Here is a 129,090-nt window from a genome sequence, read left to right on the forward strand (position 1 = left end):
GGGCAGTACACATTAAAGAATAATTCTGTATTTGTTTGTTTTATTTATTTGTTTATTTGGATCCCCATTAGCATCTGCAGTGTAACTGCATCAGCTACTATTCCTGGGGTCCATTCAAATTTTAATTACAATTCACAAATACACATTTCAGTACAATAACACAACACATTTCCATTAAGGCCTATAAAACACAATGAAAACTCATAATACATTACAATGCTTCAGACATTTGCTTAAAATAATACTTTTTAAGTTCCTTTTTAAAACCCAGACCACTGCTCAGTTCCCTTAACTTTTGTGGTAAATGATTCCATTCTCTCATGGCTCAAAACATCACTGTCTGTTGGCTCTGGTTTGTTCTACATTTAGGCAGATTGAAACACAGTCCTTTGGCATGCCTAGTTGGATAAAAATAAGTATCTTTGCTGAAAGGCAATTGTTGGTAAAGGACAGACATTATCTATTTCTTAAAAGTTTGATTTTGCATATAACCAACTGTCCCTTACCAAAAGCCAAGAGAGGTGCTTATGCATTGTATCTACACTCGTCCTAAAGCCACATTTTAACGCCACACGTGCAGCTTTATTTTGCACAAGCTGTAATTTTTTTACATTATTTACTGAAGTGTTTGACGACTGCACAATAATCCAAATGAGACAACACTAAACTTTGAATGACATATGGGATCACTGATTTAGTTAAATATCTTGAACATCTTATCACTGCCAAACTCCGTCCCATTTTAGAGACTACATTATTTATTTGTTTGTCCCAGAACAGTTGGCTGTCAATGCAGACTCCAAGGAGCTTGACTTCTTCCACTTGTTTAACAACTGTGTTTTTTATTACAAGATTTAGTTGAGGTTTTGGAATATTTAGTTCCAATGACAATGCTTGTTGTTTTTCCTACATTCAGAATGAGTTTGTTGTCTTCAATCCAATTTTTAATCTTTTTAATTTCCTGCTCAAGTTTTGTTTTAACCTCCTCAATTGATTTCCCAGCCAGATAGACTGTTGTGTCATCTGCAAACATTGAAATGCTTGCTGTATCAAGCACTAATGGTAGGTCATTTGTGAAAATTGAATATAAAAGTGGACCAAGACAGCTGCCTTGTGGCACACCATGTTTCACAGTTTGAGCATTTGAAAAACATCCATTATAATACACTAATTGTTTTCTGTCACATAAGTAATTACTAATAAATTGCACAGCAGATATGGAGAAGCCATAACATTCAAGTTTTTTTAGAAGAATTTTGTGATCAATGAGATCAAAAGCAGCGGAGAAGTCTAGTAATACTGTCCCAGTAATATTACCTTTGTCCATTTCCCATAACCAGTCATCTGTCCTTTGGGTCAGTGCAGTCACTGTTGAATGTTTTTCTCTATAAGCATTCTGATAGTTTGTTATTAAATTGTTCTCTCTAAAATAACAGTTAATCTGATCATACATAATTTTTTCCATTAATTTACTCAATACAGGGAGTAAACTAATAGGTCTACTATTTGTTGCAGAAAATGACATGTAATGTGAATGTTATACTGTTTTCATTCAGGCAGTTAGATTAGGCCACCAGGGGTCCTCGGGGTCAAGTACTGTTTTCATTCAGGCAGTTAGATTAGGCCACCAGGGTTCCTCGGGGTCAAGTATAAATAGATAGCATGTATGCTGTCAGTGTGTAATGAGTGATGCAGCAAGTGTTCAATAAAGTGGTACCTGTGCAGTTGAAGAAGTGGCACTTTATTACATTGGCGACGAGGATGGGATCAGTTTAAGAGTTACAATGGCAACATACGGAAAGATTGGAGAGTTTGACCCGGAGGCAGATGACTGGCAGCAGTATGTGGAACGGCTGGAATTCTACTTTGCTGCAAATAAAATCACCGACACCGAACAAAAGCGGGCTATCTTCCTGAGTGCATGTGGAGGAAAAACGTACGCCACACTGAGAGACTTATGTCAACCTGGTAACCGAGAGATTTACTGAAAGTGTTGACTGACCACTTTGTACCAAAACGCAGCATTATAGTGGAGAGATTTAAGTTTCATTCAAAAGTTAGAGCTCACGGCCAGTCAGTTGCTGCGTTTGTAGTGGAACTGAGGAGACTTTCTGAGCACTGTGCTTTCGGGGCAACTTTGGATGACATGCTAAGAGATAGACTGGTGTGTGGCATTAATGACGACCACATCCAACGCCGGTTGCTTTCAGAACCAGATGCTAAAATGACTTTGGAGAGGGCACTGGAATTAGCGACAGCCATAGAAACCGCCATGAAAGATGTAGCGCAGTTGCAGCAGAAAGCAGTAGACGAGGCGGTGCACAAAGTGCAGCCAGTGGCCTCGGACCAGAAGCCGCATGTGACGTGTTTTAGATGCGGAGGAACACACACACCGGCTTGCTGCCATTTCACAGAGGCAGTTTGCCATAATTGCCGCAAGAAAGGACATTTGGCCAGAAAATGCTGCAATGCGAGACAGCCCCAACAGAACAGATTTAGCACACGAGGGGCAGCACACATGTTGGAGGAAAACGAAGAGGAGCAGCCAGAATACACTCACATGCTGCACAATCTGAGAGAAAATAGAGTGGAGCCATACAGAGAACAACTGTCAGTGAATGGGCATGACGTCACATTTGAAATTGACACGGGGGCAGGCTTGACGAAAGTGAATGAGAGAACATACAGGCAGATAGGGTGTGGAAGACTCCATCCTGCAAAAATAAAACTGTACACCTACACAAGAGACAGAGTGGATGTGTTAGGCAAGATGTATGCAAATGTCATCTACAAGGGACAGACGAAGCAGTTGCCTTTGCTGGTGGTTAAAGGGGAGGGCCCAAACCTAATGGGGAGAGACTGGCTCAAGGCAGTGAGACTAGACTGGACAGCCATATTCAAACTCCAAGTAGGACATCAGCAAGAGTTGGAGGCTTTTCTCTCACAACACCAGGAGGTGTTTAAAGGTGAGCTAGGCACACTAGTCGGGGCTACAGCTAAAATCTATGTAGACCCAGAGGCCAAACCTCGTTACTTTAAAGCTAGGCCCTTGCCATATGCGCTCAAAGAGAAAGTTGAAACCGAACTGACCAGGCTACAGAATGAAAGTATCTTAGAGCCTGTTAGCTTTGCTGAGTGGGCAGCCCCAATAGTCCCCATAGTCAAACCAGACAAAAACATAAGGATATGTGGTGACTATAAAGTTACAGTGAATCCCGGAGAGACCATGAACTGTTAAGAATACAGCAGTGGCTGAGGCAAGGATCTTGGCCTACAACATGCACAGATCCAGAGCTCCAGTCCTACATAAGATGACAGCATGAACTGAGCATGGAGGATGGGTGTATACTGTGGGGTAGTAGGGTGGTAATACCCCCTCAAGGAAGACAGACCATGATTGAAGAACTACATGAGACCCATCCAGGAGCCTCAAGGATGAAAATGCTAGCTCGCAGCTATGAGTGGTGGCCGAACATGGACGCTGACCTGGAGGCAGCAGTGCGCAGATGTCACGTTTGTCAGTCCAACCAAGCCTCTCCAGCTGCAGCACTGTTACATCCGTTGGAGTGGCCCTCCCAACCATGGATGAGACTGCATCTGGATTTTTGCGGGCCAGTTTCTGGAAAAATGTTTCTGATTGTCATTGATGCCTACTCTAAGTGGATTGAGGCTCATCCAATGCAGGGCAACATCTGCCACTACCATAGAAAAGTTACGAAGTGTCTTTGCCACCCATGGAATACCGGCCGTTCTGGTCAGCGACAATGGGCCTAGTCTGGTCAGTGCCGAATTCAAACACTTCCTTACAAAGAATGGCATAAAGCATGTAACCACAGCACCTTATCACCCATCTTCAAATGGCTGTGCAGAACGTGCAGTACGGGTGTTCAAGGAAGGAATCAAGAAGATGGGGGAGGGGAGTGTGGAGACAAAGGTATCCAGATTCCTGTTTAAGTATCGATCAACCCCTCAAACCACAACTGGGGCCACACCAGCTGAGCTTCTCATGAACAGGAGACTCAGGAGTCTGCTGGATTTAGTTCACCCTGCACTTGGAGACAAAGTGGGACAGAAACAGGCCACACAGAAAGAATATCACGATAAGCATGCCCGGGACAGAGTATTCACAGAATTGGACCAAGTCTACGTGAGAGGATACTCGGGTCAGAAGTGGATTCCTGCAATGCTCATCGAGAGGACAGGGCCAGTTTCATGGAGGGTGAAAACACAGGACGGTAGGGTGGCAAGACGGCATCAGGACCAGATCCGTCCTTGTTACAATCAGGAAGGTATGGAAGCCAGCGTTCGAGAAGAAAGTTTACCAGTAGACCTGGCACCTCCTGAACTGTCGGATCCAGAGCCGGAGCCAGAGCAGCCGGCAATGGAGACAGGTGGCCCAGCGCCCCCTGAACGGTCTCTTAAGGAGGGACCACGTTTCCCAGTTAGATTTAGGAAGGCACCCACTTATCTCAAGGACTACGTCCTTCCAGGGGCACAATAATCCCCGTGGGTGCCTCGAGGAGGGCAGTCTACCCCTACCTCGTAGTTCAGTCTTTGTTCATGTTTTCTTGAAAAAAAAAAGAAAAAAAAAACACAAAAATTTTTGGGGACTTTGGACCTTGGGGGGGGAGGGAATGTTGTAATGTGAATGTTATACTGTTTTCATTCCGGCAGTTAGATTAGGCCACCAGGGGTCATCTGAGTCAAGTACTGTTTTCATTCAGGCAGTTAGATTAGGCCACCAGGGGTCCTCGGGGTCAAGTATAAATAGATAGCATGTATGCTGCCAGTGTGTAATGAGTGATGCAGCAAGTGTTCAATAAAGTGGTACCTGTGAAGTTGAAGAAGTGGCACTTTATTACATGACACTTTTTTATTTTTTGGCAATGCTATAATTTTTGATATTTTCCCAGCCGACAGAAATTTATTTTCATTAAAACATTGATTAATTATGTGAGTTATGGCTGGTGCAATTATTTAGGCTACAGGTTTTAGGAGGCACCCATCTAGTTCATCTACTCCTGGAGGTTTATCTTTTAGTGTCTTTAAATATTGTTCAACTTTATTTATACTTAAAACCTTAAAGCAAAAATTACACTTTTTTGATTTCATATTTTCTTTTATGATCTCAAATGACTGATTTTTCATTTTTTGATTGTAAATTATTTCTGAATGCATCTATCTTTTCTATAAAATAATTGTTTAAATAATTTGCAATTTTGTCAGATTTAGTTAAAAATCCATCATTTGTTTCCAAGACCAGTGGAGTTGATGTATTACCATACAAGAGGGAGTTTAGACTTTTCCATAACTGTTTACTGTCTGTAAAAGTTTTGAATTTCTCATGATAATATAATCTTTTCTTTTTCTTGTTTTCTTTAACCACAAAATTTCTAGGTTTACGATATACTTTCCAGTCAAGCTCACTTCCAGATGTTATTGCAGTCTGCTTGGCTTTATCTCTTTTGTCAGGATGGGCGACTGCCCGACATCCATGGTGGCTGGACCCGCAATGCAGACTTCCAGACTTGTAGTTGGAGTTGGAAAAATCATGGTCTTTATTTCAGGCTTAGGTTCGGTGCACAGGTGATCAGTCAGCGGAGCGGAGGTACAAACAGGGTCAGGCAAAAACGCAGTCTTACTCAGGTACGGTTCAGAAGCACGACCAAACATGGAGCAGAATTCAGAACACACGGCTTGACAAAACAGGACTGAGAACTAAGGCTGGGATGTGTGCAAAAGCGACAACAAACTAGCAGTGAGCTGTGAGACTGTGATGGTTTAAATAAGGAGCAAACAAATTAGGGTGATGTGAAGCAGGTGCGTGGAGTGAACATAAGTAACTGGGCGTGAGACAAGGAACAAAGACATGATGGGAGGTGCGGAGTGGAAACAAAATGACAAAAACAGAACAGAGCTAAATTGGAAATTATGGTCAGAATATAATGCAACAGCAGGAACCAAAATCAAACATGAGCATGAGAACAAAAGCAAGTAGAACTGAACAGGGAATCAATACAAAAGCAGGATAAAACAGGAACAGACTAATAAACAGAAATCAAAACCCGATATAACAGCAAACAGATGAAAGGTAAATGATAAACAATGAAAACACAAACCAGCGGAACAAAACTAGAACAGAACAATGGCTAAAGTAAGGAAAGTAACAAAGTGATAAGAAAAACATAACAGAATAACACATGGTGAAAATAATTACTGAAAAATCAAAGCTGAAGCGGTTGAAGAACCCCAAAAAGGGGAAAAACAAGGGCTCAGTGCCCTGACCTGGCCAAATCCCTGACATCTTTCCTTCATTTGTGCTTTCAAGTTGACATCCAGCCATGGACTGTTTGAGTTAGATACAATACATTTCTTAATAGGTGCATATTTGTTGACAATTTTTATTAATAAATTGTCAAATATTTGAAAAGCTTTCTCTGGATCTTTTTCATTCATTACTTCAAACCACCCCTGCCCACCTCTTCTGGAACCTGTGCAGGAATTTCTTTGGGCATTCCTCGGGTTTCCACTCCTCATCATCCAACTTAGAGGGGTCCAAGACCTCAGGGTATTTTCTTCTCAGTTCCTCCCACATAGTTTTCCTATAGCAGTTAAAGGGGACTTCATCGTATTGATTAGTGCCCACCATCTGTGCTAGTCCGACCCTTTCTGCTAGTTCTTCAGTGTCATGCTTCCCCATTACATGCATCAGCAAGGCCTTTATGTCACCTAAAGACAAGGTGACCCCTGCAGTAGCTTCCTCTAGGGCAGTGATTCTCAACCGGGGTGCCGCGGCACCCTAGGGGCCGTGATCGATCGTCAGGGGTGCCGTGGGCAATTAGCAAATATCACCATTATCGGGTGTCTGTGCTGTAATAGTGTGGCAGATGGTGTAATGTTCTTTTATTCCAGTAGATGGCAGCAAAGCGTGCAATAGCGCTGAGCCGTGTGCCGACAAGGAGGCGTCATCGCCATTTTAATTCCGGGCAAGTTAGTGATTTGTGTGCATAGAAGTTCACTTAGTCTCGTCAAGAAACAGGTGGAATATGCCGGAAAGCTGCGCATGTTGGCAAAGTCACAAACGGAGGAACAAGGGAGACAATATTTCCTTCCATAAGTAAGTGGTTTTGGTTCTTCTTGTCACTTTGTCCGTGATATTTGGATAATAAACAGCTGTATGTCTCCTGCCGTACCTGTGTCGCCCGATGACACGGATCATTATTTTCACTTATGTCTAGTTGATATTTTCCACTGCTAGACCAATGTCTAGTTAAAATTCTTGTCGTTAGTGACTAAAAATTGTTGGACAAGACTGGGGAGTTTTTTTTTTTTGCACCTTAAAATAATGAGTTTAATGACCCGCGCTGTGCTGCCACACACACAGAGATGTGCACACACACACCACTGACTTCATGACTGAAACTCGGTCAATAAAGGATAATTGTGTAAAAATATAATATATATAAATGTATTGTAATGGTTTTAGGAGCCGCGCTGCGTTGAACACAGCAGCAGCTCAGCCGAGCAGCGTAGCTTAACAGCACAGATCCGTGTAACTTTCAACACTAATATTTGAGAATGTGTGTGTCAGAGTAAGTTTAATACTTTCCTGACATAATTTAATGTAATTTAATTTTACTGGCTCGATATCCAGGACAAAATGGCATTTTAACACGTATTTTGCGAGCATTTTTCTGAGTGTGTTCAGTCGCGAATCTCTATTGAAAATGCATTAACATCCGGGTACTTCGTCAATATTTTGCCCGGTTAGGAGACGTCATGTCGCTGTCCATGAAGGGACGTTTTCGTTTAGTGTGCAGCAATGGGACTGCGCGCTCTAGTTCTTATATACAGCTCCATGACTATAGTATACTATGTTACATCATATCTGTACCGCACGTCTTGCTAACGTGCTAACGCACCATGTAGAGACAGTCGAGTTAATGGTGCGTGACACATGACACATGACAGTGGTGTGCCGCAGGATTTTGTAAATATAAAAAGGGTGCCGCGGCTCAAAAAAGGTTGAAAATCACTGCTCTAGGGCAGTTATCCATCTCCCAGCTCCCTGGGTGACTTCTGGCAATCTGTTGGCCAGCCCCACCATGTCTGTCCAACTCCAAGGGGTGTACACATGATGACCATTTCTTACTACCAGTGGGCACATAGAGTCTTCCTCGTCCTCTTCTATCCCTGCGGGGGCTCCATAATTTCTGCCGGATCGAGTGCTACTGACGGCCCTCAGGCGACCCAGCAAACCAGTTATGTCCTGTTCCAGAGCTGCTATTTCTTTGGCTGTACGTTGTTGTCTTTGCCTGAGTCGGACCTCTCTTGCACTCTCAATGGTGACCTCAGCAGAAATCCTCCGGGTGGGCGGCTCTTTGGTGTGGTTCCCTTGATTGGGTGTTGACTGCTGTAATTTCCTTCTTTCCTCGGCATCCCAGTATTTTTGTCTTCTTTCCTCCACTAGCCGAAGTTGCTCAGCTAGCTCTTCATTGTCTTTTCTGGCCAGATCCAGCGTGTCACTAAACCTCTGGTACCACTCCGCAGAGCCCTTTTGGCCTGAGAGTGTCCAGTCGGCTGACTTATGGTGGGAGGGGATGGTTTTCAGTCGGCCTCTGGGCACAGGTGAAGGTTTTGACTCTCCCTTTTCTTGGACTCCTCCTTGGACTCGGAGACCTTATGGGATCCATTTGACAGGGCCTGTTTCCTTGTGGCTCTCGGGTCTTTAGTGTCAATGTGAACTTGCCCTCTACATCCATGCCCCGGTCCTCTTCAAGAGTGCCTAGTACAAATTGTCCAGCTGTTTTCCCCCTATCATGACGTTTATATGGGGGTGGCTCTGCTTCCCAGCGCACCGCGCTGGCTTTGGTCTCTTTGGATTCTTCCTCAGCCACCTTCTCTTTTCTGTGTTGTAGTTTTTGTGCTTCTTGTTTGAACAGGGCCAACACTTCTTTTTCTTCAGCTTGTTTTTTGTTATTATTCATGTTCTTCTGCTGATCTTTAATTTCTTTTTTCTGTATTTCTACAACAACTGCTTCACACATAACTGGATCAAATGATCCCTCCAGTGGCCATTGCCTGTCCCCATGTGACCTCTTATGCCACTTTCTCATACATCGGTTGGCCTTAATGCGTTTTCCCGGATACCTTCTTAGTACTAAGTCTAGTGGGGTAGTTCCCCGACCTTGGCCTTGAGCGTTACCCATATAACTCTGGCAAACATTGTGTGAGGTGTTCCTATGGTGTTCTGGTTGTCCCTCAGGGGCTGTCCTGATCCAGACTAATAGTTTGCCTGCTGTAACACCAGTTTTGTATTTTAAATTCTTAAATGGATTAAATTTCCACCTATATTTTCCGTCTTCTTTTTCTTTAACCAAATATGCAAATTTACCTGTTTCCCACTGAACCTTCCTTGCGACCACAGTCAGAGTCAACCTAGGGAATAGTTCGTCACCTGGATCGTTTGGTAGTGTTATTAATTGATCTAATGGTATACTAATTTCTTTATTGGGATCAGCACAAAGCAGTTCCAACCACGGGGCTAAGCCTTGATGCCATAGTCGTCTTATCAGCAGCTCCCAATTAATTAGAGGAAATTGTTCTTTTTGTTTTAAGTTGACTATTCTAGTTATTTGCCATAATTTATGATTAATCTGTTGTTTGTCCTGCCAATGCTCTACACCTGTATTATCATAATATGTCCTCTCCAGCCAAAAATGTGTCCTAATTCCCTGGGTTTCTATGTCTCTGTCAGTTGAGTAATGTTCAGGGAGTATTGTTTCATCATCACTTAAGTCTCCCATCAATGACTGTCCCAGGCATTGATCAGTCTGTTAGCCTTTTACAATAATTTCTTTTATTTTAACTCTTTAATTTTTAATCAATTTTACTTCTTTAATCCTTTTACAGTTCTAATTCTTTAGTTTTAGTCAATTTTATTTCTTTTAATTATTTTATTAGTATTACCAAACACCTCCTAATGTGTTTGTATTCCTGACTTTCTTCTCTTTCCTAATATCTAATTTTTTACACTCCCGTTATTTTCTGCTATGTTTATTTACTTCTTAATGCCTAGTCTTCCTTTCTTTGAAATAATATTTGCCTTTATATCTTTTTATTTCTATCACTCTCTTCTCTTGTCTATTTTCTGTCGTATCACTGCACCCGTCATGCAGCCTATTTCTCGTTTTTCTCTTTGTCTGTTACGCCCACCCAATCCATCACATTGGGTTTAAACGCCTCAACCTTCTCGCGCACTCACATTAATCTTATATGTCAGCCGGTTTACAACTTATTTAAACACTCCTGGCTCGCTTGTAACACCCAGCTTACTTTCGCCGCTCTCCCATGAGCTATCACACAAAAACTCCTAATCCTTTTACACAAAAACTATTAAAACAAATCCCTATACGTCTTTGTCTTGACCTCTGTCACCCCTTTACTCCGTGGCCTCAAACAACTTCTTTATCGCCTCTCACATCAATGCGTTATGTCTGAGTATCTCTTCTTCACTTAGACAGCACTCAGTCGCTGCCAGCAACTGATATATTATTATCTTTACCAAGCTCCCTCCCAAGCTTACAGTATTTCTCTTTACTCTGTGTCTAGCACGCTCCACGAGCATCTGCTGTGCCTCTCTGCACTATTCTTTTTCCTCATTTATTTATTTCTCCCGCGCTTTACAAGCGTGTACTGTGCCTTCCGCACTACTTTTTCCTGCTTCAGTCTCTTTTTCTATAAATACACTTATGTTACCTTTTACTTCTCTTTTACTTATTCTCAGCATGTACTGCTAACCAAATTAACCCTCCTAAAAACACAGCGCATGCTATCAGCCAGCATGTTATTGACAAATTTAACATCAATTGTTCCCAAGCATCCAGGTTAGTCTCACGCATGCTATCTGCACCAGAGTTCATGACATTCCTAACATTTCACTCACACAGACACTCTCTTCCCCGGGGACACTCATTCACTCTCTGAGCATTCTATCCACAAGGCCTGAGAATTTTTGTCAATCTTATCTCCTTTTTTGGTTTCTTATCAATTCTCTGTTCCAGGTTCTTCTGGGTAAGAGGCAATTACAACTACAAAAATTTCACCTGTGACTTGAGCGGAATCCAGACTCAATCCTCCAGAGCGTGCAGATTTTGTAAAAGGTTTCTGCTTACCTTTTTGTTGTGATCACTTTCTATGTTATGTTCTGGAAGGTTGGTCCGGGCCGACCCAGGTCACTGTGATGCCTCTGGTTCCTCCTGGCTGGCTCGCCAATTTATGTCATGGTCCTTCTCTCTGTTCATCTCAGAATGCCTTCTTGGATAACGCAAAAATGACTGCAGGTGGTTTGCAAGAGAGGAGACACAACACTTAGAAAAAACTCAGCCTTGGACAGGATAAAATGCACAGAGTTTAAGTTTATTCAAGTGTTCAGCAGAGCAGAATACTTGCACAAACTGAGTCTTCTAGAGAGACTGAATATGTTCCAACCACGCTCATCTTTTATAGGAAACCCGCGGGCATCGCTCCTCCTCCGATATTTTATTTATTTCATTCTCAAAACATGGTTTTCTAATGGAAGCGACCTTTAGTTCACCTTAAGCCGGTGTAGAGCTAATTATTCCTATATGACCATTCCCACCATTATGTTCAGATAGATTAATAACTGTTTTTTTTTAAAAAACATTGCTTTCTATCGGCTGGGGCCACCTGGCTCACCTGGGTTCATTGCTGTTTCATTGTCATTAACACATTCTTGACACCAACCAGACTAAAGAGTCATGATTTTAATGCATTTCTTTGGCGCCAGCCAGCTCAGCTATCAGGTGGGAAGGTACTTAACTGTCAAAGAGACTAATGAGGGTACAGTCCGAGAGACTAATGAGGGCACTTGATAGTTCAAATGGAATCCACTTTAACAGTTCAGATGGAGGACACTTGATAGTTCAAAAGTCCTGCCTCTACATACTCTACTCCAAGCTCCCCATGGATGACCGAACTTCTCATCCTAACTCTAAGGGAGACACCAGCCACCCTCCTGAGGAAGCCCATTTCGGCCGCTTGTACCCGTGATCTAGTTCTTTTGGTCATGACCCAACACTCATGACCATAGATGAGAGTAGGAACAAAGATTGACCAGTAGATTGAGAGCTTCGCCTTTTGGGTCAGCTCCATTTTCGTCACAACAGTATGGTAGAGTGAATGCAATACTGCCCCTGCTGCGCCGATTCTCTGGCCAATCTCACGCTCCATTGTCCCCTCACTCGTGAACAAGACCCCGAGGTACTTGAACTCCTTCACTTGGGGCAAGGCCGTATTCCCTACCCGGAGTAGGCAATCCATTGGTTTCCTGTTGAGAACCATGGCCTCAGATTTAGAGGTATTGACCTTCATCCCAGCCGCTTCACACTCGGCTGTGAACCAATCCAGTGAGTGTTGGAGGTCACTGGCCGATGAAGTCAACAGGACCACATCATCTGCAAAAAGCAGTGATGAGACCCTGAGCCCACCATACTGGAAACCCTCCTCCCCCTGAATACACCTTGATATCCTGTCCATGAATATCACAAACAGGATTGGTGACAAGGCACAGCTCTGGAGGAGGCCAACCTCCACCGGAAATGAGTCCAACTTACTGTCGAGCACCCAAACACAGCTCTCACTTTGCGAGTACAGAGACTGGATGGTCCTGAGAAGGGACCCCCTCACTCTATAGTCCCGCAGCACCTCCCACAGTATCTCCCGGGGTACCCGATCATTCGCCTTCTCCAAGTCCATAAAACACATGTAGACTGGGTGGGCATACTCCCAGGCACCCTCCAGGATCCTTGTGAGAGTAAAGAGCTGGTCTGTTGTTCCACGACCAGGATGGAACCCGCATTGTTCCTCTTCAATCTGAGGTACGCCTATCGGCCGAACCCTCCTTTCCAGCACCCTGGAGTAGACTTTACCAGGGAGGCTGAGTAGTGTGACACCCCTGTCGTTGGCACACACAGTCTGGTCCCCCTTTTTAAATATGGGGACCACCACTCCAGTTTGCCACTCCTTAGGCACTGTCCCAGACCTCAACGCAATGTCTCATCCAAGATAATCCCTCCACACCCAGACTCTTCAGCATTTCTGGACTTATCTCATCAACCCCCGGGGCCTTGCCACTGCAGAGTTGTTTGACTACCTCAGTGACTTCCACCAGGGAAACTGATGAAAATCCTTCATCAGCTTCCAGCTCTGCTCCTACTATAGAGGGCGCTCTGGTCTGATGCAGGAGTTCCTCAAAGTGTTCCTTTCAGCGCCGGATTACATCCTCAGTTGAGGTCAACAGAGTGCTATCCTGACTGTAGACAGCTTGGATGGTTCCCCATTTTCCCCTCCTGAGGTGCCTCACGGTCCGCCATAAGCAATACTTGGTGCTGACCGAAAGTCCTTCTCCATGGTTGCTCCGAACTCCTCCCACACCCACTGCTTTGCGTCCCCCACAGCAGAGGCTGCTGCCCTTCAGGCCTCGTTGTATATTGTACAATGTATATTGTATATTGAAGGTTGATGATGTTCTTCTTCCTATATGATCATGTTTGAATCTGTTCTGCTAAATTTCCCTTCTGTGTGACTTGTTTTTCTGAATGGTTGACAACTGAAACCTGTGTGACTCATTCTTGGCTGGAAAGAGGATAAGGTATGATGACATTATGTAAAAGGTTATGGTAATCTCTCGGGTAGAAAAACAAGATGTACTCACAGTGGGCCTCATGTATCAAAGTTGCGCACTTGTGGCGTAAATTTACGGTGTAAATTTGAAGTACACCAAAGATGCCGTGACATGTATCAAGCAGTGCGCACCTGCTCAGTTCCGGCGTACGCCTGATGTGACCTTGATAAATGCGGCGGGTGAAAACAATCATAATTATAATAAACACGCCCATAAATATTCAGACTCCGCTTCAGACACACCCTCATTTTATGACATGGAAGCCAGGAAGACGGCAAAGAAAAAGAACTTCACCAATCACGATGCGTACCAATAGAGCATCAAAAGCGGCCGTCGTATCAATTGTTTTGTAGTATAATCAAAAAAGTGTTACAGTGGTCCCTCGTTTATCGCGGGAGTTACGTTCTAAAAATAGCCAGTAATACGTGAAACCGCGACGTAGTCAGCGTTATTTTTTATAATTATTATAGACGTTTTAAAGCTGTAAAACCCCTCACTACACACTTTACTCAGGCATTAACATTTTCTCACTTTTCTCTCGTGTGTAAACACTCTCAAAGTTCAAACCTTAGTAGAAAAATAAGACCAAACTGTTTTCAGGCCCAAACATTTGTTTGAGAAATAAAAATAGAACATTTTCCTATAAATAATTATGATGGCTTTTAGAACTAACAAATTTAATTTTAACGATCAACGTACGAGGTTGGACACATAAGAAATTATTAATAGTGACTGACCAGTATTTCACAGATCGTGCCTCTGCGTCCTGGCGCCGCGCCTTTTTCCACTCACACCTGGCTGCAGGTGTCTGTTTCCGAGTGACAAACACAGTTATGAGTAGTTGTTGGCGCTCTTTTTTCTTCTGGGCGAGAAGATTCTTATAAACAGACACGCAGAACACAGAACACTGTAAAAAAAAGGCATGCAAAATTGGACTAAAGAAATCCGCGAAAGGACGAGGCCGCGAAAGGTGAACTGCGTTATAGCGAGGGACCACTGCATTCCCTCTATATATATACATATATATATATACATATATATATATACATATATATATATATATGTATTATGAAAAAAAAACAAACAAACAAAACAAAACAAAAACTGTAGGAATTCACAACCCCCAACAAACAAATTTTGATTCAGTGTGAAAAGAAAATCTGCAAAAGCAAATAATTTGTTTTTAATTCTCAGAGGTGTGCCACAAAACTCATTTTCGAAGCAAAATAATCATGGTCAGTGTTACATTGCAGATTGCACAGAAATATCTGCATGATAAAGAACAACAGAAGCTTAGAGATATATGATTTATTTAAAATTTGATAATAAATATATTAAAATGCTCACAAAACCATTTGTCAAGGATACATTCAAAAAGGAGTGATTGATTTAAAAAGGAAGAAATTTGTTGCATCAGTTTAAAGAAGAAGAAAAAGTGTCTGAACGTATAGCTGAGACTAAAATTCAAAGTATTTCCAGACTTACACAGAATATGTATGCAGGATGTAATTTCTTTTTTTTTTTAAAACAATATTAAGTACTATGATCTGATTTGTTATATGGATATTTGCATACCTGCAAAAGCAGAGAATTTATTAACCTGTGATTTCATCAGCCAACTCTTAAGGCACTTTTAGTTCATAGGAACAGTGTTGTACATCAAGTCAGATAGAAAGAATGTCAACTATTGCTGTTACATGATAACCAGGTCAGAATGGTTTAACATAAACTTACTGTGGAGAGAGAGAGGAAAACTGTAATCCCCATGATTTATTAGAATAATTAATCATTATCTAGCAGTACCTTTTGAAAATCCTCACTATGCCCCTGAAAATCAAATGATTGTCCCCATAATTATACAATGGAGAAAAGGTCACGTTTTATTTCTAAAGCAGTAAAACTATATGAAATAACATGCAAAACACAAGCTTTACAGACTGAATCACCAATAAAAGATCTTTATAAAAAAATTAAAATAGCTGAATTTCTCTCCACACATTCATTTGTCAATGATTCATGCTGCAGCTGTGAACATGAGCTTCAGGGTCTGCCATGTCTTGGCGGTCACGACAGTGCAAATATTTGCCTTTTCAAACCCGTTGAATTCAGTGACGAGACTAATTGTGTAAGCACCCATGTTGTCGACCAGAAGCCAGTCGCCCACCTGTAACTCAGGAAGCCAGCTGTTGTCGGTTAGTTTGTCATTGCTGTTGCACGTCGGACCCCAGATAACAGACTTGTAGATCTGCTTATTGTGCTGCACAGCCTGTATACAGCAGAGAGAAAGAAAATAAATAAGTCATACTGGTTGCAATTATTTGCCTTTATCCCAGTTTTGTGATTAACAAAAAAACAGTCACGTTATTTTTTTAGCATGTGAATATTGTGAATGTAATGCAATGTAGGTGAATGTAAAGTGCATTATAAATTAAATTTATTATGATTATGATGATGATGATTATTATTATATTAAAATTCAATGAGCAGTACCTTTTGAAAATCTAATTTTAAAGCACTGTATCCATTTGTCATGCCATAATTTGAGAAATGTTTTGTTCTTCTACTCCTCCAAGGTGGTTGGGGCAGTTTCCATCTAACTTACTTTGTGCATGTAGGCTGGCCCCAGAATTACCCTTATGGGCTTTCTTTTGACAAAGGTCAAGGTTATTGGGGTCAAATGTCAAAATTTTGGTTTATCTGCTGTTCCCTTACTCTTCTCAAGTCCTTTGGCTGATTTCCACGAAACATGACATGTGGATGACAGTCAACCCAAGAACTGCATAAAAGTGTTTTTGTGGAAAGTTAGGCTCACTGGGTTCAAAACTGTACATATGCGTGAGTTAGGGAATTGCCCATCAATGGCAAAGTTGCCAACATCAATCATTTGGGTCAAGTTTATGTCTGCCTGATTGTTTGTTGGCCTCCTCCACCCAGGTCCTTTTACAGATTTCTACTAAGCATGGGATGTCAATGAAGACTGGCCCAGAAATTACTGTAAAATGTTTTATTTTGGCAAAGGTCAAGGAATTTGATTTTCCACCCCATTTTGGACCAAATGTGGCACCCAGAGGTCATTCATCTGGGTGAGGGTCATTAGGGTCAAATGTCAGATTGGTGAAGCCATCATTGTCTTCATGCCCACCAGTTATATTAATATTCTGGGATGCATTCTCAGGTCAATGCACATGTCTTACTAAGTAGGAGCGCAGATATTTAGACTTTTTTTTCTGCACTTCACAGGTTGAAACAAAGCGAATTTTTTTCTTTAAGCAGTGCAGCTGAGAATTTTTGAAGTTTGAGGATGTTAAAGTGTGAAAACACAGCCGCATTGAAGTGTAAATAATCAATAAAATATACCCTATGTCCCTTCTCTGCACTTGCCCAAACCATCTCAATCTCACCTGTTTCATTTTGTCTCCAAAATGAACTCCTTGCATTGGAACTCTGATATGCTCATTCCTAATCTTTTGTGTCCTCATAACTCTGAAGGAAAATTAGACCATCTTCAACTCATCCACCTCCACCTATTGTCTTTTTTGACAATGTCTCCACCTCCAAACCACACGAGACATCTGGTTTCATGATACTCTGGTTAACTTTTCCTTTCTCTCTTGCAGATACCATTTTATCACAAATCACTCCTCAGCTCTTTTCTACCCAACATGCACTTTTCACCTCTCTAGCACACTCTCCATTACTTTGAATAGTTGACTCAGTTTTTAAACTCATCCACCTTCACCACTTCTACGCCTTCCAATTGCAATATTCCATCGGGGTCCCTCTCATTCATACACATGTACTCAGTCTATGGATTTTCATTCCCCTTCTCTCCAGAGCTTATCTACACCTCTCTAGGATAGTCCCAGCCTGTTCTCTACTCTCACTCCAGATTACAATGTCATGTGCAAACATCATAGTCCAATTTAGACTCCTGTCTAATCTTGTTTGTCAACCTGTCCATCACCATTACTTTGAGAACTTGATGCCAGCTATTGACAATCATCTACTCTCACCGTTCTTCTCATTCATACACAAGTTGTCCAATTTACAGTGCGGTAAAAAAGTAGTCAGCCCCTGATTGTGCAAGTTCTCCTACTTAGAAAGATGAGAGAGGTCTGTAATTTTCAACATAGGTACACTTCAACTGTGAGAGACAAAATAAGAAAAAGAAATCCAGGAAATCACATTGTAGGATTTTTAAAGAATTTATTTGTAAATTATGACTCAATACTTTGCAACATAATCTTTGTTGGCAATGACAGAGATCAAACTTTTCCTGTAAGTCTTCACCAGGTTTGCACACACTGTAGCTGGTATTTTGGCCCATTCCTCCATGCAGATCTTCTCTAGAGCAGTGATGTTTTGGGGCTGTCGCTGGGCAACATGGACTTTCAACTCCCTCAACAAATTTTCTATGGGGTTGCGGTCTGGAGACTGGCTCGGCCACTCCAGGACCTTGAAATGCTTTTCACGGAGCCACTCCTTTGTTGCCCGAGCAGTGTGTTTGGGATCATTTTCATGCTGGAAGACCCAGCCACGTTGCATCTTCAAAATGCTCTCACTGATGGAAGGAGGTTTTGGCTTAAAAATCTCACAATACATGACCCCGTTCATTCTTCCCTTAACACAGATCAGTTGTCCTCAGAAAAAACAGCCCCAAAGCATGATGTTTCCACCCCTATGCTTCACAGTAGATATGGTGTTCTTGGAATGCAGCTCAGCATTCCTCTTCCTCCAGACACGACGAGTTGAGTTTTTACCAAAATGTTCTATTTTGGTTTCATCTGACCGCATGATATTCTCCCAATCCTCTTCTGGATCATCCATATGCTCTCTGGCAAACTTCAGACGGACCTGGACATGTACTGACTTAAGCAGGGGGACATGCCTGGCACTGCAGGATTTGAGTCCCTCTCTGCATAGTGTGTAACCTTTGTTACTTTTGTCCCAGCTCTCTGCAGATCATTCATCAGGTCCCTCCATGTAGTTCTGAGATTTTTGTTCACTGTTTTCATGATCATTTTGACCCCACAGGATGACATTTTGCATGGAGCCCCAGATCGAGGGACATTATCAATGGTCTTGTATGTCTTCCATTTTCTTACAATTGCTCCCACAGTTGATTTATTCACACCAAACTGCTTGACTATTGTAGATTCAGTCTTCCCAGCCTGGTGAAGGTCTACAATTTTCTTCCTGGTGTCCTTCAGCAGCTCTTTGGTCTTGGCCATAGTTGGGTTTGGAGTCTGACTGTTTGAGGCTATGGACAGGTGTCTTTTATATAGATAACGAGTTCAAACAGATGTCATTAATACAGGTAATGGGTGGAGGACAGAAGAGCTTCTTAAAGAAGAAGTTACAGGTCTGTGAGAGCCAGAAATCTTGCTTGTTTGTGGGTGAACAAATACTTATTTTCCACCATGGTTTACAATTAAATCCTTTAAAAATCCTACAATGTGATTTTGTGGATTTTTTTTTTCCTCATTTTGTCTCTCATAGTTGAAGTGTGCCTATGTTGAAAATTACAGACCTCTCTCATTTTTCTAAGTAGGAGAACTTGCACAATCAGGGGCTGACTAAATACTTTTTTACCCCACTGTACTTCTACTGGAAACACCGTTATCCATGGAGACTCCTTGTATGTTGACATATGGCAAAAGGGCTCAGAGCTTGATGCAATCTGATCTCCAATTTGGACCCAATCATTGTTCTGACTCCACCCCTCACCGCTGTCTACACACGTTCTGCAACACCTTCACATACTTCTCTGCCACTTGTGACTTTTTCACACAATCAAAAGTTTTATCTGTGTCCACAAACACACAATGCAGTTCTTTCTGTCCTTCTATGCATCTCCATGACCACTCTCAAAGCAAACATTGGATCAAAGTGCTCTGTCTCACCATTAAACCATTTTGCTTGTCATAGATCCTCACATCTCTTCTCAGCCTAGTTTCCACTCCTCTTTCTTATAACTTCATACTGTGTCTGGTTAACTTTATGCTTCTGGAGTTCCGACACATCACCCTCATTCTTATCATATAAATTGGACCAGTACACCTCTCCTCCACTCCTCAGACATCACCTCAGTTTCTATGATTTTATTCAGCAATCTGGTTATGAACTCCACTACAATCTCTCCAAAAGGTATCCATACCTTCCTTGCCTGGTATGTCATGTGAACCAACCACCTTTTCACTCTAGAGTTCAGAACCTTACCATATGACATGAACCACTCCAGCATGTCAGAAGCCATGCGGCCGGCCGCCATACGAGGGCGGGGTCCAGCCCCCAGACAAGAGGCGAGGCCCAACCCCGGGGCCAGGAAGAGCACAAGGCCCCCTGGCAGCCAGGCTCCCCAGCACAGCAAGCAGGGCTCCCCAAATCCCCCCACCCCAGATCCCACCCCAAACACCAAAGCCCATGACCAGGAGACCGCCTGAGCGAGAGCGGGGCCCATCCCGCGGAGACCACAGTCCCCACCCCCCCAGCATCCGCCAACCCCCCAGTGCCAACACCCGCACCCCACCGCCACCACCCGCATCCGCAGCACTTTCTGATTCGCTCTGTATCATCCAACCTTCTGTCCTCTCATTTTCATTATTTATCAATTCCTCAGATTACTTTGCCAGCCTTTTTTAACAGTCTATTTCCTAGACAGCATTTCCCTTTTGCATCTTTAATTGCTAACATGCTGCCTGAGCTACCCAGCTTTGTGTGTGTGTTTGGCCCATTGGTTATTTTCTCCTTCCTAAGCCTCCTGAGTTTCCTCGTAATCTGTTCTCTGTTGCAATATCCTGACATGCATTAATTATTTCACACAATAGTTTTTCTCTTTCTTCTTCCACCTTCTGATCCTTGATTCTTCTCTCATTCTGTTACTTCATCTTCAAAGTCATTCTTCCAACCATCATCTGAGGTTGTCTATCACAGCCCCAAATCAGAAAAAAGTTTTAAAACTTTTTTAATGGGCCATACACAGAAATTCTAAGCACTAACTGAAAATAAATTGTAGCCATTGATGTCTTTGATCGGATCACTGAATTGTAGTGGACATTATTACCCTGTGAGGGTATGATAAATATTTGCCATGTGCAGGGTCAACAATAAGGCAGCTCCCAATCCCATGAATGCCATCATTAATGAAGTACATCATCTGTTGTTCAGGTTTGCCGTCTTCACTCTCTGGGGAAAAAAGTCAACATACTGTCACCTTATTGGTTTTAGAGCCATTTCTCTAAACAGCCATTCACTGATGTTTATGCTGCTGGTTTTTGTCTCTTCAATGGAGTTAGAAATAAAAAAAGATTGTTGTGGCTTCAAAACATCACTGGTGTGTTCAGCACCTTCATCTGTGACAACTTTTCTACCAATGATGGTCACCGCCAATGTGAAGGTTGTATCCATGTAGTACCGTCCTGGTTCAGCAATAATCTGCACTCCGCTGTCAGATGGGAAATATTCATCCAGTGCTGCATTAATGACTTCTGAAACCTAAGACAGTCAGACAGTTTGATTAAAAGCACTCTAATATTGAATCAACACTATTTCCAAAACTGATGCTATTCTGTTTACTTAATATGAATGACAACCAAATTTAAAGTCACGCATCTGTCAGAAAACTTGGCAAAACCATTGAACTTGTGGGGACATTCACTTGCTGAAGTAACATTTATTATCCGGATCCTCGGTCTTTGGTATTAACAGATACAGATACTTTATTTGTCATTGTAACCAGTGCAATGAAAGTTAAGGTGCAACCCATTGAGCGCAAATGTAAACCTGAGTAAACCACACACAGACTTAAAAGGTCTGGAGAAGAAAAGAAAATATACATAAAATTTAACTGAATGAAAAATGTATGTCCAAAGCACAAATTTTTAAAAAAATTATAAGAATGTAGTAGCAAAAAAGAGACTGCATATTAAAAAAAAAAAAGCATATACAGAGACAAGAGACAGCTCTCATTAAAGTGGTGAATGATCTTCTGCTTGCAGTGGATTCGGACACCACTACGGTTCTGGTGCTGTTAGATCTCAGTGCTGCGTTTGATACCGTGGATCATCATATTCTACTCAATAGGCTGGAGAATCATTTTGGGATTACTGGGAGTGCCCTCGCATGGTTGACGTCATACCTGACCAGTCATTCTCATTGTGTTTTGTACAATAACACTACCTGTAACCTTAGTGACATGAAATCTGGGGTTCAACAGGGGTCCGTCTTAGGCCCCCTGCTTTTCCCCCTTTATATAGCAGCCCTTGGGCACATATTGCAGCATTTGGGGATTACCTTTCGCTGCTATGCTGATGATACTCAGTTATACACACCATTAACTGCTGGTAATCTCATCCACATAAAATCCTGAGAAGATTGCCTTGCATCAGTGAGAAGCTGGATGTCTAGCAACTTCCTACTCTTAAACTCTGATAAGACTGAAATAATGGCTCTTGGACATTTAGTGGGATAGATTTTGATCCGACATAGTCCTTTGACCTCCACATTAGAAATATTATGAGGACTGCTTTCTTCCATCTGCGAAATATAGCGAAGATTTGTCCCATCCTGTCTATGGCTGATGCTGAGACCCTGATTCCTGCATTTGTCTCTTCTAGATTGGACTCCTGCAATGTTCTATTTTCTGGTTTACCGCAGTTCAGCATTAGGGGTCTCCAATTGGTTCAAAATGCTGCTGCCAGACTTTTGACACGAAGCAGAAAGTTTGACCACATTACACCGAGCATTGTTGGTAGTGTTCAGGTTCACTTTAGACGTTATGCTGTTACCGTCCACTTGACACAAACAAGACAGACTACTTTTAACATTATTTTATTTTATTTCTTTGTGACACGGGATAATTTAATCGCCAAGTCTCGTGGGAGAGAGGAGCTCTCACAGCGCAGCCGTGAGGGATTTTTCTTCACCATTTACACACCATTTTGGATAATTAGGATGCTTTATGTGGAATATTTTCTTCAGAATTTCATGAATCCCACTGAAACTAACAGGTGAGAATTTATATTTACTACCAAGGTTGGGTAGGATTACTTTGAAATGTAATCCAAAAGTAATCAGATTACAAGGAATACAAATGTATGTACATACATACATGTAATCCATATGTATTCTTTCAAAGTAATCCTACCCAACCTTGTTTACTACATGTGTCTTTTATTCTGCCAATCAATGCATTAATGGACATATTTTGGTTGTTTAAGCTGCAGGATTCAAAGCGTGTGAAAAAGCAGCAGCTTTTAGTTTGTAAATGACAGTGTATATAATACAGAGATAAACTGTGACTTCTAATACTGTGTTTTACTGCTTTTGAAAGATGATGATAGTGTTTGGGATTTTATTTTTTATTCATTCATTTTTCGTGTGTTCTTTTTGTGTTTGTGATCCTTGAATTTATCCAGAAGCCCCTGCGGCGCTTAAAGTGAAACTGGTTCATCAGATGCCAACAGTGTAATATGATGTGGCCGCTTCCGAATAAAAGTTTTCGGTTATCATTATCTGTAGTACAGATACATTTTTTTAGCAGTTTATCGGTTTCGCTTCATAATAGATAACTTTTCAGTTATCAGATTCATGGTTATCGAAGCTAACTTTTTGGTTAGCTGTGCCCACCACTGCCGTATGGTCTCCCTAAAAATTGGTCTGCCCTGCCTTCACTGCGCATGCGTCATTTCAGACCACTGAAGCATAATTTCTGAGCGTCAGCCACAGTTCACCAGTTATCACCTTGTTTCTGCTTAAAACTGCACTCTGTCAGGATTTGCCCCTGCTCAGTACCCGCCCATTATGTTTTGCTGTCAGTGCCTTTCTTGATTATTCTGGGCACTTCATTTTCTAGTTGTCTAATCCGATCTGTTCATGTTTAGTTTCAATGCAGTCTTTGGATATTTTAGTATTGTTAGTCATGTCCATGTTGTCACTGCACTCCTTTGTCTCGGTTGTCATGTTTTCGTGTCTACAACCCCTGGCAAAAATTATGGAATCACCGGCCTCGGAGGATGTTCATTCAGTTGTTTATTTTTGTTGAAAAAAAGCAGATCACAGACATGACACAAAACTAAAGTCATTTCAAATGGCAACTTTCTGGCTTTAAGAAACACTATAAGAAATCAGGAAAAAAAATTGTGGCAGTCAGTAATGGTTACTTTTTTAGACCAAGCAGAGGGAAAAAAATATGGAATTACTCAATTCTGAGGAAAAAATTATGGAATCACCCTGTAAATCTTCATCCCCAAACCTAACACCTGCATCAAATCAGATCTGCTCGTTAGTCTGCATCTAAAAAGGAGTGATCACACCTTGGAGAGCTGTTGCACCAAGTGGACTGACATGAATCATGGCTCCAACACGAGAGATGTCAATTGAAACAAAGGAGAGGATTATCAAACTCTTAAAAGAGGGTAAATCATCACGCAATGTTGCAAAAGATGTTGGTTGTTCACAGTCAGCTGTGTCTAAACTCTGGACCAAATACCAACAACATGGGAAGGTTGTTAAAGACAAACATACTGGTAGACCAAGGAAGACATCAAAGCATCAAGACAGAAAACTTAAAGCAATATGTCTCAAAAATCGAAAATGCACAACAAAACAAATGAGGAACGAATGGGAGGAAACTGGAGTCAACGTCTGTCACCGAACTGTAAGAAACCGCCTAAAGGAAATGGGATTTACCTACAGAAAAGCTAAACGAAAGCCAACATTAACACCTAAACAGAAAAAAACAAGGTTACAATGGGCTAAGGAAAAGCAATCGTGGACTGTGGATGACTGGATGAAAGTCATATTCAGTGATGAATCTCGAATCTGCATTGGGCAAGGTGATGATGCTGGAACTTTTGTTTGGTGCCGTTCCTGAGATTTATAAAGATGACTGCCTGAAGAGAACATGTAAATTTCCACAGTCATTGATGATATGGGGCTGCATGTCAGGTAAAGGCACTGGGGAGATGGCTGTCATTACATATTGATATTTTGGACACTTTTCTTATCCCATCAATTGAAAGGATGCTTGGGGATGATGAAATCTTTTTCAAGATGATAATGCATCTTGCCATAGAGAAGAAACTGTGAAAACATTCCTTGCAAAAAGACACATAGGGTCAATGTCATGGCCTGCAAATAGTCTGGATCTTAATCCAATCGAAAATCTTTGGTGGAAGTTGAAGAAAATGGTCCATGACAAGGCTCCAACCTGAAAAGCTGATCTGGCAACAGCAATCAGAGAAAGTCAATCAATCAATCAATCAATTTTTTTATATAGCGCCAAATCACAACAAACAGTTTCCCCAAGGCGCTTTATATTGTAAGGCAAGGCCATACAATAATTATGTAAAACCCCAACGGTCAAAACGACCCCCTGTGAGCAAGCACTTGGCTACAGTGGGAAGGAAAAACTCCCTTTTAACAGGAAGAAACCTCCAGCAGAACCAGGCTCAGGGAGGGGCAGTCCTCTGCTGGGACTGGTTGGGGCTGAGGGAGAGAACCAGGAAAAAGACATGCTGTGGAGGGGAGCAGAGATCGATCACTAATGATTAAATGCAGAGTGGTGCATACAGAGCAAAAAGAGAAAGAAACAGTGCATCATGGGAACCCCCCAGCAGTCTACGTCTATAGCAGCATAACTAAGGGATGGTTCAGGGTCACCTGATCCAGCCCTAACTATAAGCTTTAGCAAAAAGGAAAGTTTTAAGCCTAATCTTAAAAGTAGAGAGGGTGTCTGTCTCCCTGATCTGAATTGGGAGCTGGTTCCACAGGAGAGGAGCCTGAAAGCTGAAGGCTCTGCCTCCCATTCTACTCTTACAAACCCTAGGAACTACAAGTAAGCCTGCAGTCTGAGAGCGAAGCGCTCTATTGGGGTGATATGGTACTACGAGGTCCCTAAGATAAGATGGGACCTGATTATTCAAAACCTTATAAGTAAGAAGAAGAATTTTAAATTCTATTCTAGAATTAACAGGAAGCCAATGAAGAGAGGCCAATATGGGTGAGATATGCTCTCTCCTTCTAGTCCCCGTCAGTACTCTAGCTGCAGCATTTTGAATTAACTGAAGGCTTTTTAGGGAACTTTTAGGACAACCTGATAATAATGAATTACAATAGTCCAGCCTAGAGGAAATAAATGCATGAATTAGTTTTTCAGCATCACTCTGAGACAAGACCTTTCTGATTTTAGAGATATTGCGTAAATGCAAAAAGGCAGTCCTACATATTTGTTTAATATGCGCTTTGAATGACATATCCTGATCAAAAATGACTCCAAGATTTCTCACAGTATTACTAGAGGTCAGGGTAATGCCATCCAGAGTAAGGATCTGGTTAGACACCATGTTTCTAAGATTTGTGGGGCCAAGTACAATAACTTCAGTTTTATCTGAGTTTAAAAGCAGGAAATTAGAGGTCATCCATGTCTTTATGTCTGTAAGACAATCCTGCAGTTTAGCTAATTGGTGTGTGTCCTCTGGCTTCATGGATAGATAAAGCTGGGTATCATCTGCGTAACAATGAAAATTTAAGCAATAGCGTCTAATAATACTGCCTAAGGGAAGCATGTATAAAGTGAATAAAATTGGTCCTAGCACAGAACCTTGTGGAACTCCATAATTAACTTTAGTCTGTGAAGAAGATTCCCCATTTACATGAACAAATTGTAATCTATTAGACAAATATGATTCAAACCACCGCAGCGCAGTGCCTTTAATACCTATGGCATGCTCTAATCTCTGTAATAAAATTTTATGGTCAACAGTATCAAAAGCAGCACTGAGGTCTAACAGAACAAGCACAGAGATGAGTCCACTGTCCGAGGCCATAAGAAGATCATTTGTAACCTTCACTAATGCTGTTTCTGTACTATGATGAATTCTAAAACCTGACTGAAACTCTTCAAATAGACCATTCCTCTGCAGATGATCAGTTAGCTGTTTTACAACTACCCTTTCAAGAATTTTTGAGAGAAAAGGAAGGTTGGAGATTGGCCTATAATTAGCTAAGATAGCTGGGTCAAGTGATGGCTTTTTAAGTAATGGTTTAATTACTGCCACCTTAAAAGCCTGTGGTACATAGCCAACTAACAAAGATAGATTGATCATAGATTGATCGAAGCATTAAATAATGGTAGGGCTTCCTTGAGCAGCCTGGTAGGAATGGGGTCTAATAAACATGTTGATGGTTTGGATGAAGTAACTAATGAGAATAACTCAGACAGAACAATCGGAGAGAAAGAGTCTAACCAAATACCGGCATCACTGAAAGCAGCCAAAGATAACGATACGTCTTTGGGATGGTTATGAGTAATTTTATCTCTAATAGTTAAAATTTTGTTAGCAAAGAAAGTCATGAAGTCATTACTAGTTAAAGTTAATGGAATACTCAGCTCAATAGAGCTCTGACTCTTTGTCAGCCTGGCTACAGTGCTGAAAAGAAACCTGGGGTTGTTCTTATTTTCTTCAATTAGTGATGAGTAGAAAGATGTCCTAGCTTTACGGAGGGCTTTTTTATAGAGCAACAGACTCTTTTTCCAGGCTAAGTGAAGATCTTCTAAATTAGTGAGACGCCATTTCCTCTCCAACTTACGGGTTATCTGCTTTAAGCTACGAGTTTGTGAGTTATACCACGGAGTCAGACACTTCTGATTTAAAGCTCTCTTTTTCAGAGGAGCTACAGCATCCAAAGTTGTCTTCAATGAGGATGTAAAACTATTGACGAGATACTCTATCTCCCTTACAGAGTTTAGGTAGCTACTCTGCACTGTGTTGGTATATGGCATTAGAGAACATAAAGAAGGAATCATATCCTTAAACCTAGTTACAGCGCTTTCTGAAAGACTTCTAGTGTAATGAAACTTATTCCCCACTGCTGTGTAGTCCATCAGAGTAAATGTAAATGTTATTAAGAAATGATCAGACAGAAGGGAGTTTTCAGGGAATACTGTTAAGTCTTCTATTTCCATACCATAAGTCAGAACAAGATCTAAGATATGATTAAAGTGGTGGGTGGACTCATTTACTTTTTGAGCAAAGCCAATAGAGTCTAATAATAGATTAAATGCAGTGTTGAGGCTGTCATTCTCAGCATCTGTGTGGATGTTAAAATCGCCCACTATAATTATCTTATCTGAGCTAAGCACTAAGTCAGACAAAAGGTCTGAAAATTCACAGAGAAACTCACAGTAACGACCAGGTGGACGATAGATAATAACAAATAAAACTGGTTTTTGGGACTTCCAATTTGGATGGACAAGACTAAGAGTCAAGCTTTCAAATGAATTAAAGCTCTGTCTGGGTTTTGGATTAATTAATAAGCTGGAATGGAAGATTGCTGCTAATCCTCCACCCCGGCCCGTGCTACGAGCATTCTGACAGTTAGTGTGACTCGGGGGTGTTGACTCATTTAAACTAACATATTCATCCTGCTGTAACCAGGTTTCTGTTAGGCAGAATAAATCAATATGTTGATCAATTATTATATCATTTACCAACAGGGACTTAGAAGAGAGAGACCTAATGTTTAATAGACCACATTTAACTGTTTTAGTCTGTGGTGCAGTTGAAGGTGCTATATTATTTTTTCTTTTTGAATTTTTATGCTTAAATAGATTTTTGCTGGTTATTGGTAGTCTGGGAGCAGGCACCGTCTCTACGGGGATGGGGTAATGAGGGGATGGCAGGGGGAGAGAAGCTGCAGAGAGGTGTGTAAGACTACAACTCTGCTTCCTGGTCCCAACCCTGGATAGTCACGGTTTGGAGGATTTAAGAAAATTGGCCAGATTTCTAGAAATGAGAGCTGCTCCATCCAAAGTGGGATGGATGCCGTCTCTCCTAACAAGACCAGGTTTTCCCTAGAAGCTTTGCCAATTATCTATGAAGCCCACCTCATTTTTTGGACACCACTCAGACAGCCAGCAATTCAAGGAGAACATGCGGCTAAACATGTCACTCCCGGTCCGATTGGGGAGGGGTCCAGAGAAAACTACAGAGTCCGACATTGTTTTTGCAAAGTTACACACCGATTTAATGTTAATTTTAGTGACCTCCGATTGCCGTAACCGGGTGTCATTACTGCCGACGTGAATTACAATCTTACCAAATTTACGCTTAGCCTTAGCCAGCAGTTTCAAATTTCCTTCAATGTCGCCTGCTCTGGCCCCCGGAAGACAATTGACTATGGTTGCTGGTGTCGCTAACTTCACATTTCTCAAAACAGAGTCGCCAATAACCAGAGTTTGATCCTCGGCGGGTGTGTCGTCGAGTGGGGAAAAACGGTTAGAGATGTGAACGGGTTGGCGGTGTACACGGGGCTTCTGTTTAGGGCTACGCTTCCTCCTCACAGTCACCCAGTCAGCCTGCTTTCCCGGCTGCTCGGGATCTGCCAGGGGGGAACTAACGGCGGCTAAGCTACCTTGGTCCGCACCGACTACAGGGGCCTTGCTAGCTGTAGAATTTTCCACGGTGCGGAGCCGAGTCTCCAATTCGCCCAGCCTGGCCTCCAAAGCTACGAATAAGCTACACTTATTACAAGTACCATTACTGCTAAAGGAGGCCGAGGAATAACTAAACATTTCACACCCAGAGCAGAAAAGTGTGGGAGAGACAGGAGAAGCCGCCATGCTAAATCGGCTAAGAGCTAGTAGCTACGCTAAGCTAGCGGATTCCTAAAAACACGCAAAGTGAATAATGTGTAAATAATTTAGAGGTGATTCAGCAGAAGGAGTGCTTTAGTTAAGGCACGTAAAGATTACACTGGGAAACAAATCGTAATCTAGATAACTAGACCAATCTAACTGCGCAGATTAAACAGCTAACAGATACAGAAAAACACCGCTGTGCTCCGGAACAGGAAGTGATACAATACCGCAGTGAGAGCCAACCACCAGTAGAGGCAAGCAAGCAAAGTCTGAGCCAGATTGATGAAGAGTACTGTTTGTCACTCATTAAGTCCATGCCTCAGAGACTGCAAGCTGTTATAAAAGCCAGAGGTGGTGCAACAAAATACTAGTGATGTGTTGGAGCGTTCTTTTGTTTTTCATGATTCCATAATTTTTTCCTCGGAATTGAGTGATTCCATATTTTTTTCCCTCTGCTTGGTCTAAAAAAGTAAGCGTTACTGACTGCCACAATTTTTTTTTTTCCTGATTTCTTATAGTGTTTCTTAAAGCCAGAAAGTTGCCATTTGGAACATCCTCCGAGGCCGGTGATTCCATAATTTTTGCCAGGGGTTGTAGTTTCATTTGGATCACAGTCACGTCCTCAGATCACCTTCTCAACTCTGTTGGCCACGCCCAGTTTTGTTTGTCATTTCCTCTTCCATCTGTCACAGCACTCTCTTATCTCACGTAGTTGACTCACATCTTTGTTTGTCCACGCCCTCCTCCTGCCTGTTCACCACACCTGCTTCATATCACATCCTAATTAACCCACAGTGTATTTAACCCTTTAACTCCTGAATTTATATAGCTGTATATAAAAAAAAAATGTTTTGTGTGTGTTTTTGCCTTTAAGTAGATGGTAAATAATGTTGAGATTATTAATTACACTTTTGCACAAAAAACTAGATAGTAATATTGGGTATTCTGGTAATGACTTTAAATGACCACATCAATACTGAAAAAACTAAAAGAAGACTAAAACGGTAGAATGTCATATCTATAAATGCCCGCTAGAGGGAGACAAACAGTGCAAAGTCTGATAGGAGCACCAACCTTGACTTGGACAGTCTTTTTTTTAAGGCTATTTCACTGAGCTGTGTGATGCACCTTATTATCATGTGTGTCCAAAAACCCTATAATGCAGTGTTGTGACTTCTACTCTTCTCATCTTGGTTGCTGTCAGTTTCTTGGGAAGTTCATTCTTTTCTATTTCTATTAGTTTTCCTCAATCAGTTCCTTAATACATCAAGCCGCACACGTTATTATGTTACGCAGGTTATTATTAACAGCTGTGCTTCATCACACACTGCTGTCCTGGGCACTAACAAGAACATCTGCATATGAGAAACAGACTTTAGGCTGCTACCCAAAAGTGATATTCTATGAAATGTTCATTTACAGCAAATAAATTAAGTATTTAAAAGTCACCATTTTTCTCAGCAAATATATTTCTGAAGGTGCTATACAAAAAAGATCAAACCAAATAAGTACAGAAATTAAGTTATGTGTAAAGACACATGAAAAAGTATTGAACACATGGCAGAAAAATGTGCAAAAAGGCATGGAAAACCATGACACCAGCTGAAATCTATCAATAATTAGAAAGCAATCCTGCCACTTGTCAATGCAAATTAACCCCTTAACACCCGAATTTATATAGCTGTATATAAAAAATGTTTTGTGTGTGTTTTTGCCTTTAAGTAGATGGTAAATAATGTTGAGATTATTAATTTCACTTTTGCACAAAAACTAGATAGTAATATTGGGTATTCTGGTAATGACTTTATAATGTTATAATAATAATGATAGTATGTTGCAAATTTGCGACAACGGGCATACAGGTCAATTTGGTAAGTTGCATATTTGAGTCAGAGATTGTAGCATATATGCGACGATGGGCGTTAAGGGGTTAAGCCCTGCAAGTTTTCTTTTCCACTGCTTGCTCTTTGATATTGTTGTCTTCGTCCTGGCTCTAGACTTCACAGTTTCTTGCTCCCATGTTTTGCTCGACCGCGCTTGTATTCTGGATCTGGATTTTGTCTTTGCCCATGTTACACTGTTTTGCTGTGTTATCGAACCCTGCCTGTTTTTGACGACGCCTCCGCTTATCACCTGCCTGTACCTCCGCAACGCTGACTGCCACTCTGTGTACCAGACCCTGCCTGAATTATCGATAAAGTCGTTTTTCTTTTTCCTCCACCTGTGTGCGTCTGCTTTTTGCTCCCTATCACCTGCTGTGCCCCGCCTACCTGTGAATCATGACACACTTGTCATCTATCTCAGCGACAGATATCTGAAGCTTTTGTACAACAATCATTTCCACAAAAATTCAGCATTATTTCATAATAAAAGAAGGGGCACCAATGAGAGCGCCACAGCAGCACGTCTGAGTCAGATGAGCTGCTGCTGTGGCTACGTCATTTCAGAGCGTCAGTAGCGACTCACCGATTATTGCCTAGTTTCGGCATAAAACTGCCTCGTTTTTGCTTAAAACTGACTTTAGAATGATTTAAGAGATTTGTCATCTGATGGTTAATAATCAATTATTCCCTTTGATCGCTTTGGGTGTAGAGAGTCAGACTCAGACATGCTGCTGTGGTCCAAAATTATGCATGCTCAGTGAAGGCAGGGTGGACCAATTTTTAGGGGGGACAGTTCAGTCAGCGACAGCAGAAGTCCCTGACACTTTCAAACAGCTCCCCCAGTGATAACGGGATGAATATCTGTTTTGTTTCTCCTGAAGTCTATAATTAGCTCCTTGGTTTTGGATGTGTTCAGGAGCAGGTTCTTTTCTCAACACCACACCGTCAGCTGTTGCACCTCCTCCTGGACTCATCTCCTCCAGTGATGCAGCCTACCACTGTGGTGTCATCCACATACTTAATGAAGGTGTTGCTGGTGTGGATAGGGGTACAGTCAGAGGTGTAGAGGGTGAAGAGCAGTGGGCTCAGCAGGCAGCCTTGTAGGAACCGATGCTGAATGTGAGAACTGTGGATATGTGGGGGCCAATCCTGACTCTCTGTGAGCGATCTGACAGAAAATCCTTAATCCAAAGACGTGGAATGAGGCAGATGCGCCTGGGAAGAGATTGTGGAGCCATGATGATGCTGGACAGAAGTGTTCAGTGATGCCAGTATCTTTGTGAAAGAAGAAAGGTTCAAGTCTTTATGGTGCTTATTGTAATGAAAATGGGACATGAACCAATGACCTCAAGCAACGAGTGAATGTCTGAGTTACAAGGTCTCTTCAGAGAGTCCTTGGGTACTGCTGGACTGCCTTTGAATCAAACGGCTGGTTATGTTGGGAGACTCAGACAAGACGTATCAATTGGATATGTAGCGTATATCGTCACCTTTTCTCCCTCACTACCAGTCCTCTGTCGTTTTCTGTAGGTGCACCCACACACAGGCAGCACACAAATAAAGAAGAAAGCAAGACAGTGTGCGACCTTGTTACTGGTCTCTCATAGAACTATTTGTACTACATTGAGAGTATGGCTAAATTCACAGTACCAGTTGAGGTGACCGATTTAATAACACCCCAGAAACAAACATTTCAGGGGTATGTAGGAATCGTCCTGTTACCCAGTACCCATGGGATTTAAAGGTTATGATGATATTTATTGCAGATTCTACACAATACTACTGTAGTCATGCATAACTAGACCAAGACCTTAATACTACCACTTGGAGAAATTTAATTCCAAATGGATCGATAAGGATAGTAAGGTTAGATCTTACTTGTGTGAAGCGCCTTGAGGCAACTTTGTTGAGATTTGGCGCTATATAAATGAAAATAAATTGAATTTAAACTGAATTGAATTGTATCATTTTGCATGATTGGTAAGTGCCTCAGTGTTCAGGAGTCTAGTGGCTTGAGAAGACAAAGGGGACACCCAAATTTGACTTGGCTGCAGCAGATAGATGGTTCATTTTGAGACGTGGATGGATTGGTTGTCTGCCTGGGTGGTTGCCATCCAGAACCCGAAATGGTTCTGTGCTGTGGTGGATGCGGTGAGTCGTGTGCATGTTCCCAGACATGAGGTGACCTCTAAGCATGTGCTTTCAGAGCAATGACAAGAGGCTGCTTTTTATTTCTGTGGTGACTCATGATGGTGCTGTGCATGTATTTGTCTTTACTGTTCCCTGTGTAAGCCAGAAGCCAACAGTTTTCTGCCTATTATTGATTTTGCATTTCTGAGTTGGCAGGACCAGAAAGTGTGTGCCAATTTCAGGCGCATCACACTACTCAGCCTCCCTGGTAAAGTCTACTCCAGGGTGCTGAAAAGGAGGGTTTGGCCGATCATCGATCCTCTGATTGAAGAGGAACAGTGCGGGTTCTTTCCTGGTCATGGAACAACCGACCAGCTCTTCACTCTTGCGTGATCTGGAAGATTTGCTGAACTGAAGTGCATCATTCTGATTAGCAAAGTCAAACTCTTTACCTGTTCAAAATTTAATTCAATGTCATCCCTTCCAGTAAAACCTCTACCGATGTCCAAGAGACTCATCTGGAAGCCCACTGAATTCTAAAAGAAACCAATCATCACAACAAGAGATATTTTAACATTTAACAATTTTTTTTAAGTCTTGGGTCAAGATTTTATTGAGAAAGGACTAGAAAATAACCAGAGGATATACTCTAAAATATGAAAGTTTAGATTTTGTAATAAAGAACTTACTGCTATGTCAAAGACACATCGTGCATCTGCTATGGCTTTCTTGTAAGTCATGCGATCAGTGCATACGCAGCCTGCATGGAAACTGACCCCAATGACCTCTAATCCCAGCTCTCGAGCGCGCTCCAGCAGTTTGCCAACTATTGACATTTTGGCCCCAAACTTTGAGCTGAGTCTCGACAGCGATTTGGAGTCATCAACAGCAATTCGTAGCACCAATCTGGCACACCAATCAAAACAGGCATGTTATAAAAAAAACAAAAACAAAGCAAACAAACAAAAACACCAACACACTTTATTGACTTACTTTGCTGTGGTATAAATTTGAGAAATTTTTAAGAGTTCCTCCTCATTGTCAAATGTCATCTTCTCAACTCCACAAGTTTTGGCATATTTGATGTGGGACTGTGGCTTTATTGGATGTGCGTAGATGATGTTATCAGGTGTCCCTCCAAGGGACAAGACCAGCTGTATCTCATTCTGTATTCAAACACAAAGTGTTTGAATTCAGTAAGTCGTGTAGACATACTCCAAAAGGTAGAGCACAGAGGGGACCAGACACCTGAAGAAAGACAATGACTGAGATAAATAAACTCTTACCTTAGTGGAACAATCAAACCTTGTACCAAGACCACTCAGCATCCTGATAATGGTCGGGTTGGGGTTGCACTTCACAGCATAGAAAGGTCTGACCCAAGGCATGTTGTGAAGCCAGCGGTGGTGATTCCCCAATACAGTGTCAAGATTCCCCACAAGGAAGGGTACTTCTATCCCCTGGAGTAAATTTCATAAATATAGACATCAGGGTGTATGTCTATTCAGTGCAGTTTGTTTAATCCCAATGGTATGACAGTCTATAATCATTCTCTCTTCACTTACACAGCCTGGTAAATATTTGTACATTTCCTAGATTTTCAATTTTTTCATCTACACCTCAAAGAAAGTCTCAGAATCGATTGGCTTTGAACAGAAACAAAGAAGTTACAAATACCACCACGGTGAACGTGAAACCAACCTCTGACTTGATCTCTGTTATTTTTCTGTCTATGAAATCAGAGATGGTTTCTCCGTTGTCTAAGACATGCAAGTCCCATTTGTCTTGGAAAGAAACAGACATGGCTGATGATTTGTAGGTTCTGATGTTACTGGAAGAGATAAAGAGTGACATGTTCAGACAAAAGAAGCATAATGACAGATATTTTTAGTAAGACACAATAACCACAGTCGGGAAGATGGATACAGGAGAATTCGGCCTAGTGTGAACTCGGCCCCAGGTGTGAACTGGGCCTGGATCTAATCCTACTTCTACCCCTAACCCTAACTATGTGTTGGGAAAGTGTAGTGACACGGACCCACAACAGGGGGCGTAAATGAACGGACAATGAAAGAGTCGAATATGAACACTTTACTGTTGTGAAAGAGCACAACCAAAACAAAGAGGAGTACAGAATTTATGCAAACAGTCAATCCACAAAGGTGACGTGTGGGCAGGCTCGAGGATAGAAGACGTCTGTCCTGAGAAGAACCGGAACCACACGATTTCCTCCACCACCGAACCTGGAGAATACTGGAGCCGCCAAGTCCTGAGTCCCCTGAGTCGGATCTGGTACTGCTGGCGAGGAGCAAAAACAGTAAGATGTGGGTGCGTGCACACCCAGTAACAACAATGGTGGGAATACCACCTCCACCTCTAATCCAGAAAACTGGCACGTGCAGTAGTAATGAGTACTTATCAACAGTTTGGCGTGGGAAGCGAAGACGTCAACTCTCCACGTATCACAAACTCAGCCTCCAGCTGCGAGCACTCACAGAACTGACTGCAAACAATACAGAAGCAAACACTGTCTGAAAAGACAAAAAAACAATGGCTGAGAAAGTTACCTTCACAGGTAGATGATATCTCGGCAATGAGGTGGAGATGACGTCCAGTTTTTATGGAGTGGAATAATGAAGTGACGATGGGTGACAGCTGTCATGAGATAATGAGTGACAGCTGTCACCCCCGGCTGTGTCCGTGGCGGCAGCGCCCTCTCGTGCCTGAAGCCCGCACTTCAGGCAGGGCGCCCTCTGGTGGTGGGCCAGCAGTACCTCCTCTTCTGGTGGCCCACACAACAGGACCCCCCCCTCAATGGGCGCCTCCTGGCACCCGACCAGGCTTGTCCGGGTGACGGCGGTAGAAATCGGCCAGGAGGGCCGGGTCCAGGATGAAGCTCCTCTTTACCCAGGAGCGTTCTTCGGGTCCATACCCCTCCCAGTCCACCAAGTACTGGAACCCCCGGCTCATTCGACGGATGTCCAGGAGCCGGCGTACAGTCCAAGCGGGCTCCCCGTCGATGATCCGGGCAGGAGGCGGCGCCGGACCGGGAGCACAGAGGGGTGAGGTGAGGTGTGGTTTAATCCGGGAGACATGAAAAACAGGGTGGATCCGCAGTGAAGCGGGGAGCTGGAGCTTCACTGCAGCAGGACTGAGGATTTTGACGATCTTAAATGGTCCAATGAACCTGTCCATCAGTTTGGGGGAATTCACCTGCAGGGGAATGTCCTTGGTTGATAACCACACCTCCTGCCCGGGCTGGTATGCAGGGGCCGGGGACCGCTGGCGGTCTGCATGGGTCTTAGCCCTCGTCCGGGCCTTCAACAAGGCAGAACGGGCGATGCGCCACACCCGACGGCACCTCCGCAGGTGGGCCTGGACCGAGGGCACACCGACCTCTCCCTCCACCACGGGAAACAACGGGGGCTGGTACCCCAGACACACCTCAAACCGTGGCAGAAGACACCTGACTGTTATGTGCATACTCGATCCAGGCCAGATGGGTGCTCGAGGCCATCGGGTGTGCGGATGTCACACAGCGGAGGGTCTGTTCCAACTCTTGGTTGGCCCGTTCTGCCTGTCCGTTCGTCTGTGGGTGGTACCCGAACAAGAGGCTCATGGTGGCCCCCAGTTCTCTGCAGAAACTCCTCCAGACTTGAGAGGAAAACTGGGGACCACGATCCGAGACTACGTCAGTTGGTATCCCATGCAGACGGACGACGTGGTGGACCAGGAGGTCAGCAGTCTCCTGGGCTGTTGGGAGCTTCGGGAGGGCCACGAAGTGGGCCGCCTTGGAGAATCGGTCCACTATCGTGAGGATGGTCGTCATACCCTGGGACGGCGGGAGGCCCGTGACGAAATCCAGGCCGATATGGGACCAGGGGCGATGAGGCACCGGAAGCGGCTGGAGAAGTCCTTGGGTCCTCTTGTGGTCTGCCTTGCCCCTGGCACAGGTGGTGCAGGCCTGGATATACTCCCGGATGTTGGCTTCCATAGACGCCCACCAGAAGCGCTGCCGGACAACTGCCACGGTCCTTCGCACCCCTGGATGACAGAAGAGCTTGGAACCGTGACAGAAATCCAAGACTGCAGCTCTGGCTTCTGATGGGACATACATACGATTCTTCGGTCCAGTTCCGGGGTCCGGGCTCCGTGCCAGGGCCTCCCGGACGGTCTTCTCCACGTCCCAGGTGAGGGTAGCCACGATAGTGGACTCCGGAATGATGGGCTCTGGTGGATCCGACAGCTCTGTTTTGACTTCGTCTTCGTGTACCCGGGACAAGGCATCTGATCTTTAGTTCTTGGTCCCGGGGCGATAGGTGATCCGGAAGTCAAAACGCCCGAAGAACAGTGACCAGCGGGCTTGCCTGGGGTTCAGCCGCTTGGCGGTCCTGATATACTCCAGGTTCCGATGGTCAGTGAAAACCGTGAACGGCACAGACGCACCCTCCAACAGGTGTCTCCACTCCTCAAGAGCCTCTTTCACCGCAAGGAGTTCTCGGTTGCCGACGTCATAGTTCCGTTCAGCCGGGGTCAACCTGCGAGAAAAGTAGGCACACTGGTGAAGAACCTTATCGGTCTCTCCGCTCTGGGATAGCACGGCTCCTATCCCTGAGTCAGAGGCATCCACTTCAACCACAAACTGGTGGCCAGGGTCGGGCTGCACCAGAACTGGTGCAGTCGAGAACCGACGTTTCAACTCCCTGAACGTGGCTTCGCACCGATCCGACCAGGTGAAGGGGACTTTTGGAGAGGTCACGGCTGTCAGGGGGCTAACTACCTGACTGTAGCCCTTAATGAACCTCCTGTAGAAATTTGCAAAGCCGAGGAACTGTTGCAGCTTCCTACGGCTTGTTGGTTGGGGCCAATCTCTCACCGCCTCAACCTTGGCTGGATCAGGGGCGACGGAGTTGGAGGAGATGATAAACCCCAGGAAGGACAAAGAGGTGCGGTGAAACTCACACTTCTCGCCCTTCACGAACAGCCGGTTCTCCAACAACCGCTGCAGGACCTGACGTACATGCTGGACATGAGTCTCAGGGTCCGGAGAAAAAATGAGTATATCGTCCAGATATACGAAGACGAATCGGTGCAGGAAGTCCCGCAAGACGTCATTAACCAAAGCTTGGAACGTCGCGGGGGCGTTAGTGAGGCCGAACGGCATGACCAGGTACTCAAAATGACCTAATGGGGCGTTAAATGCTGTCTTCCACTCGTCTCCCTTCCGGACCCGAACCAGGTGGTACGCATTCCTAAGATCCAACTTGGTGAAGATTTTGGCTCCATGCAGGGGCGTGAACACTGAATCTAACAGGGGCAACGGGTATCGATTGCGAACCGTAATCTCATTCAGCCCCCTGTAATCAATGCATGGACGGAGTCCGCCGTCTTTCTTGCCCACAAAAAAGAAACCTGCACCCATCGGGGAGGTGGAATTCCGGATCAGCCCGGCAGCTAATGAGTCCCGGATGTAGGTCTCCATTGATTCGCGCTCAGGTCGTGAGAGGTTGTACAGCCTGCTGGATGGGAACTCAACGCCCGGAATCAAATCAATGGCACAATCGTACGGATGGTGCGGGGGAAGGGTGAGTGCCAGATCCTTGATGAAGACGTCAGCAAGATCGTGGTACTCAACCGACACTGCCGTCAGATTGGGAGGGACTTTGACCTCCTCCTTAGCATGTAAACCGGGAGGAACTGAGGATCCTAAACACACCCGATGGCAGGTTTCGCTCCACTGAACCACCACCCCAGACGGCCAATCAATCCGGGGATTGTGTTTCAACATCCAAGGGAAGCCCAAAATCACACGGGAGGTAGACGGAGTCACAAAAAACAAGATCTCCTCCCGATGATTTCCAGACACCACCAGAGTTACAGGTTGTGTCTTGTGCGTGATTAAAGGGAGAAGGGTGCCATCTAGTGCCCGCACCTGCAATGGCGAAGGGAGCGCCACCAGAGGGAGCCCTACCTCCCTAGCCCATCTGCTGTCTAGTAGATTCCCTTCTGACCCCGTGTCCACCAGTGCTGGGGCTTGAAGGGTTAAATCCCCGCTCAGGATTGTAACTGGGAGTCGTGTGGAAATATGTGTATGTCCCACGTGAATGTCTTGGCCCACCCTAAGCCCAGTTTCTAGGGGCGGGCGTTGGTGTTTAACCGATTGGGGCAGTCTCTTAGCTGATGCTCACTCGAACCGCAGACAAAGCACTCCCCGCGGGCCAGCCTCCTCTGTCTGTCAGGTGGTCTAAATGTGGCCCTGCTTGTGTCCATAGCTTCGGCAGCAGGGGGAGCTGTAGCCACACGGAGCGTTGAGGCTGTGGAGCGTGGGGAAGGCGGAACCTTTTCGGACCCGGAAGGGAGAGGGACGGCGCGTGCCCGGCTACGTCCTTCGTCTCGCTCCCGACAGCGTTCCTCTAACCGATTGTCTAACCATATAACGAGATCAATAAGCCCATCTAAATCACGCGGTTCTTCCTTGGCTACCAGGTGCTCCTTCAGGACCGATGGCAGTCCGTTTATGAAGGCGGCGCGGAGCGCACGTTATTCCAGCTGGACCTCGCAGCCGCGATGCGGAAGTCGACTGCATATTCGGCTGCACTCCGGCGCCCCTGTCTCATTGACAGCAGCACTGTTGAAGCAGTCTCTCCTCTGTTAGGGTGACCAAAAACCGTTTTGAACTCCCTCACAAACCCAGTATAAGTGGTAAGGAGCCGTGAATTTTGCTCCCAAAGCGCCATAGCCCAAGCGCGTGCCTCACCACGAAGCAAGTTAATTACATAAGCCACCTTACTGGCATCAGATGCGTACATTACAGGACGTTGTGCAAAGACGAGCGAACACTGCATGAGAAAGTCCGCGCACGTCTCCACACAACGTCCGTACGGCTCTGGGGGACTTATGTATGCTTCAGGGGATGGTGGGGGGGGTCGTTGAACAACCAGAGGAACGTCTATATTCGGCACCGGGTCGGCAGGAGGAGGAGCTGCAGCAGCGCCCTGAGCGCGCACTTCCACCTGCGAGGTGAGAGCCTCCATCCTGCGATTAAGGATGACGTTTTGCTCGGTCATCAAATCCAACCGAGCAGTAAAGGGGGTGAGGATTTCCTGCAACTCACCAATCACACCTCCTGCAGACGCCTGTGCACCCTGCTCTTCCATTGGTTGCCCAACAGATGGTTGACGCCCCTCGGGATCCATGACGCTAGCCGAGATATCCTGTTGGGAAAGTGTAGTGACACAGACCCACAACAGGGGGCGTAAATGAATGGACAATGAAAGAGTTGAATATGAACACTTTACTGTTGTGAAAGAGCACAACCAAAACACAGAGGATTACAGAATTTATGCAAACAGTCAATCCACAAAGGTGACGTGTGGGCAGGCTCGAGGATAGAAGACGTCTGTCCTGAGAAGAACCGGAACCACACGATTTCCTCCACCACCGAACCTGGAGAATACTGGAGCCGCCAAGTCCTGAGTCCCCAGGTGGCCACCGTCTCCGAATGTCGGATCTGGTACTGCTGGCGAGGAGCAAAAACAGTAAGATGTGGGTGCGTGCACACCCAGTAACAACAATGGTGGGAATACCACCTCCACCTCTAATCCAGAAAACTGGCACGTGCAGTAGTAATGAGTACTTATCAACAGTTTGGCGTGGGGAGCGAAGACGTCAACTCTCCACGTATCACAAACTCAGCCTCCAGCTGCGAGCACTCACAGAACTGACTGCAAACAATACAGAAGCAAACACTGTCTGAAAAGACAAAAAAACAACGGCTGAGAAAGTTACCTTCACAGGTAGATGATATCTCGGCAACGAGGTGGAGATGACGTCCTGTTTTTATGGAGTGGAATGATGACGTGACGATGGGTGACAGCTGTCATGAGATAATGAGTGACAGCTGTCACCCCCGGCTGTGTCCGTGGTGGCAGCGCCCTCTCGTGCCTGAAGCCCGCACTTCAGGCAGGGCGCCCTCTGGTGGTGGGCCAGCAGTACGTCCTCTTCTGGCGGCCCACACAACACTATGGACAAGTTCTTAACACAGACTTTCTCCCAGGGGTCGAGTTCCCTTGTTACCAGGAAGACTACTGATTAGGGACATTGAAAATATTTTGATACTTATCCTGAGAATTTATGTCAGATATAGCAGTTTTTGTTTTCTTTCAATAAACATTATTATGGTGCAAGACTGTTGTCTTTAAGGGCGGAGTCGGGGCCCAGTGGTTAAGTGCACTGGTTTACAGTGTGTGTTCATGTGGGGTTGTATCAGAAGGACATCTGGTGTAAAACCTGTGTCAAATTAACATGCAAATTCGCCTCTGATCTGCTGTGGTGATCCCAATTAGAAACAAAGGAGAAGTTGAAGGGACTTGTGTACCTTTTGAATTGCCACAGTTTCATTATATTGTATGTTACACTGTATTTCTGTGTTTAATCAGTGAAAATCTTTGTATGTCAGTCCTTACCATATGTAACCACCTTCTTTTAGGGAATCACAGTTGTGTTCAAAAGTTTACATACCCTGGCAGAGTTTGTGTTTTTTTGGCAATTTTTCAGAGAATATGAATAATAACAAAAACCTTTTTTCCGCTCACGCTTTGTGGTTGGGTGAAGCCATTGTCAAACAACTGTGTTTAGTTTTTTAAGTCATAATGACAACAGAAGCTACTCAAATGGCCCTGATCATTAGTTTACATACCCCTGTTATTACACCCTTCATCTGTTCTCTGATTAGTTGCCAGCTGATTTACTTTGGTTCCTGCTTTTGTTTGTGAGTATTCTGAGATTACCTGTTACCTTTGTGTGCTTTCTTGTAGTTCTAGTGTTTTTGATTCATTCTGAGTTCCTCCATTTTGGACTCTGTGTATTAATTTTGGACACTTTATCCCACATCCCATTTTTGTCATGTTTTGGATTGTTTGCCATTGTTGGAATTAATAAATCACCTTAGTTTTGCACTTCCCTACTTGCATTATTGCTGCCTGTATATTAAGTTCAACTCGACTTTGTTAACTGCAAGAGTATTTAACTTTAAATGAAACAAATTCATACTTGAAAAGCATGAATAAATAATGGAAAATTTAAATAAATGACTAAAAATGAAATTGGAATAATAACTAATACTAAGAATGTAAAGGAAAAAAGAGGTCAATAACTAAGTATTTCATGACGTAAAAAGGGCTGCCAGGTTTTTATGAAAAGCCTGTATAGAGCCCTTAAGGGAGAATCTGATCCTCTCAAGTCTCACACATTTTAAAATTTCTTGAATCCATCTATTAGTTGTGGGTGCAGATGAGTGATTCCATTTAAGCAGAATAAGCTTCCAAGCCAGCAAAGTGGTGAAAGTAACAATGTGTTTTGAGGATTTTGACCAGCCTGGGGCTGGGGGCAATCCAAAATGGGCAACAAGGGGGTCAGGGTCCATTGTACAATGAAGGACCTTACCTAATGCATAAAAGATGGCACACCAAAAGTCAGTAAGTCTGAGGCACAACCAAAACATGTGCATGTGATCAGCTGGAGAGTTCACACCTGTAGCAAGAGTCAACTCTGTCTGGATAGATCTTGCATTAGTGAAATGGCTCCTGTGTAAGATCTTGATTAGTGAGCCCACTCCCTTTATATACCTGGAGTTCACAATTGAGAATTTTGTAATGAAGTTTGAGGAAATTGTCATGTCTTTTTCTCTTAATGTCCGTCACACTCATATTTTTGTTTTTATAAAAACACAGAAGCATCACTGCATATCTTTTCAAGACTTTAACTTTGCCCACACACAACATTAGGGACTTATGGGTTCAAGTTTTAGTGTGAGACTGGTTGAAATAGCTCAGATGACTTACAAATGTAATGTCCGTCACAGTGCCCTGATGTCGCCACCCAGGTCTGATACAGACACAGATATAATTGTTCTGAAAGTTCACGTTCAGGTCTTTGTCAGAATAAATGTTCAGGCTAAATGCCGACGCCAATGTCATTCAATGGGCTACTTTGTTTCGAAGTTAGGTCAGTGAATTTACTTTTTCAATGTGATAATTAAATTACTGTGGGTGTTTTTGAACAGTATTAATTTGCCTCATGTTGTATTTCAATGTCAGCTTTCAGACAGAAAATCAAAAGAGTTCACACATATTACAGCAGTGAAGGAGAAAATCTTTAAAGTCTTTAATCAACTGCATGTATTTTTGATTAACCTTTCCAATATGTTCTACAAACCCTCACATAACAAACACATTAAAATCAGAGTTATAAAAATTTGTACCTTACAGTGGTGATTGTGAAGCAGTGGCACAATGTCAGATGACAAGATGTGATGCAGACTATAAAAAACAAAACTGCAACATTTAAGGAAACATTTTTATACCAAAAGATGCCCAAAGGAGTTTGGCAATCCCTCACATAACCACAGTTATGCACAATTTTTTATGTATTTATTTTTTTCAGCTTTATGATTGAACGAGTGACTGTGTGTGAGCAGGTGAAATAACACAGGTGACAAGTTTGCCCTGAAAAAAAGAACTTCTAATTTTTAACTTAAACTTAACTTAATTGTACATTATACGTAGGTTGAGTAAACTAAAAAATGTTGACTTCAATTTTTGTATTTTTCACTTTTTTAAAAAATTTCTTTACAGTGTGAGTTCTGGTATCACATGTAAAGCTACAGTGCATAGGATTTATTGCCATCTTGTGGTGAGGTTGCAGACTGTATGAGGTCTGTCAATAAAGTAACGGTCCTTTTTATTTTTTTTCAAAAACTATATGGATTTCATTCATATGTTTTTACGTCAGACATGCTTGAACCCTTGTGCGCATGCGTGAGTTTTTCCACGCCTCTCGGTGATGTCATTCGCCTGTGAGCACGCCTTGGGAAGGAGTGGTCCTGCCCCCTCGTCGGATTTTCATTGTCTGGAAATGGCGGAATGAAAAGGACTTTTTTTCCATCAGAATTTTTTCAGAAGCTGTTAGAGACTGGCACCTGGAAACCATTCGAAAAATTTATCTGGCTTTCGGTGAAAATTTTACGGGCTTCACAGAGAATAAGGACTGTTACTACAGCTTTAAGGACCCCTTTAAGGACGCTGGGCGCGCCGCGCTCTGAGCTGCGACACGGCACAAGCCACCGGACCATTTCTAAACGCATGGCTCTGTGGATACAAGACTGTCCTGTGCTCTTTCTCTGGTTATCACAAGAGCTGGAAATCAGCCATTTTCCGGCAGATTTCACTTTTAACAAGAGATTTTGTCATGGAAAGCCGCGCGGAGGCTTCGCGCGTAAAGACCGATTCGCTTTGGAAGCGAGACAACGGAACACCTCCGTTTCGGAGTGTTAGAGGACAAGTTGGGACATGTCTATCTCGGCTTTCAGTGCTTACCAGTCGAGTGAGTATAAAAGAACTTGTGGAGAGCTGGACATGTCCCAACTTGTCCTCTAACACTCCGAAACGGAGGTGTTCCTTTGTCTCGCTTCATCAGCAAATCGGTCGTGACGCGCGAAGCCTCCGCGCGGCTTTCCATGACAAAATCTCTTGTTAAAAGTGAAATCTGCCGGAAAATGGCTGATGTCCAGCTCTTGTGATAACCAGAGAAAGAGCACACGACTGTCTCGTATCCACAGAGCCATCCGTTTAGAAATGGTCCAGTGGCTTGTGCCGTGTCGTCGCAGCTCGGAGTGCGGCGCGCCGAGCATCCTTAAAGGGGTCCTTAAAGCTGTAGTAACAGTCCTTATTCTCTGTGAAGCCCGTAAAATTTTCACCGAAAGCCAGATAAATTTTTTGAATGGTTTCCAGGTGCCAGTCTCTAACAGCTTCTGAAAAAATTCTGATGGAAAAAAGTCCTTTTCATTCCGCCATTTCCAGACAATGAAAATCCGACGAGGGGGCGGGACCACTCCTTCCCAAGGCGTGCTCACAGGCGAATGACGTAACCGACAGGCGTGGAAAAACTCACGCATGCGCACAAGGGTTCAAGCATGTCTGATGTAAAAACATATGAATGAAATCCATATAGTTTTTGAAAAAAATAAAAAGGACCATTACTTTATTGACAGACCTCGTATTATGCCATCACTGATCACAATTTTGTTTCCCTTCACATTTTTGCTTCTTTGGCAGCAGGGATTTATGCTCCTTTTGCTTTCTCTTGTGATAAGCAGTATGTAAGATCCTTTATTTCACAAAATGCAAACAACAAAGTGTCCTTTTTACTGTATTAACATGAAACATGAAAGAGCCTGCTCCCACGTACTCATGAACGGTTCATTCTAACCTCAAAACACACTGACCCCTTGTTGCAGGTAATTAAACACTCATAAACAGATAATTATGCTACATTTACTTCTTGTAATAAACACCCCTAAATCCTACACGCTGTAGCTTTATACATTTTTTTCTTTTTTACATTTAATGATGCAAATTAAATAAATTAGAGAACTGAACATGCCTCAAGTTCAAAAGATTCCAATTAATGCTTACATTGATAGTATTCTTATAAATACTGCATGACAGGTGTTTATTTTTGGCCATAAAGTGTGTGTCACGGGACAGAGGATAAAGATTCAGGGTCATGAGGGGTGATTCGGTTTTCACTTTCTACACATGTACAGTTTAGAAAATAACTTCTTGTTTTTGTGTCAGTCTGGCAGCTTAAAAGTGCTTTCACAGCCTTTTTATATACAGTATATTGTACATGGTGACTTTTGCATATTATACAGGAACTGTGTGAAAAATGAGGAATGTTACAGTGAAGCAATCTGCCCACATTTGAGCACCATCTTCATGATCAGTTTTTCAGTTTGGAATTTGTATGGGCAGTGTGGACTTGACACTAAAAGATTAGAGGTCACTGGAGGTCTGGCAACATAAAGAACAAATAAGAACACACTGGGCTGTGTCTGCTGGCCAGAACAGCAAAAAATAGAGCCTGACCGATATGGATTTTTTTGGGTGCAGCCGCTGATATAGATTGGGGAATTAAAAAAAAATTATAATACGAGGTCTGTCCGTAAAGTATCGTACCTTTTTATTTTTTTCAAAAACTATATGGATTTCATTCATATGTTTTTACGTCAGACATGCTTGAACCCTCGTGCGCATGCGTGAGTTTTTCCACGCCTGTCGGTGACGTCATTCGCCTCTGAGCACGCCTTGTGGAAGGAGTGGTCCCGCCCCCTCGTCGGATTTTCATTGTCTGGAAATGGCGGAATGAAAAGGACTTTTTTTCCATCAGAATTTTTTCAGAAGCTGTTAGAGACTGGCACCTGGAAACCATTCGAAAAATTTATCTGGCTTTCAGTGAAAATTTTACGGGCTTCACAGAGAATAAGGACTTTAACTACAGGTTTAAGGACCCCTTTAAAGGACGGTCGGTGCGCCGCGCTGCGACGATGCGGCACAAACCACTGGATCATTTCTAAGCTGATGGCTCTGTGGATACGAGACCGTCGTGTGCTCTTTCTCTGGTTATCACAAGACCTGGACATCAGCCATTTTCCAGCTCTCCACAAGTTCTTTTATACTCACTCGACTGGTAAGCACTGAAAGCCGAGATAGACATGTCCCAACTTGTCCTCTAACACGCCGAAACGGAGGTGTTCCTTTGTCTCGCTTCATCAGCGAATCGGTCGTGACGCGCGAAGCCTCCGCGCGGCTTTCCATGACAAAATCTCTTGTTAAAAGTGAAATCTGCCGGAAAATGGCTGATGTCCAGGTCTTGTGATAACCAGAGAAAGAGCACACGATGGTCTCGTATCCACAGAGCCATCAGCTTAGAAATGATCCAGTGGTTTGTGCCGCATCGTCGCAGCTCGCAGCGCGGCGCACCGACCGTCCTTTAAAGGGGTCCTTAAACCTGTAGTTAAAGTCCTTATTCTCTGTGAAGCCCGTAAAATTTTCACTGAAAGCCAGATAAATTTTTCGAATGGTTTCCAGGTGCCAGTCTCTAACAGCTTCTGAAAAAATTCTGATGGAAAAAAAGTCCTTTTCATTCCGCCATTTCCAGACAATGAAAATCCGACGAGGGGGCGGGACCACTCCTTCCACAAGGCGTGCTCACAGGCGAATGACGTCACAGACAAGCGTGGAAAAACTCACGCATGCGCACGAGGGTTCAAGCATGTCTGACGTAAAAACATATGAATGAAATCCACATAGTTTTTGAAAAAAATAAAAAGGTACGATACTTTACGGACAGACCTCGTATATCTGCCAATATGTACAAGAAAAATGGCAATGATTCCTGACATTTTGTGATCAAACCCTTATGACAAAGAAATGCAATGAGGTTCGATGTTTTACAATTTAAACATGAATTTTATTTTAAATAACTAAAAGTATAACCAACATCCAACCAGCGTATCTTTGCCATTGCCTTATCACATCGCTTTGCATTTGCATAAAACTTCATCTATTTTGGCCCTGCCTCGCTGACGGCATAGCAACTAATTGTCTCTTTTCACTCTAAAATGCCCAGTCTGATTGAAAATGAATAGCAGCTGGTTGCTTTGCCTCCCTCCGTCTGTTGTAGTTAATGTGACCCAGAGCTGCTGAGGGTCCCAGCCATGCTTGACAGAACTGTAAACAATGTCGTCAGAGTGCTCTCTGCTGGGTAAATTACATAATGACAACATTTTCAACAGTCTGCATTGATTTCTTTTTTTTGGTAAAACTTTTCATATCGGCAAAAATAATGTAGATACCAACATGTTCAAGAAAGGCTCACATAGACCGATGTTGTCATCAACTGGTATTATCAGTCAGGCTCTAGTAAGAAATGCTAACAGCCTGAAGAATGACAACAGTATCACTTCTCTTTTTAAATGCTCATAATGTCCAGCTAAAAACAGCTAGATTCTGCATAGAATTAACCTTGAAGGTAAATTATATACTGTGTTAACAATGTGACATCACCGTGTCAATCAGCCCTCTGTGTATTTAACCTGCTGCTTTTCTCTCCCGGCAGCAATCATGTATTCATTCTGATGAGCTCAGAGTTTGCATGACGCTGTGGATCCAGCCCAGTCTCAATGTCAAATAAAGCACGGGTCCAGTCTTAACTCTGGCTCTTATTCAGTGGAATAGTCTTCCTGCAGTACCATGCTGTGTCCCTAAGGGGGCACTGTGTTGAGAATAGGTGTTGAGTGGAGTGGGACAGTTAAGTGGAGGGACAGGGGGAAGGTGAGCAGGGCACGTAGCTTGGGCTTGGAGACGGAACCGAAGCAGATGATGGGCTTGATTGACAGCTCCCAAGTTCTGCTTCCTCATTTCCTCCTCCTCCCCTTCCTGCTCCTCCTTTTCCTCCCCCAGCTCCATGGCCTTCTAGTCCCTCAGAGTTCTCTAGCATCTCCTGGATAAGAGGTGGCATGGAGCCTGGGATTTCCATTTTCAACGTGATCACTCGCTCTGCTCCTACAAGACAAACACACACAGGGAAGGTTAAAAATAAAATATTTATGGTATTTCCATATTTATATCAAACCAGTTTTGAAATAGATTCACACCGTGTCAGGTCCATAAGTATTTGGACAGTGACAATGTTTGTAATATTGCATTTGTATACCACCACAATGGAGCTGAAATGAAGCAATCAAGCTGTACTCCTGGTTCAAACCCCACCATGTCTCCATGTAATGTAGAGGTGTGACTGGAAGGACATCTGGTGTAAAACATGTGCCAATTCAACATGCAGATCCACTTCAGATTTGCTGTGGTGACCCTGAGCGCAAAACAAGGGAGCAGCCGATGCAGTTTACTTACTGTCATTTGTACACATATTGGGCCTAATGTATCAATGTGCGTACGGCGATATTTGAGCGTATATGGGGTGTACGCCAAAACGGCTGCACCACTTGGCATTTATCAATGTGGTCGTTGGCGTACGCTGCGCTGAAATTATACACCAGGTCGAGAGGTGGTGTAAATTATACGCCAAAATGAACCAGCGCTGGAATCCACATAAAAATGAAAATGATCGGCCTGATAAACAGTGCTATTATACAAATCAATGCATATATTAGATGTATAACACTTTCCTGATTATACTACATAATAATCAATACAAATCCCGCTTTTGCGGGATTGCTGGTCTATCGAGCACGATCCGTGGCCACAGCGCTGACCGCAAAGAAAGCGCTGCTCGCCTTTTTTCCAGAGTCTGGAGCCAGAGCAGCGCTGAGCTTAACTTTATGTGGCGTGATCGTTTTAGACAATGAAATTGATAATTACAACTGTAGTATTGTCATTCCCTTTGCCCGTGCTGCAATCAGGTTTTGTCTTCTCCATTCGTTTGTCACAATAAAATAAATAAATACATCTTAAGAATAAAGAAATCTGAAAAATTAGGCGTGTCTTATTAATTGAGCGAGCAAATATCCACGTGTCAAGAATTACTGACGTGAAAAGAGAATACAGTGGTCCCTCGCTATAACGTGGTTCACCTTTCGCGGCCTCGCCGTTTCACGGAGTTTTTAGTCCAATTTTGCATGCCATGCCTTTTTTTTACAGTGTTCTGGGTTCTGCGTGTCTGTTTATAAGAATCTTCTCGCCCAGAAGAAAAAAGAGCGCCAACAACTACTCATAACTGTGTTGTCACTCGGAAAGACACCTGCAGCGAGGTGTGAGTGGAAAATGGCGCGGCGTCAGGACGCAGAGGCGCGATCTGTGAAATACTGGTCAGTCACTATTAATAATTTCTTATGTGTCCAACCTCGTAGGTTGATCGTTAAAATTAAATTCGGTAGTTCTAAAAGTCATCATAATTATTTATAGGAAAACCTTCTATTTTTATTTCTCAAACAAATGTTTGGGCCTGAAAACACTTTGGTCTTATTTTTCTACTAAGGTTTGAACTTTGAGAGTGTTTACACACGAGAGAAAAGTGAGAAAATGTTAATGCCTGATTGAGAAAGTGTATAAAGTGGTTTTACAGGGGTTTTACAGCTTTAAAACGTCTAGAATAATTGTAAAAAAATAACGCTGACTACGTCGCGGTTTCGCGTATTACGGACAATTTTTAGATTGTAACTCCCGCGATAAACGAGGGACCACTGTAACACTTTTTTGATTATACTACAAAACAATTAATACGATGGCCGCTTTTGACGCTCTACTGGCACGTGTCGTGATTGGTGGAGTTCTTTTTCTTTGCCGTCTTCCTGGCTTCCATGTCGTAAAATGAGGGTGTGTCTGAAGTGGAGTCTGAATATATACTCAACAAAAATATAAACACAACACTTTTGCTTTTGCTCCCATTTTGTATGAGATGAACTCAAAGATCTAAAACGTTTTCCACATACACAATATCACCATTTCCCTCAAATATTGTTCACAAACCAGTCTAAATCTGTGATAGTGAGCACTTCTCCTTTGCTGAGATAATCCATCCCACCTCACAGGTGTGCCATATCAAGATGCTGATTAGACACCATGATTAGTGCACATGTGTGCCTTAGACTGCCCACAATAAAAGGCCACTCTGAAAGGTGCAGTTTTGTTTTATTGAGGGGGGGATACCAGTCAGTATCTGGTGTGACCACCATTTGCCTCATGCAGTGCAACACATCTCCTTCGCATCATCCGTGAAGAGAACACCTCTCCAACATGCCAAATGCCAGTGAATGTGAGCATTTGCCCACTCAAGTCGGTTACGACGACGAACTGGAGTCAGGTCGAGACCCCGATGAGGACGACGAGCATGCAGATGAGCTTCCCTAAGACGATTTCTGACAGTTTGTGCAGAAATTCTTTGGTTATGCAAACCGATTGTTTCAGCATCTGTCCGAGTGGCTGGTCTCAGACGATCTTGGAGGTGAACATGCTGGATGTGGAGGTCCTGGGCTGGTGTGGTTACACGTGGTCTGCGGTTGTGAGGCTGGTTGGATGTACTGCCAAATTCTCTGAAACGCCTTTGGAGACGGCTTATGGTAGAGAAATGAACATTCAATACACGAGCAACAGCTCTGGTTGATATTCCTGCTGTCAGCATGCCAATTGCACGCTCCCTCAAATCTTGCGACATCTGTGGCATTGTGCTGTGTCATAAAACTGCACCTTTCAGAGTGGCCTTTTATTGTGGACAGTCTAAGGCACACCTGTGCACTAATCATGGTGTCTAATCAGCATCTTGGTATGGCACACCTGTGAGGTGGGATGGATTATCTCAGCAAAGGAGAAGTGCTCACTATCACAGATTTAGACTGGTTTGTGAACAATATTTGAGGGAAATGGTGATATTGTATATGTGGAAAAAGTTTTAGATCTTTGAGTTCATCTCATACAAAATGGGAGCAAAACCAAAAGTGTTGCGTTTATATTTTTGTTGAGTATATGGGTGTGTTTATTATAATTACGAGTGTTTTCACCCGCCCCATTTATCAAGGTCGCGTCAGGCGTACGCTGGAAATGGGCAGGTGTGCACTGCTTGATACATGTCACGGCAACTTTGGTGTACTTCAAATTTACACCGTAAATTTACGCCACAAGTGCGCAACTTTGATACATGAGGCCCATGGCCTCCATTTTCAGCGCCCATAAGTAATGGAACAAGTTAAAATATTTGGACTATTTTTATTATAAATCATCACGTTTGTAGCCAAATGTCTGTCGACAAAACAAGGGGTGAGTATGTGAACATTTCTAAAGGCCCTGTCACACCTTGATGATTTAGCCTGTGTACACCGACTGTATTAAAAAAGCTGGCATATGCTGGCACCACGTCTAATAAATTAATGTAGCTGTCACATCTTGATAATTAGCTAGCGTATGCCAACAGCCCCGTATCCACCGAGTGGTTTGGGTCGGTACTGCACGGTGTGATGCAGGTCAGAAACAGAGTATTTTAACATTATTTCATTGTATTTTTATCTTTGTGGACCTTTTTAATCGCAGCCAGAATGCTGATGAGTCAACTGATGGCTGTGGTAAATGAACAAATGACAGAAAGCGACCAGCTCTTTAAAGTTTAAATCATCACAGCGCTTATCAGGTCTGGTGAGGCTTGATCGATCAGGTCTGATCACACCGACAGTGATGGTGCTTTCAAAGTTTAATTATCACAGTGCTACAATTTTAATCATCACAGCGCTTTATCAAGTCTGATTAGACCTGATGAAGCGCTATGATAATTTAAACTTTAAAGCGCCGCCACTGTCGGTTTGATCATACCTGATTGTGATAGCATGTCACTTTAAAAGTTTAAATCATCACAACTGTTCTGTCTGATCAGGTGTATACCATGACAGACCATGACCAGACCATGACACTGGCATCCTCTGAGAAATGCAAACCACTGAAGGACTTGCTTTAAAATGCTACCTTTACAGCCACGACAAAGAATTTAAGTATTTTCAGATGTTTTCCAAAATCAGGAGTTTTATTTGGATATATGTTCATCAGATTGTGATGGTGAATCAGACTGAAGTGAACAGGTAAGACTTTATATTTACTCCGTGTCTGAATGAAACAGTCTGTTTGCATGAGGACTGCAATTTTCAGCCACTCAATGGCCAGCATTCATGGACATATTTTGACTTATGAGTAAATTACATGAAATATGTGCCAACAATCACATAACTTACCTACAACTTATGTCCCACATGTGCAGGGTGTATGAGTCAGACGCTGGCACACGTTGAAAATTTTCAGCATGCCCAAAATTTTTCAAGTAGCTCAGAGGAGTAGGACTGTATCAGCGTGCTTCAACATGCTTCAACATGCTCTTAACTTACCCATAACTAATTAGACATACACCAGCGTTTTTTAATAGGGTTGGCATACACTGGCTAAATCGTCAAGGTGTGACAGGGCCTTGAGTCATTCAGTATGTCATGAAGCTGTGGACTATGTGATCTAATGTAATCATTCATTTTTTGCTTCCCCCACTTCCAGCTCGGCGCTCTAGGCAATTGGCTAGTTGGCCTACTGTGCTGTAATGTCAGTTTTCAGACGTTCGTCATTTCCTTTGCATTTCACAGTGTTTTCTTTTGCTGAGAATTAAGGATATATTATTAGTAATCAGTATTTCATGATCACAAAGTTATGTGTTTTTGTCAGTGAGACTTGAACTTCAGAGCGTTTTATTTAGCAGTAGTTTAAACGTCACAGTTTTAAGAAGTTAGTGTTTCCTTTGAATTTCAGAGTTTTATTTTGCAGGACGTTACGTAGACTTTAAGTACATATTACTAGTAATCATTACTTGAGCACAATAAAGTTATGTATTATCATCTTTGAGACCTGCATTTCAGAGTGTTTTAGTTTGTCATTTCCTTTTAATTTCAGTGTTTTATTTTGCTGGAAAATTAAGGATATATTATTAGTAATCAGTACTTCATGATCACAATAAAGTTATGTGTTCTTCTCAGTGAGACTTGAATTTCTGAGTGTTTATGTAGCTGGAGTTTAACAGTGTTTCCTTTTGTAGAACATTACAGTTTTTTTCAGTTGCTAACAAGCGTGCTTCCAGCCGTTTGACACATTTTCAAAACTCTTCACACAATTAGCAAAACATCAGACTTGTGGCCATACCATTCACAGATTTCATGACATTTTCACACAATTTGCAGTCAGTAAACACATTTCCACAATGCTTACATTTTCATAACAGACAAGATATGCCCCTTAACAAAATTATAAATTATTTTGGTATTTCTTACAATTGTTAACACACAACATCCCACAATAGCAAAAACAATGTGCCAAACCATAGACACAGCATAAAAGCACCTCCTTCAGCAATGGTATCAGTTCAAAAACAATATATCTCAGCTAACTGACAAATAATTGAATAACTGACAGCTCACTTCTATTGGGTAAATGGGACCAACCACAGCTGATCATAGTATGGCTTAAATTTAGACACTTACAAAAGGAGGCCTTTGCTGATTGATGTTTTTGGAAGTAGAAAGAGAATGTCTGGACGAGGAAGGCTGAGAGCGAGGGGCCCAGGAAGAGGGGTAGGTGCAGAAAGAGGGGCAGAAGCAATGAGAGGGGCTGTTGCAAGAAAAGGTGCAGGCCCAGTAAGAGTTGCAGGCCCAGGAAGAAGAGCAGGCCAGACGAGAGGACATGGTAGAGGGGTATGGATGCGTGGTGGAGGCATTCAAAGACCTGCAAGAACAGTGGTGACTGATGAAATCCGTGCCACTGTAATTGATCACGTGACAAACCATGGTCTGTCACTGAGAGAGGCAGGTGAAAGGGTGCAGCCCAATTTGCCACGATCAACAGTCGCCAGCACTGTTCGCATATTTCAGCAAACCAACAGGTAAGTATTTAATTTTACATGGATTGTTTCTATTCTCACTGGTAAATAATGTCATATAGTAATTTGGTGTTTTGTATTATCCCCCTAAAGGGTGCAATGCCTTCCTCACTCTGGGGGAAGAGGAAAGTTCCTAAACAATGAGCAAGAGCTGGCCATTGTGGCAATGGTTGTTGCCAACAACGAAATAAAGCTGCGCGAAATTCAGGCCAGAATTGTTGATGACCAGGAACTCTTTCAAAATATCAACAGCATCAACCTGACCACCATTACACGCACAGTTTCTGTGTAGGCTCTCAGTTGTCCAGGTGGTTTCCATAGTAGAGAAGCTTGAATCTTCGACTGGACTGGGTTGCTTGACGTGAGGACGTTTCGCTTCAAATCGCAGAAGCTTCCTCAGCTAAAATTCTTGCTCTGGAAGTCTGACTTCTGTCAGACTCTTACGCACACTGGCAAAACACAGAGTGCGCATGAAGCAGCTCTACACTGTACCATTTGACAGGAACAGTGATAGAGTGAAGGAGCTGCGAAGGCAGTATGTTCAGGTACACAGTATATTCAATTCTATGTCCAGTTCTGTTTGCTGAGCACTTTGTGAACAATACAGTACCACAGTAGATTACAATACAGTATGATATACAGTAATGATTTGATTTGCATGAACTTTGTTTCAGAAAGTAATGGAATTGGAGGCCAACCAGGTTCCTCATGATTTCATCTACGTTGACGAGGCCGGCTTCAATTTGGCAAAAAGGCGTCGCCGTGGAAGAAATGTCATTGGACAAAGAGCTACAGTTGATGTACCAGGGCAGAGGGGGGCCAACATCACTATGTGCGCAGCCATTGTACATACAGGTTTACTCCTGCACAGGTCTCAGGTGGGGCCTTACAACACAGAGCACCTCCTCACATTCCTGAATGACCTCCACCAAGGCCTGGTTCCACAAGAGGATGATGAGGGTGACAACATCAGGACCTTCGTGATCACTTGGGATAACGTGGCTTTCCATCACTCACAGGTGGTGACAGCCTGGTTCAGGGACCAACCAAGACTGTTACGCCTCTTCCTTCCACCATATTCACCCTTCCTCAATCCAATCGAAGAATTCTTCTCGGCATGGAGGTGGAAGGTGCATGACCATCGGCCACACAATCAAATGACCCTCCTAGATGCCATGGAAGCTGGCTGTAGGGACATTACAGTGGACGATTGTCAAGGCCACTCAAAGCGGTTTTACCCCAGGTGCATTGCCTTGGAGGACATAAGATGTGATGTGGATGAAAACGTGGCCAAACCCAGACGACCACAGAGATTAGATGCACATTTTTGTTTTTTGTTTGGTTTCCCCTCTTTATCTGGGTATTTTGCTGTATTTTGTTTATTGGGAAGCATTGCTCTTTTGTGTTTTTTTCATACTGTAAAACCTTTGTGTTCTGTCACAGTGTATACAGTATTTCAAATATACCTACAACAGTAAAATAAACCGTTTGTAAATCTCTTTGCTTTTTACTGAAATGCTTTTGAATGTGACTATTACATGTCAACATACAACCAAGATATTTGGGGTAAACCAGTGGATTGCATGTTTTGCATGCAAATGCATGTAAAACAAACATAAATGTCTATGTAGTTATTAAATGTGAAAAGTACTCAGTATTTTGAACCCTATGTCATTCAAAGCGCATATTAAACAAATATGTAGGACTGCTTTTTTGCATTTACGCAATATCTCTAAAATCAGAAAGGTCTTGTCTCAGAGTGATGCTGAAAAACTAATTCATGCATTTATTTCCTCTAGGCTGGACTATTGTAATTCATTATTATCAGGTTGTCCTAAAAGTTCCCTAAAAAGCCTTCAGTTAATTCAAAATGCTGCAGCTAGAGTACTGACGGGGACTAGAAGGAGAGAGCATATCTCACCCATATTGGCCTCTCTTCATTGGCTTCCTGTTAATTCTAGAATAGAATTTAAAATTCTTCTTCTTACTTATAAGGTTTTGAATAATCAGGTCCCATCTTATCTTAGGGACCTCGTAGTACCATATCACCCCAATAGAGCGCTTCGCTCTCAGACTGCAGGCTTACTTGTAGTTCCTAGGGTTTGTAAGAGTAGAATGGGAGGCAGAGCCTTCAGCTTTCAGGCTCCTCTCCTGTGGAACCAGCTCCCAATTCAGATCAGGGAGACAGACACCCTCTCTACTTTTAAGATTAGGCTTAAAACTTTCCTTTTTGCTAAAGCTTATAGTTAGGGCTGGATCAGGTGACCCTGAACCATCCCTTAGTTATGCTGCTATAGACGTAGACTGCTGGGGGGTTCCCATGATGCACTGTTTCTTTCTCTTTTTGCTCTGTATGCACCACTCTGCATTTAATCATTAGTGATCGATCTCTGCTCCCCTCCACAGCATGTGTTTTTCCTGGTTCTCTCCCTCAGCCCCAACCAGTCCCAGCAGAAGACTGCCCCTCCCTGAGCCTGGTTCTGCTGGAGGTTTCTTCCTGTTAAAAGGGAGTTTTTCCTTCCCACTGTAGCCAAGTGCTTGCTCACAGGGGGTCGTTTTGACCGTTGGGGTTTTACATAATTATTGTATGGCCTTGCCTTACAATATAAAGCGCCTTGGGGCAACTGTTTGTTGTGATTTGGCGCTATATAAAAAAAATTGATTGATTGATTGATTGATTGGTGTACTTTGACTGACTTCATATACCTTGTGAAGTGAAAACAAGTGTTATTCTCTGACAGAAGTATTTCATTTTGAGTCATATATCCAGTGTTTTTGTAACATTAGTACGTGCAGAGAAAGGTGAGTTCTATGTTGGGAAGGTGTCGTAACACGGACCCACAACAGGGGGCGCAAATGAACGGACAATGGATAAGACAAAGAGTAACAATTTAATGTTGTGAAACGCACAACTGGATACAGACAAAGATACAATGCCAATTAAACACAAGGTGACGTGCGGGCAGGCTCGAAGATAGGAGACCTCTGGCGATCAAAGAGCCGGGACCCACACAGCTTCCACCACCAACGGCCTGAAGAACACCGGACCGCCAAGTCCTGAGTCCCCAGGTGGTCACCGTCTTCTGCTGCAGACCCTGGTACTGCTGGCAGAAGATGAAAAACAGACAATGGTGAGTGTGTATCCACACACCCAGTACTCCTTCACCTACAGATCTTCAAGGAGGGAAAACCTCCACCTCCAGAAACAATTTCACCCATGCAGCTCCTGTTAGTCTCGTCCCTGGATGGAGTGAGAGGCGAAGAACGTCGCCCTCCAACTATCTGCCAATCCAGCTTCAGACAGAACCCGCAGGAACACGGCTGCACACAGAACAATGTTAGATACAATGATAATTCAGCAGAGAAGGGTACCTTAGACGGTAACTGATTTCTCGGCGAGGAGGTGGAGTAATAATCCGGCTTTTGTAGGGACGCTGGTGATTGGTGACAGCTGGTGTAAATGAATAACAGCTGTCACTCTCTGTCTCGGCGCCCTCTCATGCTTGAAGCCCGCACTCCAAGCAGGGCACCGACTGGTGGTGGTGGGCCAGCAGTACCTCCTCTTCAGCGGCCCACACAACAGGACCCCCCCCTCAACAGGCGCCTCCTGGCGCCCGACCAGGCTTGTCCGGGTGTCGGCGGTAGAGATCGGCCAGGAGGGCCGGGTCCAGGATGAAGCTCCTCTTCACCCAGGAGCGTTCTTCGGGTCCGTACCCCTCCCAGTCCATCAGATATTGAAAACCCCGGCCCTTCCGACGGACGTCCAGGAGCCGACGAACAGTCCATGCCGGCTCCCCGTCGATGATACGGGCAGGAGGTGGTACGGGTCCAGGAGTGCAGAGTGGTGAGGCGTGGTATGGTTTTAATCTGGAGACATGAAACACTGGGTGAATCCGCAGTGAAGCTGGGAGTTTCAGCTTCACTGCGGCCGGGCTGAGGATCTTGATTATAGGAAAAGGTCCGATGAACCGGTCTTTGAGTTTCTGTGATTCAACCTGCAGTGGGATGTCCTTAGTTGACAACCACACCTCCTGCCCAGGCTGGTATGTAGGGGCCGGGGAACGCCAGCGATCTGCATGGGCCTTAGCCCTCGTCCGGGCCTGCAACAGGGCAGAACGGGCGGTCCGCCACCCCTGGCGGCACCTCCGCAGGTGGGCCTGGACCGAGGGGACCCCGACCTCTCCCTCCACAAGTGGGAACAATGGGGGCTGATACCCCAAACACGCCTCAAAAGGGGAGAGGCCGGTAGCAGATGAGACTTGGCTATTGTGGGCGTACTCGATCCAGGCCAGATGGTCACTCCAAGCCGCCGGATACGCGGAGGTTACACAGCGGAGGGCCTGTTCCAACTCCTGGTTCGCCCGCTCTGCCTGGCCGTTCGTCTGTGGGTGATACCCGGACGAGAGACTCACGGTGGCCCCCAGTTCCTTACAAAAACTCCTCCAGACCTGCGAGGAGAACTGGGGACCACGATCCGAAACGATGTCCGATGGTATCCCATGCAGACGCACAACGTGGTGGACCAGGAGGTCTGCTGTCTCCTGGGCCGTCGGGAGCTTCGGGAGGGCCACGAAGTGGGCCGCCTTGGAGAACCGGTCCACTATCGTGAGGATGACTGTGTTGCCCTGGGACGGCGGGAGGCCCGTGACGAAGTCCAGGCCGATGTGAGACCAGGGGCGATGAGGCACAGGCAGGGGCTGGAGGAGGCCCCTGATCTTATGATGATCCGCCTTGCCCCTAGCACAGGTGGTACAGGCCTGGACATAGTCCCGGACGTCGGCTTCCAGTGACGCCCACCAGAAGCGCTGCTGGACCACTGCCACGGTCCTACGCACTCCGGGATGACAGGAGAGCTTGGATCCGTGGCAGAAGTCCAAGACGGCAGCCCTGGCTTCTGGTGGGACGTAGAGTCTGTTCTTAGGACCGTTCCCCGGGTCCGGGTTCCTTGCCAGGGCCTCCTGGACGGTCTTCTCCACGTCCCATGTGAGGGTGGCCACGACAGTGGACTCGGGAACGATGGTCTCGATGGGGTCTGACAACTCGGCCTTGGCTTCCTCTTCGTGCACCCGGGACAGTGCGTCGGATCGTTGGTTCCTAGTCCCGGGACGGTAGGTGATCCGGAAGTCAAAGCGTCCGAAGAACAGGGACCAGCGGGCTTGCCTGGGGTTCAGCCGCTTGGCGGTCCGGATGTACTCCAGGTTCTGATGGTCCGTGAAAACCGTGAAAGGCACCGTAGCTCCCTCCAACAGGTGTCTCCACTCTTCAAGAGCCTCCTTCACCGCAAGGAGTTCCCGATTGCCCACGTCATAGTTACGTTCAGCGGGGGTCAACCTGCGGGAAAAGTAGGCACATGGATGGAGAACCTTGTTGGACTCCCCGCTCTGGGACAGAACGGCTCCTATCCCTGAGTCAGAGGCGTCCACCTCCACTATGAACTGGCGAGTAGGATCAGGCTGCACCAGAACTGGTGCAGACGAAAACCGGCGTTTCAACTCCCTAAACGCGGCTTCGCACCGATACGACCAGGTGAAGGGGACTTTAGTGGAGGTCAGGGAAGTCAGGGGGCTAACAACCTGACTGTAACCTTTAATGAACCTCCGGTAGAAATTTGCAAAGCCGAGGAACTGTTGCAGCTTCCTACGGCTTGTTGGTTGGGGCCAATCTCTCACCGCCGCAACCTTGGCCGGATCCGGGGCGACGGAGTTGGAGGAGATGATGAACCCCAGGAAGGACAAAGAAGTGCGGTGGAACTCGCACTTCTCGCCCTTCACAAACAACCGGTTTTCTAGTAACCGCTGCAGGACCTGACGTACATGCTGGACATGAGTCTCAGGGTCCGGAGAAAAGATGAGTATATCATCCAGATATACGAAGACAAACCGGTGCAGGAAGTCCCGCAAGACGTCATTAACCAATGCTTGGAACGTTGCGGGGGCATTAGTGAGGCCGAACGGCATGACCAGGTACTCAAAATGACCTAACGGGGTGTTAAATGCCGTCTTCCATTCGTCTCCCTTCCGGATCCGAACCAGGTGGTACGCATTCCTAAGATCTAGTTTGGTGAACATTTTGGCTCCATGCAGGGGCGTGAACACCAAATCCAACAGGGGCAACGGGTATCGATTGCAAACCGTAATCTCGTTCAGCCCTCTGTAGTCAATGCATGGACGGAGTCCGCCGTCTTTTTTACCCACAAAAAAGAAACCCGCACCCATCGGGGAGGTGGAGTTCCGAATCAACCCGGCGGCTAAGGAGTCCCGGATGTAGGTCTCCATCGATTCGCGTTCCGGACGTGAGAGGTTGTACAATCTACTGGACGGGTACTCAGCGCCCGGGATCAAATCGATGGCACAATCGTACGGTCGGTGCGGGGGAAGAGTGAGTGCCAGATCTTTGCTGAAGACGTCAGCAAGATCGTGGTACACCTCGGGCACCGCCGTCAGATTGGGGGGGACTTTGACCTCCTCTTTAGCTGTGATTCCGGGTGGAACCGAGGATCCGAGACACTCCCGGTGGCAGGTTTCGTTCCACTGCGTCACCACCCCAGACGGCCAATCAATCCGGGGATTGTGCTTCACCGTCCATGGAAATCCCAGAATCACTCGGGAGGTAGAAGGTGTCACAAAAAACACGATCTCCTCCCTGTGATTCCCAGACACAACCAAGGTCACGGGCTGTGTCTGATGTGTAATTAACGGGAGTAGAGTGCCATCTAGTGCTCGCACCTTCAATGGTGAAGGCAGAGCCACCAGAGGAAGCCCTACTTCCCTGGCCCATCTGCTATCCAGCAGATTCCCTTCTGACCCCGTGTCTACCAGTGCTAGGGCGTGAAGGGTTAAATCCCCACTCAGGATTGTTACTGGGATTCGTGCTGATTTATGGGTTTTCCCCGTGTACATATTATGGCCCACCCTTAACCCAGTTCCTAAGGATGGGCGTTGGAGTTTGATCGTTTGGGGCAGTCTTTTAACCTGTGCTCACAAGAGCCACAGAAAAAACACTCCCCGCGGGCCAGCCTCCTTTGTCTGATATTTGATTTTAATTTGGCCCTGCTCGTGTCCATAGCTTCGTCAGCAGGGGGAGCTGTTGCCACACGGAGCCCTCTGGCAGTGGAACGTGGGGACGACGACACCCTTTCGGACCCGGAGGAAAGAGGGACGGCTGGAGCCCGACCACGCCCCCCGGCCTGCTCCCGACGGTGTTCATTCAACCGGTTGTCTAAGCGTATAACCAAATTGATAAGCCCGTCGAAATCTTGCGGTTCCTCCTTAGCCAGCAGATGCTCCTTCAGGACCGGAGACAGTCCGTTTATGAAGGCGGCGCGGAGCGCAACATTATTCCAGCCGGACCTCGCAGCCGCGATGCGGAAGTCGACTGCATAATCAGCTGCGCTCCAGCGTCCCTGTCTCATTGACAGCAGCACGCTCGAGGCGGTCTCGCCTCTGTTGGGATGATCAAACACCTGTTTGAATTCCCGTACAAACCCAGCGTATGACGTCAGGAGCCACGAATTCTGTTCCCAAAGCGCCGTAGCCCAGGTGCGTGCCTCACCTCGAAGCAAATTAATCACATAAGCCACCCGGCTGGCATCTGATGCGTACATAACTGGCCGCTGTGCAAAAACGAGCGAACACTGCATTAAGAAGTCTGCGCACGTTTCGACACAGCCTCCGTACGGTTCTGGAGGGCTTATGTAAGCTTCAGGGGATGGTGGGGGGGTTTGTTGAACGGCCAGTGGAACGTCTGTCTGTGGCCCAGAGCCCAGACCCTGGTACTGCTGGCAGAAGATGAAAAACAGTCAATGGTGAGTGTGTATCCACACACCCAGTACTCCACCTACAGATCTTCAAGGAGGGAAAACCTCCACCTCCAGAAACAATTTCACCCGTGCAGCTCCTATTAGTCTCGTCCCTGGATGGAGTGAGAGGCGAAGAACGTCGCCCTCCCACTATCCGCCAATCCAGCTTCAGACAGAACCCGCAGGAACACGGCTGCACACAGAACAATGTTAGATACAACGATAATTCAGCAGAGAAGGTTACCTTAGACGGTAGCTGATTTCTCGGCGAGGAGGTGGAGTAATAATCCGGCTTTTGTAGGGACGCTGGTGATTGGTGACAGCTGGTGTAAATGAGTGACAGCTGTCACTCTCTGTCTCGGCGCCCTCTCATGCTTGAAGCCCGCACTCCAAGCAGGGCGCCGACTGGTGGTGGTGGGCCAGCAGTACCTCCTCTTCAGCGGCCCACACAACATTCTATTTTGAAATGAAGATTTAGCATTTGTTTAACAGTATGTGCTTTTGAGAAGAAAATTAACCATTTGGCCAATTGTGTTTCCTAGGTGTCACTCTGTGTTAAGAGTTTAGAAAAAGTATCCAATGTATGGGTAAGCGCTTGTTAGCAACTGAAAAAAACTGTAAATGTCACAGTCTTCAGAAGACTGTCATTTCTTTTGAATTTCACAGTATTTCCTTTTGCAGGACTACAAGTAGACAATAAGGTTATGTGTTATCAGCTTTGAGATTTGCACTTCACAGGGTTTCATTTTGCAGGAAATTAACTCAGTGGTGGGCATAGATAACCAAAAAATTAACTTCGATAACAGATAATCAGATAACTGAAAAGTTATCTTTGATAAAGATAAACCAATGAACCACCCAAAAATGTACAGATAACCGATAAATTCCAGTATTGTCTCTAGTACATTTGCAACTGCTAACCAGTTGAATTTGAGTTTAAACGCCACAATCGCTTTTGGAAGCATAAAAAGCAACAAAAGACCCAAACAATGAGTCAGCACTTCTATGTTCGAACATGCTGCCCCCTTCTGGAAGCTACACAGGTACAGCACTGAAGCACCCTGAAAGCAGCCACAAAGCCAGCTCTCTACTGATCATAATGCTCCGGTCAGGCAGAGGTCTTGAAAAATAAAGGCATCCTGATTTATGGTTTTGTGTGAATACTGATAGAATAACTCCATTAATGTCAATTCTGTCATTTGTACAAAGTTAAAATATAACATATATCTTTTAATGTTGAATAATGCACTAATTCTGAGGTTTTGTAACAAACACAGACAGATCGCAAAGGATTCTGGGGAAAAGTGCCTCTGCTAAACGCTGATTGGATTCAGTCATTCATTATGTAAACCAACATGTTAATGTGACGTGTGTCGTGTGTTGGTGTTTACAGATAAATGTGCTTTTGTAAAATATTCCATTTTTTATTTGTAAAAACATTTTTTACAGAGCCCTGGAAGTGTCATCGCAAAATGTTTTGCATGTGGAGAGAATGTGCGCATGTTTTATGATGTGGGCACGTTTTATGATGTTGTAAAACATGCACTCAATATTGTGTTGACACATAAATGTTGGCTTTACACTGTGCGAGTTTTGGCCCTTTTTCAGATGATTTTTCATTCGTGTGAGAAATTTTTGAACCGAGTTTCAGGTTAATCGCGTGTCCTGCATCGTGTAGTGTACATGGAGTAACGAGCTGCGTTCAACATCTCACGACCACCTCCTAATTGCCGATCGTACGGTCGAATGAAAATCAAACCTGTTTGATATTATTCTGTATCCTGCTGCTGAAGAGCTACAAGCATCCAACCGCTCACACTGTGCATGTGCAAACACCGCAAAGCTGTCTTGTAATGTTTTTTGCTGTTGTTGTTTTGTTTTTAAACTTAATTTGTAAAAAAAAAAAAAAAAAAAAAAGCCATTTGCAAAGCCAAAAAGTTGATTTGACAACCATCTGATATAACCGGGGTCAAAATAAATAGAACACTGCCATCTACTGCTGCCCAGATTTTTAAAACCTTAAAAATTAGCACATTACTTTAAAACTAAAACATATATCTGATGTTTTCACTTTATAAAACTTCAGACATGACAGTAATTTTAAATAACGTGTCCAAAATTAGTTTGGTTAAAATTTGAACCATAAGTTAAAAATGTATGCCCCTGGATGACTTGGGTGATATTGCCAACATATCAGTATGGTGTTAAAGAAAATGATTTTTTTTTTTTGTGACCAGTTCTTCTTTGCCTGCAGAGAGTAGAGTGGTTTCTTCTGAAACTAGCTCGCTTCTGTTTGCAGAGGGTAGAACTATACATCTCTTAGGAAACTTTCAACAGGTAGGTCTTAACTAATATTAAAAATGTTTGCTGCTGTTCAACTTGGTTTACTACGTTATTGGTCTAAAAGTTATCAGACGACAATTCATCGGAAGATAATTAGTAATAATGGTTTTTAAGGTTATCTAAAAAGATAATCCGATAATGAAAACATTATCGTCAATAATTATCTGTTATCGGAAGTGTGCCCACCACTGAATTAAATATATATTGCTGTTTTTCATTTCTTCATGATCATAATAACATTGTGTTATCATCTTTGAATCTTGAATATCAGTGTTTTATTTAGCAGGAGTTTAAATGTTACAGTTTTCAGCCAGTTGTTATGTGGTACACAACACAGTTTATTTATACAATACATTCAAATGTCTTTCAACAAAATGATTCAAGTACTTTTTTGTGACTTTATTCAAAGGTAATCAGACTGTGTTTTAGGAAAAGAAACACATTTTGAAATAAACTTACACATGCCAAAATCAGTACTGTCACATTGTCCAAACAATGTTCATAATGATGTTTACATGGTAGCGGAGCCCGCTCTAATGTCACGAGTCACAGTAGTCTAATTAATATTCAGTAACTCATCTTGCCATGGCACATGCCTACAGGAGAGTTGACCAACACTCTGGCACACCACATGTGCACTTGGCAACTTCACACTCATGGGGCACTTAGATTTCACATCCAGTTCGACAGTGATCATCTGCTGACTGTTTTTGTGCTAGTAGTGAGAATGGGCACACATTTTCTAAATGCCAAACAAGCTCTGTTAGATGTTTGTATGTGTCACCTGGAATCTGGCCGATACCTGGCGCGAGAGGGTTCGATGAGCTCTCACAGGGCACACTCTTTCAGCCACTGGTGTGCGCAAATAGTTGTAGCAACAGGTGTATGAGGCGTTGGAGGCAGCTACAATTTTACACGTATTGCATATGATTCCTGCTTCATGCACACTTCATGCACTATTCGACCTATGTGTGAAGGGGCCCTTAAAATTAACTTTACTGAATGTTGTGTTCGCTGCTCTGTGTTTATGAAAAAAAAAACAAGCAGTCTTTTTTTGTGGTCCCATCATACGAGGCTTCCTTAACTAAACAAGTAAAGATTTTTGTTGTGGCGCATTTATTTTTTATTTCAGTATTTCTAACCCTACCCTTTGTGATATTGTTTAAAATTAACTTTATTTAATGTTGTGTGTGCTGTTCTGTGTTTGCGAAAAAAAAAAAAAAAAAAATGAGCAAAGTCTGTTATTTTTTTGCGGTCCTGTCATGCAAGGCTTCCTGAACAAAACGAGTAATGGTTTTTTTTTTGTGCTGCGTTTTTTATTTCAGTATTTCTAACCTTACCCTTTGTGATATTGTTTAAAATCAACTTTATTGAATGTTGTGTGCTGCTGTGTGTTTGTTGAGAGAAATCCATGTCACTCTTTTTTTGTGGTCCCAGGGCTTCCTCAACGAAAGCAGTAATGTTTCAGTGGCACATTTTTTTCAAAACTTATTATTTCTAGCCCTAGCTATGATATAATAGCAGAAAAAACTGAGGAAAGTGGAGTTGAGATGGCTCGTTTTCACAGCCAAGTGTATTGTGACCAACTAAACTTGACCTGCAGCTGTGGGTGGTACCGCCCTGCACATGACCTGTGAGGTCATGTGCAAAGCCTCTATTGAATGGCTGCATTTTGAAATCCTACCACTAGATGTCATCAAAAATTCCCCTTTGATCAGGAATGTTACCTTCATGTTTACACATTTATCTATGTACATAAGTATAAATAAATGTGGATCTGAATCCTGGTCATGTGTGCATAAGTGGCTGACTCACCCTTCACACTGATGCTCCTGAGGTCAGTAATCTTCATCAGTATTTTGGGGAACATACAGGGTTTATCAGGTCTCCGCCTCCTCACATAAATCTATTGACATGGTGAGAAAGAAGAAACACATATTACATCAAGTTCATCAAAATGCACAACCACACAGCCATTTTTAACAATTACAACTTTTCCTCATGTACATCTGGCCAGTAGGGTTTTTCTTAACACTTTGCCACCCTGTTTTGGACCCATTTCTACTCGGTCTAACAGAGTGAGAAATGTGGAAATAGTTATTGTAATACCTACATTTCTGTTCATCAAATCATCAACAGTTGTTGAACACAACAGCAGCAATTTGTGGAACCGAGGTAACAATTTCATTAATAAAACATGCAATGACGCCATTTCTGACCCATGAAGAGAGCGTCATATTTGTTGTACGGGCTCCTCCTTTTATGTGATGGAAGCAGTTATTTATCCGATTGCCCAAATCAAACTGGATAAATAATGTACCCCTGGGTACTACAGGGTTCCCACCCTTTTCACCAAATCAATTTCCAAGAGTTTTTACTGACATTTCAGGATATCAGTCACTCACAAACCAGCATATATTTTAATGGTAGCGTTGGCACATTGTACCCCGTCTCTATTCCTCCCTTTGTAATGACGCAGGGTCTCAGGCTAATAATAACTGATGCCTCCACCCATCACTGCTAACTGTCCTATACCATGGGTTAAAGCAATAAATTTTCATCTGACTGAAATTTTGTCCTGGCAAAAATCAATGCCAGCAATTCCCTAAAATGCGGCGTAGTGGGGGCACACACTCTTTTTTCCTCAATAAATACAGTATACAAATCTATTCTAAATAGCCTCTAACACTCAGAAGGCCAAGGTCTGGTCAAATGACCAATCTACCTCTAAAGTCCACGGATAGTCAAATGACTCCAAGATCCCCTGTGGAGAGCTACTTCTGTTATGTAAACAAGGAAGTCTCAGAACATCTCAGGGGAGGGGCTGACTTGGCTAGCCACATTCTTGTGTTTGCATATTTGCTGTCTGTGTGCCTGCTTAGCTGAAAGGGTTGCTGATTTGTGCTTAGGTGGATAAATAATTTTACCATGGGGGAGAGATGACATTTTGTTTTCTGAATTGTATTGAAATGTACCAAAAAACACACCAAAAGAAAATTTCCTGGGGGAGAGATGAAATTTTGTTTTCTGGATTTTATTGAAATGTACCAAAATGTACCAAAAAACACACCAGAAAACCAAAATATATACAATAGGTACAGGTTACAGTCACTCACAATGACTAACAGTCCCCACACTGTTATTATGTCATTATGTCCACATGATCACAGCAAGCAGACACACATGCGTCACAGTGGGCAGTTGTTAGTCCATGTCTATCCAAACACAGTACATGTTGTCCAGCTGGGACATCCAGAACGACAGATCTTTCAGCCGCTGTGGTGCACAAATAGTTGTAGCAATAGGTGTACTAGGCAGCTGTAATTTTACACGTTTTGCACACAACTCCTGCTTCATACGCAGCCCTTTCAGCTAAGCAGGCAAGTGACTCCAAGATCCCCTGTGGAGAGCTACTTCTGTTATGTAAACAAGGAAGTCTCAGAACACACAGACAGCAAATATGCAAACACAATCAATCAATCAATCATTTTTTTTTATATAGCGCCAAATCACAACAAACAGTTGCCCCAAGGCATTTTATATTGTACATAAAACACAAGAATGTGGCTAGCCAAGTCAGCTAGCCAGGGTCATTTGACTCTCCATGGGCTTTATGCAAACACAAGAATGTGGCTAGCCAAGTCAGCTAGCCAGGGTCATTTGACTCTCCGTGGGCTTTACAGGTAGAAGAGAAAAGCTTGGACCTCAGTGTGCTAAGGAGAGAGAGAAAAAGCATAAAAAGAATGCAAAACCTGAACATAAAGGTACATAAAAGGGTGGTGGGGAGCAGGGGTGTAGTCTTGATTCTGGGGGTGTTCCCCCAGAACATTTTTAAAAGAGCAAGTCAAATTTTGTGTATTCTGGTGAATTTTAATGGGTATGAAGCCCTCTAAAACAAAAGTCATTTCAAACTGTGAAGTAAAAACACAGTACTGATTATGAGCGGTCTGGGGGTGCTCTTTAAAAGAGCAAGTCAAATTTTGCAACTCGAAATTGGCTTATTCACATTTAATCGGTAAAATACTCTCACTCGTAAAACAAACGCAGCATAGCGCAAGTTAAACTTCGTCAAAGCCATTTAAAGATACCAATCGTGACTCACCTTTTTGTGGATTAAAGTCACTAACCAGGACTCTTGGTGCGATCAAGAAACGAGGCTCACCCACCGTGTCCCACTGGAGTTTTTATTAGTTCCTCATTAATGTTGCTTTTCCGATGGGCAGCTAACTCTCAGACCTGGACTGGATCATTAATATCTGCCACCTCGCCAGTTCATCAACTGAAGTTAAAAATAATGTCCTCCGTTATGTGAGACGTGACTCGTTCCTTCAAATGTTGCCGGTGTTACGGTGTCACGTTGGCTCACAGACAAGCCAAAGTTACAGCCCCTCATGTAAAAAAGGAAAGAAAAAAATACATGCTTCATCTGTGGTTTTTGTGGAACTTCACTGATTAAGCGCTTTTCTTCCAAGTGACTCGTTCTCTGCTGCTGCCACCGTCTGTTACCGGCTGGGCGTCGGTCCTCCTGGCCGGAGGTCCGACTGATAAAAACCTCTCTCTCTCCCTCTCCACTGGAGTCGTTCCTGCTGCTCTTTCGGCTCAGTTCAGAATGTCCAATGGCAATTAGACAACAATGACATCACGCCGACTTAGTGGATAAGCTTGAATCAGATTCACCATCGCCAAAACACAAACAGTAAAAAGAGTCACCTGCTCTACTTGGGGAAGGTCTGCCAATGTTTCCACGAAGACAGGGAGAAGGAGCGTGGCTCATGGCAAGCAGTAAACAGAGCAGAGAGGAGTGAAAATTAACACTCTGATTAGCGCAGAATAGGATGTTGCTTTGACATATTTCAGCCCCAAAACTCGGATGACACAACGTGCGTGTGCGTATGTGCGGTTAAATTTTCCAAATGACGGAAATCCGTCATGGTGACGGAGAACTTTAACCCATGGTCTATACAGTTTTGTTAGTCTACATTTTATTCATGTTGGCTCTACATCCAGTCTTAAATTAAATAACAAAGCAACATATTCCCTGTGCTGGTAGCATCGTAGAGCTTGTTTTGCAAAAATGTAGATAAGTAGGTGAGTGTATCTCAGTGTTGCCAACTTATCGACTAAATTTAGCGAGGCTTCCTTAACCCAAACCCCTGGCTTCCTTAACTCAGACCCCTGGGTCTGGGTTAAGGAAGCCCATAATTCAGACCCCTGCAACAACATTTTTTAAAGTGTCTAGTGAGAAATCTCGCAACTTTTATTGGTATTGGAGATTGATGTGAAAATGCGTATTTCTCAATGAGCGGGGGCTGCTGCCGTGGGAATGGACCCCTCGCCTGTCCCAAGGCACTCATAGGAGACCATCTGCAAAATAATGCAGCAAAATAATAAATAAATGTTCCAATAAATGTTCCAATAAATGTACAACTAATTTTTGTCATATAAGATACTTGGAACATTGCTTTGTTATTGTTCCAGTTTGATGATTTCTGTAAAACATTTATTCATGTCTGCAGCCAATGAGGTAAGGTACTATTTCTATGTTTACTGAATATCTTTGGTTTTGAAATGGTTCATGTCTTCATTTGTAGCTGTTAGCATTACTGCAGTGTAACCTTTAAGTACGATGAATGTAAATTTAATCATTAATATCAGAGCCAACAGCTATTTTCTTGATAAAGACTTAGTCTCTTTATGGAGTCCTGTACAGACAGTGAACATTTACTGTGCAGACTGTTTACATTTTCGATCTGGCCACACATGAATGTTTCAGGCATGAGATTTCCCCAAATGCACAATTAGTGCATGTACATGCTGTCCAGTGAAACCCCTCGCCACATTTAAGAAGAGACATCAGTACTCACTACAAGTAATGAGGGTTTTTTCAAGACAGAGGACAGCAGCTACTTTTCGGAAATATATCCAAAACCACAGCAGATAAAAATGCCTCTGACCAAGAACATGGTCTGAGTAGAATACACATCTGTTATTTTCCCTACATAGAACCCTGTTAGACCTGTTAAAAGGCTGCAGTTGCCATTCCTTCTGCTCAGTGCAGGAATGGGAGGGTTGAGGAGGCGTGGCTGAGAAGGGAAGCTTTGTCTATGTCCCGAAGCGTGGCACAAGTGCCACATCTAGTCCCAGAAAAATCATCCTTAGTACCTTTAATAATGTAATAATTAAATAAACAGAATAAGAGCTCAAACCTTCAATGCTTCAAGCATTGGCTCCTGAAGAATGTCTACCTTCTCTGACTGCTCCAGATCTTGCCGGTCTAAAAATCAACATTTTGTGCAGTCAGTGAAACATCATACAGCACACAGGACTATTATACATCAATAACCTGCAAGAACAACTGATATAAGGCGCAGCATGTATGCACAGAACACTGAAAGAAGACAACACCAGTATACCCTCCACACTGACTGACAGGTGTTCTCTGGTAACTGTCATGCACAACAGCACTATTTACTTAATGAAAGTCATAGTGTGCTTTACATTATTGACTTCAAGAGGACAGTCATGTAAGAGTAAGTGCAGTACCTCCACACAGTAAGCAGATGGCGCTGAGTAAGCCCGTTTCAGCATCATCCATTTGCAGAGGGAGCAGTTGGCTGGCGAATGAGAACACTAGGTCTGTGAGTGGTCCAAACCCAGCGTTATGCATCTGGGTGCGGTTTAGAGTCAAACCATCTGAAAAGGTCATGGTGTCCTGGTCTGGTGTGTAACGAGTGCAGATTCTCAAAATCTAAATAAAAGAAATTAAGTAGTTCAGACAAGAAGGAAATAAAGAAATGGCACAGCAGTATGCTGTTACCTACATGGAAAAAACACAGCTGGCAGCAAACCATGAAAACTTTCAAGTAGGAACATAATTACGGGTTTCAAAACTACATACAGTATTGGAAAGTATTGACAGTGACTCACTGTTTTCCACATTTTATGTTATATTAAAATGGAGTAAAAATTTTTTCTCCTCAAAATTCTACTCACAACACCCCATAATGAAAACATGAGAAAGTTTTTTTATTTTGAAATTTTTGCAATTTTTATTAAAAATAAAAAACTAAGAAATCACATGGACAATACTTTGTTGATGCACCTTTGGCAGCAAATGCAGCTTTAAGTGTTCTTGAATATGATGCCACAAGCTTGGCGCACCTATCTTTGGGCAGTTTTGCCCGTTCCTCATTGCAGAACCTCTCAAGCTCCATCAGGGTGGATGGGGAGCATCAGTGCACAGCCACTTTCAGATCTATCAAGAGTTGATCAATTGGGCTCTGGCTGGGCCACTCAAGAACATTCACAGAGTTGTCCTGAAGCTACTCCTTCCATATTTTGGCTGTGTGCTTAGGGTCATTGTCCTGCTGAAAGATGAACCGTTGCCCCAGTCTGAGGTTAAAAGCGCTCTGGAGCAGGTTTTCATCCAGGATGTCTCTGTACATTGCTGCATTCATCTTTCCCATCAATCCTGACTAGTCTTCCAGTCCTGCCACTGAAAAACATCCCCACAGTATGATGCTACCACTACCATGCTTCACTGTAGGGATGATGCCTGGTTTCCACGAAACATGACACCTAACATTCACACAAAAGAGTTCAATCTTTCTCTCATGGTCTGAGAGTCCTTCAGGTGCCTTTTGGCAAACTCCAGGTGAGCTGCCATGTGCCTTTTACTAAGGAGCGGCTTCCCTCTGGCCACTCTACCATACAGGCCTGACTGGTTGGACTGCTGCAGAGATGGTTGTTCTTCTGGAAGGTTCTCCTCTCTCCACAGAGGAATGCTGGAGGTCTGATAGAGTGACCATCAGGTTCTTGGTCACCTCCCTGACTAAGGTCCTTCTCACCTGATCATTCAGTTTAGACGGGAGGCCAGCTCTAGGAATAGTCTTGGTGGATCCAAACCTCTTCCATTTACGGATGATGGAGGCCACTGTGCTCATTGGGACCTTCAAAGCAGCAAAAATGTTTCTGTACCCTTCCCCAGATTTGGGCCTCAAGACAATCCTGTCTTGGAGGTCTACAGTCAATTCCTTTGACTTCATGCTTGGTTTGTGCTCTGACATGCACTGTCAACTGGTAGACCTTATATGTATGCCTTTCCAAATCATGTCCAATCAAGTGAATTTACTCCAGGTGGACTCCAATTAAACTGTAGAAGCATCTCAAGGATGATCAGTGGAAACAGGAGAGACCTGAGCTCAAGTTTGAGCTTCATGGCAAAGGCTGTGAATATTTATGTGCATGTGATTTCTTAGGTTTTTTTTTTTAAATACATTTGCATTTTGCAATTTGAATTTCATCCATTTTAGAATAAGGCTGTAACATAACAAAATGTGGAAAAAGTGCTGTGAATACTTTCTGAATGCACTGTAATATTAATGTTATTGTACATAAAGTAAAAGTGAGGGAAAGGTAAAAGTCTGACAGACGAAAACACTGGGAAACAAAATGGACAGAGTTGGCCACAGACGTCAACTTTTAAAATTCAAGAAACTAATAAACCAGTGATGAAAGTGGGCCATGGAAAAAAACTGAAAATTTTTGCCAAGGGCCAAAGGCCCAAAGCCCATGGCGGAGGTTCTGGGGGTTCTCCCTCAGAAGAATATGAGATCTCAGAAGCATTCTGGTGCATTTTCAGGTCTATTTACCCACCAAAAAAATCTCCAAAAACTTTAATTTTTTTGTTGGGTCAGGTCCATTTTTTCACCCCAGTCTTTTCACATAACTGCTACCAGCCTTTAATCCAAAAAAAACATACATTGTGGTTCAGAAAACTACAAAAGAAAGAAGTGACAATTCAAAAAAATAATTATTCTCAGTATCAATTCAAATGGAACAATAGCAATATTTATCGCACATCAATACATCAACTTGTGCAACCTTTACTCACTTCTGAGTTTTCTGAGTTTTGGCAGGAGCTTTGGAGCTATTTATGATCTCTGTTTCAAATTCTTGGCCACCTTAAAATCCTTACAAAATATGTTTTATTTCAACATTAATTTCTGATTACTGTACATTTTGAAGTTAAAATCTTTTCTTACATTAGAAAACTATTTTTAGACAAATAAAATGAAAAGTAATGTGTACATGTACTAATGGTCGATTCATTCATTCATTCAGGAAATGTATGTTTCTGATGTGGTCAAGAAATATATTTCTTAAAATATAAAGAAATATGTAACAGAACTGTGCTATTTTCTTTGATTACTTGATTGTTAAACTTTAAATAAAAAAAATCTAAGTTATTTATTTAGTTAAGACTTCTTGTAGTTACCAGTGTTGCCACAGTTACTTTGAAAAAGTAACTTAGTTACTTTACTGATTACTCAATTGTAAAAGTAACTTAGTTACTTTACTGATTACTCAATTGTAAAAGTAACTAAGTTAGATTACTAGTTACTTTTTTAGTTACTTTTCCCAGCTGCCGACAACAACCCTCTGCCACCTCAACATGACAATGATACCTGTTTTGCCAAAACTCACTTTATAGTCACCCTTTCTTGACTTCAATGAAAATAAATACTTGTTTTATAAAAAGTAAAATAAAGACGTCTTTCTTGACCTCATATTTAACTGTTGACAGCACTGTAACAGTAAAACTTGCAATTTCGAGCCTACATTGTTTATAAAGGTAACTATTAAATTCTAACATTTTTCTAACATTTAAATTCTCTCTAAACATTTTACTTGTCGAAATTATTATTATTTTAAGCAATATTAGTTGTAGTAAAAAACGGCTTCAAAATTGCACCTTTAATCTAGGGGTGTTGTGGGGGAGGGGGCACATCCTTGCCCCACGCTCCCATTCCATCTGGATTCGCCCCTGCTTTGGCGTTTGAGCACAAAGAATGGATAACATTTATTTATGCAGAAAACAGGACCAGATTTACAGGTAAGAAAGTTTTATTGCGTTTTCACATCATGTGGTCCTCAGAAAGAGAGTTTAGGTGCATTTGAGTGGAAAATAGTGTTAGTTGTTGACGCGTCGCGGAGGATCAGCTGTTTTTAACGACCAGATACAGAGCGGCTCAGCTCAGAATTCTAAATAAAGGAGGAAAAAAAGTATAAAAATGTCTTTGTAAAGCTCAGTGCAGGTGTGCTGATCACCGCGCTTTAAGAGGTGAGGACGAGTCGAGCAGCTGCAAAAAACCGCGGATTAAAAGCTCACAGCTCGCTTAAAGTGGGCAGTTCAGTCGAACCCCGACCTCCTGCCCACGGACCAAGTTTAATGCTGTTATCGACCCACAATGAAAAATAATAGTAACGCACAGTGACATGGAGAAGTAACTTTAATCTGATTACTGATTTGGAAAGATTAACGCGTTAGATTACTCGTTACTAAAAAAAGTGGTCAGATTAGAGTAACGCGTTACCGGCATCACTGGTAGTTACTAACAACAAAAACTTTGTAGCTTTATTTGGTAAAAATAAAAAAAATAGGTCAAACACTCAGCTCGTTAAAGTTAATTTAGCTGCAGAGCAATAACGTCATGTATTATTTTCACTCACTCACCTCAGATAAATTTTTGTCCATTTCTCAAACTCATTAATCTTGTGGTTTTGACTCGCAGACGAAGTTAAACTCTCATCTGAACGCTAATGGCATTAGCATTTTCAGCAGCTGGAAGCATTGCCCATTAGCTCCACTCAGTGGTGGGCACAGCTAACCAAAAAGTTAGCTTCGATAACAGCTAATCAGCTAACTGAAAGGTTATCTTTTGTAAAGCTAAACAGATAAACCACACAAAAATTTATTGGAAGCTACAGCTAACCAATAACTTTCAAAATTGAGTTTTAACACCACGATCACAAACCCAAACACTGAATCACCACTTCTGTCTTTGTGCGCTCTGCCCCCTGCTGGAAGCTCCTGTTTACTACGTATTTTGCAGCAATAAAGCAGTTGAGAGACATTAAGCTCAACTCTACCGCAACAAAAGGAGCCTGACCACCAGGTTGCCACAAAAAAAGTCATTATTCCTTAACAGCATACAGAAGTTCTGCCGTGATGCAGAGGTCTTGGAAAATAAAGCAGTTTTGATTTATAAATCAAATTAATCTGGACAGAATAACTACATTAATGACAATTCCGTCATTTGTACAAAGTTAAAATATAACACATATCTTTTAATTTTAAATAATGCACTAATTCTTAAGTTTTGTAACAAACACACAGATGCCAAAGGGATTATGGATAAAATGAGCCTCTGCTACCACAGATTGGTTGACTCATTCATTCTATGTAAAAACAAACATGTTAATGTGAAGTGTGTGTTGGTTTACATATAAATATAAATGTGCTTTTATAAAATATGCCATTTTTTTTCATATGTAAAAAAAAAAAGCCATTAGCAAAAGCCAAAAATCAAGTTGTGATTAGACAACTGTCTGATCTACTGGCGCCCAGACACTCAGACCCTAACCCATAATCCTTTGTGCGCCAGAGAGTTGCTGCGGTTTACACAGCACAGACAGAAAACACATGAAGACAATTGTAAATTAACATTATACAACCAAAATGTACATTTTTACTTCTTTTCATCAGCTGCAGCAAGAGGCTGCAGCAACTCTCTGGCATGCAAAGGATTATGGGATAGCTCAATATTTAGGGCGAATACTGCCATGAACACTACTGGCCGGGAGATGGCAGTAGAGACCCTGAAAACTTGCTAAATAAATAATCCATATCTGCTATGTTTAATCTGCGTGGAATTTAATAAATGCAAACCGAATTTCAGACATCTTATATATATTACTATGGAAGAAAAATGACAAACGGTGTTGTAAAGGACAATAACCAGGACTTTAAAGAGCAAACACGAAGCGATTGCAGCTCACAGTGTTTCCAAATGAAAATAATGGAGAAGCAGCCTGAGCTTCTTCTGGCATTTTTACATAAAACAAAAACAATAACAATGTCTATAAACCCAGAGAATATATTCACGAGAGTTTTAGGCACAATATACAAAGGGTTTAATGCTGTTGTCTGTGTGGAGCCTGATCACAGCGTCTCAAATGCATTTCTCCTGTCGTGAACTTTTACGATAACCAATATGCGGATACACCATGTCCACACTAAAACCTTTAAAATTAGTGCAATACTTTAAAACTAAAACATATAGCTGATATTTTCACTTTATAAAACTTCAGACATGACGTTAATTTAAATAACTTGTCCAAAATTAGTTTGGTTAAAAGTTTAACCATAAGTTAAAACTATATGCCCCTGGATGACTTGGGTCATATTGCTGGCTAGTCAGTAGGGTTCAAGAGAAATGATTTTTTTTCTGCTATTGGTTTGTTTCTCTTCTGTGACCAGTTCGCCTCTGATTGCAGAGGATAGAGTTGTTTTTCCTGAAACCAGCTCTCCTCTGTTTGTTGAGGATAGAACTATATGTCTACTACAAAACATTTAACATGTAGGCTTTAAAATCTTTGATATCAGACTTTAAAAATGTTTACTAACTGTTAAAACTTTATTCACTAATCCTGCAATAATATGTTAGCGGTCTAAAAATTATCAGACCAAAATTTATCGGAAGATAATTGGTCTGCTGATGGTTTTCAAAGTTATCTGAAAAGTTAATCCAATAATGAAAACATTAGCTTCGATAATTAGCGGTTAGTGGATTAGCTGAACTGTGCCCACCATTGGCTCCACTTAATGTATGATTACTGGAGGAAAAACGTAGCTCATGACTTTTAATGTCCACAACAAAGTAAACCATTAGAAAAACAACAGCACAGTCCACAAAAATATGACTTTATAAACTCTTAAAGCCCAAAACAAATGAAACCTTCTTCTTTGGAAATTATTAGCAGCTTGCAAACCAACACGGTGCAGTATCGCCACCAACTGTTTGAGCATGGAACTGAAATGAACTGAATGAATGGACTCTGACGTATGTTGTCAAAAATAACCCGAAAACATCCACCACGTGAGTAAAAACCCTGATTTCCAGTCATTTCTGGAAAACCTTCATCACTGTAAACAAGCCCAGTTCAAGCTTGATGTAACTTAAACCACACCTACTTCTATCCAACAGGTGGAAATGGTGAGCAAGTGGCAGGCAGGTTTATGTTTTATTATATAGTAAAACAAACTTAGTTTTGGAATGATCTGGCACATCAAATTCAAAAAATGTCAAATCAGTTTATCCAAATTTTTTGGCCTTTTAATTTGGTGAGGTCAGGTGACCATAGCAGTTACTGTTTTTGTATCACACAGTTAACAAACTGGAGGAAAAGTTAAATGGAAAGAGCATGGAGGCTACAGTGCTGCAGTAGGAATGTAGCCAAGATCTCCAATTGATGTACATATCCTTGCTGCAAATGAAATCCCTGGAAATTTATTGAGAGGTCAGTGTTCATCATACATGTGCACAACAATTTTTCGCTGTGTGACCTTCAAAACTAGATGATGGCCATTCGTCACTGAAATTACTCCCAATTTGGTAAACCTGTGTTATTTCTTTGAAAAGTTATTTGAAGTACAGTGATGTGGATATTTTTGGCCCATTGACCTTCAAAATTAGGTCAATGTCAGTCATCATTGAAGTTGGCCTCAACCATGAAGGGATAGCTACGAATTTAATGAACCTGTCTGAAATCTTTGGAAGGATATTGAGAGTACAGTCTTCACCACACAGATAATAGTTTTGGCTCTGTGACTGCCAATATTTTGTCAGCTTCGAACCTGAGCTAAACCATCAAGGTATGCTTCCCTGCTGCAAATCTGTTAAACTTGCCTCAAATCTATGAAACGTTACAGGGTGCATAGAGTTTCAAACGGACGGGTGACAAATATCTTTGGGCTGCAAGGCATTTGAAGGAATCATCCTCCAAGTTTGGGACATGCCTATATCGGCTTTCAATGCTTACCAGCCCAGTGAGTATAAGAGAAATTGTGGAGAGCTGCATGTCCCAACTTGTCCCCTGGCACTCCGAAATGGAGGTGTTCCTTTGTCTCGCTCGATCAGCGAATCGGTCCTGACGCGCGAAGCCTCCGCGCGGCTTTCCATGACAAAATCTCTTATTAAAAGTGAAATCTGCCGGAAAATGGCTGATGTCCAGCTCTTGTGATAACCAGAGAAATTGCTCACGGCGGTCCCAGCTCCACACAGTGATCCGTTTAGAAATGATGTGGTGTTTTCTGCCTCTCAATGGCGGCTCGGAGCGCAGCGCGCCGTGCGCCACTGTGGGGCGTCCTTAAAACTGTAGTAACAGTCCTTATTCTCTGTGAAGCCCGTAAAACTTTCACCGAAAGCCAGATAAATTTTTCGAATGGTTTCCAGCTGCTTGTCTCTAACAGTTTCTGAAAAAATTCTGATGGAAAAAAAGCCCAAATCATTCCGCCATTTCCTCGCAATGAATCAACGACGAGAGGGGTGGAGCAGTGCTCACTCAAAGCCTGCCCACAGGCGAATGACGCAACCGACAGGCGTGGAAAAACTCACGCATGCGCACGAAGGTTCAAGCTTGGCTGACGTAAAAACATATGAATCAAATCCATATAGTTTTTGAAAAAAATAAAAAGGTATGATATTTTTCTCACAGACCTCGTATTTTCTCAGTTAATCGATTATGAAAACAATCATTAGTTGCAGCCCTAATGGATAAACAGGGAAATAGATGCTGAGGTGACAAGTTCAGGTAAAAAGAATGTTATAGAAATCCCATGTGACTTGTCAGTGGTAGCACTGTGACAGTGATGTTGTCTCTTAATTTTATGCATTCAAACCCAACCTGAAACCTTTTGTCTGTGGTCTTTCTAAACAGTGATCAAACAACTGCACTTTTAAATCCAATCAATGTTTAACTACTCTCTACAGCAGCCTTTCCCAGACTTAAAAAAGCACATCAGTGTATTAGGGGTGTAACAATGCATTGTGAATCGTGACAATTGTATCGTGAAGCCTATACCTTACCATATATTTTTTTTAAAATATGCATCGTGATACCAGGCCAAGTCAAGGCAGGGAAGAAATAACCACCACTTGCAGAAGAATCATAAATGTTTTATAAAATATATAAATTAGAAAACATCAAGGTTTAAAATTCATTTTTCAGTATTATTTGGTTTGTTTTTTTCCAAGTTCAAACATTCACCAGATTACTTTTGAGGTAATTAGTGGGAACAGTGATGTAATTATGTATTGTGGAGCTAGGTAGATGTATGTGAGTGTGTGTTTCGTGTATACGAGGTCTGTTAGAAAAGTATTCAACCATTTTATTTTTTGCAAAAACCTGATGGATTTGAATCACGTGTGCTTGCATGAGCCAACCTTGAACCTTCGTGCGAATGCGTGAATTTTTTCAAGCCTGTCAACTGTGTCATTTGCTGGCAAGCAGCCTTTGTGTGAGGACGTGTGTTGTGCTCTCGGCGGATTTTCATTGCAAGGAAAATGGTGGAACGACTGGAGCAGCGCTACTGCATCAAAATGATACCCACCTCTTCCACCATTCGGAAGATTCAGATGGCTTTCGGTGGCTTTTCAGTTGTGTGACTATCCGAGAAATTTTGGAATTCTGTCACAGTGGAATGTGCTGAAAAAGTGCTGATGTCCACCTCTTCCGCAATTTCTCGGATAGTCACACGATGGTCCCGCATCACCACAGTGTTCACTTTGGAAATGATCTGGTCAATTCAGCATGTTGATGGCCGACCGGAGCGTGGCTCACTCTCCGCCGTTGTGCGGCCGTCTTTAAACCGGTTGTACCGCTCCTTAATCTGTGTGATGCCCACAGGATTGTCACCGAAAGCCGTCTGAATCTTCCGAATGGTTTCCACCTGGCTGTCGCCCAGTTTCCGGCAAAATGTGATGCAGTAGCGCTTATCCAGTCGTTCCGCCATTTTCCTTGCAATGAAAATCCGCTGAGAGCACAACACACGTCCTCACACAAAGGCTGCTTGCCAGCAAATGACGCAATCAACAGGCGTTAAAAAAATTCACGCATGCGCATGAAGGTTCAAGGTTGGCTCATGCAAGCACATTTGGCCTGATCTGGGCGTTTCCCCTTTCTGTTCTCTTTGTGCCCCAGCTTTGAGTTAGTAGTTGTTTATTTTCATCCCAGTTTATTCTCTTTTATGTTGTTACTTTTTACTTTCGCCTTTCGTTCAGTTCTGTTCTACTTTTCTTTGGTCAGTTGTGTTTTCATTTATTGTTTATTAATTTATCATTTAGTTATCATCTGCTTAGTTCTGCTGTTCACATTTGTTGTTATCAGTAGTGCTTTAATGCCAGGTTTTGTTATCACTTAGTCTCTTTTACTTATAGTTTATTTCTCAGTCTGTTCCAGTTTAGTTTTGTCTTAGTGTTTTATTTCTTATTATTCTCGGATCAGTTTTTATGCAGTTTATCTTCTGTGCTTAGTATCTTCTGGTTTGCTTTTCAGTCCTGTTCAAGTTTTTATTACCAGTTCATGTTTCCTTTGTATTGTCATTATTTGTCATGTCAGTGATTCTTTCCATTTATCACTTAAACCTGTCTCATCCTGTCTTCGTCTGCACTCATCTCAGTTCTCACGTACTCACACTCAAGTTCATTGTTATCACAGACTCCCTCTGATCACCGCACTCTTGCCCTGCACTTCCTTATCTCTGTTGGCCACACCCCGTTTTGTCTGTCATTTCCTTGTCCACTTCTCCCTGCCTTTTCTTGCATTTCTTTTCCCCTCTTGGATTCACCTGACCACACCCCCCTTCCAGATCCTTCTCCCACCACGTGCATCTCGTTATCCAATTACCACCTGTTCTTATTTAAACTGCTTCTGTTCACTTCCTCCCTGCTTGTTTGTTGTCTTTGTACACTCACCAGCTCTGTATCCAGTCCTGTTTTTTGCTTTGCCGTGTATCCAGATCCTGCTTTGTATTTTTTACTGTGCCTTTTGCTTCTGTTCTGCTCTGCTCTGATATCTATGTCTCCTCGTGCCTCTGAATACTGCTTAACCATGACTGCATTTTTGCCTGACCCTGATTGTGCTTCTGCTATGCTGACTGATCACCTGTGTACCGTACCTGAGCCCGAATTAAAGACCATGGTTTCTTTTACACCCAGGCTTAGTCCGGGAGTCTGCTTCAGGTGCCTGGCACCCGCCATCAGGGTTGACAATTACAAATCACAGTTCTATGGAATTGTATTTACTGAATTATACTGTTTGGAGTTACAATCTGAGCTCTGACGGCCACAGACTGTACACAGACCTTTTTTCTGCGTTTGTATGTATAACTGTTAGTGGGATATCTCAAAATTTTTGATGTACGTAATACAATTTTATGTGAAGATGGACCTTAGGGAAGGAAGCAGCTGATTAGGGTTTATGGCTCAAACAGATCAACGTGTGAATTCAAAAGTCGTATATTATAGAAGGAAGTAAATGAATGAAATTAAATTCTCCCCTTCATCTCATTTGATGTGGATCCTGAAATGGTGGAAAAGCCGATTATCTGGGCTGGAAGCGGTTTGCTCTGTCTGCAGGCCTTTTAGCTCGATTTCTTGCTTCACACTGCTGACTTCCTGACATTCAAGAATTTTGATATTACTTACAAACTTTTTAAAAACAATGACCTGTAGAAGAACACTCATGGCAAAATAAAAGAGAACTCACAAGTATGTCGAGGCAAGCGGCTTTGAGTAGCGTGATCTGATCAGCGATGGTTAATGTTGTGAAGCCTGGAAGCTGCTTGGCAAACTCCACTGTCTTAATGATGCATTTGGTGGACAGTTCACTGAATTTGTCCCAAAGACTGACGTCCAGAGGCACGCGATGCTCCGAGCTGTTGTTCTACAGTTTGGTAAGTGGAAAGAGGCAGGAGGACATGGGTTATATAATCATAATTATTATATAAATAACTAAAAAAAACAAAAAAAAACTAACAATGAAACAGAACTCATGCAGCACTTTATAAAATTAGAGGTAATAGTGTATTGTTTGTTATTTAATTACATTTTACTGTTATACACCCTTTATAACTACTTAATATTCTAGGGAATGTTTACATTCCTGGCTTTGAATTAAGTATTCCTTGCAGTGATACAGAGAAATGCAGACTAACATAACATTTGATTCATGAGTGTAGTCATAAAATGGTATGACGGCTGCTTCAGTTACCGTGGTATATTTTCCCAGCTGGCAGAGGGAGGGAAATGTTTCCTGATGAGCCCGTCGAACCCGTTCAATCATCTGCTCTGTGTCTGCTGACAGGACGTAGCTCTCTGCTGCTGCCAACCTTTTTTCTTCCTTTTTCTTCTTTGTTCTGTCATTTCGCACCACTGTTGGATATAAAACTGTGATCAGTTGCTGCAAAACCAGTCCCAAAACTCCAAGCTCATGTGCCAATTTCAATCTTGCACCAGCGCCTTTGCAAATCCAAATATAACGCAACGCTAAAATACCCTCGGCCATATGAGCATTAAAGCGTAGGTGACACAAAATGCCATGTTTTCATGAATATTTAAGAGTAAAATAAACAACAGCTTGAAATCCATCCTTTTCTGGTGCACAGTTCTTGAACAGATAAATATTCGGATTTTGAACTGAGTGCCACTAAAAACCAGGAACTTCCCAGCGTGCCAAAATTGGACAAGAAGAAGGAGGAAGTGGCGTCAGCTCCGGAACCATTATCTTAAGTGACCCATTAATCTATGGATTTTTGCAGGCTACTGACATCCCCGTGGTTCAGGTTGGAGCTGCACCGTGTTTTCGGTGTCAGAACAGTTATTCTCACTGGCAGAATCTTTATCGATTGGCAGGTGGAAACACTTATATTGACGTAGAACTGGCTATTTTCACTTTATTTTATTGTTTTTGGATCATGGGGATTTTGTCGCATGTACACTGAAACATTAGGAACAGACAAGGAACTGCGAGTCTTTTAACTTGAAGCGCAAAGCGGCCCGCTGTGGAACAAGAGAATCCATTCACAGGAGAGACTCGAACAATCAGACGCAGACGCAATGAACAGATTACACCTGATGCAGCGGACTGCGCCGGCCACGGATCAGTACAGCAGAGACTCGAACCATCATGGACTTTTTGTTGTGGCTGGGGTGCCTGGCGTGCCTGGCTGGCTTTTGTTTGTCTTCTGTTTTCTGTCTTCTGTTTTTCCTTCCAGGTGGCATGCGTTCAGGACTGAGTGGCTGTGTGGCTGAGTTATCAGGACCTCACCCAGATCACCTGAGGCTGGTCATGTCCAGCTCGTCAGGACTCACAGCTGTGGTGCATCTATATGGATTGGGGCATGGTTGCATTTAAGTCTGGAGTACACAGTGTGTATTTGCCAGAGACTCGACCTTGTGACCAGACGGGTGAGATCGACGTTTAGAGAACCATCTCATCATCATGGACGCAGAGACCGTACCAGGTTTGATGCCATGGTCTGTGAAAGAGGAGGGGGTGAGGTCTCACGCTCGTCAGCACACTTCCTGAGGTACTTTAGGTTTTGTGACTAACATGAGTACAGTCAGTAAATGTGGTGTCCCTCACACCTTATTATATTGAGCTGTTATGTTAGTCGTTTAATCAGCTTCCACTGCAGTGGAGAATTGAACCGGGTGTTCCATGCCTGCAGGGTGGGAAGCTGATTGGTGATTAAGCCAGGAAGTGTTTGCTGTTTATGTTCACCATTGAGTGGTCTCTCTGTGTGTTGAGTGGTGGACTCACATGATGGTTTCTTCTTTCACAGACTCGGTTGGTCGCGGCCACCTGGGGGGTGTCGGCGGGGTCCTTGGGTCCAAACTGTTCTGGCTCCGGACCGTTTGTGCTGCTGGGAGCGCACCGTTCTTCCACCTCGCCAGACCGCGCACTTATTTGTTATTAATTAAGCACTCACTGTTATGTTATTAAATTCTGTTATCCTTTGAACCGTGCTCTGTTTCCTTTATGCTGGGTCCTACTTCAAACGCTGGTCGGTACTCCGACTGCGTCCGTCACATAACACTTTTCTTCTGTCAGGACAACAAATTAAAATATTTTCACACGTTTTCATCAAAATGAAGATGATATCACTGAAACGGGCAGGCAAGACTATATTATTTTCTCCTTGTGTGAATGGTTTTAATATTTAATAATAATGTGTTACGCTATTCAAGAAGGAAACAATATTTATTTTAGAAATAGATGATATTTTCAGTCCCTTGTGACATTTTTCAGATTTGAATGTACCTTTTTCTCAGAAAAAACAACAAAAAATCATGAATTTAAAACCCCCCACACATCACTAAAACTATTTCTTTTTTATCAGTTGATTAGATCAAAGACAAAGACCGACACTTTAAAAATAGGAAAAAGAATGTCACCTTTTGACCTCTGAAAATAGGTCAATGTTAGCCAACTCTGAACTTGTCCATGGTCTATGTCCCAAGAATGTTCCTTGTGAATTTGGAGACCCTGGCAATAATAGGACTGGACTTATGCTGAGCACAGACAGATGGATGGACAGACGCAAGGCCTTTGAAATACCCAATAGGCATATTTTGGCATCAGGTAAAAATGAGTTGCAAATAAAAGCACATTAACACTTGAGAAAGCCTCCTGTACAAAAATGTGTAGTAAAGTGTAAAAATGTGTAGTTTGGACTATATGTCCAAACATTATAGAGTCATAGAGTAAAAACAGCAAAAATGGTGACAAAGGCCAATTTGATTTTGTGTAGGGGTCCAAAAAATAAATGGCTCCAGTTTTGTTGAAACACCAAGCAAATTGCTTTTGTTAATAAGACTTAAAAAAAAGAAACACTTTGAACCACCTGTTATTATTAGTTATCATGTTACGTGGTAACTTATCTCATGTCATAGAATCTATTGGATGTTGACCTTGTTTTCCCTTTACCTTGGAAACCAAGCAATGAAAAGTCAAAATGATTTAATTTATCTAATCCTAGACTGTACCAACCAAGAATTGATATCACGTTTTACCAAAGTTGCCGTAATGTTTAGCATTTTCACAATTTTTGCTGTTTATTTTACCCCACAACTCCATGATTTGTAGTCATACATAGTGCAACATATACATTTTTGGAATCCTCATCAAATATCGTAAAATATTTTCAGCATGACTGGAGCATTTTTACATTTTAACCCCTTTGAAATTCTTCACTGACCCTACCTGGGTATCGTGATGACTCAGGGAAGGTTGTCAAACGTTTTTTCTGTAGGCTATGGTATACTGAGCCTGTACTGTGTTGTTTAGTCACTTTAGGTAGTACCGATTAGGTCAAAATTGGTTGGGGGCTGATGATCTTGTGCCTTTCTAGTGAATCCTTGATTACATTTCCAAAATTTAAATCTTTAAATGACCACAATACTGAAAAAACAAAAAGACGACTAAAATGGTAGAATGCCATATCTATAAATGCCCGCTAGAGGGAGACAAACAGTGCAGAGTCTGATAGGAGCACCAACCTTGACTTGGACAGTCTTTTTTTAAGGCTATTTCACTGAGCTGTGTGATGCACCTTATTATCATGTGGGTCCAAAAACCCTACAATGCAGTGTTGTGACTTCTACTCTTCTCATCTTGGTTGCTGTCAGTTTCTTGGGAAGTTCATTCTTTTCTATTTCTATTAGTTTTCCTCAATCAGTTCCTTAATACATCAAGCCACACACATTATTATGTTACGCACGTTATTATTAACAGCTGTGCTTCATCACACACTGCTGTCCTGGGCACTAACAAGAACATCTGCATATGAGAAACAGACTTTAGGCTGCTACCCAAAAGTGGTATTCTATGAAATGTTCATTTACAGCAAATAAATTAAGTATTTAAAAGTCACCATTTTTCTCAGCAAATATATTTCTGAAGGTGCTATACAAAAAAATCAAACCAAATAAGTACAGAAATTAAGTTATGTGTAAAGACACATGAAAAAGTATTGAACACATGGCAGAAAAATGTGCAAAAAGGCATGGAAAACCATGACACCAGCTGAAATCTATCAATAATTAGAAAGCAATCCTGCCACTTGTCAGTGCAAATTAATATCAGCTGGTTCAGTCTCAACTGAGGGCCTCTAAAAAGGTGTCTCATTATCAAGGTGCTACACAAGAAAAACCTAATGATAGGTAAAAGCAAAAAGCTCTCTTAAGATCTTTGCAACCTTATTGTTGCAAAACATACAAATGGCATTGGTTACAGAAGGATTTCTAAATCTCAGAATGTTCCAGTGCAGCCCAATCTCACTTTTTTGTGCTCCTGTTACGAAATGATTCAAATTTTTGTGATGGGATTTTTTTTTAACTCACCATTACTAACCCTACTCCTACTACCAACCTAACCTTAACCATAACCTAACCCTACTCCTTCCCCCAACCCTAACCATAACCCCCCCCCCCCCCCCCCGCTTCACTTTTAATTTTGTGCAGCCATCACGGAATGAATAAGAATGAATTTGTGCTGCCGTGATGTAAATGAGGTGCTTTTTGTCAGAATATCACGAACCAATAGATTAATATGTATTTCGTGCTCCTGAATCACGACATGCGGTGAGACTGGGTTGTCCAGTGAGCACTGTTGGGTCATAATCTGGAAGTGGAAAGAAAATCATTTCACCAAAAATCAACCACAACCAGGTGCTCCTCACAAGATTTCTGACAGAGGAGTGAAAAGAGTTATCAGAAGTGTTGTCCAACAGCCAAGGACCACTTGCAGAGAGTGACTGAACAATTGTTTCAAAGAAAACAATAAATAATGCACTCAACCACCATGGCCTGTATGCACGTTCACCAAGCAAGACTCCGCTGCTTTACAACATTTATACAAACCTGTGAAATACTAGGAGAATACAGTCTGGTCAAATGAAACCAAAACTGAACTTTTTGGATGCCATAATACACACCATGTTTGGAGTCAGAACTACACATCATCCCAAAAACAGCATACCAACAGTGATGCGTGGAACATCATGGCGTGGGGCTGTTTTTCAGCATTCAGCACTGGCAAACATCATGTTACTGAAGGAAGGATGACTGAAAAAATGTACTGAGACATTCTTGATAAAAATCTACCAGGATGATGAAGACGAAATGAGAGTGGACATTTCAATAAGACAATGATCCCAAACACACAACCAAGGAAACTCTCAATTGGTTTCAGAATGAAAATAAAGCTGCTAGAATGGCCCAGCCAATCACCTGACTTGAATTTGATATGAAATCTATGAAAAGAACTAAAGATGAGAGTTCACAGAAGAGGTCCAGAGAACCTTCAACATTTGAAGACTGACTATGTGGAAGAATGGGCCAGTGTCACTCCATTTTATGACACATAACTTTATTTCTGTACTTACTTGTCTTGGTTTCTTTAAATGTGTGGATTACCTGGGTTGTTACAATATCTGGTGAAAATTTAATTTTGAAGGAACCTTAAGAAATATATTTGGTGAGAAAAATGGTAACGTGTTCAATACTTATTTTACCCAATATATTATATTTGTGTATGATGATTAACTGCACTGACAACATAACACAACAGCTTCAGCAGGACCTTGGAGAAGTCACTTTGTCACTCAGCTTCCGGGCCCGCCCCTCTCACTCGATAAAATTGGCTTTGCCCATCCCTCATCTGTCTGCATCCTAACACACCAAGTGCAAAAACACACACGCACACACACCCATGCAGCTAATCTCTGAAGTGCTTTTGTGGGTGGTTCCTTCATTAGCAGAAAGGTCAGGGCACCAAACCATTAACTCTCCACTCTTAACCTGACTGTTTGCACGCCTCTATGTCTGCACTTTCATACTTACACTCTTTGGACATCCCAACATCGAGGCATTTCTGCAGTCGGCAGGATTGACACCGGTTCCTTGTCACCTTGTTTATGACACAAACTTTGTCTCGGTGACATGTGTACGCCATGTTCTTCTGGATGCTCCTCCGAAAGAAACCCTGACAGACACAAATGAGACAATGACTGAAAAAAAGAAAAGCACCTGTAAACATTTTCAAATTTACGGGAGCTCTGTATTAACCATCTGGAGTCATCTGACGTGTCTCTGCATCAAAATCACATGATGAATTAAGCGGATGTAACATCCAATCTACAGCAGTCTGAGTATCCGTTTGAATGTTAAAAGTGCGGACTTATATGCCAATTTTTAAATTCTGTTGATAGGCCGAGTGTAACTTGAATCATGAATAATAACAAATAAGCAGCCTTTTGCTGAACATTATGGTCATTTTTGGTGTGTATATTTGCTGAAACACACACCAAACAGGACTCTCATTTCCTCGTTGAGCCAGCTCCATCAGGCTGCAGGAGAGGAAAGTGAAAAAGTGTCCCCTTTATCGTTGGTGGAAAAACACATGACCTAAACCAATCAAAATCACCAACCCACGTGAGGTTGGTTGCTGAGAACATTCTGGTCAAAATGCCACCAAAGGCAGACTAAAGTACCAACACTGCCTCCAGGTGGACAACAAAGAGGAGTGAAACTCCTGTGAGTGAGGCCTGTGTCCCTACTGTGTTGTTTTGGACAGGAACTGCTTTTTGAGTGGCACAAATAATTTGTGTAGCATCTTACTTTGTAAATAAAGTAAAAAGTAGAGTAGTTGTACAAAAAAAAAAAAAAACAGCTGAAGCATTTCCTGTATTTTAATGTTAATAGTGGTATAAAATGTTGTTGTTTTCTACATTTGTACATATATTTTTGAAATTTACAAATTATATTTGCATTCTAAGTCACAAAAATGGTTTGTTAAACATGTTTGTGGTTTTCACAGTAACAATCTATTCTATGTGGATTTTATGTTTCTGTATGAATTTAGGTTCATTGTGTTAATGTCAGAATAGTAAGTCCCTTCGGCTGCTGTCTTGTTTGCACTCGGGGTAGCCACAGCAAATCCAAGGTGGATCTGCATGTTGAAATGGCACAGGTTTTACGCCGGATGCCCTTCCTGGCACAACTCCACATTACATGGAGAGATGTGGCAGGGGTGGGATTTAAACCCAGAACCTTCTGCACTGAAACCGAGCGCATTAACCACTTGGCCACCACCCCTGCCTATGTCATGTCAGAATGAAAAACAAAAACAGTAAAGTCACACAGGTGAGGTGGTGCTGAAATAAATAACACCAAACAAGACAAAGTCCACAGCTGAAGGTAAACAAAAAGTAGAAAATATGGGCTATTATATCCTGCACCACAGAGGGTTAATTATGACACCTGACAAACTGCAGCATAATCAAAACTACTTTTGGTGTTAGAAGCATATTAAAACTACATAACACCTGGCCAGCCATACATCAAAGTTATCAATACTTACTAATTAGGCCTTAATGAGGCCAACACACAAATTAAACCATTCTGCAGAACAGACCTCTCTGGCTGTCATATTGTCTCAGATATTTGTAATAAAATGCTCAGAAAGGACAAACATAGTTAGGTCCACAGCAGCTATCATCCACTCCTAGCTACCTCTGCTAGTGGAGCCCCTGGCTTACTGTCATTCAAAGTACCCACACCCCAATTTTTTGTAACTTCATTTCTGACAGCAGTGTGAATAGATTAGTTGTGTATCATCCCCTGTATAGTTGTCTCAAAGGAGGAAACCAGCTACGAGGGTAGGCTGAAAAGTTCTAAGGCTCACCAAAAAGGAGAAATTCCATTTCAATAAAACTTGGCATGCATTAAGTTCAACACTTCTGATGACTGTGTTATTTTCTTCCAGGTTGTGAGGTAGTTTGTGGTTCATTGTCAAGTTTGAAAGTTCGTGGTAGAGGGAAACGGCAAAAATGTACAAAATCTGGCATCGCGGTGTGATTAAGTACCTGCATAAGAAGGGGTTAAAGCCCAAGGACATTCATGCGGATATGGTTGCTACATTAGGGGATGAAGCTCCCTCCATATCTACAGTGCAGAAGTGGGCAGCTGAATTTAAGAGGGGCAGAGAGAGCCTTGAAGACGACCCAAGGTCTGGGCGGCCTGCAACAGCCACAACCCAGAAAAACATTGACCTTGTTCATGAAATGGTGATGGACGACAGACGATCGACGATTAATCAGCTAGCAGATGCTGTGGGAATATCCCATGAGAGAATTGACCACATTCTGCATGAAGAACTTGGAATGTCAAAGGTGTCAGCTCGGTGGGTGCCACGTCTTCTGATGCCTGATCAGAAATGAACCAGGCTAGTCATGTCGAAGGCAAACTTGGCGCAATTTGAAGAGGATCCAGCCAATTACATGGAACGTTTTCTTACCTAGGATGAGTGTTGGGTTCACCACTTTGAACCAGAGACAAAAAAAAAAAAATCAATGCAGTGGAAACACCCAAGGTCACCACCTCCAAAGAAGGCCAAGGTTGTTTCGTCTGCAGGGAAGGTCATGGTTTCAGTTTTCTGGGATGCCAAGGGCATTGTGTTCGTGGACTATCTTGAAAAGAGACAAACCATAAATGGACAGTACTATTCTAACCTACTGAGACAGTTACGCGAGGCTATCAAAAAGAAGTGACCAGGAAAGCTGACGAAAGGGGTGCTGTTCCATAAAGACAATGCCCCAGCTCACAAGTCAACAGTGGCCATGGCCACTATCCACGAGTGTGGATTCGAACTGGTAGATCACCCACCATACTCCCCTGACTTGGCAACCTCGGACTTTCATCTGTTCCCAAACCTGAAAAAAAACTTGGCTGGGAAGCACTATCAGAGCAATGATGAGGTGATGTCTGCTGTTGAAGACTATTTTGACTCTCAAGATGAAAGCTTCTATGCCAAGGGAATGGAAGCACTCAAGCACCGCTGGAAGAAGTGTGTGGAGTTACAGGGAGACTATGTAGAAAAATAACCCTGAATTTGTTCAATTCGACAACTGCATCATAGTCAGCCTTAGAACTTTTCAGCCTACCCTCATATAGAGATCAAAACTATATTTTTGTACCAGACTGTAATCATGTTTATTTCTGCGTTAACGTTTAAAATGTGCTTCTATAACTCACTTTTACAGCCAGCCTCAACTGGTTATTCTAGAAAATGTAGGTTTTAACACTTCGATGTTGGCCTCATTTTTCAGCACCGGTCAAGAGACAAGGCACACAATCAACACCATCACAAATGCTGCATGCTCTCTCCTTAAAACGATTAACTGCTGAGAGAAAAGTGACCAAATTTGTTGATGGCCATTTATAACTCACAGAAAATGAACTTGACAGCACATCATTTAGTGTGTGTGCGTAGGATTAAAGCAAAGAGGCTTAAAGCCCTCTGGGAAGTTTAAAGGTCATGGCCTTGTCAGTGACATTGCGTAAAAGCTAAGTCTATCTTTTATTCATGTTTGTAATGTAGTTGGATTATGCATGAATGTTCATAGAACAAGTCTCCAGAACAAGGACTGTCAACAGTTTGTATATGTTGCATCTTTGTAAAGATGCAACATATACATTCAACTTATGCAACTTATATATCGAGCTGCCTACCTTACAACCCTCACAGGCGCTGACTCCATAGTGATATCCTGAAGATTTGTCCTGACATACAAAGCAAGGTTTGTAGACACGGGGTGGAGGTGGCGGTGAGGGGGGACTGGGGACGAGTAAGTCCTCCCCTGAGCTGGTGCTCTCGGTCTCTATGGCTACAGAGGGAGATTTACATTCAAAGTCAGAGTGAAAGAAGCAGGACAAATTCAAATATGATGTAAACTTTTCGGCAGCTTAGAATGTTGATTCTGAATCATGCCAGACAACACACAAATAAGCAAATCCAAATATGTCATATCTGTGTCAACACTACATATATGCACATACATGTATGAAACAGTTCTAAAATCAGCTTTCTTACGCAACAGAGGACATCTATGTTGCAAGTATAAAGTGCCTGCTAGACACTGTTAATAACTCATCCTGTTACGAAAACACATACTCCTTCATTCAACCTTCTACACTTCATTCTCATTAATATTCAAATACATGCACCAAGCAACCCTAAAATGCAATCAGATCATCAACTTCCCACAGGGTCCTTACAATATGTTGTAAGTATCAAGTGCCTGCTGGAAATTGTTAATGAGTTATGTTGTCCATAACTAAATATTTAATTCTTTATTCATCCTTTAGCACTTCATTCTTTTTGATATGCAAATAAAAGTACTAAACAATCTTAAAATGTAATCAACTCATCTATATTCTGGGGGCATAAGTATCAAGTGTCTGCTTTCTATTGTTCGAGTCATCATACCAACAATATTCACTGGAAAGCTAAGAATAAGTACAGAACAAAACAAAAGTGCAACCACTGAGGATGTACACAACTTTCCAACAGACTCGCCAGACATCAGCTGACAAGGAACACATTTAATGAATGGAAAAGGGATTTACACAGGACAAAAACAGATACAACTGGGTGAGTTATTTGTGATTTGTTTATCTGTGATGAAAATAAACACTTTATTGAAATGGGCTTTCCAACAAACGGAATTGGCCCACCCCCTCATCAGGCAGAATTTCACACAGAATGCCCTGGGCACTCCGATGCACGAATAGAGTCAATAGTAATACAAATTGACTTATATTTATTTCATTCATTTAAAAGAAAAACAGAAAAGCAAAATTAACAAAACATTACAAACCATTGAACGAAAAGGAGCAGTTTGGAAGAACAAGTCTTATATATTCTGCCCCTTTTTTACAATACAATCTTGCAAAGCATCATCAATCGACATCATTGCATTTCTATGACTTTGTCACATGCCACCGACTTCTTTCCTAATTTTAACCATTATTTAAAAGACTACATCCCTAATAGATTACATTTTAAACTTCAAACATTCTAAACATTATTAACAGATTACATTTTTGGCTTTGTCACAGCCCACTGACTTATTTCATAGTTTCATACTTCCGAAATACATCAAGTTTAATACGTTTTTTAAATAATTTAAGCGACCTTGATTCTTTGATTTCTTTGTTGAGGTTGTTCCATAATTTTACACCATTCACTGCAATACTCCGTTCCTTTATCGTGGTTCTGAATCTTGGTTTTTTAAAGACTTCTATGCCCTTCAAATTATAACTACTTACTCTTTTTTCAAACATATTTTGAATGTTTATTGGTAAGGTATTGTTATTCGCTTGGTACATTATTTGTAGTAATTTCAAATCAACTAAATCATGAAATTTAAGTACCCTATACTTAATGAACAATGGATTAGATGGATCTCTTTTCTCTCTCTTCTCTGCAAAATAAATAAAGGTTGTGTATAAGTTGTACATGTTGATCCCCAGATTTCTACACAATAAGTCAAATATGGAACAATCAATGAATTGTACAATGTTAATAATCCATAACTATTTAATGAATATTTAACTTTATGCAAAACAGCAATGGCTTTTGCTATCTTTCCTTTTATGTAATTTATGTGTGACTTCCATGTAAAATCTTCATCAATCATAACTCCTAAAAATTTTGTTTCTTTTACCCTTTGAATGTCCATTCCATCTATTGTTAATGACGCATCATTTTTTTTTAACTCTGTCATTAAACAATATGAAATTTGTTTTATTAAGATTAAGTGACAATCTGTTTATATCAAACCAATATTTCACTTTTTCCAACTCTATATTTATCACTTGTGCTACTTCCTGTATATCTGATCCAGAGTAAAATAATGTTGTATTGTCAGCAAATAAAATGCTACCAAGTACATTAGATATATTCACAAAATCATTGATATACAAAATAAACAGTTTGGGTCCAAGTACCGACCCTTGTGGTACTCCACACATAATATTACACAATTCTGATTTAGTATTATTTATCTGAACAAACTGTTTTCTATTTTCTAAGTAGCTTTTTACCCACTGATGTGCAATCCCTCTTATTCCATATTGTTGTAACTTGTGAAGCAATCTTGAATGATCGATAACATCAAAAGCTTTTTTCAAGTCAATAAAAACACTTACCATATAATCCTTATTATCTATTGCTGTTATTTTCTCTGTTAATTCCATAATTGCCATAGCTGTCGAATGTTTTGTTCTAAATCCATACTGAGCATTATTTAAAATATGATGTTTCTCAATGAATTTATCCAACCTTGTCACAAAAACCTTTTCCATAATTTTAGAAAACTGTGGAAGCAATGACACTGGCCTGTAATTTGAAACGTTATGTTTGTCTTCATTTTTATATAATGGGACTACCTTGGCAATTTTCATTTCGTCTGGGAAAATTCCTGTTGACAGAGACAGATTACAAATGTAAGTGAATGGTTCAGTAACAGTTTCTATTATACTTTTTTACAGTCATCATGTCTAAATCTTCATAGTCAGTTGATCTTTTGCTTACACAGTTTTTTACAATATTCCTTATTTCATCTTTTTCCACACTGTCAAGGAAAATACTATTGACCGTATTTACAATTGTATTTAATTTATCTTCTACTATTGGTTTATTTCCAACCAGATTTGATCCCACCTTTGAGAAATAATCATTAAACTCATTTACAACTTCTTTTATATCATTTATCTCTTTATTTTCCTTGACAAGGTAATTCGGAAAAGTTGATTTCACTCCGTCACTTTCCATCACACTTTTTATAATTCCCCATGTTGCCCTCATATTATCTTTACTCTTATTCAATTGTTCACTATAATAATCTTTTTTTTTGTTTCCTAATTATTGTCAATAGTTTATTTTTATATTGTTTGTATCTGTGTTCTGTTTCCTTTGTTTGCATTTTTAAAAAGCACTTATATAAATAGTTTTTCTTTACACAAGCGTTTTTTTATTCCCTTGGTCAGCCATGGTTTATTTACTCTTTTCTTACAGTTTTTATTAATTTACAATTTTTATTATGTGATTTCATCAGTATTTTCATGAATGAACTATATGCTACATTAACGTCACCGACATAAACCTCTTCCCAATTTTGATTTTTAAGATCATAATTTAATGCCTCTAAGGCTTTTAATGACTTATCTCTTTTAAAGTTTATAACAGTTTTTTTTTGGGTACCTATTTTTATATTTAAATAATGAAAAAACTGGCAAATGATCACTGAGATCTGTCATCAATATCCCATTCTTAATAATTTCATCTGTTCTATTTGTGAATATATTGTCAATTACAGTTGCACTTTGTGATGTAATTCTGGTTGGTTTTGTTATCAAAGGAAATAAACCCAAGCTATTCATTGAATTCACAAAATCACTTACTCTTTGGCAACTGGAGCTTTCCACATTAACATTAAAGTCTCCACACATAAAGAGCGTTTTGTTTTTGATTTGATGGAATAATTCTATTATTTTATCTGTAAATTTCTCAACACAAGAGTCTGGTGCTCTGTATACACAACTGATTAGAATATTTTTAGATGTTTCATGTACAATTTCCACTGTCACAATTTCTATGACATCATCTATAATTCTCATTTCTTCTACAATTTTACATGTCAGATCTGTTTTTACGTACAAAACAATACCTCCACCTTTTTTTTCTCTTCTATTTACAAAATATAACTCATATCCCTCCATTTGAGCATCAGCCATGAGGTCATTTTTAAACAAAGATTCTGTGATTGCAACAATGCTGAATCTATTTTTAAACTGGTTTAAATAATCTTTTATTTTTGACATTTTATAGTACAAGCTTCGAATGTTTATATGTATGAGTGACAGGGTATCTTCAGTCATTTTTTCACTATTTAACTGTTTTTCCGTATAATACTCACAACCAATTGTAGTCAAGTCAAATATACTTTCATCAATATTGGTGTCTATGTCATTTTATCATCTGTTTCCATGTTTAATCTGATTTTTTGTTGGTCATACTACCAACTGACGTCATATTCATTTGTCTACTCAGGTCTGTACTTTGTAAGGTCCTCCATGTCTCTGATTTGTATACCCTTTGTTCCTTCTTTCACTCTAATCCAAACCCTACAGTTCCAGACCCATGTAGCAACAATATGTTTCTGTTTTTTAATAGTCTTGCTTCCCTGGCAATATCTGCATTTTTTTTTGTTAGATGCTCATTTATATATACATTTGTTCCTTTCAGATTCTTTGCCTGTCTTAATAATTCATTTTTGTATTTTCTGCTTATAAATCGTATTATTATATTTGGTAGTTTATTTTTACTGTCTTTGGATGGAATTGTGTGACAGTCTGAAATAGTGTCTTGATGTATGACAACACCTTTTTGATTTAAAAAATTTGTAACTTGCTGTTCTAATGTTTGTAATTCTTCAGATGGTGCATCCTCCCCACTGGCTCCACCACCCTTGCGTATGACCGATGTTTTGTTTCCAAACCAGTTACTATAACATCATCTTTTCTAGTATATTGTTCAAGTTCATCCACCCGTTGCTCAAGCTTCTTAATAATCTTGTCCTTTTCTTTAACAAGATTTTGGAGCTCCTTAATCTCCTTCATCAACCTGTCTAAATTGGACATGTCTTTTGAAATACGATTCAATGAGGTCTTTATCTCCTCCAAGTCTTCCTCCAATTTCTCTGTCTTCCTGGTTGGTGCCATGTTAACTCCTGTAGCTCAGTACAGGCCACTATTAATTGTAAAGCAATTCCCACTCGTGGTCTCCACCACCTCCACCACCACAAATCCGGTCGCCACACACCAACCTTCCCCGATGTTGATCCCAGATATAGCCGCCACCAGCCTCGGTCGCAGCCGCCGCAGCCTCAGATGTCGCCGCACTAGCCCCGGATGTAGCCTCCGCTAGCTTCGGATGTAGCCGTCTCCAGCCTTGCGTGCAACCGTCGCCACCCCAGATGCAACCGACGCCGTGGGCCTGGATGGATCACCTCCTCCGCCGACCTAGATGGTTCGCCTTCTCCACCGATGCCGCTGGCCTGGATGGGTCGCCTCCTGCGCCAACACCGCGGGCCTGGATGGTTCCCTCCGCCGATCTCGCGGGCCTGGATGGTTCCCTCCGCCGACGCGGCGAGCCTGGATGGTTCACCTCCGCTAACACCACGGCCTAGATGGCACGTCTCCGCCAACGCCTCAGGCCTGGATGGTTCCCTCCACCGATGCCGCGAGCCTGGATGGTTCACCTCCACTAACGCCGCGGCCTGGATGGTACGTCTCTGCCAACACCGCAGTCTGGATGGTTCCCTCCGCCGATTTGGCGGGCCTGGATGGTTCGCTCGCGCCGACGCCGCGGACCTGGGTGTTCCCTCCGCTGACGCCGCGAGCCTGAATGGTTCACCTCCGCTAACGCCACGGCCTGGATGGTACGTCTCTGCCAACGCCGCGGCCTGGATGGTACGCCGCCGGCCTGGGTAGGTCGCTGTTAGCTTCGCGGCCAATCCGATCTTTACTTTACTTACTTTCTTTCTTACTGATTTCTTACTTACTGTTACTGTTTTAATCAGAAAACTCAGCGAAATTCTGTGACACACTGAAATGTTCGAGGCGCAGTGACGCCATCTACCGCCATACCGCCATCATGGTTTCTCGTTTACTCATCTCGTTTGAGTAAATGAATAGCGCAGAGGACATTACTTACAACACATCAAGATTGTGAAATAAATTATCAAATCACACTGGTCAGAACATGTACAGAGGACTAAAGCCTGGTTCACATGGCAAGATTTTCAAATTATCTGTCGGTTTCCAATACCTGAGAGACCACAGCAGGGCTCGAAATAGTACGTGCATGTGCTAGTTTGTGCACGTATTATTGGAGCGGTGCATGTAATTTTATACTGCACTTGCACTGGTGCAAGTAACTTTATCCAAGTTTTATCAACTATAAGCACCAGTAGAATGAACCAATAAAGGAATAAATAAGGAAAAAAACAATTTCCAGTGTGTTGTGTTCATCTTCCCTGCGTTTTATGACTCTCACACACGGAGCGAGTTGCTGTGCTTTGTTGTGGAAAGCTGACACATGTCACCAGCGGCGTGCGCACGTGAAAAAAAACAAAACTGGCTGCTGCTGCGGTTCCTTACGGAACCCGAGAGAGGTCACTTAAAGTGATATTTTTTCTGGCCATGATAATTTGTGCACACGTTTTCCTTTAACTGAGCCCACGAATTAATAAAACGTGCTCTCAAATTAATAAAACGTGCGCATGTTTTCCTGGCCGTGATAATTCGTGCGGACGTTTTCCTTTAATTGAGCCCTCGACGTTTTCCTTTCGTTCAAAATGAACTCCATAATATGACCTAAATTGTCGGGGAGGCGCTTCGCCCCCTCAGCATCCTTTTTAATGTGCTTAAACTCCAGATGATGCCATGCTGGGCAGCTGGAGTTCTCTGTATGTCCTTGTGTGCCCAAACCATGATATACCCTGACCAGATCCATATCTAATGGGGAAATCTATTACACTGTCTGCTGGTTTGTTGACTAATAGTCAACATTTATGTGTCAAGACAATATTGAATAATTGAGTGCACGTTTTACAAATAGTGGCCAAGTTTAAGTAGATCGTGCCCTTGTTTTACTCAAACAATGTTTAAAACATGCACACAATATAATAAAACGTGCACACAATATAAAAAAATGAGCGCACAATATAATAAAACAAGCGCACAATATAATAAAATGCACATTCTCACAATATAATAAAGCGCATATTCTCTCCACATGCAAAACATTTTGCGATGACACTTCCAGGGCTCCGTAGTTCCTCTCTCTCTCTCCCCTCAAACTCTGTCATAATTGTGTTATAAACCATTCAATAATCTTCACGGCCAATTCGTTCGCGCGCGCACGTGAAAGAAAAACTGTCTGCTGCTGCTGCTGCACTCCCCTCAAACTCTCCCCAGAGAGGAAGAGTCTGACATCAGAGGAGGAGTTTTAAGGTTGATATAAGACTGAATTTTGGTGCAAGTAATTTTTTTGTTACTAGCACCAGTGCAAGTAGGTTAAAAAATGTATTTCGACCCCTGCACACACATAGATAAAAATCATAGATCTAAAGTTTTGGTCATACAGTGTGTGGTGTGCAGCCACATGACAAATACAACACACGAACAGATTTCACACACAAACATTCCCAGGTCAGATGGGAAATCTCACAAAATCTCTCGAAATTAAACATAACTTCAGAGTAAACAAACATGATGGACGAGGAAGATGCACAGGAGATAAGTTTGTGGACTATTTCTAATGGAGAAAAAACGATACAAAAAGAAAAAGAAAAGGCATTGGTCAAAGGAGTGAAGACAGCGCAACCACTGGACTTTCTGGTGCGCCATAACAGCCGTTTTCATTGTGGATTCCGCTCTGTGCGTCCATCACCTCACTTTCTGATTGGCTACATGTCACATTCAGCAGGCTGCGTGCTCGATTGTGGTCGGGGGACACCACACATGCTACGATATCGGGCCAAGACAATCCAACATGTTGAATGTCCTCGATTTGCACTCTGAGTGGTTCTGATGTCTTTCAGAGCAGACTAAAGCACTCTTAACACACCACACATGGCAGGAACATTTGCTAAGATTATCTTTAGCATCATCACGATAATCGGGGCGTCCTTAAGATTGTCGGGAGGGGAAGATCGGGCCCAATACAGCCTAATTATCTTTCCATGTTAACCAGGCATAAGTAGAACATTTTTTCCTTTATTTATAGATTTGCGTTCACAAGGTTTATGTGTCGACATCTACCTTGATTTCCACACAGGAATCCCAACCTGGCATCTGAATTATATTGTTGATTGTTTAAAAGTAAGACAGAAATAGAGGAGAATCAACTACAAAAGAGACCAACCATACTGGGACCTAACCCCAAACAGGTAAAAGAAACAAAAAACAAAAAAGTGTGTGTGTATATATATATATACACACACACACACACACACACACACACACACACACACACACACACACACACACACACACACACACACACACACACACACAAAAGATAAACAGAGGAGACACTGGCCGCACCAATAAATGAGTAGCACCACATATGTCATTTGACAAATTTTAACCACTTAATTATATTGTTTAACATATTGTTTTTGAGGGGAAAAAATGTATTTTAATAATCCATGTGATGTGGAGTTGCATCAGGTAGGGAATTTCTTGTAAAATCTGTGTCAAATCAATATGTGGATCTGTTGTGGCTACAGATCTGCCTGTATGCATGCACGTGAGTTAAGCCCTGGTCCCACCAAATAACAAACGATGAATAATGAGCCACGTAGCATGTTTTTTGGTACGAGTCGAGTTATTCAACAAACGTGGGAGGATAGTGGCTCTTAGAGGCAGAATATTTGGCTAACGAGGCTTATCTCTGAGCGTGGCACTAATTTCAAGATGTTCAAAATTTAGCAAAAACAGCATGGGGCAGTTTGTGTACGAGGTACTCTGTGGACAAACGAGGATTTTAGAGGCATGTTTGTGGTGAGAACGAGGCTGTTAAAAGCCCATTATCTGAGTACCTGGCGGCTACGAGGACAGGACATGATATTTTGGCTCTGCACTCTTGCGCACTTCATCGTGACAATCCCACCAGCTTTGTTCCTCTGGATGCTGCGCTTTGTACGCTAGACTCTGCGTACATAAAATAATTATTTTGTGGTGGATTAATCATTTTCTCTTAGAGGTTGGCTGTTGAAAACACCTCTATTCGCTTCCGGAATCACAGAGGACCGTTTCAGCTCAAGCTTTTTTCTCTCTCTCTTTCCTGTGCTGCATGAGGTGGAGAACGTGTTTGGAACAGTCTTAAAGGTAATTAATTGTAATGTTTATATTGAAATAGCTTGGTAAAACAGTTGCATGTTCATTCCTTCTTATTAGCAGCTGTAAAAGTATGTTTGATAGATTTAACATCTCGTTACAATTGATCAGATTAACTGCGCTGTGATGCGGTGCGCTGATGCAGTGACTCGCACTCACACGCAGTGTTTTTTTAATTGCTTGCACAAAGTTCATATACGTGCTTCATTATTCAAATAATCACTGACATTTCTGACAAATCCATACGTGGCTCATTATTCATGGCTTTATTATTCAGTGGGACCAGGGTTTTAAGAAGCATGCATGCTCCGAAATCATAAATAATAAAATGTTACTGTCCACTCCAGGCTTTTTATAGACCAGCTGTCACTTTATTTTTGTTTGAGACCTGACAAAGACAGGCTGTGGCACATTCAGAGGTCGTGACCCTCACTTTAAGAAACCAGGACGTCCACGTCTCCTCCACCATTCACTCTCACCTCTAACCTAACACAGTTTGTTTCTCCCCTCCCCCTACTGAAGTAGCCATACCAGACATTCCACTATGGTAGAGGCTCAACTCCCCTCTGCTGCTCCGCTGGTCTGATCTGTTTACAGACAGACAACAAAACGAAGCCAAGATTAAAGACCAGACCTGTATTTCTCTTCTCTATGAGGAGAAATACAGAATATGCCTAAACTCACATATTCTCCTTCACATGCCTTCCTCTTCCTCAGTCATCATCCCTCCACTTCATCCATCTCTATTTGTCTTTACTCAATTCTCGCTGACACAAAAGCCAACAGTTCCTGAAACCACCGTGTGAGCTCTACTCAACTTCTCGACTGCTCCTACGTCCTCTTAATTTCTTCTTTTTATGTATTTGCTAGTTTGTGGCTATGTATTGGTTCTCAGTTCTGCTTTTAAGCAACTAGTTTCAATTCTGAGGGCAAATTTCTTCCTCCCGCTTTAAAACATAAAAAATTTAACTCAGCATATTAAAACATGCAATCAAAACACTCACTCACTCATCTTCAACTGCTTACTCCAATTAAGGGTCACAGGGGGCTGGATGTTTTCCCAGCAGCCATCCTAGGACATCAGTCTGTCACAAGGCTGCAATTTTCATGAAACTTGCAGAATTTGCTCCCATAACAAGGTAAAGGGGCCTCTAAGTTTGAGTGCAGTGTGGCAAGCCATTCTGGTTGTAGGTTTCCACCTGGTGGCCAAATAGGTACTAAACTGCAAAAAATAAACAAGGTTTGGTTATTATGAAAAACGTACAAAAATTTGATGAGAATAGGACAAATGGTTCATGAAATATATGGTTACTGGAAAGTCTTTATTTTTGCCAAATTCTGCAACTTTCATGAAAATCGGAGGAAGTTGCCAATTTACCATATTTGGCCTCTTCGTAAAGTGGTCCAACAAAACTCGTGCAAAAGGGGTCAATTCCAAAACCAGCCAAAAACTCTCTTTACCACTGAAACTAGAGATGCTGAGTGACAATATGAGCCATATTTTGTTACTTTGACTTAGGGCAGATGGGGAAATCACTGTGAAAAAAAGTGTTCATTTTCCATTTTCCCAGCAAAAAGTACCCCCATCCTAGTGCGTCCAAAGTCAGCTGCCAAAATTTTCATCAAAATCAAAGTAAGAGGTCCCAATCTATCATCACATGCAAAAAGAAGCCCTTGGCTGACGAATGGCGCAGGCCACACCACCCCTGTGTACATGTGCATAATTATAAAAAAAAAAGCGAATTGCAGTGCCACCTATGGGCTGAGCCCTAAGTCAGCTGCCAAAATTGTCACATTTTTGGAGAGTCCATACCTGATAGACTAACAATAAAAATCAATTTGGCTCACTCAGGGCACATGGAAATGTGAGCATTCGAAAACCTAAAATTTAGATTTTGCCATTTTGGTTCATTTTGACCCCAAATTTCCAGGACCCTCCAAAAAAAGCAGACCCTATCAAGGATAAAAAAAATTAATTAATTAACATGTGATTTTTGTTCATTTTTAACATATATCTACCCCTAAAACATAAATAAATAATTGAGACAAATCTGAAGGGATCATAAATCACCACCTGCCTGTCTCTTATAAATACTGTCTCTTAATAATATTGTTGACCCCAAACATAACCCCTTCTTTAGCACTGAAAAAAATGCATCATGAGAAAAGAAAAACTAGGACTGAGGTGGATAGTCAGAATTCAGACATAATTCACCACGTCTTTGTGATATCATAAGAAACAAAGAGATAAACACATCTCTTGGAGTATTTTAGTTAAAAGAGATACACAATGGACAGCATGTGGAATAGTGGTTAGCGCTGTTACTTCACAAGAAGATGGCCATGTGACTGATTCCCACCTGTGGCCTTTCACTGTGGAGTTTGCATGAAGTCCCCGTGTTTGTGTGGGTTCCCTCAGGGTGCTCTGGCTTCCTCCCACATCCAAAGACATGCAGGTTAGGTGGATTGTAAACTTTAAATTGTCCGTCGGTGTGCGTGCGGGTGTGAATGTGTTTGTCTGTCTATATGTGGTCCTGCGACAGACTAGCGTCATGTCCAGGGTGTACCCCGCTTCACACCCTGTGACTGCTGGGATAGGCTCCAGCCCCCTTGTGACCCTTAATTGGAGTAAGCGGTTGAAGATGAGTGTGAGAGAGACAATGACCTTCTGTGTAAATATTTATCCAGCCCTTTGTGAGGTATCCTGATTACAGACACACACAATAGGTTTTCTCCTCCTCTGTCAGTTGGATGAGTTAATAATCAGCAGTATGAACATACAAGGGTAGGCTGAAAAGTTCTAAGGCTCAGTATAATGCAGTTAATGCATTACTCCTTCATGGGGAGCCTTAGAACTTTTCAGCCTACCCTCGTAAGTAAACTGGCTACAATTACGAATGTTTTGCTGCAGTGCATCAGTGAAAAATATTTGTTAGCATGCGCACCTCATCACAAACCTCTTTCCAACGTGATGGTCATTTCTGTCACTCATTCAATTTTTATACCACTTACTCCAATTAAGGGAAAATGGGCTCAGTGTGTGATCTGTTTAGTACAAATCCAAGGACAATGCAAAAAAAGGCATGCTGTCAAATTACTTCAGGCTTTCTTAGGCTTTTCATGTCAATTTAGGCACGTGTCACTCCCATGTCAGTGTCAATCAGATCCTGATTTGAGAACCTGACTGTGTATCAAACTGGCTATGAATCCATCTTGAATTTTCACATGCATTCTGGCTTATTACCCAAGCCCATCAAATATGGCCATGGGTATTGCAAAGGCTTTGTGTCCGTCCGTCCATCTGTCTGTGATCAACATAGGTCCAGTCCTATTACTGCCAGAGTCTTAAAATTCACAGGGAACATTTCTTGGTAATTTAAGAAGTTAAAAAGTCACATTCTGTACCTATTTTTATGGTATGAGCTCACGGACATTAGCGTGGTGACGTCACTTCTGGTGTCACCAGCTACTAACTTTGCTTCGTTTTTGACTAAATATAACACCTTTAGCATATATTATGTATAGCTATATTATAAAGCTAGCAAGAAATAAACACTTCTAAAACTGAAAACATTGCTTTTTGGAACCTAATAACACCTCTGACGTAATTTAGAAGACATTTCGCCAACATTAGCGTGCATGCTAACTTCTGCTAACTCAAAGCTAGCTTCCTCTCTTGTGAAAAGCTCATGTAGACATACACACACGCTCTCCTGCAGATACCATTAAAGCATAAATATTGTGTACGATTGATTGATTGATTGATAGAGGGGCTTTACTGAACATGTACAAATTGTACATAAGACAACAGGATCTTGATGATTAATTAAACAACTGCAAATTATAAAGAACACAATGCTCATACGGCCAAGGGTATTTTAACATTGTGTTATTTTGTAAATTTTTACCAGCTATATCAGGGCCCTCACAAGTTAAAGACATGAAAGAAATTATTCATAATCTGGCATAGATTTTTTTAATAGTGTTGACTGGATTAAGAAATACCCTTTAATGACTTATAATTAACTATGACTCCAGAACCAACATGTGCATGCAGGATGTGATGCAGGACCACGTGACTGGCTTTACATACGAGGTCTGTCCAAAAGTATCGGACCTTTTTATTTTTTTCAAAAACCATATGGATTTGAATCACGTGTGATTGCATCAGCCAAGCTTGAACCTTTGTGCGCATGCGTGGGTTTTTTCACGCCTGTCGGTTGCGTCATTCGCCTGTGAGCAGGCTTTGTGTGAGCAGTGGTCCACCCCTCTCGTCGGATTTTTATTGCGAATAAATGTCTGAACGATTTGGAGCTTTGCTGCATCAAATTTTTCCAGAAACTGTGAGAGACCTCCAGCTGGACACCATTCGGAAAATTTAGATGGCTTTCAGCGACGATTTTATGGGGATTACACAGATTAAGGAGTGCTCCAGCTGGTTTAAAGACCGCCCACAGCGTCTGAGAGTGCGGCGCGCTCCAAGCGCCGATCAACAGGTTCACACCCCGCTCAAACAACCAGATCATTTCCAACGTGAAGGCTTTGTTGATCCGGGACGTCGTCTAACTTTCACAAAAAAGGCAGAAGATGTGGACATCAGCACCTTTTCGGCACATTCTACTGTTACAGGAGTTTTTTTTATGGAAAGAGAAGCAGAGGATTGCGCCACTGTGCCGCTCATGGCGCGGGACAAAACCACCTCCGTGTTGGTCTCACAGGACGGCTTTCAGATGGCTCAGATGGCTTCTGGTTGCTTTTCAGTCGTGTGAGTATCCGAGAAATTGTGTATGAGCTGGACATGCCCCAACATGTCCTGTGAGGCTTCATCACAGCGGTGCTTTGCGCCATGCGGCTCCGCCGCGATGCGGGGAGTTCCTCCACACGTCTGTCTCAATGTGCCGAAAAAGTGCTGATGTTCACGTCTTCCGCAATTCCTGTGCTAGTCAGAGGACATACCGGATCAAGACAGCATCCAGTTTAGAAATGAACGGCACATTCCACTGTTACAGGAGTTTTTGTCATGGAAAGAGGAGCGAAGGAACTCCGCGCATCACGGCAGAGCCGCATGGCGCAAAGCACCGCCATGATGAAGCCTCACAGGACATGTTGGGGCATGTCCAGCTCATACACAATTTCTCGGATACTCGCACGACTGAAAAGCAACCAGAAGTCGTCTGAGCCATCTGAAAGCCGTCCTGTGAGACCAACACGGAGGTGGTTTTGTCCCGTGCCATGAGCGGCACAGTGGCGCAATCCTCCACTTCTCTTTCCATGAAAAAAACTCCTGTAACAGTAGAATGTGCCGAAAAAGTGCTGATGTCCACATCTTCTGCCTTTTTTGTAAAAGTTAGACGACGTCCCGGATCAACAAAGCCTTCACTTTGGAAATGATCTGGTTGTTTGAGCGGGGTGTGAGCCTGTCGATCGGCGCTCAGAGCGCTGTGGGCGGTCTTAAAACGGCTGGAGCACTCCTTAATCTGTGTAATCCCCATAAAATCATCGCTGAAAGCCATCTAAATTTTCCGAATGGTGTCCACCTGGAGGTCTCTCACAGTTTCTAGAAAAATTTGATGCAGCAAAGCTCCAAATCGTTCAGACATTTATTCGCAATAAAAATCCGACGAGAGAGGTGGACCACTGCTCACTCAAAGCCTGCTCACAGGCGAATGACGCAACCGACAGGCGTGAAAAAAATCACGCATGCGCACAAAGGTTCAACCTTGGCTGATGCAATCACACATGATTCAAATCCATATGGTTTTTGCAAAAAATAAAAAGGTACGATACTTTTTGGATAGACCCTCGTACAGGTCTGCATTTATGATAAACTATGTGGGATCAGGATCTGGAGTTTTCTTCTGGAAATTTCTGAGCTCAAGCATAATGAATAAATAAACTACAAAATGTAACTATGTTTTTTTTGTTACAAAAAAAACAATTTCTGAAAAACAGTCTGACAGTAACATTACTGAGACAGGCCATTCCACCTTTTTATTACAGCCTTTAACCACTTACAAAAGTGTACGTGGCTTCACACTTTCAGGAAAGGAAACACATAGTACAATACATAGTACTGTGCATAAGTCAAAGATATCTTAAAAATTTGTTTTTCAAAAATGCATTATTCACGGGTGCTGGTGGACTTATTTGTAAGCCCATTAATTTCCCAACACACACCATGCTTGTGCGGCAAGATGGTGCATTGAAGAATAGCCAGAAACTGTTCAGAAATAACTGGTTGTGAAAATGATAAAATATTGTGTTCCTCCTCTTGTCTCAGATAAATATCAAAGATATGACATGAGAGAAGAAAAGCTTGTGCAGTCAAATGCAGATGTGATATGCTGGAGGAATGTGTCTCGAACATATGAATTAATAACCGAGTTTCTACAGCCACTCTTTCAGCTTTTATCTCATGGCGGTGTGATGACACAGAGAAATAAAGACATCTATACAGAGACAAACAACAAACCAGCCGCCTCCTCTCTTTTCACACACTTGGGTCAAACTTGGTCAGTGTACCCTGACATTCCCAGACAAACAGAGTGTGTGTGAATGTGTGTGTGTGTGTGTCTCGTCAACAGACAAAAAGACAGAGGTCATTCACTGTGGAGAAGTGATGACTGGGCAGCTGACGCAAGAAAGAAAGAGGCAGAGAGAAGGAGAAAAAAAGAGAGAGAGAGAGAGATGTAGGTCACTTCCCAATTGTCAGTGAGTCACTGCTCTGTATTAGCCCCAAATACACACAGTCACCCGCTATCCCCCATCCGCTGCTTACATTCACTGCAGCAAAGTCTAAATGTGTGTGCACGCCTGCCCCTGCATACAGCTTCTGACCTTTGAACCTGCTCAACGCTTTTCATTCCAGTCAGGCACACAGGCACACAAAAGGCAACCTTCCTATCTTTACAGCTTTAATTTACGGGCAATCTCCTCTTGTTATATGTCTCCCGCTCTCCCTCGCTCTCTCATTTCGACTCTGTTGTGCAAGAGACATGTCACAGTGACATCTCCGCCTCGTTCCCCACAGATCTGACTCTCAGGCCTACTGACTCCATAATATTAGTGTTTCCATGCAGTTCTCACACGGCGTGCACATGATTGCATCAAACAGGCCAAAAGCCTGAACTGGTGATTACGTAAATATGGGATTTTTACTCCTGCATAACTGCATTTAAAGGGGTCATATTAAGCATCTTTTCAGCAAGCCAGGTGTTTCAAAAACAGATATTCATCATGTTTTTAGCCAAAAATATACCAGATGTGATGCATCTTAAAAAGACCCATTTTCGGGTTTCTTCTTTCTTGAGGTGAAAAAGAGCTGCTAGTCTTCATGCCACCTCTCTAAACTGAGAAGGAACTAGAGTAATATGCAGTCATAAGGTACTAAATACAAGCAAAGTCTGTTTTTTTGCTGTTGCATGTTGGTGCTGAGCCAACAGATGGTTGGTTGCATGTTCATAGTTCACCAGTGGGGGTGGTGACAGACATGGCACCTTAAAGTGTGACCTAGAAGAAGACCCAAAAAAGAAACCAGGTTGTTATGAAGCTGAGATGATGGGCAATAGTGATCAAATGTCAGAATTAGAAAATAGAAGAGGATCTGGAAATCAGCACTTGTATTATCAAAGATTGGGAAGGGCACATGCCTTGCACCACTGCTGCATTAAACTGAAAAATGTCACAGCAGTTTGTTCAATGATCAGTTGTTCAATGATGAATACCTTTACTGCACTCAAGAGGTCACAGTTTTCCTGCCATGGGATCTGAGATCATAAGGCCACTGTAGCAGTGTCCACATTCAGGCAAGGAAGAGCTGTTTCAAGATTTCCAGGAACTAGTTAGTGAGGTAATAATTAGTGATCACACAGTTGTTCATGGCCTTCAAAACTCTACCTTTCTCAAGCATGGTTATCCAAACCCACCCATCATCACACTGCAACCATGGCCATTGATAGCATGGTCCTGATAGATGGCTCTACTGTACTGTTCCATTGAGCTGGATAATGTGAGAACCTGCATGAGGAGGATCCTTTTGTCAGGATGTTGAACTTCTACTCCAGCTAACATGTAACATTGTGGTAATGTTATATATTGGTTATATTTAGGTTAGGGCTATGAGAAATGGTTCTAGAATGTTTTCCTAATGTTATTACTCCTTTTTTATATACTTACAAGTCATGTTTATAGTTAAGAAAAAATTGACAAATGTATTAAAATGTATGTATGTATGTATCCTAGTCTTGCAGTTTTTCTTTCTTCAAATGTCTTTCAATGACTAGACTGTGACTTTAGGTAATGTTATCAGAATGTTATGGGAATGTTTGGATGAAACATATTTTTAGGTGACTTAATGTAACATTAGCAGAATGTTCAAAAAGAAACTTTCTTTAAAAAACTTCCCAGAATGTTAGGCCTTGTGTTGTCAAAACATTTGTTCTAACATTAATGTCAAATGTTCTGGGAACCAAAAAAAAAAAAACTTTTCTTAAAAACATTCCCAGGATGTAAGGCCTAAAGTTGTCAAAACATCTGTGCTAATGTTAACGTCAAACGATCTGGGAACCAAAAAGAAACTTTCCTTAAAAATGTTCCCAGGATGTTAGGCCTAATGTTCTCAAACCATTTGTGCTAATGTTATTATCAAACATTCTAGCAACCAAAAAAAAAAAACTTTCCTTTGAAACATTCTGAGAAATGGTTCAGTGCTTCAAAGCGGAGCCGTTACAGAAGTGGTTGATTACTGCAATCAACGTAGAGAAATGATCATTTTCCCAACAAACGCCCTCAAAAACAACGGCCACTCTAAAGGACCGATAAGGGAATTGTCAAGTCTTGATCATGTGTTTAACCTCTGGGTACCGAAATGTAGCACCGAAAGACGAGGCATGTTTTGATACTCGGTAATACCAAAACATTTTGGTCTGTGCCACAAAAGAACCGAAGTTGGGTACCCAGCCCTACCGCTGTCATTTTACAATGTGAAAATATCAGCTATATGTTTTAGTTTTAAAGTAATGCACTAATTTTGAAGGTTTTAGCATTTACAGACACACATGCCAAAATGCATTATGGGAAAATTGCCATCTACTGGCCAAGTAGATGACAGTGTTCCTGGCAGTGTGAATACCAAATGCCACACATTCGCTAAAAGTGCTGAATCACTTAAACAGAATTTTCAGTTTTCAAACTGCCTTTTTTCACAACTGGAAAAAATAACATATTTACAAATACAGATTTATTTGTAAAAAACCAACACACACACACACATTACAGTAACTTGTGTGTTATATACTGACCAATCACTGATGACAGGAAAATAATTTTCCCATAATGCATTTCAGCATGTGTCTGTAAATGTTAAAACCTTCAAAATTAGTGTATTACTTTAAAACTAAAACATATAGCTGATATTTTCACTTTGTAAAATGACAGAGGTGATGTTAATTTCAATAACTTGTCTGAAATTAGTTTGTTTAAAATTTTAACAATAAGTCAAAACTGTCTTGCTGTGCATGACTCCTGTGATACGTCTGCAATTCTGTATGGCTGCAAAAATAAATGTCTTTTGTTCTCCTCTCTCTTTCCTTCTCTCGGTAGTTAGCTTTTCTCTGGTGGTAGAGGATTGAGCTCTACCTCTTATACCTGTCTCTCTGCTATAGGGATGGGTATTGATAAGATTTTATCGATATCGATGCAATTATCGATTCTGCTTCTCAATCCAATTCCTTATCAATTCCCTTATCGATACCTCGTGAATTCTGTACTAAAAGTAGGCTTTACAGGTTTTCTATGTATTTCATTGAGTCTTAAAGTAAATAAATATGAAATTGGTCACTGTATCCTTGATCTCTGGACATAAATAAAAATAAACAAAACAGTGTTTCGCTTTGAAGTTAATAATTCCGACTGGACTCTATCATTCTAACTTGACTTGGCAGAGAGCCGCGCAGCGTTTGGAGCTGTGTGAACAGAATGGAGGACGATTCTCGTTTCTTTCTCGCAACAAGACAGGAGTCCCAGTTAGTAACTTTAATCTGCACAAAAGTGACTCACGATTGACATATTCAGGGATGAAAGTGGTGAAAAACAAAAAAAGTTGAAACCCAAAATTACCCCCCAACACCACCTGCACGAAAATGTTTCAATTCTAGATGCTCTGAAATGCAATCTGGGACTATTCCAGACGATAAACTGGAGTGAATGCAGCATCCATTTAGGTGAGAAAAAAAAAAAAAAAACAACTTATTCAAATTCATTCCAGTAGTATTCGGCCCTTACTTGGATGCAGCAGTTTTCTAGCTTGGCAGATAGTTCTGGCGGAAATCACTGAAGAAATTAACACACTGAAAATATGATTTGACCGAAACAAACTGTCATTAAACTTAAATAAGACAGGGATGAAATGGAGGTGTAAGAGTCACTAGGTGTTCACAGGAAACACTTATTTATTTCTGTATGTATGTATTTATTTATTTATTTATGTATGTTCATTGTTAGTTGGTTTTATATTTTCTGTCGGGTTTCTATTCAGGTTCTTTTCATCTCTTTCTCTAAAACGTATATAATAAGTATATATTGTATATAATAATCATTTGATTATTAATATATAAACAAAAATAAATTTAAAAAATATTACAATTTGAAAACAAATGCACCCGAACGTGATGACAGCTGCAACTGCTTAATGCTTACTTTTAACACTGAAAATGCCATAGACATGCTAACGCGTTAGCATTGCTCCCGTTTTCAAGTTATAAAATTCATCTATCAACTGTTTCAGAACACCATAACGGGTCGGTTTAACATAAAAAAGGTAAATAATACTCACAGACGTATGCTCTTTAGGGTTTTAGCGGGGGAAAATTAAGCGAAAGAAAGAAAGAATAAACGAAGCAATAGATCGAAGCACTGCTTCAATCTGCAAACCACTGCTTCGATTGGTTCAAGGTTCAAAGCAAAACCATGCTGCAGAAAAGTTGATTACGGATTACATTGATTACAGACCCTGCAGCGGGTCCGTAATCAATGTAGAGAAATTATAATTTTCCTGACAAACACCCCCCAAAATAACGGCCACTCTGAAGGACCGAATCGTTAAGCAAAAAGCTTATTGATGTCGGTGGATTGAATCATTTCTTAACGATACCCGAAAGAAACGGGTTCTCAATACCCATCCCTAGTCTGCTATAATGTTCCTATAATGTTCTGAATCTGTGCTTCGCATTATTGTGGGCTTCCATATATTTGTTGATTTAGGTACATATGTCCAGCATCTAATTTTGCTTTGCTGCTGTGGGAGCACAATGTGGTGCCACACGTTCCACATGCTCACACTGTGGTTATGCGTACGCACGAGCGTGCACTAAACCATCACTGCGGTATTGTTCACGCCTGTCTGACCGTGTGTCGCTCCTGACAGCAGGTGGGGGACACACACGGTGGTTTTACATAAGTGGCAAGGTTGTGCTAAAGTAATACTATGCTATGAGTATGTTATATTTGTTTTTCCACATGCCACATGGTACAAGATGGTACAGATGATCTGTCAACAAACTGCATGCAAGTGTCTTTCCAGGATGCATATTCATGAAAATGAGAATGGGGCTTAAATAAATTGCACTAAGTCACAATTCCAATTTCAATGATCCTGGCCGAGAAGCAGGAAGTCACAATGAATGGCTCATGCTACGAATAACTCTGAGGAGCAGGAATTCATGATTAACAGAATGAATTAAAAATAAGCCAGACAAACCCAAATACATGTTGATGACGATTAACTGAACCAAGAAAAGTAAGTCTTAATGAATGATGTACTACATGAAAGGAAAGTTACAATAAACAATGACCACAATGAAAATTTTGAAGAGCAGGAAATCTCAAGGAATGAATTGAATGAAAAGTGAGCTAAGTAAACAATCACAGGGCCGAATGAATATGTTTTTAAGTGTACAGATTCTGGAGCTCCTTAAGGACATAAGAAGGAACAAGAGCAGGAAGCCTTAATAAACAATGGGCAAAAGTGCTTAGAGAGAGCAGTAACACCAACAGCCACTTTTCAAAGTACAACCCCAATTCCAATGAAGTTGGCACGTTCTGTAAAATGTAAATAAAAACAGAATACAATGATTTGCAAATCCTCTTCAACCTATATTCAATTAAATACACCACAAAGACAAGATATTTAATTTACGAACTGATAAACCTTATTGTTTTTGTGCAAATATTTGCTCATTTTGAAATGGATGCCTGCAACACATTTCAAAAAAGCTGGGACAGTGGTATGCTTACCACTGTGTTACATCACGTTTCCTTCTAATAACACTCAATAAGAGTTTATCAGTGGTGTATTCAACTGAATATAGGTTGAACAGGATTTGCAAATCATTGTATTCTGTTTTTATTTACATTTTACACAATGCCCCAACTTCATTGGAATTGGGGTTGTAAAACTATATATATATATATATATATATATATATATATATATATATGTGTGTGTGTGTGTGTGTGTGTGTGTGTGTGTGTGTGTGTGTGTGTGTATTCATCATTTTCCTAAGTACTACAATGGGGATAGAAATTTTCCCTTGAAAGACCATTGGCAGACCACAACCGATATCAAATCACTTCTTCAATACATAGGCCCAGTGTACTTGCTATGTTTGAACAAAATCCAATTGGCATTCTTAAGATATCTTGCTAAAATACATAAATAAAATACACAAGACAGTTATGTGGGAACCAGGTGAACGCAATAATGTCCCACCTCTGGTTGCATCATTAATAAACTGCTTCAAGAAGTTCAAGTCACAATGATTCTAAATGATCAAGAGTACTAGGAAGACTTGATGAATAGTAAATTATTAGAAATGTACTTCTCCAATGAGTTTGCGAAGTCACATTCATCAACAGATGATCTTGAGGGACAAGAAATCGCTATCAACCATGCACTGTATGAATATAATGCACAATCAAGAGAATGAATGAAAAGTAACTCGAATGAGCCAAAGTGGTTGTTGATGACAAGTGAAAAAACAGCCAGAAGTCTGAATGAACAATTCATTAAATTAATTTATCCAAAGAGACAGAAGTTACAAAGAATGGAATGAAAGGTTTTGAGAAGCTGGGAATCCAGAACTAATCTCGGCAAATGAATAAAGAGCCAAATACGAGGTCTGTCCATAAAGTATCGTACCTTTTTATTTTTTTTTTTAACTATATGGATTTGATTCATATGTTTTCACGTCAGACAAGCTTGAACCCTTGTGCGCATGCGTGAGTTTTTCCACATCTATCGGTGACGTCATTCGCCTGTGAGCGCGCCTTGTGGAAGGAGTGGTCCCGCCCCGTCGTCGGATTTTCATTGTCTGGAAATGGCGGAATGATTTGGGGTTTTTTTCCATCAGAATTTTTTCAGAAGCTGTTAGAGACTGGCACCTGGAAACCATTCGAAAAATTTATCTGGCTTTCGGTGAAAATTTTACGGGCTTCACAGAGAATAAGGTCTGTTACTACAGCTTTAAGGACCCCTTTAAGGACGCTCAGCGCGCCGCGCTCCGAGTTGCGACGACGCGGCACAAGCCATCAGACCATTTCTAAATGGATGGCTGTGTGGATACGAGACCATCGTGTGCTCTTTCTCTGGTTATCACAAGAGCTGGACATCAGCCATTTTCCGGCAGCGCGGTGCGCCGAGCGCCATTGTGGGCCATCCTTAAAGCTGTAGTAATAGTCCTTATTCTCTGTGAAGCCCGTAAAATTTTCACCGAAAGCCAGATAAATTTTTTGAATGGTTTCCAGGTGCCAGTCTCTAACAGCTTCTGAAAAAATTCTGATGGAAAAAAACCCCAAATCATTCCGGCATTTCCAGACAATGAAAATCCGACGACGGGGCGGGACCACTCCTTCCACAAGGCGTGCTCACAGGCGAATGACGTCACCGACAGGCGTGGAAAAACTCACACATGCGCACAAGGGTTCAAGCTTGTCTGACGTGAAAACATATGAATCAAATCCATATAGTTAAAAAAAAAATAATAAAAAGGTATACTTTATGGACAGACCTCGTATTGTCACTCCACATTCCAAATTACTTCTGCCATCATTACAAAGCAGAATAAATGAACATCTGTGACACAAAGTATATTTCTTTTTAATCAATGGCTTACTGATAATTTGTATTATAGAGTGTGAAAAAATAGTGTAAAAAAATTTTCATAGTGAAGATGGCCTGGTGGACATCTTAAATTATCTATTGAACAATTTTACCAATGACAGTTTAAGTTATTCCCTCAGTCACTCCTATCTGCTTTTTACTACTCTGTTGTTCAAGTCACTTTTTTACCTACTGCTATTAGATTTTATATGTTTTTTTATTATATTGCACTACATTATGTGCAGGTGAAATAAATAAATAATGGATAACACAGCCCTTTGTCAAAAAACAAAACCAATCAAATAAACAACCAAACAAACAAAAATAAAAGTCACTGCCCATGTGCGGAACTAGTGTCAGGTGAAGGTGGGGGGCTTATGACTTGGTTAAGTGGTTTATTGTCAACACGTATCACCTACCAGTTAGATTAGACAGAACTTATTGATTCCTTGGGAAGACTCCCTCAGGGAAATTGAGGTTCCAGCAGCATTGTATAGCAGCACACAGGGTAAGAAGCACACAGAGTATCAAAAGTGAAAGTAAAAAAGAAAACAATCTGCAAAAATATAAATATACAATATAAATACCAGACGTTCGTAGCACACCAACTTGTAGCACGTGCATGGCCAACTATTAGTACCTTGGTCAAGTGTAGCATGTGGTGCTAAGTGTTAGCTTGCAGCTGTGGTAAATATAAAGAAAAGGGAATAAATTACTGTACATGTCTGACCTCCGCTGTGGTCAGCCCTGGTTTGTAGAGACATGGAATACATTGTGCTGTGTTGAAAGAGTGTGATTTGTGCGATTTACTGTTTCTTACGCAATCCAGAGGTGGTAGACAAGTTGTTAGTGCGCTTGGTTTCAGTGGAGAAAGTTCCCGTTCAAACCCCACCCCTGCCACATTTCTCCATATAATGTGAAGTTTGTGTCAGGAAGGGCATCCGGTGTAAAAATTGTGCCAAATCAACATGCAGATCTGCTGTGGTAACCCTGAGCCAAAACAAGGGAGCAGCCAAAGGGACTTACTGCTTGTTACGCCATCAGCAAGTGTAACCAAAACGCTATAACACTGAGTCTACTTGCAGATTTAAAAAAGTGCCATGACTTGACCAAGGTGCTACAAGTTTACCAAGCATGTGTTATGAGCTGGTAGGTGATACAGGTTGAGTGTACCAAAAGCACCCCCCTCAACTAGGGAGTTCTGGGGTCATATCCAACCAAAACATGTACAAAATCTATAGCTTTTTTCCCCTGCATTCTATGACAATCTGGGAAGCTAAATACTGACTCTACAGTCAAAGTTTTTAAGATTCCATTATTTATTTTAAAGGCCGTGGCTATTCGCATGGCGGTCGTGTCCATAACTCTTATTTGGCTATTCGCACGGCAAGACTCTGGTGGCAAAACTTGGAACTACTTGTATAAACAAGCATATTGCATTCAAGATGTCTTAACGCCTTTAATATTTTTCAATTTTGATGTTTTTTTTTTGTTTTTTTTTTAATTCAGCCATGTCCATAACAACAACATTTCACTATTCGCACGGAAAGACTCTGGTGGCAAAAGGCCGACCCTATTTGAATGACGGCCATGTCCATACCTCGCATTTAATGCAGTATGTTTGTTTATACAAGTAGTTCCAAGTTTTGCCACCAGAGTCTTGCTGTGCGAACAGCCAAATGAGAGTTATGGACACGGCGGCTGTGCGAATAGCCACTTCCTATTTTAAATGCTAGAAATCTTCAGTCAAATGAGCGAAGCTATGCAGTGCAGTAACTAATTTTACATACAGCAGCGTTCATCAATCAGCCTTTATTTATGCAAAACCTTACCCATATTTTATCACATTTAGTCAACAGCAAGGAAGGGGGTTGTAGGTTGGAACCCCCCCCACACTACATCTGCCACTGACTGTTCAGTCCAAATATGGTGTGCCATATAGTTTTAGTGTTTAAAAGTTCAAAAATGAAATTAAATCAGTTTACAGTAGGACTCACAGTGACTGGATCCGCTCCAGTGCCTGCCGGTCACCAGGGACCCTCCAAACGGGCGTTGAAATCCTACGCCACTCAGGATGCCCTTTTCTGGGCCGAGGCACCCGCCGAGACCCGGGGGTCTGTGGTAGTAGTCCATGCTAAGGAAGGAACCAGGGCTGGGACTGCTGGGACTCAAACACACAACATCCACGCTTTCATACATCCCCAAAGAACAGTCACAGAGAGAGAGAGAGAGAGAGAGAGAGAGAGAGAGACGGCGCTTTTGATCTATTTCTACCAAATAGAGAAAAAGATCAAAGCAGTCAGAGAGGAAGGGGGGAGGAAGAGTTCACATCTTCATAACAGACTGATGGGGGAGGAGATAACCGGTCTCGGTGACCTTCAGTCTTCAGAGCACCTCGCAAACTTTGATGTCCGTTTTGTCAATGAAACAACAAAACAAAACGTTCTCGTTTATTGTCTTAAACAGAGTCCGAGCGCCACAAGTGCGCACAACTTGCGCAGCTAAAAAAGAAAACTCTCTGCGCCCGTTAGCGCCACACGAACCGCACGAACATGGCGATAAAATGACCTCAGAGGCGACGGTTCTTACGGTTTTTTTGTGTTGTTGTTGTTTTATGTCATGACCGTCTGCCGTCTTGACGTTATACGGCTTTACTAGCTGAAGATGCTAGCAGGCTGCCCCGTTAGGTCCGTGCGCGTGAGAGCGTCCAGTCGGTGAAAACAAGCTCTGGTTCCGACGACGAGGTTCACGCACACAACCATCAAATATCACACACGCACCTTCACGAACGCCGTCGACACACAACACACGCGTGTCCCCCCGCAGCAGGTTATCCAAAGGTTAAAAAAAAAACAATAAGAAAAAAAAAGTGAAAAAGAAACATGCCACCGTTTGGCTCGCGCGCCTCTTGTTGCCAGTTGTTGCTGAGGTCCACAAACAGAAGTGTCCTGTGGTAACCTCCAGTCTGTACCCGACGGTCTCTCTCTCTCTCTCTCTCTCTCTCTCTCTCTCTCTCTCTCTCTCTCTCTCTCTCTCTCTCCTCACTAGCTCCACCTACCTGCCATTCTTGTGCCTGCAACATGATCTCTGCCAACTGCATGGGATTTTGTCTTTTTAAAGCACACACACACACACACACACACACATCTTCAACTTAAACGGCTTACTCCAATTAAGGATCACATAGGGCTGGAACCTATCCTAGCAGTCATAGGGCGTGAGGCGGTACACTCTGGACAATGACAAACACATTCACATCTACAGTCAATTTAAAGTTTCCACTTCACCTAACCTGCATGTCTTTGGATGTGGGAGGAAGCCGGAGCACCGGGAGGAAACCCACACAAACACGGGGAGAACATGCAAACTCCATCCCATGACCATCTTGTTGTGAGGCAACAGTGCTAACCACTAAGCCACCGTGCTGTCCATCAACCTCTTTTGCAAATCAAAAAGTTCACACAAAATTCACTCCATACAACTGTCAGTCAGAAGCATTCACTTTTTAACAAGACATCAGAATCAGAATTGGAATAGCTTTTTATTCGCCAAGTATACAGAGAATGCAAGGAATCTGACTTCGGTTTGAGCTGCACTCTTTCTGGAAGGCATGTATAAATATACCCTAAACATTCACAGTAATAAATGTGCAAATGGAATGTGCAAGTAAAATAAAAATGTGCAAAAAAATGTGCGAAACAGAGCGAGTTGAGTTAGTGAGTTTTTGGCAGGTTATGTTGTTCATCAGTGTGATTGATGGCCTGTGGGAAGAAATATTCATTTTAAGATCCAAAATGCACATGGAAACAAACAATCAAATCTCGATACATATCTGCAAATTAATTTCAAAATACCCCCCCCCCCCCGTGTATTGTTATTTATTTATTTTACTTACTGAGAAAACTGAATGAAATAAGAACTCATGTCCATACAATAGTTTTTTGTTTGTTTGTTTATGCTGAGAGAGCATCCGATAAAGCTTCATTCCAGCGTTTTCAGTGGGGGAAAAAGCCAGCATGTGGAATTTGTTTCAGTGACATCAATTCAGTTCAATGTATTTATATAGTACAGTACCAAATCATGAGTCACCCCAAGGTGCTTCACAGGAGTCAGATCTAACCATAACAAACAACAATAAACAACCATATATATATATATATATATATATATATATATATATATATATATATATATATATATGTGTGTGTGTGTGTGTGTGTGTGTGTGTGTGTGTATGTATATAACACTTGGCATTTCAAAACAACCCACCCCCACTAACTTTACTAATACCCCCATCACACATATGCTGACTGAGGCTGAATTGCGTCAGAATGACACATCCAGCCACACTCGGGAAATATTGAGGTGCGGTCTGCAGACCAATGGACGGCAGTCTGTGAGCATCAACATATTTGGTTCCATTCACTCAGCTATTGCGAGTGTGTTGCGCATGTTCAAAACACTCTTGGCGCTATCGAGATGCGACGCACATCTGACGGTGGTCCATATGCAGTTTTTGCATCATCTGATTGCTGTCTACATATTCTGACGGCATCAAAACAGCATCTGAAATGATCTGATCGTGGTTGATTGAGCTCTGAGATCGATCGATCACAGCAAAGCCTGCCGGCATCATGTACAACCGATGTCCACCTGCACTGGACTCCGGCCAGGAAGGGCAAAGGAAATGTTGATATGTCATAACATTTATGTGGCAGGCATTCATCATGTACAGTGGCTGTGAACAGTGCACAATCACACCGAAAGTACTGTGTGCCGCTGTGCAATAATGCGTCCTAGTGCACGTCAGGCACAGAGCTGAACGGATCTCACCACTGTAATATACATATTATTACCTGATCGCCATCTAAACTCTGTAGGAGGTGTGGCATGGAACTATATTGCCAGGCCATGGCAAGATTATTAAACATGAAACTCACCTCCAGCACACAACCAGGACAGTGCAGAGGATCCAAACCACAACCTGTAGTGAAAAGCCTCTCACCAGGCTGCTGTGTGCTGCAAATAACCACGCAAAAATGAAATCCCATGTGATAATGCAACTGACATCACAATGTACAGACTTGCGTTGTACTCCTGAAGTAAGACCCTGAGGTACTCCAACTTCTTCACTTGGGGAAGGACCACATTCCCTACCTGGTGTAGGCAATCCATCGGTTTCCTGCTGAGAACCATGGCCACAGATTAAGAGGTGCTGATCCACATCCCAGCCACTTCACACTCACCTATGGGCATGAATGTTGGGTCATGACCAAAATGACTATATCGTGAGTACAAGCGGCTGAAATGGGCTTTCTTAGGAGGGTGGCTGGTGTCTCCCTTAGAGATAGGGTGAGAAGCTCAGCCATTCGTGGGAAGCTTGGAGTAGAACTGCTGCTCCTTCGCATTGAAAGGAGACAGCTGAGGTGGTTCGAGCATCTGGATGCCTATTGGCCGCCTCCCTAGGGAGGTGTTCCAGGCACGTCCATCTGGGAGGAGACCCCGGGGAAAACCCAGGACTAGGTGGAGAGATTATATCTCCACACTGGCCTGGGAATGCCTCAGGATCCCCAGTCAGAGGTGGCCAGTGTGGCCCTGGAAAGGGAAGTCTGGGGTCTCCTACTGGAGCTGTTGCCCCCTATGACCCACTCCTTGATAAGCGGTTGAAGATAAGTGAGTGAGTGAGAGAGACAGTGGTACATTAAACCATGTTAGATGTTAGAATATTGCTGTCTGTTGGATCAGATGCAGTAGGATAGCTCTCTGAATTGCATTTAAATTCATCCACTATCCCCCCACCCCACCTATCATTGAAAATTAGAAGGCACTATCTATTGATGTCTGGACTGCAGTCATTGTTAAAAACAATGCCAAGAACAAAAACAGTCATCTTTTTCCATGCAACTTGTCACGTGTAGTATGAAGGTGACATACCCATAGGGATGCTACAATGTGCAACTGAGTGTGCACTCCTTTATCAGATCTGATTTTGTCATATGAGGCAGTGCACATTAATCAAACTTGCATGCACTATGATGCAAGTGCAAATGTTCCAGATTTGCCAAAAATAAAGCATTGCACCTATAGTCCCAACATTCAACACAAAATAGACTGTAATGCCTCCCAGGAAAGTAGTATACTGTTTCCCATTGTGTAATACTATCCAATATCATGATTACATGTGATAATAATAAAAAAAAAAAATTCAACACTGACTTGTTCATTTCATTTTCTGGTTTTTGTTTCATCCCGTGGAAACGAATTGATGAAAGTAATCGTTATTTAACCAGGTTAGTCCCATTGTATTGAGAACAAGATCTCTTTTGCAAGGAGACCTGGACAATTATAAAGTTTCCAATTCATTTAACCAGCATGTTTATAAATGTGGGAGGAAACCCCTGCAAACATGGGGGAACATGCAAACTCCACACAGAAAGGCCACAGGTGGGAATCAAACCCATGACCTTCTTGCTGTGAGGCAACAGTGCTAACCACTTCACCATATGCTGCCTGAATGGAATCTCCATGGATCTTTTACACACATATAGGTCATATTTTACAAATATGAAGAATTTTGGAACGAAAAAGTAATTCACCATCGATTGAATGAACTGAAAAAAAAATCTTGCAGAGTATCCACATACATGTACTACATGCCCGTATATAGAGGGGGTTCAGAGGGTTCAACCGACCCCCCCACCCCACCCCGAGAATTCTGCTGATTTTTTCTGCTGATTTTTTTCTGATCTGGATATTAACGTTATGTATTTTCTTTTCATTGATAATAAGCAACAAGCACTAACTGTTACACAGCTATTATTACACACCCTCAAGTTTCAATTTCCTCTGCCAGAGTAATCCCTTAAGTGATGAAAGGGGAAACTGCTAGATAAACTTTTCCCATGGGGGTTGAGAATTTTTGCTCCCTGGTCCCTATCCTCCTCTGATATCAAACAGATTAGTAGGCTTGTAAATACCCATGTAGACACACAATTACACTTGTCTGGTTTGTAAAAACATGTTTGTATGTATAAGATGAGAAATAAAGGGAGCTTCTCCTTCCTGTTGCAAATACTGTAAAGGTGCAAATATTCGCGTTGGATTTATTATGCGAATTTCGCGAGTTAAACAAGGTCACCAATTTAAATACCGCTATTTTAATACATAACGTACATATACGTACATATTCATAATGTAAATGTGAATATTAATACCGCTAAATACGAGGTCTGTTAGAAAACTATCCGACCTTTTTATTTTTTGCAAAAACTATATGGATTTGAATCATGTGCGCTTGCATCAGCCAAGCGCATGCGTGAGTTTTTTCACGCCTGTCGATTGCGTCATTCGCAACCGACAGGCAGGTATAAAGCTTGCATTAATGTTATCTTGGTTCTTCCTGGGTGGTTCTTATGGCAACTGATCCAATCCCAAGCAAAGACTATTTGTATATAAAAATGTATTTCCTAAAATGATACATTTTGGGTTTCAAATGAAATTTATGTAGTTTTACCCCTCGAAATCCTCAAAAAGCTTCTGCTTCGGGGGGCTTCACCCCCCTGAGCCCCCCACAAGGGCATTGCCCCTCAACCCCACCGGGGGCCCTGCGGCCCACTGGACCCCCAACTCAAGGATTTGAACCCCCCCCTTTCACATTCCTATATATGGCCCTGTACTATTACATGTTATATATTATAACCCGCTATGTGTTTGCGTGCATTTTTCCTCCAGTCATTAATAAAGACACATTTGCACTCTTTCGTGTATCTTGCATGACAGATTCAAACACAATGACCTTTTACTATAAGTGATACTCTGTCCTTGAAGTAAGGCCACGCTGTATTGATTAGCTGCTGGTTAAAATATGGCTGGAGTAAAGGGGTAACACATCACAGTCATCGGTGCCGCTTAAATTGATACAGGACATTAAATCCATGGAAAATACAGAGGAAAATGGGAGGTTAAAAAGGTGTGTGCATGTGTGTGAGTGTGTGTTGGGGTGGTTGGGGTTAGAAGCTGTGAACAGGAGATGGATAAAGTTTGAGATGAGGATGAGCATTACAGATGAAAGTAAAAGCAGCACACACAGAGAAGAGAGGTGATAGTTTCAGCACACCTACAGGGAAATGAAACAAGAGGAGGGCTTTCTGTTCAACTATTTAAGCTGAAAACTAGAAAAAAAAAATCCATGCAATGGCCCAAGGCCATTTCTTCTGCTCTTTTTCATCAGACTTTTGAGTTAAATAAAGTGATAAAAGCGCTGGTGAGATGATTTATCAGAATATGATTTGCATTCATTTGGATGAAATATTGACTAAGGTGGAGCTAATCATTATGATGAACACCTGCAGGGAAGAACACAACAATCATGTTGAATGATGTTCCTTCAATACTTAATATAATGAAATACTATATTTATGATGTCATCACATGTAAGTGACATTAATAATCTGTTCTTATTGACACTGGTGTAAGGATGGGATAAGATAAACTTGAATAAAAGTATTAATGGTGCAGACAAAATGTATTTGTGTGGTCCAATAAAATAGTTTGATACTGTGACATCATCATGGAGCTAATAATTCACAAATATACAGTAGAAGCTCAAATTAGAAAACGTTGGAATAATATGGAAAATGCAAAACAAACTAAGAAAGAAAGAAGAAAAATGCATTGATCCTGAAATTGACTTTGGCCTTTGACTTTTATTTCATTGCAGACAGTATGAACCCAAGATATTTCATGTTTTGTGCGGTCAACTTCATTTGTTAATATACATACTAGATTCCTGCATTTAAAGCCCGCAACACAGTACAAAAAGAAGTTTTACCGCTTTGTAATGTCACTGTCCCTTCTCATAACACTTAAGAGACATTTTGGCATTAAGGATACCAAGTGATGAAGTGTTTCAGGTGTTATTTTGGCCCATTCTTCCTGAAAACACATCTTAAGGCGTACAACGGTATGAGGTCATCACTGTTAAAATTGTTTCGCTTTTTTTTAATATGCCATACATTCTCAATTGGGATAGGTCAGGATTGCAGGCAGCCCAGTCCAGCTTCTGTACCCTCTACCTTTGCAGCTATGTAGAATGTGGTGTTGTATTGTCTTGTTTCTAAATGCATGGATGTCCCTGGAAAAGATGTCAACTTGAAGGCAGCATGTGTTGTTCTAAAATCTTAATGTAGTTTTCTGTATTAATGCTGTCATCACAGAATTCCAACTTACCTTTTCCAAAGACCTGGAGATGTCCCCATACCACGACAGACCCTGGCTTTTTGACTTGTTGCTGATAACTGCCTGGATGGTCCTTTTCGTCTTTGGTCTGGATGACATGGCATCCATTTCTTCCAAAAAAGATCTGGAATACTGATTTGTCTGACCACAATACATGTTTCCACTGTGTAATGGTCCAACCCAGATGTGTTGAACAGACATTGATGGCTCTCTTGGAGGTTAACATGAGGCCTCTTTTTTTACACAGTAAAATTTTAAGTGGCATTTGTGAATGTTTTCCATATTCTTGTGATTGACAAAGGTTTCCCAAAGTAATCCCTTGCTCATGTGGTTATATCAGGTATTGATGAATGCCAGTTGTTGATACAATGCTGCCTGAGGGGTCTGAGAACATGGGTGTTCACAGAACATGGGTTTAGGTATGCGCCCTTACCCTTTACGCAATGAATTCCTCCAGATTCCTTGAGTCGGTTCTTGATATAATGTACTGTAAAGTTAGAAATATGCAAATCCCTTCCCATCTTTCTTTGATGAACATTGTTTTGAAATATTTCAATAATTTTCTCACACACTTGTTCACACACTGGAGCTCCTCTGCCCATCTTTGCTTATGGATACTGTTTTTGTGTGAAATCATGAATATAATGTTTGAAATGACATAATTCATTTTTAACTTCATTACTCGCCCTAAATTACCCCTGTCCCAACATTTTTTGGAATGTGCTGCAGGCCATAAATGCATGACTGCATGATATAAATTAACAAATTAAATGAAGTTGACCACATAACAAGAAATATTTTTGATTCATACGGCAAAGAAATAGAAGTCAAAGTAAATGATCACTGTTTCTTTCTTTTGTGTTTGCCCATTTTCCATATTGTTCCAACGTTTTCAGATTTGAGGTTGTAGTTTCACCATGACTACGATCTCCTTTAATCTGACTTTGGTGGAAAGATAAAATAAATACTTTCAATCCAGCAGACTGAAAAAAGTCAGTGATTTTCTTCTTTAGTTTTCAGCTCAGTCAGCACAGATCCAAAGTTACTGAAGCCTGTAAATAAAAACTGAGAAGGAAGACAGGATTGTGAGATGAGAAGGAGGAATATTGTGACTGAGCTACTCAAATTTAAATCTGTAAATAAACACTGAGCTTTTGAGTATTTTTTTGATGCTGTTGGGCTTTAAAATTGACAAAGGCAACAATGCAAATGAAAATAAAAATAGAAAAAATATAGAAACCAAGGTTTTGAGCCGAGGGAAACAGACAGTGAGTCAGATCAGACTTCTGCGATATTTAACATGAATCACAGGTGGCCATGCCCTGGTGATTCATCCATTTAAAAAACAAGAACTGGGTAGTCCAAAAGCCCATTCATGTTTTTATTTTTGACTAAACAAAACTAGAGCAATGATTGCAGAACTGTGTAAGCCTGTTTCTGGCATTAAAAAGGGCTGACAATTAAACTGACAAATAAAGTCATTATAAAATACTAAATCAAATTTTGATCATTAGATCAAAATCCAGTCCAATGAGTAAGTTTTTTGGGTTCTTTAAAATCATAATTCCAAAAGAAAAAAAAACCCCAAAACAAAATAGAGGTGAGGTGCAAAGTTCAAATGAGAAGGGAGGCAAGTAGAGACAAGCAGAGAGATGGAAGACGAGTGGAAGATCAAAGGCGGCATCCTGCTGATGGAAACATGGATAGTAACCATCTCTCCTCCATTATTCATCAGATAGCTGTGTTGTAACTTGGTTTAACTTTTCACAGACACACAGAAAGAGCTGCAGAGAGGCTGCAAGACAGACATAACTTGAGATATATTGAGAAAGAAAACAAGAAAAATATAACTGGCATAACCAGACAAATTACAGGTTAAATGATAACTGTAGAACACATATAACAATATTATAAAATAGGTGCATGCAAGTGACTTTGTAGTACTCTAAGCTGTACCCAGAAATACATTGTACTACTATTTTGTGACACACTACAGCTATTATTTTCACTGTAGCTTGAGCCATATACAGGGTGACCCACCCAAAAACCCAGAACCCATAAAAATGTTAATAAATCCTACAAAGGTCCAGCAAATTTCAAGAAATTTGTTGAAATTTGCTTGAAATTGGCTGGGAAAGACGATTGGAACAACAGTCTTCCCCAACATATCTTGGTCAACCAAGGAAAATACATTTTGCCTGGAGGCATTTGGAGCATATTTTGGAAAGAACATGACCTTTATGCAAAGCGACCAAGATAACTGAAACTTTGGGGAATGAAGTAATTTCAATTTTCAATTCTATTTTCATTTATATAGCAACAAATCACAGCAGAGTTGCCTCAAGGCGCTTCACACAAGTAACGTCTAACCTTACTAACCCCCAGAGCAGCAGTGGTAAGGAAAAACTCCCTCTGAGGAAGAAACCTCAAGCAGACCAGACTGAAAGGGGTGACCCTCTGCTTGGGCCATGCTACAAACATAAATTACAGAACAATTCACAAAACGAATATACAGGAAATGCAGCCGGTGCACAGGACAGGAGGGTCTCCAGCACAAATAATAAGTAGGATTTGTTTGTAGGATTTATTAAACTTTTTACAAGTTCTGTTTTTTTTGGTTTTGTTTTTTGTTTTTTGTTTTTTGGTCACCCTGTATTTTACTCACATTAAAAAATAATTTCATGTAGTTGATGACTTATGTTCTTATGAAGGTGTACAGCCTTTTTAAATTTTTTTTTAAAGATTTAAATCATAAAAAGAATCTTCTTTGGCACTACTATAATTTTACTTATTCACCTTTACATAGGGGAGTCAAACTATGGCAGTGCAAATATGATCAAAATTCCCATTGTCAAGAAAAATAAACAAAAAGCTCCCCTAAAGGGGAACATGTCAAAAGAACAGATGAAATTGAACTAATAGCAACCCATGCAGTCTATGATAACGATGTCATAGATCATGTGGAGCTTCCCCCGACTTGCACGAGGGATGCTGGGTGCACATGGCAACAGCCAATCAGAATAGAGATGCAATGCTCTCTCCAATAAAATATCCAGCATAGCAGAAAACCCTCCGAAACAACTCATTTCTGTATAAATCTGTTTCTCGGGTATTTTGTAAAAGGTAGCAAGAAATAAACACTTCTAAATCTAAAAATGTTGTTTTTGATACCAGATAACACATCTGAAGCAATTTATAAGACATCTTACGGATGTTAGCATACACACCCCATGCACGTGCATCACACAAGGTCAACGGTAACCTCTGGTAATTTCAAACGTCATGCATGCGCACATGCACTTCCTCTTGCAAACAGTGTTGAAGGGAAAATAAAATATTCATTTTGGAATTCCGCCAGATAAATATGTTCTCTTCGTTAAAATAAACTGTAATTTTGCAACACGTTTCAAAAATAAACGGACATTATAATGCTTGGATTTCAGTCAAAACTAAATTTTGCCAGTTTTGTGAAATGTTAAAGGCTGTGCAGCTTGAAAATTAAAAATAAATTAATAAAAAAAATTCCTGTAGGACACACTACATAAAATTAATTGTAACGCATATGTCACTTGTGTCTTTTTGTTACAAAAGGATAAAGAACAGAGTTTGCCACAAAGAGCCAAAATGTTCAGAAACCCCAAGGTTTCAAGTAAAAAAAAGGAGATATGTGAGCAACAGAAGCTGCGACACCACAAAACGGATTTTCGTCAGTCAGTTCTGATTGGTCAGCTTTGTGCGGCAGTTTATCACGTAGCCGCATTTACTTTTCCTGGTTCAAGTTCAAATTTTTTTGCACTATTTCTTTCTGGTGGAAGGAGATGAGACATCAGGAAAATGATAAATGGATCACAACAATGAGGAAATATTCTGAAATATTCCATGAGTTCCTAATGAAATATGATTCTGTGAGGACAGCTGCTTCTTATTTTTCCCCCAAGCGTGATCAATCTAAAGAAGAAGATTTCTGGTATAACAGACACACAGGCTGTCTGCAGGACTATGCCAGAGAATTTGTTGTAATTTCACAATACTTTTGTTTGATCGTAGAACTCTAAAGTTTTGTAATTGCGTAAAATGGATCTGATGGTTATTATGACATAAAGATTTTTGTAATTCTGTAGTTGAGGATCAACACAGTCTCATGGCAGTGACAACTTATTGTTGTCTCAGGATGAGCTTCTGGAACAGTCCTGGTTTCCATATTCGAGGTGAGGCATCACCTGCTGTCCTGGGGTGATCTATGAGTGTTTAGGGATTGTTCTTGGTCCCCTTGGTCTTCTTATCCCCAGATTCC

General features: G+C 41.9%; 2 protein-coding genes across 2 annotated transcripts; both read right to left on the reverse strand.

Moving 5' to 3' along the window:
* Window positions 1-4,558: 4,558 nt before the first annotated feature.
* LOC117528718 (ornithine decarboxylase-like) lies at window positions 4,559-35,212 on the reverse strand. The gene is made up of 12 exons (XM_034191354.1): window positions 35,060-35,212; window positions 34,645-34,818; window positions 34,352-34,524; window positions 34,048-34,264; window positions 33,811-33,894; window positions 21,037-21,199; window positions 20,769-20,890; window positions 15,745-15,971; window positions 15,151-15,162; window positions 8,750-8,907; window positions 8,153-8,679; window positions 4,559-4,567 (listed from the first exon to the last, which is right to left on the reverse strand). The coding sequence occupies exons 1-12, from the start codon at window positions 35,210-35,212 to the stop codon at window positions 4,559-4,561; spliced, it is 2,019 nt and encodes a 672-aa protein (XP_034047245.1).
* Window positions 35,213-47,811: 12,599 nt separating this feature from the next.
* On the reverse strand, window positions 47,812-118,568 carry LOC117527660 (retinoic acid receptor alpha-B-like). The gene is made up of 9 exons (XM_034190099.1): window positions 117,557-118,568; window positions 92,165-92,319; window positions 88,496-88,637; window positions 82,863-83,023; window positions 82,359-82,535; window positions 71,292-71,496; window positions 70,955-71,022; window positions 66,564-66,654; window positions 47,812-48,762 (listed from the first exon to the last, which is right to left on the reverse strand). The coding sequence occupies exons 1-9, from the start codon at window positions 117,756-117,758 to the stop codon at window positions 48,509-48,511; spliced, it is 1,455 nt and encodes a 484-aa protein (XP_034045990.1). The 5' UTR covers window positions 117,759-118,568; the 3' UTR covers window positions 47,812-48,508.
* Window positions 118,569-129,090: the final 10,522 nt, after the last annotated feature.

Source organism: Thalassophryne amazonica, chromosome 16, assembly GCF_902500255.1.
Source record: "Thalassophryne amazonica chromosome 16, fThaAma1.1, whole genome shotgun sequence".
NCBI lineage: Eukaryota > Metazoa > Chordata > Actinopteri > Batrachoidiformes > Batrachoididae > Thalassophryne > Thalassophryne amazonica.

Coding starts and splice junctions, on each gene's coding strand:
- LOC117528718 (XM_034191354.1), bottom strand. CDS start 35,212: ATGTCACTCTTTATCTCTTCCAGTAACATCAGAACCTACAAATCATCA. Junction 15,972..20,768: donor ATTTATCATACCCTCACAGG/GTAATAATGTCC, acceptor TGCTGTATACAG/GCTGTGCAGCACAATAAGCA. Junction 8,680..8,749: donor CCGGGGCATGGATGTAGAGG/GCAAGTTCACAT, acceptor GGATCCCATAAG/GTCTCCGAGTCCAAGGAGGA.
- LOC117527660 (XM_034190099.1), bottom strand. CDS start 117,758: ATGTATGAAAGCGTGGATGTTGTGTGTTTGAGTCCCAGCAGTCCCAGC. Junction 88,638..92,164: donor GCGCCTGTGAGGGTTGTAAG/GTAGGCAGCTCG, acceptor TGTGTCTGTCAG/GGTTTCTTTCGGAGGAGCAT. Junction 82,536..82,862: donor AGCTGGGAAAATATACCACG/GTAACTGAAGCA, acceptor ACCAAACTGTAG/AACAACAGCTCGGAGCATCG.